The 144,179-nt window shown below is 40.1% G+C and overlaps 2 protein-coding genes across 4 annotated transcripts; one reads left to right on the top strand and one right to left on the bottom strand.

The window, feature by feature from the left end:
* Window positions 1-17,277: 17,277 nt before the first annotated feature.
* On the top strand, window positions 17,278-19,593 carry LOC127662202 (neuroglobin). The gene is made up of 4 exons (XM_052153298.1): window positions 17,278-17,401; window positions 18,137-18,245; window positions 18,997-19,116; window positions 19,439-19,593. The coding sequence occupies exons 1-4, from the start codon at window positions 17,301-17,303 to the stop codon at window positions 19,589-19,591; spliced, it is 483 nt and encodes a 160-aa protein (XP_052009258.1). The 5' UTR covers window positions 17,278-17,300; the 3' UTR covers window positions 19,592-19,593.
* Window positions 19,594-47,282: 27,689 nt separating this feature from the next.
* On the bottom strand, window positions 47,283-135,709 carry LOC127662184 (calcium permeable stress-gated cation channel 1-like). Of its 3 annotated transcripts, none has more exons than XM_052153270.1 (23): window positions 135,639-135,709; window positions 100,609-100,871; window positions 96,280-96,359; window positions 88,384-88,471; window positions 87,315-87,352; window positions 72,883-73,025; window positions 70,139-70,190; window positions 69,927-70,035; window positions 67,830-67,903; window positions 67,289-67,369; window positions 67,019-67,139; window positions 66,654-66,787; window positions 65,453-65,575; window positions 63,954-64,107; window positions 63,702-63,808; window positions 57,219-57,305; window positions 56,874-56,939; window positions 56,606-56,768; window positions 55,423-55,528; window positions 53,958-54,125; window positions 53,506-53,621; window positions 49,738-49,812; window positions 47,283-49,505 (listed from the first exon to the last, which is right to left on the bottom strand). In XM_052153270.1, exons 2-23 carry the CDS (start codon window positions 100,822-100,824, stop codon window positions 49,245-49,247), a joined length of 2,562 nt encoding a protein of 853 aa, XP_052009230.1. In that variant the 5' UTR covers window positions 100,825-100,871; window positions 135,639-135,709; the 3' UTR covers window positions 47,283-49,244. The 3 variants fall into 3 exon arrangements, with proteins under 3 accessions (XP_052009230.1, XP_052009231.1, XP_052009232.1); XM_052153271.1 differs by having other exon boundaries at window positions 49,744-49,812; XM_052153272.1 differs by lacking the exons at window positions 88,384-88,471; window positions 96,280-96,359; window positions 100,609-100,871; window positions 135,639-135,709 and adding an exon at window positions 88,251-88,361.
* Between the last annotated feature and the right edge of the window lie 8,470 nt (window positions 135,710-144,179).

The following is a 144,179-nucleotide window of genomic DNA, read 5'->3' as shown; positions in this document are numbered from 1 at the left end:
CCGAGGTAGTGGAACAAATCTGGTTGAGATTTTACAAGAGCAGAAGTGGACCTGTTCACCTCCCAACAGACAGGGCAATGTCCCCTCTACTTCTCTGAGTCACCCAGCCCCCCTGGGTCTGGACGCGATGGCACATACATGGCCCAGAATGCGCCTGTATGCTTTTCCCCGGTTTCTCTGCTCCTGGGAGTCTTGGCTAGAGTTCGCCAGCAAGGGACCTGCCTCTTACTGATAGCGCCGCGCTGGCCGAACATGGTATGGTTATCGGAGATAATGTCTCTCCTCGACGGCTCGCCTTGGCCGATTCCGGACAGGAGGGACCTTCTGTCTCAAGCGCAGGGGACAATATTTCATCCCCAGCCCGAGCTGTGGATCCTTCATGTTTGACCCCTGAAGGGTACCAACTGAGGGACACTGGGCTTTCACCTGAAGTTATCAAGACCATTCTAAGTGCTAGGGCTCCCTCTACTAGAAGTTACACCAATAAATGGGGTGTCTTTGAAAGATGGTGCATTGCACATAATGCAGATCCAGTTAACTGCCAGATTGCTTCAGTTCTCGACTTTTTGCAGGAAATAATATCAGCAGGCACATGCCCCGCCACTCTCAGGGTTTACTTGATTGACGGGGTGCCGTTGGGGAGACATCCTCTGCTCGCTCGCTTCGTTCGTGGAGCCATGTGACTGAGACCTCTTGCTAGGACCAGGATCCCTTCATGGGACTTAGCCATAGTCCTTGAGGGTCTGGTTGAGACTCCCTTCGAACCTCTAGAGTCAGCGTCTGATAAACTTCTGACTCTCAAGATGTTTTTTTCTTATGGCAATTACTTCTCTAAAAATAAATGGGGATCTACAGGCTCTGTCCGTCTTGCCAGCCTGTGTAGATTTTGGCCCAGGAATGGCTAAAGCAATTTTGCACCCTCATCCTGACTACCTGCCTAAGGTTCCTTTCTCGAATGTACATCCGGTCACTCTCAAATCGTTCTGCTCCCTGCCGTTTACAACACCAGAGCAGGAAAGTCTTCACAGACTTTGTCCAGTCCGTGCCCTTCAGACTTATGTCCACCGCACTAGCCAGTGGCTTAAGTCAGGGCAACTATTCATTTGCCATGGGGGCCGCAACAGGGGGGCGGCTGCCACCAAGCAAACTATGTCGCATTGGGTGAGGGACGCTATTGCCCTGGCCTACGAGGCATGCAGTAAAGCTTCGCCAGTAGGTATCAGGGCTCACTCTACCAGAGGGGTCGCCTCCTCTAAAGCCATGGCTAGTGGTGTCACTCTGCAGCATGTTTGTGATGGTCCTCTTCACACACATTCATAAGATTTTATAGTTTGGATGTTCATGCCACTCCGGGCTCTTATGTCCTTGAGTCAACATCACAAGCTCATGTTGGAGACCTCTCGTGCTCTTGTGAGCACACTACACAACCGTAAGTGGTCCGGACATCCACAGTGCGGCGGCGTGGCTATTCTCTTTCCCAAAGCGCTAAGTCAGCGCAGCATCAAAGTGTAGCTTTTTGACAGGGAATGTCTCGGGTTACTTAACTGTAACTCCTGTTCCCTGATAAAAGCGGAAGGAGATGCTGCGCTTCATTGCTGCACTGGGATGCCCCAGGACTGCTCTTCAGAGAAAATACCAGACGATGCACCTGTGACGCATCTATTTATAGCCCTGATACGGGTGCATCCAATGATGTCACCAGCAGAGGCTATAAATTGTGGTCAATTTCATTGACGTGTTGCACACATATTCACAGCTGGTCACACCTAAAGTTGTTCCCAAAGCGCTAAGTCAGTGCAGCATCTCGTTCCGCTTTTATCAGGGAACAGGGGTTACAGTTAAGTAACCCGAGACATTTTGGTGCACAAGCCTAACACCTCATTAACCAGCTAAATGAGTCTTATTTTCTGGTAAGCTTTATTTTTCATCTATGGTACAAAAATGCATGCAATCTAATCTGTACAGTAAAAATCCACAAATAAAACAGAATTATGTTTAAAAAAATTATTATATTTGCATGATTCTTGCCATGATTCTTTCATTGACACGCCCTCAACATGGCTTTATGGTGGTGTTTCTTTGTGCTCATCTTATTGTAGGGTATTACATATATAATTTAGAGATGTGGATGGGGTCAGTTCAAATGGGTGTAGCGGCCCTTTGGTATCGAAAGAAGGAGGCAGAGAGTTTCCTACGGGTGCCTTTGTTTATTTAGCTTCAGGTGCAATAAACTTTAATGTTCAGCGCCTTTGTTTGATTTCAATCACCTTTATGCATCACATTCTTCTGCAGCACTGTATTGAACATTGTATTTCGTCATATATCATATCATATCACTTCAAATCTCCTCATGATACATCGTAAGCACTTCAAACACCGTAAAGCACCGTAAAACTACAAAGAAAGACAAATAAAGAATACACAAATGTAAATACATATTCACAATATGAAATTAAGCGTTCACAGCATAAGAAACATATATTATTAGCCAAAGTTTAATTACAAATATTATGCTCGAAATAAGAAATCAAAAGGCACTATGAAATTATCATGAAATGAACACGAAACATAACATACCTCGCTCCGCTTTCCAAAGGGTTACTGTAGTGACTTTCTCAAGGAGGACAGGAACACAGGGGGTCTGGCACAAGGTAAGTCTTTTTAATTGTTTTTTTATAACGTGCACACACACACACACGTAAGCACAGAAACGCTGAGTGGCTGTACGTCCGTCTCCCTCTGCTCTGTGGCTGCTGGCTCTTTATCCGCTCTCCTCGCTCTACTGAAATTAGAGACAGGTGTAGCTCAGGTGTGAGCGCCCTTACCGCTTTTCTCTCCCGGACGGGCGCTTGACCACGCCCCCGCTGCCACATACCCCCACCGCCCGACTCAGGCCGGGGCGTCATCCGGCCTGCCTACCACTCCCCCCCCATTTCTGGAGAGGAAGTCAGCGGCAGCCATCTGCACCCCCGGTCTGTGGACCACCTTGAACTTAAAAGGCTGGAGGGCCAGATACCAACGGGTGATCCGGGCGTTAGTATCTTTCATGCGGTGGAGCCACTGCAGTGGGGCATGATCCGAGCAGAGGGTGAAGGCCCGCTCCAGCAGGTAGTATCGGAGGGTGAGGACCGCCCACTTGATGGCCAGACACTCCTTCTCTATGGTGCTGTACTTAGTCTCCCTTAAGGAGAGCTTCCGGCTAATGTACAGCACCGGGCGTCCTCTCCCTCCACCACCTGCGAGAGTACGGCCCCCAGCCCTCTGTCTGAAGCGTCCGTCTGCAATACAAAGGGGAGAGAGAAGTCAGGTGCATGCAAAAGCGGCCCCCACAAAGTGCAGCTTTAACCTGCGTAAACGCCTGTTGGCACTGCTCTGACCATTGGACCGGATCTGGAGCCCCTTTTTAGTGAGGTCAGTCAGCGGGCTGGTGACGTCCGAATAATTGGGTACAAATCTTCTGTAATAGCCAGCCAGCCCCAGGAACTGCCTCACCCCCTTTTTGGTCTTAGGTCTAGGGCAAGTCGCAATCGCCGCGGTCTTATCAATTTGGGGACGCACCTGGCCATGACCCAAGTGGAACCCCAGATACCGTACCTCCACACGCCCAACCGCGCACTTCTTGGGGTTTGCGGTGAGCCCCGCCCGCCGCAGCGATCTCAGGACGGCCCTCAGATGTTGCATGTGCCGCTGCCAATCATTGCTGTAAATGATAATATCATCTAAATAGGCAGCGGCGTACGCGGTGTGCGGTCTGAGGATCCGATCCATGAGTCGCTGAAACGTGGCTGGTGCCCCAAACAAACCGAAAGGAAGCGTCACAAATTGGTGTAATCCAAACGGCGTAGTGAAGGCTGTTTTCTCACGGGACATTGGTGTCAAGGGGATCTGCCAATAACCCTTCGTTAAATCCAAGGTCGAATAAAATCGAGCAGTACCTAACCGATCGAGCAGTTCATCAACACGGGGCATTGGGTACGCGTCAAATTTAGACACCGCGTTGACTTTTCTGTAATCCACACAGAATCGAACAGACCCATCACTCTTGGGAACAAGAACAACCGGGCTGGACCAATCACTGTGGGATTCCTCTATTACGCCCATATCAAGCATCGCATCTAATTCTTCCCGTACTATTTTCTTTTTATGTTCGGGTAAGCGATAGAGGCGGCAACGCACCACCGCGCCCGGCTCGGTCTCGATGTGGTGCTGTATGATGTTTGTGCGGCCCGGTAGAGGGAAAACACGTCCGCAAATTCTTTTTGTAATTCAGAAACCTCTGTGAGCTGCCGCGGTGAGAGTTGGTCTCCACAAGGAACCGGAGTGTTGAGATTGTAGTTTTTGTTTATCTCCGGTCCGAGCTCCGCCCTCTCCGGAACTACCGTGGCCAGCGTCACAGAGGCTGCCTCCTCCCTCCATAATTTCAGGAGGTTGAGGTGATAAATTTGGCGCGCGCCCCCTCTATCGGTACATCTAACCTCATAATCGAGATCCCCCACTCGTCGTGTGACCTCGAAGGGTCCTTGCCACTTGGCGAGTAATTTAGAGCTCGATGTTGGGAGTAATACGAGTACCTTATCTCCCGGTGCAAATTCCCGTAGCCGAGCACCCCTGTCATACAGCCGGCGTTGGCGTTCTTGAGCTTGGAGCAAATTCTCCTGTGTTAGTTGCCCCAGTGTGTGGAGTTTTGCTCTAAGATCGAGAACGAACTGAATTTCATTTTTACTGTTAGAAGGTCCCTCCTCCCACGCTTCGCGGATGACGTCAAGGACACCGCGGGGGCGTCGCCCGTACAGCAGCTCAAACGGGGAGAACCCGGTGGAGGCTTGCGGGACCTCTCGTACTGCAAACAACAGGGGGTCTAGCCACTTATCCCAATTCCTAGCGTCATCGTGTACGAATTTACGAATCATGTTCTTGAGCGTTTTATTAAATCGTTCCACTAGGCCATCTGTCTGAGGATGGTAAACGCTAGTGCGAATCGATTTGACGCCCAAGAGCTCGTAAAGTTCGCGAAGTGTTCGTGACATAAAAGTCGTGCCTTGATCGGTGAGGATTGCTTTCGGAATCCCCACCCGGGAGATTATCTTGAAGAGTGCCCCTGCAACACTACGTGCGGAGATGTTGCTCAGAGGCACTGCTTCCGGATATCGCGTCGCGTAATCCACTAGGACTAACACGAAGCGATGTCCGCGTGCTGACCGTTCTAATGGCCCGACGAGGTCCATCCCAATTCTTTCGAAGGGGACCTCGATTAACGGTAGAGGGCGCAATGGCGCTTTTGGGGTGGCCGGTGGGTTTACCAGCTGACATTCACGGCACGCCGCACACCACCTGCGGACGTCACCGCCAATGCCCGGCCAATAGAAACGGGCTATTAGACGGAGAAGTGTTTTCCGTTCCCCTAGGTGACCGGCCATGGGATTATAGTGAGCCGCCTGGAAAACCATTTCCCGGCGGCTCCGTGGAATCAATAATTGCGTTACTTCCTCCTTTGTTTGGGCGTCCTGCGTCACCCTGTATAAGCGATCTTTAATAAGCGAAAAATACGGATATGAAACGGCGACACCCGGCCGGAGTTGTTGACCATCGATTACTCTCACTTGGTCAAAAGCGTGCTTAAGGGTTTCATCTCGCGACTGCTCCAAGGGAAGTCCCCTCCGGGAATTCCCGGAGAGGAGGAGCGACAACCTCGCCCCTTCCCACGTCATTCGGAGCAGCCGAGGACGGCCCCGGCTCCGCCTCCCCCGCCAAAGCATCGCACATCACACATCCCTTTACTTCCATGCAGGACCCATCCGCACAAACCCCCTCCAATAATTTTCTAAAATTCGGCCAATCAGTACCCAAGATTAGCGGATGGGTGAGGCGGGAACTAACCGCTGCCTCCACACTATGTCTTTCTCCCCGGAATTTGATCGCCAGAGTCACCACGGGATACTTGTGAATATCCCCATGTACACACCTCACCCTCACCAGTTTAGCTGAGCCCAGAGCCCCGGGTTGAACCAAGCGTTGGTGGATGGTGGTCTGGTTACAGCCGGTATCCAACAAAGCTTGGTATGTACCCCCCTGGATTCTTACCGGAATCCGGTACGCTCCAGCCCGATCGGGGGCAGCCTGCTGAACATCGGAGACCCGCACCACTGCCCCTATTTCCATCAGCGGACACTGATCCCGGAAGTGGTCCGGGTCTCCGCACCTCCAGCAGACCGGCCCAGGCGCCGCGGCCGCACCCGTGCTGGCGGGTGCCCCCACCTGAGGAGGAGAGCGGCTGAAGGACGGGGAAGGGCTAGGCGGGTGTTCCCAAGGCCGGGAAGCTGGTCTCACAAACGCTCCTCGCCTGCGGGGGGCAGGAACGGACCCTGGGGAGAGAGCAGAGCGAGAGGGAAGAGGGGAGGGAAAAAAAACAGGGGAAGACACAGGGGAAGGGGAGACAGAGAGAGAGGGCTCATCCGCCCTGGGAATCGCCGCCATGTGGTCCTCCGCGAGTCGGACGGCTTCCTCCAGCGACGCCGGGCGGTGGCACTGGACCCACTCCGCCGTCTTCCGGGGCAAACGCTGGACAAACTGCTCCAGTACCACCTGATCGACTAGCTCCTCGACGTCGCGGTCCCGCGCGAGCAGCCACCTCCGACAGGCATCACGGAGCCGCTGGGCGAACGCAAACGGGCGGTCGGATTTATCGAGCTTCAAGGCCCGGAAGAGCTGGCGACTTTCTTCGGGACTCCGACCAACCCGTTGCAAGATGGCTCTCCTCAGATCAGGATAAGCCAGGAGGCTTGTTGCCGGCAGCTGTTGCGCCGCGAGCTGTGCTTCCCCGGACAACAGAGGGACTAGACGGGCTGCCCATTGGTCTTGGGGCCACCCCCAAATTTCCGCCGATCATTCGAACAGATCGATGAATGCCTCTGGATCATCTGCCGGCCCCATCTTCTGTAACGCGGGTGGGGGAAATGTGGCGCGGGTGTCCGGGGTCGCGGCTGCGGCTGGAGCGGCCTCCTGGCTGAGGAGGCTCCGGATGGCGTGCCGGTCCTCTGCTTGAGCCCGCATGATCTCGAAGAACCGACGATCCTGGTCTTGCCGGAGCTCAAGCAGGGATTGTTGGTGGCTCTGATGGAGTGTAGCGAGGGACTGGAGGACTTCCGTCAGCTGGGAGGACTCTATGGGGCGACTCTGTTCCATCATCAATTTGTCCCGGGTTTCGGCACCAGTGTAGTGACTTTCTCAAGGAGGACAGGAACACAGGGGGTCTGGCACAAGGTAAGTCTTTTTAATTGTTTTTTTATAACGTGCACACACACACACACGTAAGCACAGAAACGCTGAGTGGCTGTACGTCCGTCTCCCTCTGCTCTGTGGCTGCTGGCTCTTTATCCGCTCTCCTCGCTCTACTGAAATTAGAGACAGGTGTTAGACATAATTTAGCTCAGGTGTGAGCGCCCTTACCGCTTTTCTCTCCCGGACGGGCGCTTGACCACGCCCCCGCTGCCACAGTTACTAAAACAAAAAATATTTACATTTTTAATGATAATTAGAGCTTATTTGTTTGAGCTTGTGTAACACACGTGAACTCTCTTTTGTGTTGCAAATAAATTCCCTTGCGTACCTTACGCCCTCTAGTAGAGATGTAAAGCAAAACAAATTAAAGGGGCCGGTCATTACAATGGGTATTTTGCATGCATTTTACCACCATTATATGTAGGGTAATTTGCACGCATGCTAAATTTAGGAGGGATTTTAGGGTCTTGAAATATGTGAGCTATGAACTAAATTAAACTGTCCTTATTAGGTAATGAAATGTGAATTCATCATAAATTAGATAAATAATAAATAACTAGATTATTTGTCTTAATAGATTCTCCACCATTAAAATTGTAATACATGTCTAGTTGTATCAGCTCACAATTTCTACTGTAAGGAATTATGATTAATTCACTTATTAAGTGATATTATTCTCATGGCTTATTGAAAATAATATCACATGTATTTAGATACAGGTTTGAAGTGAAATCTTGTAGAAACAGGGATGGGATTTGTACTGGTCTTATTAGAATTATCTGGCATCTAACTACCAGTAAGTTAAACAGTGACTCAAAAAACCTCACTGGAGACATCAAGTAGTTTCTGAAGTTTATGATTCAACTGTGAAACTGTAAAAATATATAAAAGACACAATCACTAAATATGAAATTAGAAAATTATTGATTGACAATTAAATAAGGACAACCAAACTAAGAAAATATACATCATAAGATTCTCACATGTATCACACAATAAATTTAATATTGTATACTCACAAACATTGTGTCTAACACTGGGGTTCTCAACCTTTTGCAAGCTGGGCCCCCCCAAAGCTGGTTCATTGCAGTTGGGGCCCCAGTGCCCCCCGCCCCGCCCCATGCTTTATTGTTGTTGTTATTATTATTATTATTATTATTATTATTGTTGGCAGTAGCACCAGACTTCTAATGTGAGCTTGCAGGCATTATTATTATTATTATTATTATGAGTAGTAGTAGGCCTATCATCATTACTAGGCTATTGCTATATAATTATATGAGGTTACATGCTTTATTGTTGTTATTATTATTATTATTATTATTATTATTATTATTATCATCATCAGTAGGCCTATTATCATTACTAGGCTATTGCTATAATTGGGAATTGGCACCAGACCTCTGATATTAATTTATGCTTTATTATTGTTATTATTACTAGGCCTAATAGTAGGCATCATCTGCATTTTTTACAGAAGCTTGCTGGTAGGTGATGTTAATGTGAGACCTGAGCCTGCTTTGCCTTGCAAAGATCCTCAATTCTTGGCTCAATGTTTGATAAACATAGCCTCAAATCATCCTCGATTTGTACACGATTGCGGTATTTCGTTTTGAGTGCAGTCATTTTTGAGAATCCTGCCTCACACAAATATGTCAATGCGAAAGGAAGGAGAATCTTCAAGGTGACGTCACAGAGTTCAGGGTATTCCTGCATCAATGCTGCCCAGAATGACGAAAGAGGGCAGGAGCTAAAGAGTTCCTTCAGTCTACTGTCACTCTTCAGCTCAATAAGCTGTTCCTGCATATCAATTGATAGCTCGTTTGCGAACACAAACGGATCTCGAACCCACGCAAAAGAGCGATAATCCTCTTTAAAGTACGTCGCAAATTGTTTTCTCATTGCTGACAGGTGCTCAGACGCTGATTGAAGTAGGGAGGAGAAATCGTGTGACGTGCCTGCATCAGTGATAAAGTCTGCAAGGCTGGGGAACATGTCGCAGTTCCCTCGACTGATGCGGCCATGCCAGAGGTCTAGTTTTTGTGTGAAGGCGTGCACTTTGTCTGCAAGGAGCAAAATATGAGTTTCGCGGCCTTGCAAAGACAGGTTGAGGCCATTCAAGCGGTCAAATATATCCACCAAATAGGACAGAGACGCAAGCTACATAGTGTCATCCAGATGCTTCGCCAGATCTGATTTGATTTCTGTCAAAAACCACTTCACCTCCTCTCGCAGCTCATACAACCGCTGTAACACCCGCCCCCTGGAGAGCCAGCGAACTTCAGTGTGCAGAAGCAGCTGTTCGTGCCCTGACCCCATCTCCTGGCAGAGGACCCCAAACAAGCGAGAGTTTAGCGGCCGTGATTTGATGAGATTTATTATTTTCACGGATTGGTTCAGCATGGAGTCAAAGAGAACCGGCATTTTTTTAGCAGCTAGTGCTTCGCGATGGACCATGCAATGTGTCCATTTCACAAGTGGAGCTACTTGCTGAACGTGAGCAGCTAGGCCACGCTCACGCCCCGTCATTGCCTGCGCACCATCCGTGCATAGGCCAACGCATCGGTCCCAAGCCAAACCATTTTCACGGATAAAAATATCAAGGACATTGAAAATGGCTTCTCCTGTAGTGTGCGACTGCACCGAGTTTGGCTGCTGCACTATCATTATTCTGCACATGTCTTGCGCTGCCGGCAAAATGAGAGTCTCGGCAATTGTATGCGGTTTACCCAGTTTACCGATCCTTTTGGCCACTACATACGATGCCTCCAAACACTGTTTAGACACAGTGCTGTGCACTGAAATGGTTGCCTGTTGCTGATGGAGGCCATCAAGCTTTCTTATAAAATATTCAGCTGGTTTATTTTTAATGCCAGCATGCTTTGTTTCGAGGTGCCTTTTTAATTTGCAGGGCTTCATACTGTCGTTTGCCAGCACCTCGGCACACACGACACACTGAGGTCTCAGATCAGCCGTGACTGTAAACCCAAATTGCAGGTATGCTTCATCATACCTTCGAAGCTTTTTTGCAGCTGGTGGTGCGTCGGTTGGCTTGTTGGTCCTCACAAGAAATTTCTCCATTTTGATGTGTTTTCAATAAAGTTTAGGCAATATGTAACTGTGTGTGGTGTATGTTGAGAGACGTATCAGGGGCTAATCAGTCGGGACTTAGGCACAATCTTTAATTAAACTAACAAAATAATTATTTTGCAGACAATTCAGATTTTATTTTAATACTTAATGATTGTAGTCCACGTCAGTGTGTGTGTGTGTGTGTGTGTGTGTGTCTTAGTCGTGTGGGTAATTTTAGCTAATTGTAGCTACTTCCTAGCAGTTAAAAAAAATACTGGCTAGGGCTGGTGTAGTGAAGGCCTATGTAAATCGAGATTGATAAGACTAGCGAGAGCTGGCACAAGCGAACTTGGCAAGAGACTAGACTAGAGTGAATGGAAAGCTATGTCGTGAGTCAATTTAAATGCAGTGATTTATTTTTGTGTGAGAGTGAGTGAACATTTACATTTATACCCCGCTCTGTAAGCCAGGGCGGAACGGCGGCGGGCCATGCGCGATTAATTTGCAGCCTGGACGCGGAGGGGGTGTGTGTCTCCTCTCTGCTCTGACTGCTGCGCGAGGCTACTGAGAGACTGACCGCCTGTGAGTGCTTTTGGACGGGAGAGGGGCTCGCGGCAGCACCCGCTGTTCGTTGAGCACAGTAGGCCTAACTGCAAAAGTGATTCGTGCTTTCGAGTCTCCAAACACCACAAAAGTCTCCAAAAACACCAGTAAAAGACGCTGGATTTGTCGCTTTTGACAAAAAAAAAAGCCGCCAGGAGGATGATTTGTTTGTGTTATAATCAGTGCTTGAAGTGGGGAGAAAAGGTGGTGGCACTCTCTTTGCATTGGCAAATCATGACATTTTTACAGTGAAAAACAAAACTTGGAGATATTGCTGTTACAACAGTGTATAGTTATTTATTTAGCATAGCGCATCTAACAGCAATACTCAATCGTGTTTTCAAAACTTTTTTTTTTTAATCAGTCCAAACACATTTTAATTTTTATTCAGGAGTTATGTATATACAAAACTATAACTTTTTATGACAGTAGTTTAGTGATAAAAAGAGAGCTGGTAGAGAGCTACCACATTTTGCTGACTCACTGCAGTACTACTGAAACTTCCTGTTTCCTGAACAGGTTGTCTGCGACTACTTTTCAAAATTAACGTCCTCAATAGTTGGCATATACAAAAATTATAAATCCTATGAAATCAAAATAAATTCAGTCCTGCACAGGATTATTTATCAAAATATACCACAGCCAAGTTGTCTTTGAACACAGACAAACATTTTACTATTCTAAACATAAATCTGATCTAACACATATATACATGAGACAGGTTGGTGAAAAGTGACAGAAAGTGAAATAACTGATCAGTACAGTGAAAATGAACTTAACGGAGTCTGTTGACAATACCTTAAGAACCATTTCATCCTTCTTTGAGTTGACATCGATTTGCTATCGGATTACCCAAATTATTTGATTAATACACCAGCACTTTGAGCACAATATTGGAGATGTACTTGCTTACCTTTGTGGTGTTACTTTGTGTGGCTTGGTTCTTGGTTGAAAGTTCAGACTCTTAAAAATGTCCCGCTCAAAAAAAGTATCTTGAGAATGGTACAAGAGACATGATATTTGTGTTCATTAGCTTTCTCTTCATACACTAGCAAACGCTTACATACTAAATATGAAATTTTTTCATGGATGTTATACATGTAGGTAACAAAACAGGAAAATCTCTGGTTACAAAATCATGTTGGTTTTACACATCATTGCATTTTATGAAGTTAAGCCTTATAGTTACCATTCTTAGTAATTAAAAATTAAAGATTATATTTATCAATTATAGGTGATTGCACATCACTACACACATTTTAAAGAGTTCCATCAGTCTATAATCATTAATTTGTCAGGTACAAACGTTACCACAGTTCAAAGTGATTTTCAGCATTATTTAGCAAGGCTAGATTAAGATGAAATGTGATAGATTTGTGCAAATTTGATGGTCCTTGTTACCTTAGACAGAACAGCCTGTTGTAACTGTGTGGGGGTTCTTGTGAAGTCCTGTGATTTATGACATGGAAACATTCCAAACTGAAAGGCTGGGTTTTTCCCAGATCCAGATATATGTTGTTTCAATTCTTCTGCATATATAATCTGACATTATAAATACAATCATTCATGGCATGAACGCACCATTAATTCATATTGTTTACTTTGCTATTTTTGACCGGATGTGTAGTACATTTACTCGCTAACATAATTGGTCAGGGCAGTTCTTGAGTCTATATTCTGTAGCAAGAGCAATAGACGACAGAGATTTTGTATTTATATCTGACAATGTCACATTAAAGTAACGCCAAAAACATCACTGTAAATTATAGCAAAATCTTCTCCTTGACCCTTAAGGCGAGGTTCGTGTTTATAATAATAATCTGGGGAGTAGACTCATTTAAACTTATATATTCATCTGGTTTAAGACAGGTCAAACAGAGCGAATCCTAACTATATCTGCAATAATTTAATTTACAATTAGTGCTTTGGATGAAAGCGATCTAATGTTATGTAGCCCTACATTTATGTGATATTATCTTAAATTGTTTTGTTACTTTCAAGCTTTATATCAGTCATTTTTTTTCTAAATGACTTAATGAGGGTTTTGTGTTTGGCAGTTTAGGGGAACAGTCACAGTCTCTATGTGATATCTAGGTGATACTGTCTCTATGTATTGTAGTTTAAGTGAACTGTGTGACATCTCAAGGCAACTAGGTTCACCTGGGCTACCCTAAATTCCTCTCATATCATCTAAACTCTTTGAGGGTGGACACAAGTGTAGATATGCTCCCCTGTTCAAGTGGTTGGGAACATGCAAGGTATTCATGGATAGGAGACATAACTCACTCCAGAGGAGACTTGAGGAGGGTTTGAGGCTTTCCACCAACGAGGAACTGTTGAAGTGAAGGTGCGGGAAAGTTATTTTTTGCCTCTGTGAGATGGCAACAACAAGGCACCGCTGACCCGATGATTTTAGGATTATGAAAGGCACATAGACATGAAGTAATAAGTGTAGATAGGGGCAAGACAGTGGTTGTTCTGTAAGCAAGCATCAATGCCTTGAAATTGATGCGGGCAACCAGTGCAGTTTGATAAAGAGAGGCGTGACATGTTGTCTCTTGAAAGACCAATCGTGCTGGCCTATTCTGGATCAATTGCAGAGGTTTGACTGTACAAGCAGGAAGTCCTGCCAGAAGAGAATTGCAGTAGTCCAGTCTATTAGATATAACAATATCCTGGGTAATGAGTTGTGGAGCATGCTCAGATAGGAAAGATCTTATCGTCCCTAATGTACATCTGAATGATTGAAGTGTTCTTGCATTGTTGTCTGTGAAATTCAACTGATCTTTAAACACAACTCCAACTTTTTTGGCTGTCAATTGTGTCATTTTAATTGTTAACAAGTCTAGTTGGATGGTAAATTTATGATGAACTGCTGGGCTTGCTGGAAACATTTGTAGCTCCATGTTTTCTGGGTTTAGTTGGAGGTGGTGTTCTTTCAGCCAACACAACATATCTGCCAGGCAGGCTGAGATCCGTGCAGCTACTGTAGGATCATCAGGCAGCAATGAGAGGTAGAGTTGTGTGTCATCAGCTTAACAATGACAGATCCCAGTGATGTCACTAAATACTGAGATACTCTGGTAGCTAGTTGGTCCCAACTGCTCCAGATGCATAAGCAACTGATCTCTGCTTGCAGTCCTCTCGAAGGAAAATCTCAAGAATGGCCCTTGATGAGGGGCAATGTGCACATGAAAATATGCATCATTCAGGTCGGTGGATACAAACCAGTCCAGAGGGCAGACATGAGATGAGATCTCTCTCTCTCTCTCTGAGTCACCATCTTGAATGGAGACTTCCTGATTGTCCAATTCAAGGGTCTCAAGTTCAGTATGGGCAGTAAGCCACCACTCTTTTTGGCTATAGAAGCTATTCACCTGAATAGTGGAAAGGAGGAGAATCTGTACCTCTGTATGAAGCACTGGCACATAACACACCAGTACGGTGGAGGAGTGAATGCGTTGAAATGTGGCTCATTGAGGTTCAGAATAACAAGGTGGTCAGAACTGGAAATATGCCCTTTTTTGTGAAGTTTTTTTTGTAGCTTGAACATCTGTGGTGAGTTTTGCAAACTTTATTTGGTTGTGACACACTTTGAGCAAAGTGTCAACAAAAAAAACACGTGATCTAGATCCCGGCATGGAACCACTGCTGGGACACAGCTAAGTAGTCTAGGCATTCTTCAGAGCAGGAACAGACTGTTCCATGGAAGAACGACCCGGCGTAGTTGGTGTCAAACATCAGGAATACTTGGGCTACCCAGAAGGAACTTCACAGCTGGGATGAAGTCCAGAAAGCCCAACCTTCCTTTTAGGTGCAGGACACTGGGCTTGTTTAATTGTTTACTCCATTCTATGGTAAGAAACGGGGTAGGCGATGGTAACGCTCTGTTTGGCTGGACGCTGCCCAGAAGTAGAGCACAAGCTAACATTCTGGGTTTCAGAAATACAACCTTTTGGCAGAAGGTGTCTTTAAGTCAGTAATTGCTTTGGAAGAGGAGGGCGCTCCTCTACTGCCTCTTCTACTGGAGGAAGATGTGAATATCCTCTAAGCTTGCCACGGTCCTAAGATGTGACGTGTGACGTAAATTTTTGCAGCGTATAGCGATTTACACATCTTGACCAGCTTTACATGCAGCTTGGGAAAGAATGGCACCAAGCAGCATAATACTTGATTACTCCAGCTCGGTTAAAACTATTCGTCCAGTCAAGAGTGCTCTGGTTGAACAGGGATGGGCCATTCAAGCTGTAACCTCTTGACTCCCTGGCCGAAAAGCTCATTTAACTCAGATTCAGATGCAGACATCTGCCTGTTTTCCACGCTCAAGTGGAAATATAGGCAACCTGCTCAGTGCAAACATGTCTCAATATTCGAGACCTCCAGTGAAATAGCATCACCCACTTCTTCCATGCCACCAAACATGATTGAACCATGCTCATCTTATCTCAGGGTGCAGGTCATCACGGACAAACTATATGGAAGAAGATGGCATATATGGAGCATTGGAGGTGTACAAAGTTTGAGCCGGCAACAAATCCTCATCAAATTCTCCATACTATGTAACCCTATCTTGCAGCCCGCCTTCATGTGGTTCCTCGGGAGCAAAGTGGGAGGGAGAGGGATAGGCTTCCACTATCTCAGTGAAAACAATCCACGAGCTCAGCACCCTCAACTTCTTGCATGCAAAATCAACACAATCAAACCCCACGAGCTCTGCTTCAGCGGCCTGATGAAGCAGACTGCAGTCATGCCCGTTGGACAAAGGGATGTATCGCCCACATGGTGGAAAACATATGCAATCTTTATATGTCTGTAATTGGCCATCTTTAAAAAGATGTGTTTCAGCAAGCATAATCTTTATAATGTGGTACATGGTACACGCAATGAGAAGAGTAGAACTTCTTCCCACTGACCAGGTTGCAGGTTTATCATACTGTAAAAAAAAGAGAAGAGTGGGAAAGGGTAAAAAGGTCAAATAGCTATCCCATAATATATATATATATATATATATATATATATATATATATATATATATATATATATGACATAAAAATATATATTAGAAAAAGGACAGAGTAAGAAAGTGTATAATGTGTAAAAGGTAATTGTAAAATGTGTAAAAAGCATTTCAGAGATTTTGAGGGAGTGAGTTCCAGAGCTTTGGAGACATAACAGACACATGACCTACAGAACCTACCACCCATAGAAAGGAGATTGATGACATTTTTGCTTTGTGCATTAGCATGTATACCAACCTTCTACATAACTTGTTTGTTTGAACACAATTATATAGATATTTTTGTTATTTTACATATATCACATTTTTGTACTGTTTTTATGTTTATTATTTTTTGTTCTTTAATTTGTAATGCACACCCAGCGCCTAGAGGTGTTTTATTGTCTTAAAGGCCGAACTCTCACCTGTAGGAGGAGCTATGGCTCATGACATGATATGGTATTGATAGCAGCAGTGGAGATCTTTACATTCAGTCCTTGTGTACTGTTCAGATAGGCACAGTATCACAATGATGTGACAGCATTTAGAAATATTAGAATGTGATTGAAATAGTCAATACTGTAAAATAATGTGGTCCTGGTTTTACTATTGCAGAAAACAGCAAAAAAGGTGTCTTCATCCCCTTCATCTCAGTTTGAATGCACATCAAGCTGCGTGTATGAGGTTACATGCAACAGAGAGGGGAGAGGAAACAGAGAGAGGGAGAGATAGAGAGAGAGATAAAAGAGAAAGTGAGTGACTGAGTGAATGTATGTGTGTGAGAGAGAGGAGGGGGCAGAGAGAGAGAGGGAGCAAACACAAGGATAGCAGACTTGACATATACATATTCGCACTGAACAAACAGAAATCCTAATGTCAGAGAGACACACAGTCGAAGCCACTAAGAGAAGAAGAAGGTCACCTCTCGAACAGTGAAGGTGTGGTGCATGAGTTTATTGTGACCATAAAGTCAGAGCTAAGTTAGGTTTCTTTCTCATCTAGATGTTGATAAGATGAATCATCAGTTGGAAAACCTTTGCGATTAAAAATTTATGTCAGTGCAATGCAAATTGATGGTTGAGCTGAGAGTTTTGTAGTTGTGTGCTGATTCAAATGAATTTGGTAGGATTCTCTTTTAACCCATAGGTCCTCATGCACACTCCTCTGATATTATCTTCTGGTGGATGATGTTTGCATATACTGTCTTTTCAAAGGTGGGTTAAACGTGAAGACCAAAACTCAGTGGAACTCTGGACATGGGAATTCAGGAGGTCCTACCTTAAACAGAAGGACACACATTTTGATGCCACACTTTTGAGTCAATAAGAGATTTCAGCATTGACTGAGGGTCATGATGGAGAAAATCTCTGAAAAAGATACAGGTCTGATCCGGGACAGCTGGGAGAGCCTGGGGAAGAACAAGGTGCCACATGGAATTGTTATGTTTACGAGGTAATGTGACTATCATTCTGCATGCTGGCATTGAATTAGTGTGTCATATTATGCAAACTAAATGTGTCTAAATGCTTATTTAGAAAGTTGACAGGATGGTGTGATGTATTGTATTTACAAACACATAGTATTTTAGTGTGAAAAATGCATTTTGTGAATTATAATTAATTCAAATTATTTAAATAATAATTAAAAAAGTTGAATTTTATGTTATGTAAATAATGCACTTTTACATAATTGGCATTCATAATAGCCAAAAATTGCCATAACCAAAGGTATGCCAGATAATATTCAGAATGGAAAATGATAAGGTATAGCAAATTTACAAGCAAACTAAATTATTTAAAAAAATCTCTTTAAATCCATCTAAAAATTCATATCAGTTTCCCGCTGTCTGATTCTCTAACTGCAGCTTGGTAAGAGGCTTGACTTGTTGCTTGGCGACAGGGAGTAGCAAGATAATTTTCATCAAAATCACCTTCTTTGAGAAAAATTCTACTAAGCATCACTTTCTTGAGTGTTCCTCTTTGAACTCCCCATAGAGGAAAAAAATATCTCTGACTTTCTTCGAAAAGAGTCAAGGTGATTTATAGCTGGATGCATTTTGTTCTGTAATCAATTTTCAAGGTTAAGTAGCTTGTATTACGTAATCTTATGCTCTCCTTCATTGTTAAAGATCCATCTTGATAAAATTATCTGTAGTGTTAACTGATGTGTAAAATGTGTCTTTGGTAGGTTATTTGAGCTGGACCCAACACTGCTTACCCTCTTCAGCTACAGCACAAACTGTGGGGATGCACCTGAATGCCTATCCAGTCCTGAGTTTCTTGAGCATGTCACAAAGGTATGGTTAAAAGCAAAAAAAAAAAAAAAAAGAACACAATTATGATCAGTGAAGTAATTTGGCCATTAACTAGAGGGTTGCTGGTTCAATCCTCACAGGGAGCAAGTGTTGTGTTTGGATGGTTACCCTCATTCTGCGAAACTCACATGTGTCACGCTAAGCTTTTGCGAGAGTTGCCACTGAACAAGGTTTACTGTTTAGATATGACCATGAGTAACCCACCACCATTATGCCATTGAAAAAGGCATGTAACCACAGGGAGAACATCCCTATAATAAGTTCATCCCTACTCAAAAGACCAGCTAAAACCAGTATTAATTTGCATGCTGGTCAAGGTTGGTTAATGCTGGTTAGTGCTTGTTTGGTGCTGGTCTAGCTGGTGGACCAACATAGCCATGCTGTTCACCCCCCAAAACTAAGCTGCTGAAGCTGGTCAAATGTGATCTTTCTGGTAAAGAAATTCTTGCCAGTTTAGCTCCTTTAAAAATGTTGTGGGGGAAAAAGAACACAAGCATCCCATGTTGAGGCCCAGCATCTAAAAACATCATATGCTGGTGACCAGCAATGTTGGTCATTTCAGAGACAGCACCATTGTGTGAAAGTTGTGGTAATAGAGTTCACCAGTCTATATTCAAGAAGAATGAGGATGAACACTCATAGTGCTTTGTTTCATTGACTAGCTTTGGTCTAAACTTCTAATTGTACAGAAATAAGTAAAACCATGGTTAAGGGTGGTTATATGTCTGTCCAGGTGATGTTGGTGATTGATGCAGCTGTGAGCCATCTTGATGACCTAAACACATTGGAGGACTTCTTGTTGAACCTAGGCCGAAAGCACCAGGCAGTTGGGGTCAACACCCAGTCCTTTGCTGTGAGTACACCTTGTTACAACCCATAAAGTCATCTAGTCATCAGTTAATTAGCAATATTTGATGTTCTTGTAGCTCAACTGGTAGAGCATGTAACATTAGTTAAACGTATTAGTTAATGTATCAGTTAAATGCACTGTTGGATAAAAGCAACTGTTGAGTCATAAATAAAAATATTATTCTTTGAGTGACAGATTATATAAATAAAAAATGACAGCCGTAACGCTCAAATGACAAAAAGACAATGAGATTGACAATAGGTTCAAGAGAGTTGAGTTGTCAAACCATTGGTTGATTGACTGCATTGTTTCATTTCTTTATTAGTTGGTTGGAGAGTCTCTACTTTATATGCTTCAGTGCAGCTTGGGTCCAGCATACACGGCACCACTGCGTCAGGCCTGGCTCAATATGTACAGCATCGTGGTATCAGCCATGACCAGAGGCTGGGCCAAGAATGGAGAACATAAGTCCAACTGAGAAGGAGGTAGAAGATTCACACTGAAATACACCATACTGTAATTAACATTATTGCTATGGAGGTCCACCAGATGTAACTTCACAAAAGATTCTTAGAAAGAGTGAGGGGCTTGATCATAGGATCACCAAAGTCAATATATGTTCAGCTGAGTTGAATGTGTTGGCTGCCAGAGCAGTCCAAACTTTGTTAGCTTGGTATAATTGTAGTCTGAGATTGTAGTTATCGATATCAAAGCGGTAATTAAGTTGATGAGCTGTGTGATTTTTAAGATGGGAAAGGACACAGATAGTTTATGGTGGAAACTATAATAATGTAATGTAATATACATATAATAATGACTTAATTTATTTCCTCAAACTATCTTAAATGACTGTTTAGATGTATTGATATTTAATGTGAGTGTGCTAAAACAGAGTTTTGACTATGCACCTGTGAACTTGGTCAGCTTGAAAAATAAGACCTTTTAGAATCAATCTATCGGAAGATAAAGCATTTAAAACCAACCCAATTTTCCTTAAATCCTATATTACACAGCATTTGTATTAATTATTCTATAAACTTGCTATAACTTCTATATATTCTTATATAAATTAATTATTCTATTATCTACTGGTAGTTTAAGTTTATTGTAAGTTTGAGATGCTCCATAAAGTACTTGAACATAACCATAGTAATATTTAATTACATGGCCCAAATGTTAGTATCAAAGGCTGGTAATTTTTTTTGTAAGACAAATTAACAATCAGTAGGCATGTAATAAATTTTGTTAGCATACATTTTTAATGCCATTAATGCCACTTTTTTGACACCATTAATGAACCATTAATGGAGTTTGTAACAGGTTCAGGATCGGCAAGGAGGAGGTGGGAACCAGCAGATCAGTCAACATAACTTTAATGACATAAATAACTGAAACATAACATAAAACACATAGACGCACACACACAGCTGCCACGTGTGTGTCTCTCTCTCTCGAACTAGCATCTTTATTCCCCTTCCAGCTGATTAGGCGACCTCCACGCCCTCCTCCTTGCCACACTCCTCCACCGCCCTATTCAGGCCGGGGAAACCTCCCTTCCTGGAGGGGAGGTGTTGCCATTCCGGCCGTCCTTCTACCGGCAGGTCTTCCTTGCCTCTCTGGAGCCCTGGGAGAGATGAGGGGAGGGACAGGGGAGAGAGTGAGGGGGGGGGAGAGAGAGAGAGAGTGAGGGGGGGAGAGAGTGAGGGAGAGAGAGAGCGTGAGAGAGAGAGAGAGAGAGAGAGAGAGAGAGAGAGAGAAACTTGCTCGCCGGTCCCCAGACACGCTGTCGCCTGGTCCTCGGCCACTCCTCCGCCCTCTGGCGGACTACAGCCACTGCTCCCCTGGCGGATGGCAGCGAGTCCTCCGACCCCTGGTGGACAGAACGGCTCCTCCCTTTCCTGGCAGATGGCAGTAGTTCTTCCGACTTCCGGTGGCGGGCAGCGACTCCTCCGTCCCCTGGCGAATGGCTGCGGCTCCTCCCATGGTGGACAGCAGTGGCGAGGACTCCACGACAGCGCATCCCTCCTCCTTCCCGGGTTTCGGAACCAGTTTAATGGGTTCAGGATGGGCAAGGAGGAGGCGGGAACCGGCAGGACAGTCTCAAACTGGCACTCGCGACTCATCTTTATCCCCCTTCCGGCTGATTAGCTGACTGTGATGTCTCATGGCCCAGCCACGCACTCCTCCTCGTCACAGATTTAATAAATGTAGGTTCGGAAGGATCCCTCCACCTCCACCTCCCATCTCCACCCTCTTTTCTTAGTCGGGGGGTGTAAATTAGAGCTTGAGTCGAGCCTCATCAATGAGCCCCTTCCTTGCGGAAAGCAAGCCACATAAGTTTACCTTTACTATTCAAAGATTATATGGGTAGGCGAACTTGTGAATCAGTATTTCTGCCGATGAAAGTAAATGACGAGAACTGTTACATCCGAAATTGCTTTTGGAATTTTTAGACTGTTAATTTATAAACCTGTGCCATGTCATAAGTTTACATTTCTATTGTATGGGATTACATGTTTAGCACTCTGCTCAAAGGCTTACTTACAAAATACTTGTGTAGACTGTTACTTAACATAAAGTGACTGTTATATCATATTAACTAGATTATCTATTCACTTATTTAGAATTGTCAATAGAAAGTTTTCATATCAAATGATCTGCTTCAGTGGGCATAAGATAAGCTTTGTTCAAATTTGACTAATCGTCTTTTTTGCAATTTTGGTTAGCAGTTATTCTGATTAATAATTAAAAAGGAGTAAATTATATTAGTTGGCTTGTTATTATTACAACCTTAGAACATACTGTAAAATAAGAACATACAGACTCTTATCTCGAGATAAGAACATATGTTGTCATAATTATGAGATACTGTTTAGAATTTGTTTTAAAAGCGATGATAACCATTTTGCTGCTATCGTCAAAAAAATGAATAGGTTTGTAGAAATGTGGTTCTCTTTGTATGAGAGATTTCTCCATTTGAATGGTCCTGGCCAAGTATCTCAAAATGTGTAGAGGTAACTGAGTGTGAAGTCATCAAAAACCTATATCTAAACTGCTAATATGTCAATTTGATGTGTTTACAGTGTATGAGAATACCTACTTTAGGTATATAGTCTACTGTGTATATTTAGGTGTATGTGGATTTACATTTTATGTGTTACTTAATGGCGCACTATGCAGGGTTGTGTGCCACTCAGAATTGAATTTTGAATGCCTTTAAAATTCCAATTCAATTTTTGAATTTGAACTGTGGTAAAAATTATGATGCAGAACTGTAATTTGTATTTGGAGAAATAGAATTAAAATGGAGTGAAATTCAAAGAAATTCATAAGCTTCTGTAAGTGCAGTTTTCACTTATACATTTTGTTTGTCAGTTTGAATTACCCATAAACATGGTGATGTTAATAACAAATACTTGAAATGCCACAAGTAGAAACAGTATTTAAATTAGATCAATTTCATTATATTTTATAAATTAACTTTCAGTAACTGCCATGGGCCATAGTGGACGAAAACTTTTATTTTCCAGAATGGTCTAATTTACCCCAAATGTTGATGTCAATATTTATTTTATTAACAGTGTGGTAGACATTTTTTATGCTGTATGGCAAAAATTGGAGTAAAAATGTAATGTTAGTGGGAAAAAATGCAACTTCTGAATCACACTCTTCACTGATTATGCCAGGGGTGTCTAAACGTTTTTCAATTGGGGTCCAGATCCAAAAAATTTAAGTGTTGCAGGCCGCATCGTTGAAATAATAAAAAAGGGCTAGATGCTTCTAGATTGCAACCATCGCATCATCTTTATACTGTATGCTGAACATTATGTGATTTTTAATCACACTTTGTATTAATAAAGGATATTTCTCTTACCAAGAACATTTTTAATGGAAAAGATGTATTTGTAAATTTTTATATGAAATATTATAATGGGTAAGAATTTCTGTTACCTTCACTGCCCTTGGATTTTGGGTGTTTATTTTTTTCACTGCAAAGCACAGTGGCTTTCGTTATGAAAGCCGAAGGCACTCCTCTCTCCTTTGAGATTCTAAGAGTAAGTCACGAGAGGAGAGGATATAGAAAGCTGAGATTTTTGGAGGGTTTGTCACAGGCTAAAGCCTCTTCTCAGTTGCCATGTCAGCACACATGACCTACTAACAGGTTTAGTCCATTCTCCTAAGCTAAGCTGGAAAGAACCCAGTCATTGAAAAAAGGGGAAAGGTGCATCTGAGCTTTGCCGCTTGTGCTGCCCTTTCCAGAGGTGCACTTTTTGACTTGACGTTTTCTCTATTCAGTGAGACCAAATGTCTTTGCGGTGCTTGTTAAAAGCACCATGCCACGAATTGGAAAGTTTATGGGTTGCCTGGTGTCAGTGGAATGATATCCCTCGCTAAATTTGTTAGGAGTTAACTTGCTTTTCCCATGTTTTACGGCAGGAACTAGAGTGTGAGATCTCCACAGTAACACAGGATGGTTTTACTGTGTTGACGCCATGCCAGAAGGGTGCCACGCCACAACACAAACTTAGACCCCGTTGCGAGGTCTGCATGGTGGATAGACCGAGAGGTGTCCCCGTTACCTCAACGTTTGGTTGTTGATAGCTCAATCGAAGGTACATGCATCCGAGCACAGAGACCTTTTGCTAGTGCGTTGGGGCCTCGTGGACAACAAGATAAAGATTTTGTGAGTGCCCAGTCAGCAAGTTTACTTCCTAGGAATTAAACTTGACACAATATCTGTGTTAGAAGCTCAGAGGGCAACACCGTAAACACCTTTCCCCTTTTTCCAATGACTGGGTTCTTTCCAGCTTAGCTTAGGAGAACGGACTGAATGTGTTAGTAAGTCATGTGTGCTGACATGGAAACCTGACCTGTCTATTCTCCTACGCTTGACAAGGTTCAAGCCTAAGAAAACCCTTCCATTGCATCAGTACCAGCGAGCGCTGTGCTTGAGTGCAGCCGCAGTCACCCTGCTAGTCTTGCTACGGATGAAACTTCTCTAGTTCTGGCTCAGCCCGAGGGTCCCTCATCACACTTGATGACACAATCACCTTTACCTCCGTGATATGTCGCTGTTTAAGCCAAGCTAGCTATTGGAGTTTTATCGGAAAGGTGCGACACTCGCAAAGATGGTCAGACGCCAAAGTTGTCACCACAAACACGTCCAACACAGGCTGTGAAACTAGTGCCAAAAATGGCCCAACAGTCACTGGGTGGTAGAGCTGTGGATGTTCCCGTCGAGAAATTCCTTTGAGGAAGGAGGGATCTGCTCTCACAAGCTCAAGGCACAATCTGACATCCTCAGCCAGAGCTGAGCTGCTTGTCTGGCCTGTAAATAGGGCTTGTCTGACACAAAGTGGTTGTTGCATCTGGTGCTAAGCGCCATACTACAGGCCAACCCCCCCTGTATATACATTTCCCTGTGCAGACGGTACTCTCCTTCCTGCAAGAGTGTTTGGATACATGACTCACTCCATCCATGCTTAAGGTTTACTTCACTACCTTAGCAACCACTCATGACCTCTGAGGGCTTGTCTATAGGCAAACACCCTCTTGTTAGCAGATTTCTGTGTGGTGCGAGACAACCACTATCCCTTTTTCGCACTGCTACCATCCCCGTCGGGGACTTAGCACTGTTCTTACACAAGCTTATGGGTTCCCCGTTTGAGCCACTAGAAGTGGTAAGCATACACATACTCTCTTTGGAGACTGTGCTGCTTATCACTTTGGCATCAGTCAAATGCGATCGGGACCTTCCAGCCCTCTTGTTAAGCAACTCTTGTTAGAATTTGGACCGAGCCTGTCAAAGGCCATTCTTTTAGTATCTCGTTTACCCCTTTCATGGAACCAAGGTTACATAGGTAACAGAGACGTTATTATATGAGAAACAAATTTCATATGATTTCATATCACAAATTTGAAATAATTACTCAATAGTGGGCCAAATTCCATTCTATTTAACAAGTCTTTTGCGGTCCGCAGTTTGGACACCCCTGGATTATGCAAACACGATTTCTTCCTTGTTTCAATGTGGGTTGGAAACCCAGTTCTCCCACACAGCTCACACTACACAATTCCGTTCGCACCACAAGGAAAGGTAAACACACTTAAGCTAATGCAAAAATGTCTGGTGGGAGTTGTTGCGTGTCAGTGAGTCGTCATAATGTGGCCAATCCTGGATTACTGAAACTCTCAGAAACAACATGCTGACTTTCTGTGTGATCATGTTGCAGAATTTGTGCTTTGCCACAAAACAGTCTTGAATCCCTTTGAATTGCATTTTAGTAAATTCCTCTTCTTGCCATTTCAATTCAAATTTTAACTCAACATTTGGTGGAGCATGGCCAAATCAATTTAAATTCCAACTCATGAATTTAAAAGGAACTTTTAGAATTCAGAATTTTGCCCAACCCTGGCCTATGAGACTTTTTGTGGGGGGGTTTCTCACTCTTAAAGGCTGTTTTCTTTTTTGCTGAAAATATAACACTGAATGGCTTTCCAATAACCTCTTTATGGAATAAGCTTATTAGTATTGGACATTTTTACAAAGATGCAATGATTACAAACATTTTATTTGTGATAATCTCTGTGTAGTTACCATTGAAGTATTGTGTGTGTGCAGTGTTTGCCTCTCTGATTTTCTTTTGATATTCTGTAACTTAAGTGTCTCAATGTCTACCTCACTGAAGCAGCTGCTACTACAGTAAACAGCGATGTTATGACCTGACTCCTCATTAACCAAAAAATAAAGATACACTGTCAATTACACTGTACATTCTCTTTCCTCAGCCAGTCTCCAATCCAACAAGTGTCGGGTTCAGTCAAAGCTCTATGTGTTTAAAGCTTATTTGTAAAAAAAATAAAAAATGACAAATAAAGAATATCTTACACATGTGACTCTGACAGAAATCAATTAACTGATTTTAAATATAAAATGAGGTTTCCATCTCAACATGTTTGACATTTTTAAATCTAATTTCCCTCCCCTCTGAACAAACAGATGGCAGATTTTGTTTGATGTTGTTAACTGCTGAACTTTTAAAGAAATCACCTTTTCATACCTCAGACTCAAAGTACCAGATCCATAACCACTGTAGACACACCATCAATATTACAGTAACATTAGTTGTTAATATAGATTTTTTTTTTCTAGATTAATTTAAACTGGTCACCCTAAGTTTTGACTTAATATAAGCTACTTATATTCTGACTAGATAACTGGTTAAATTCTGGTAGTAACAATCAGTTTTGTCATGCCTTGTAAAAAACACACATTTTTATTGAATATATATATATATATATATATATATATATATATATATATATATATATATATATATGGAGGTCAAGGGCAAAATAGGTATAAATAACTTAAGTTAGCCAATATGACTGCAGAACACCAACATTATTTATAGCCAGTGTTCTTGTGCTTTGTGCACAATATTTTGTCTGTAATAATGCATTTAGCATATTTTAATTTCAATGAAGTCAACATTTAGGTACAATTTCTGGAATTTTAAAATGTCTTGTCATTTATGCACTAAACAGTGTTAAATCTATCAAATAAAAGAGTTTAGTATTCTTTTAATTATATCAGTAGTAAGTCTTAGCACACAAATGACACCATTTCCAAAGAACGATCCTTATATAACACTGGCACACTAACTTGAAAAATAAGGAAATAGCTTTTGTCCTATATTCTTCATATGTCACAATTCCAACAGTCAGAAGGTTGTAAAAGAAATACTATTCAAGGCCTTGCTCTCTCTCTTTCTCTGATGTGAGACTGTCAGAATGGATGAGATATTGAGACCACACGAAACTGCAGAAGCGAGAGCTGCTTGCTGAATCTCTGATTTAAATGAGACATTGCTAGATTCAATTATATTGCATTATTGTAAATGTCCTGAAGGCTGACTGTCAAGTCTAGAGACAATCTGCCTTGCTTATGAGGGGCAAATATCTGCCTCCCACATAGCCTATACTCTATATCAGTGTCTGTCAACTACCGCCCTTTAACTGGATTGATACAAACACATAACTTTCTGTCTTCCATGGAACACAAATGATGACAGCAGAATGACTGCCTCAGTCACCATTCACTTTCATTGTGTGAAAAAAACTGCAATGAAAGTGAATGTGACTGAGGCCAGTGATTAGAATCAAATAGTGATTAGAACACAACAGAGAGACGTGAGAGAGTGAGGATATGAGGACAGAGACCAGATATTGAATGTGTATTCCAAAGGAATAATTCATCGAATATTGTTATTAATCTATTCGGGTCACAAGATTGCAAGACAGCAGTGTTATAGTAATGAAAGGTGTTACTTGGGCCAAAGTCATATGGGATTGGAACAGCATGATGGTGAGTAAATGATGACAACATTTTCATTTTCTGGTAGAACTATCCATTTAATTGCATTTTAGTGGGTTTTCTTTATTTATGAGATTGCTATTGTGAATTTATATGATACCAAATTTATAACAATACTGTATATCTAAGAATAGCAAAGAATAGAAGCCACAAACATTTGTGCTATTTCTTTCCTAAAAGCTAAAAAAAAGAAGTTTAAAATGGAGATATGGTCAGGGAGGAGGTGAGAGAATGTTAGGGAGAGACAGATAAATAAAATAAATATAATATTCTAAAAAAATCAAAAACAATACAGACTAGAGATAATTATTTTTAGAAAGTCTGCAATGTGTTTTGGAAGCAGGGCATTGGAAATTACCATGACAACCATGACAAGCACAGTGAAAGAGTGTGTGTGGAGTGTTTGTATTTTGAGACTGTACAGAAGAGGATTTGAGGACAGAGTATTGAAGTGTGACTTTGGGATTTTTTGAAAGGGTTCACTGCGTTCACTTCAGATTTAATTGTCACAGTGGTCTGTCAGTTCAGATATAGTTGTCTAGTTTTACTCATCCTATCCTATCGTTTCCAGTTTACCAGATGTAAAGCTTTCTTTGTTTGATCATTTGTTTATGAATTTTTCCCAAACCTGACCTATAATACTTTTTGTAACCTACATGATACTTCATGATACTTTGTTTCATCAAAAGTCTTTATTCTTTACAATTTCTGTCTTAATTAAAAGTATTTCATCTTAAATTAGCAGATCTTAAAGGGATAGTTCACTCAGTAATGAAAATTCTGTCACTAGTTACTTATCCTTCCAAGCCTACATGACCTTCATCCTTCTGCGGAACACAAAAAGAGATGTTAGCCAGTATGTTTAAGCTGCTCAAGTGAATGTAGATGGGTGCTGTCGTCGGTCGAGCTCCAAAAATAACAAAAGAGCATCACGAAAGTCTGCTATAAAATAGTCCATATGACAAATTTAATATATTCCAAGCCTTCTGGGGCTTTTTGAGGTGCAATAATCTCTTAAAATGTAAAAAAATCTAATTTACATATATTCAAATATGCCAACAGTTTTGGGTGTAATCTGGTTACTTTCAATTTAAAATGATTTTAATACAGACTGTACATTTTTATGGTCATATCTGTTTGCAATTGCGTGACAGCTAAGTAGTCTCTAACAAGTCATTGTAAGGCAGAAAGGTGTGGTGCTGAGCAGGGTTTGAGATTAACTCCTGCCAACTCGCTGATATTGCACGCGCAGTGGCGGGTAATTTTGCTCATCCACCCGCCACTGTGGTGGACGACCTGTAAGATGTCTCGGAGTGACTTATGACAAGAAATGCCATTAGACTCAAAAACGCACTTTTGAAGAAACACACTTGCTTGTACAGTATTTTGAAGAACAGATGGAAGAAAAGCCCTTAATGCACATGTGTGATTTGTTGTATGTTCAGAGGTTCAGTGGCGTTCTGCCGTTCATGAGCGCTACACGAACACTTGTCATGGGAACACACGCATGCATAAAGTTCTCACTCTTTCTTCTCTGTTTCAGTCATCTGAAAACTGCAAGAATAGTGATGTCTATATGAGAACACTGCAAATTATCTCAGACCATCTCATGAAGTGCTCTTAGTTTAGTATGCTTTATTTCCACAGAGCAGTCTACATTTTATATAGATTGTGAATGCAACTCTGCAGGTTCACTTTATTTTGACATTGCTTAATTCCAAATATTTGTGGATGAATATGTTACATACATTTTATACATAATGATTCAGTACAGCTTCAGTAATGGTGCTTGAACAAGAACTTTGTCATATACACAAACACACACACACACACACACACACACACACACACACACACACACGCACACACACAAACACACGCACACACGCACGCACACACACACACACACACACACACACACACACACACACACACGTAGTGTTTCCATGTTTTATGGGGACTTTCCTTAGACATAATGGTTTTTATACTGTACAAACTTTATTTCCCCTTCTGTCGCTCTCTTCACGTTGTGTCAGAGAAGCGACACTAGGGGTCTCTCTCTTGAGCGCCGATATTCACCTCTGAACTATGAAAAAAGGCCAATGAGTGTTGGCAACCAGTATTTGCATGTCCGCTCCGGACATACGGGTATTTAAGCGGCGCAAATACGGAGTTCATTCAGAAAATTTCTTCGGAGCCGATGGTCGTGTTTGCAGACTGCTGCGTTTTACACACCGAGTTCCTGCTATCCTCTGTTGCATGCTGTTGGATTCTACGGCGCACAACAGCGGCTTTCTCCTGTTTGCACGGCTGTGCACTTCCTGCCCCTGAGCACATCGACAGTTGCAGATAAGAAAGATCTCTCACGAGTTCTTTCATTCATAAAAGAGTGATTTTATTTAAAAGCGTAATTTCCTCTAAAAGAGCAAAAACACAACGGCGTTGAACGTCCTTTTAAGGACGTGTCTTTATAAAGATGACTTTCCGCCCCTGTGTTGTTCCTGGATGCGGTAGATTACTCTCCGCTTCCGACGGCCACAGGCGTTGTCTCGTGTGTCTGGGCAGCGATCACACTTAGGCTGCGTTTGTGGATGGTTCATGTTCTCATTGCGAGAACATGACCATGACAACGTTGCGGTCGCGGCTTGCTTACAACCGTAAGCAGGCCACTCCAGCCGCCCCCCGCGTCGCTCCTTCTTCCCATGGGATTGAGGACAATGCTGCTGGCGATGGAGGTGATTCGGGGATGGCAGCGGGTGCAGCTCCGCCGGGTACGCCCCCTCGGACCACCCGCGCCCCGGCACGATCGTTGACTCCCGTCCCCGCTCGAGGTGGCGGCGACTCGCCTCACAGCCAGTCTGCCTACCCTCTTGCGACGGAAGCAGATGAGTTTGCCGCGACATCGGAGGGCGTGGGCTCTGATGCTGAGGGCTCCTCTGGGCTGCCGCCTTCGGGCTTGCACGCCCAGGAGGAGGCCGACGCACAGATGTCCGATATGCTTTCCCGGGCAGCCAACAGCGTGGGTCTGGATTGGAACCCTCCATCCTCCCCACAGCCATCACGGCTGGACGATTGATTCTTGGGCGTTGGGCGCCGCTCACAGCCTCGCCCCCCCCCGGTTCCTTTCTTCCCGGATGTGCATGATGTGCTGACGTCTTTGTGGAGAGCACCCCTCTCCACTCGTCGCACCGCCACCTGCTCATCCGCCCTCGCCACCCTCGACGGCGGATCGCGCCACGGGTACACGGAGATCCCCCAGGTGGATAGAGCTGTTGCGCTCCACTTATGTCCCGGAAGCACTACCACCTGGTGGGGCCGCCCTGTACTCCCTTCCCGGTCCTGTAGAGCAACATCCTCGCTCGCCGCGAAGGCCTACAGCGCTACCGGACGCGCCGCTTCCGCCCTGCATGCCATGGCTCTCCTGCAGGTCCACCAAGCCAAGGCACTTCGCAACATGCACGGGGGTGGCCCTGATCCCGACATGCTGCAGGAACTGCGCTCAGTGACCGACCTTGCCCTGAGAGTGACGAAGGTCACAGCGCAGGCACTCGGGCAGGCGATGGCCACTCTGGTGGTCCAGGAACGTCAGCAATGGCTGGACTTGGTTGAGATGCGTGAAGCTGACAAGACTCGCTTCCTCAACGCCCCTGTCTCCCAGTTCGGCCTCTTCGGCGACACTGTTGAGGACTTAGCCCAGCAGTTCTCCCTGGTGAAGAAGCAGACGGAGGCCATTTCGCACATCATGCCGCGCCGCAAGCTTGCCGCCACGGCCCAGGCCCCACCTGCTCGCCGAGGGCATCCTCCCGCGGCCAGAAGACCTTCTGCTCTGCCCCAACCTGGGCCCAGCTCTCAGCCCCGGCGTCGAGCAAACCGCAGGAAGCGTACGCCCCCTGCCTCACGGACCCCTTCGAGGACCCGGAAGGCTCCCAAGCATCCCTGAGACAGCGGACCCAGAGGACAAGAAGTTAGCTCCGGAGGTGGTAAGACCACTCCGTCCCCCGGTGGAGGGCCGGGAGGAGAATCTTTTGTTTTTTCATTTGCCGCACCCCCTGACGGGGGCTGCGGTACCCAAATTCTCAATAAAAGAGCTATTTCCTTTACCTCTGGGTCACATGGCCCGCAAATGCCTTTCTCACGGCACTGTGCTTTCAGGCCTCAACAGTCTCGGCGCCCAGGATGCGGTGCTCCCACCCTCAGCCCCACGACTGTTCCCCGGCCGGCCGGTTCAGATTAGTCCAGAGGACGCCAGCATCAGACCTCCTCCTCAGTCACGAACCCGCCCCCTGCCGAGTGCGCGGAACAAGGTAAGTGCTTTGAGTTTATTCTCAGCACCAGAGCCTCGGGACGCCACAGCGCCTCCGACGCCGCTACCTGTTCCAGCACCACTGTGAAGCCCCGCCGGGTACGTCCAAAATACTCGTCCCCTTGGTGCCCCTAGCACGGAGCTTAGAGGCATGGCTTTCACTGCCCAGCTCGTCACGGTGGCTGCACCGGACCATCCGACTCGGTTACGCAATTCAGTTTGCAAGGTCTCCGCCCCCCTTCGTGGGTGTTCCTTCCTCCGCAGTGCACGGCCCACTCCCTGCGCGAGGAAATCGCCTCCCTTCTAATCAAGGACGCGATAGAGCCTGTCCCTCCGACCGAATCGAAGAAGGGTTTCCACAGCCCTTACTTCGTTGTACCCAAGAAAGGCGGCGGCATACGACCGATCTTGGACTTGCGAGTTTTCAATCGGACCTTGTCCAAACTCCCGTTCAAAATGCTTACCCAGAAACAAATTTAATCTGGCGTCCGGCATCTAGATTGGTTCGCAGCAGTAGACCTGAAGGACGCGTACTTCCATGTCTCAATTCGCCCTCGACATCGACCCTTTCTACGGTCTGCGTTCGACGGCCAGGCGTATCAGTACAAGGTCCTCCCCTTTGGCCTGTCTCTGTCCCCTCACGTCTTCACGAAGGTCGCAGAGGCGGCTCTTGCCCCGCTACGAGGAGCTGGCATACGCATACTCAATTATCAAATTGTCTCTCCAACGAGCGTGCTCAGTCAGTGCTGGAATGCCTCGCTTCTTTCGAACCAGGCACCGTGGTCCCTTTGAAATGTTTCCAACGGCTCCTGGGGCATATGGCATCCTCCGCGGCGGCCGCGCCACTGGGGTTGATGCATATGAGACCACTTCAGCATTGGCTCCAGACTCGAGTCCCGAGACGAGCATGGCGCCATGGCACGCACGGCGTGGAAGTTACCCCTGCCTGCCGCCAAACCTTCAAACCCTGGACAGACCTCTGCTTTCTACGGGCAGGAGTACCCTTGTAGCAGGTGTCCCGTCGCGTTCTGGTTACAACCGACGCCTCCAAATTGGGTTGGGGCGCCGTGTGCAACGGGCGCACAGCCGCAGGCCGGTGGAACCGAGGCCCGCTGCGCTGGCACATCAACTGCCTAGAGCTGCTGGCCGTTTTTCTTGCCCTGAAGAAATTTCTTCCATTGATTCGTGGCAAGCACGTCCTAGTCAGGACAGACAGCACCATGGTGGTGGCCTACATAAACCGCCAAGGCGGAGTACGCTCCCTCCACATGTCACAGCTCGCCCGTCATCTCCTCCTTTGGAGTCAGCAGCGACTGGAGTCACTGCGCGCCACTCACATCCCCGGCAACCTCAATGTGATAGCGGACGCGCTGTCAAGACAAAACTTGCCCGGCGGAGAGTGGAGGCTCCACCCCCAATCGGTCCAGCTGATTTGGGACAGGTTCGGCAAGGCCCAGGTAGACCTGTTTGCCTCCCAGGAAACCTCCCACTGTCCGCTCTGGTATGCCCTCACAGAGGCTGCCCTTGGGACAGATGCTCTGGCGCACAGCTGGCCCGCGGGGCTGCGAAAGTACGCTTTTCCCCCAGTGAGCCTTCTTGTACAGGTGCTATGCAAGGTCAGGGAGGACAAGGAGCAAGTCACTCTGGTGGCCCCCTACTGGCCCAACCGGACGTGGTTTTCGGATCTCACGCTCCTCATGACAGCCCCTCCCTGGCGAATTCCCCTGAGGAAGGACCTTCTTTCTCAGGGACGGGGCACGCTCTGGCATCTGCATCCAGACCTCTGGAATCTCCACGTCTGGTCCCTGGACGGGACGTGGAGGATCTAGCCAGCCTACCTTCGGCCGTCATAGACACTATTAACCAAGCCAGAGCCCCTTCGACCAGGCATCTTTACGCCCTGAAGTGGCGTCTGTTCACGGACTGGTGTTCTTCCCGAGCCGAAGACCCGCAGAAGTGCGCAGTTAGGTCAGTGCTCGTGTTTCTTCAGGAGAGGCTGGAGAGGAGGCTGTCCCCCTCCACCCTCAAGGTGTATGTTGCCGCTATCGCGGCCCACCATGACACGGTAGACGGCAAGTCTCTTGGTAAGCACGACTTAATCGTCAGGTCCCTAAAAGGTGCCCGGAGGATGACTCCCTCCCGGCCTAACCTGTTTCCCTCCTGGGATCTCTCGGTCGTCCTTATGGGACTCCGGAGACCCCCCTTCGAGCCGCTTAACTCAGTTGGACTCAGGGCCCTCTCTCTCAAGACCGCCCTGCTGATCGCGCTCGCTTCCATCAAGATGGTCGGGGACCTGCATGCGTTCTCTGTTAGCGACGCTTGCCTGGAGTTCGGTCCGGCGGACACTTTCGTGATCCTAAGACCGCGACCGGGCTATGTGCCCAAGGTTCCTACCACACCCTTCAGGGATCAGGTGGTGAACCTGCAAGCGCTGCCCCGGGAGGAGGCAGACCCAGCCCTTTCACTGCTGTGTCCAGTACGTGACTTACGTATTTACCTGGACCGCACACAGAGCACCAGACGCTCTGAGCAGCTCTTCGTCTGCTTTGGGGGACAGCAGAAAGGGAATGCTGTCTCCAAGCAGAGACTCGCCCACTGGGTTGTCGACGCCATTTCCCTGGCTTATCACACCCAGGCCGTGCCCCCCCCCCTTTGCGGGTCCGAGCCCACTCCACCAGGAGTGTTGCGTCCTCGTGGGCACTGGCTAGGGGCACTGCCCTAGCAGACATTTTTAGAGCAGCGGGCTGGGCAACACCTAACACTTTTGCGAGATTCTACAATCTCCGAGTTGAGTCAGTATCGTCCTGTGTTCTCTCAGGTACCGAGCCCATAGAACTCGGTGGCACGTCCACGATCTGACCGGGTGAATCGCTTGCACCCAGCGCCCTTCCCCCTAACCAGGGGAAACAGTGCGCCTTCATTCCCAGGAGATCCCAGGTTTGGGACACTGGTTGACTCCTCCCTAGCCCTCGTGGGTCACAGTTCTGCGGAGGAACTCGCCGACCCAAACCACTGCGGGTACCGCAAGCTACCCTATACTGGTATAGGTGCCCCACAGGTAAGACCTCCTGTTCGGACTCCCCCTGTGTGTAAAACCACGGTTCTGTCCCCTCACGAGTTGACTCCGTGTTTCCCTTAGGCAGTTACAGCTGCCTCGGTTGCCGTGCTGTATGCTTCCCCCCTCTGCGAGGCTGGATCTACCACCGCACTACTTTTCCACATAAGACCTAAGTATAGGCCATGCAATGTATTTGCCACTCAAAATTTGCCTCCCCTCCCGGGTAGGTGTGGCCTCCGCAGGGTCTTCTCTGCCCTAATAAGGGCTAAGACCCCCTTCCCTCAATGCGTGTAAGGGCCCCGGCCGTAGTTGCTCTATGCGAGAAACATAGAGAGAAAAGAGGCCCAGCCAGGCTGGCCCGTTCCCATGTTGGCGGCCATCACCTTGTTCTCCCCTCCAGGGTAACGATAAGGAATCCTGATGGCTTAAATGGGGCATTGGGGAAGGGTACGTGCAGCCTGATACAGTTGGTCGTTCTGCACGTAGGAATACCTGCTCGCTCCTGTATCAGCAGATCACATACACGGCTCAGCGCATGGCTCTTTTTAAGTGGACCCCTAGTGTCGCTTCTCTGACACAACGTGGAGAGAGCGACAGAAGGGGAACGTCTAGGTTACGTATGTAACCTCCGTTCCCCGATGGAGGGAACGAGACGTTGTGTCAGAGAAGGTATTTAAGCGGCGCAAAAAACTCCCGTATTTGCACCGCTTAAATACCCGTATGTCCGGGGGCGGGATATGCAAATACTGGTTGCCAACTCTCATTGGCCTTTTTTCATAGTTCAGAGGTGAATATCGGCGCTCAAGAGAGACCCCTAGTGTCGCTTCTCTGACACAACGTCTCGTTCCCTCCATCGGGGAACGGAGGTTACATACGTAACCTAGACGATTCTATCCCCTAAACCTAAACCTAACCCTCACAGAAAACTTTCAGCATTTTTACATTTTCAAAAAACATAATTTAGTATGATTTATAAGCTGTTTTCCTCATGGGGACCGACAAAATGGACCCACAAGGTCAAACATTTCGGGTTTTACTATCCTTATGGGGACATTTGGTCCCCACAAAGTGATAAATACACGCTCACACGTACACACACACACACACACACACACACACACACACACACACACACACACACATATATGTACTGCATATACATGTAGGAAAAACTGGGCATTCACCAGCCATTGCGAAAAAGTTAATTTCATACTCTGGTGCAGTGTTTTACTTGAGTGAAATAATGAAAAATGAGGAAATATTTACATTGTTTTGAATTTGTAGAGCTGAAATCTAAAACCTTTACTTAAAGTAATTAATAATGTGATTACTTTTTAAAGTAATCAACAAAAAGTAATCTGATTAAAATTTCAGAGAAGTAATTAGTCATTTTTAATGGATTACTTTCTGAGTAACTTACACAAAAGTGGGCATCAATGACACTAAACTAAACACCATTTTTTCTCATTTGTCTTGTAGCCACATTTGACATATGCTGAGTTACGGTGGAGGGCAAGATATTCAGTGAATAATGATACATTTAGCTCTGTTCCTCACAGAATCCTATAACATGGCTTCAGAAGACTTGGAATATTGAGCACATTTTGGGGTAAAATTTATTTGCATTTTAGTCTTTTTTTTAATTTATGAGATTTCTTTAAAAAGTTTATGATACCAAATTAAAAGAATATAAGAATTGCAAAGAATACAAGTCATAAACACTATATTTTGTGCTATGGCTATCCTATAAGCTTTTGAAAGTGTAGAATAGAGAGATTGTATCAAAAGACTTGAAATGAGAAGTCATGTATTACTGTAGGATCAGTAGCCGTATCGTTCTTTCAGCACCTTCTGCAAGGAACCAGAGTTTGTGGCACCGTACTGTACATGTCAGTCTCTGGTGTCGATGTTCCTTTTTCTAATGAGAGTCCTTCTGTGTCTCAGCCAAAGTCTTCACACCTCTACTCGACATCTCCACTAGTTTCCCCAAGATCCCACTAATGACAGGAAATACACGACTGCACACAGTGAGTGGTCACATGGTTATCAGATATTCACATTTAAAGTTGTCAAAGGTTGTTCGCCAAGAAATTTGCGGCAGACTGCAGTAGCAATTCCCAGGAAGAGTTCACACAGTAGACATTTATGGCAGAATTCAACAAGCGGTGTGCCTCCACATACCCTGGATGAGATAAAAATTAAATTGTCTATACATTTATTAAAGGGGGCATATCATGGAAACCATATTTTCCTAAACTTCTAAAGTTTAAGAGTTCATTATACTATGTAGACATACTCTAACATTCATTTCTCAAAGTTTTCTCCCCAGTCCAATTCTTTTATGCCAGGATTAATAAATGGTGTAAAAGTAGTGATCAGTGTTAGTTCATGTTAACTACATTTACATTTATGCATTTGGCAGACGCTTTTATCCAAAGTGACTTACAGTGCAGTTATTACAGGGACAATCCCCCCAGAGCAACCTGGAGTTGCCTTGGTGCCTTGCTCAAGGACACAATGATGGTGGCTGTGGGAATCGAACCAGCAACCTTCTGATAACAGTTTAGTGCTTTAGCCCACTACGCCACCAACAGTAGTTACTGCTAAACCATGAACTTTGCAATCATCGAAAGTACATCTTGCCGTCTGTCTCTCATACACACTCACACACACTTGAATAATAAGACCGCAGGGCCAGTCCAAACTGTGGTGATTATCATGCAGAGTCACTGCTCTTCACAGCCTGTCATTAGAGAGGTGATCTCCAGCATATACTCAGACACATTTGAGTCCACCAACATATTACTCACTGCAACCGTCAGGGAATTCTCACCAAGCTAAAAAATAAACATCAATGTAATTGAGCAAAAAGAAATGTAATAAATTATAATCTTGGCAAAGGCCATTTATAACTTTATGTCCACAGATAATCATCTGCCTATCTGTACCATGGTTTAGTGATGCTATAACACACACACACACACACACACACACACACACACACACACACACACACACACACACACACACACACACACACACACACACACACACACATGTTGTGTTTCCATGTTTTATGGGGACTTTCCATAGACATAATGGTTTTTATACTGTACAAACTTTATATTCTATCCCCTAAACCTAACCCTACCCCTAAACCTAAACCTCACAGAAAACTTTCTGCATTTTTACATTTTCAAAAAACATAATTTAGTATGATTTATAAGCTGTTTTCCTCATGGGGACCGACAAAATGTCCCCACAAGGTCAAAAATTTCGGGTTTTACTATCCTTATGGGGACATTTGGTCCCCACAAAGTGATAAATACACGCTCACACACACACACACACACACACACACACACATACACACACACCATGGCACTATATAATTACAATTAAGGCTGTCAAGCAATTAAAAAATGTTATCGAATAAATGCCAATACTTGTTATTAATAAATAACTGAATTAGTTGAAAATAAACTGTAAATATGTGTTGAGAAAGGCCCCTAAAAAAGAATATTTAATAAAAATAATACACAATCATTTAGATAATTATTAATATAATATAGTAAAAATAATAATTCAGGTGAAGACATATTGCATTATTGTGGCAGAAATATAAAGCATTGAAGAGATATGTATACATGTCAGTCAATATATTGTTTGTTTTATTCCCATCATTGAACATACAGTCGACAGCAATCAAATGATGGATTCTTGTTTTCCATCTGTGCTATTTTCAATTGTTGATCTATGTACAAATTCATCAGATAGACACTTTTGGAGCATCTTACAGGTTTCCAGCATCATAAATGCTGCATTTTTAGGACACTCTTTCAAGCTAAAATACCATATTGACATTTTTATAATCCACACAGAACCAAACCATCGCTCTTCAGAACCAGCACCACCGGGCTGGCCCAGTCAATGTGGGATTCTTCTATTTCCCCAATTTCGAGTATGGCCTTTAATTCTCCCTGAACCACTTTTTTGTGCTCTGGAAATCGGTAGGGACGACTGCATACCACTATCCATGAGGTTGTTTCAATAAGGGGTTTTATGAAGTTCGTATGACCGGGAAGGGGCGAGAACACATCAGAGAATTGTCTTTGCAACTGGGCCACGTCTGTGATTTGTGATGGTAAGAGGTAGTCTCCGCAAGTGACCAAGGAGCCTCGGTTGGCTATTAAGTTCACTTCTGGCCCACGCTCCTCCCTCTCTGGTACCACCATCGCCAAAGCCACGAGGACCACCTCTCCACAGTTTTAGGAGGTTGAGGTGGTAAATTTGCAGCGCTCTGCCCCATCCACTCGTTTAACCTCATAATCAACTTTTCCGACTCACTGTGTGACCTCAAAGGGCCCTTGCCACTTTGTGAGTAATATAGAGCTTGATGTGGGTAGTAATACAAGTACTTTGTCTCCCAGTGTAAATTCCTGTAGCCAAGCTCCCCTGTTATACAGCTGGGACTGACGTTCTTGAGCCTGTAGATAATTCTCCTGTGATAGTTGCCCCAATGTGTGGAGTTTTGCTCTCTGCAAATAAAAGGGGTTCAAGCCACTTGTTCCAATTCCGAGCATCTTCGTGCACGAGGGTGCACGGCCTGCGCTGATTCAACAAATAAGCGGGAGAGTGAGATAAAGGGGAGTAGGAGATGCGAGTTCGAGTTCGAGAGACACATGCAGTGCTGTGTGTGTGTGTTTATGTTTTAGTTAATTTATGTAATCAAATTTATGTTGACTGTTCTGACGGTTCCAGCCTCCTCCTTGCCCATCCTTTGCCCTTTACAAATGTTTTTCCGTTTGACCAAGCCGTCCGTTTGCAGGTGGTACATGCTAGTCCAACTCGATTTAATACCCAGTAATTTGTACAGCTCATGTAGTGTATGTGACATGAAAGTAGTGCCTTGATTAGTGAGGATTGCTTTCGGAATCCCCACTCAGGAGATAATAAATAAAGAGTGTCTCCACAACACTACATACTACTCCACAACACTACATACAATCTTGTGTAGAGGCACTACTCCTGGATATCACGTTGCGTAGTCCACCAGAACCAACACAAAGAAATGACTGAGTGCTGTCTGCTCTTATGGCCTGATGAGGTCTATACCAATTCTTTCGAAGGGGACCTCTGTCAAAGGAAGCGGGCGCAAAGGTGCTCTTGGGACATTCATGGCATGCCGTACAACATCTGTGATCATCCCCACGAATGCCTGGCCTATAAAAATGGGCCATTAGGTGGTTCAGTTCTTTTCCTGCCCTAAGTGACACGCCACTGGATCATAATGGGGCTTCTGGAATATTCAGGAACATTTCCCGATGACTCTTAATCAATAACTAGGTTGTATCTTTTTTGTCTGAGCATCCTGCATCACTTGATACACCTGGTCATTAAAAATATAAAAGTACAGATATGAGAGTGCGATATCTGGCTGAAGGTGTTGCACATCAATCACTCTCACTTGTTTCTCATTGAGAGTCTCATTTCGCATCTGCTCTTGAGAGAAATCCCTGGCGGGGAATCCTCTAAGGGCTGGGGAACCCAAGACTTCCCCCTCCCTTATGTCATCCTGACACGGAGCTGATGTAGATGGCCCATCCGCACAAATTTTACTTAATAATGTAAAAAACACTGGCCAAATCATGCACAGAATTAGCGGATGGCTGAGGCGGGAACTAACCAGAGCCTCGGCACTATGCTTTTGTCCCCGAAATTGAATCGTCATAGTCACTACAGGATTATCATGGATATCTCTATGCACACACCTTACCTTCACCTTGTGACAAGCACCCAAAGCCTTGTCTTGAACCAGGCATTGATGGATGGAGGTTTGGCTGCAACCCAATTCACCAAGGCCTGGTTTGCAACCCCCCTTAATACTAATATGTGGTACATCCCAGCTCGGCCTGTGGTGTGTCAGACCCCGAACCGATGATCCCACCTCCATTACCGACATTGGTCCCGGAAATGCCTGGGCTCCCCGCAGCTCCAACAGACTGGCCCAGTCTCCATGCCCGCACCCCTGGCAGCGGGTCCACCAACCTGGGAGTGAGAGTGGAGAGGGGCTGGGGAAACCGGCGTGTAGTGCATCCCCGGAGCCGAGGAGCCGTTTCTGGGGAGGAACAGGATGGAAAGAAGAAGAAGGAGGGGAGACAATAGAGAGAGAGAGAAGGATCTCTGGGCTCTCCGGCTCCCAAATACACCGCTTTGTGGTCCTCTGCCAGCTATATGGCCATTTGGAGTGATGCCGGGTGGTGGCACTGGACACACTCTGCTGCCCCTCTCGGAAGTCGAGCGATAAACTGCTCCAGTACCACCAGGTCGATCACAGCTCCGATGGCATGTTGCTCAGCCAGCAACAATCTCCAGCAGGCGTCCCGAAGCAGCTGGGCGAAGGCAAAAGGGCGGCAGTGCTCGCCAATGGTCAGTAAACAGTTGCATTGGCATTGCTGCATGGGTGTCCAGCCCACCCATTGCAGAATGGCTTTCCTCAAGTCAGTGCACTGCAAGTTGGGCTTTCCCTGACAACAGTTGTATTAACCGGACCGCCCACTGGGTGCTTGGCCATCTGCAGGCCCCCACCGTCCATTCAAATTGATCCAGGAAGGCCTCCGTATCGTCTTAGGGGCCATCTTGACTAGCGGAACATGGGGCGGGGCTTTCATGGGATCCGCTTGGGTCTGGAGGAGCACAATAAACTGATGCTCCTGTTCTGTGTGCAGCTTTTGGAAGATCTGATGTAGTATCTTTTGGATTCTGGCTAGGGTCTGGAACACATTCTCCAGAGGAGAGGCATCCATGTTGGCATTCTTCCTACCTTAATTCCTGGGTTTCGGCACAAGTGTAACAAAGTCTCTTCTTAATGAAAAGGAGGAAGCGGGAGTCTGCAAATTCAACACAAATGGTATTTATATTTATAAACATCACAAACTTGCTTTTCAGAGCAATCTTAAATGGGCTCATAGGCACAGCACTGTCTCCGGATGTGTACGTAGCTCTCTTTCTTCACTGGTGTCCGAATCGCTCTTAAAACTCATCTAACAAACAGCTGTTAGAGACAATCATTGCCAGGTGATGATCCTTACCGTTCTAATCTCCTGTTCTCACTCTCCATTTACAAGCCGCCGCTCAACCATGCCCACACAACCACAGTAGGAAAATATGTATGATTGAAATTATGTATGGATCAGGAGGCATGATTAATTGTGTAAAGTTTTAGAGCGTTATTTTTTATATAATTAATTGCACTAAAATTTAAGAGGCTGGTGATTGGAGCAATGAGGCAGTCAGCCAAAATGTTTTTATAAATATTGAAAAGGGGGCCCCTGCAAATACTGAGAGCATGTGAATTTGTCTAATTAATCAACTCACAATCTTTATCTAAAAGTAATATGGCACTATTTTTTTGAGAAGGCAACTGACAGAAAGCAAAAGTTTTACCACAGTAGCCTGCTTGTCCAAAAAACAATGGTATTACCATGGTACTTATTAGTGACACTACAACACCACTACTTATACATTACACCATGCCCATATATGTTATAACTTTTAATTTCAAAACCATAGGCATTAAAAGGATGTTGGTAATTCCAAACAGCTTTCAATCTTCTGGGAAGGCTTTCCTCTAGATTGCTAGATGTTGGTACATGACTGCAGTGATTTGCTCCCATACAGACGTAAGGGAATCAGTGAAATCAGGATTTGATGTTGGGCAATGGGGCCTGGCATGCAGTCAGAATTCAAATTCATTCCAAAGGTGTTCAATGGGGTTCAAGTCTTGGCTTTGTGCAGGCCAATCCAGTTCTTCCACACTCAGTACAGCATTTCTTAATGGACTTCGTTTTGGGCACATGGGCTTTGACATTTTGGAACAGAAAAGGTTTGCATCATTCTACTCAATATGTTTGCCTATGTAGATTGTTTGGCTGTACACAAGATTTTATGCACCTGCTAGTAATGGTAATAGTTGAAATAGCCAAACCTGGCCATGTAATGCAAATTTACATAGCTATTAATAAGCATTTTGAAACATAGATGTGTTTACAGCATGTAATCCTTGTTCAGTGTCCTTAAATGAGCATGTTCCATGCGTGAAGACCAACATTTGTACAAACAAATAGCCCAGTTTAGAATTGCAGAATGTTTCTGTCTCCTGATTGTGTCTTCTGGAAAAATGTTTAGAGATTTGGATATATCTGCATCTTGGCTTTAATGTCAGAGTCTCCTGCCAGTTCTGCAAAAGAAAGGAAAATAATAGCAGAGGCAAAAGCCACCATATGCGCAAAATAAACCAAAAGCTGGACATTCAATGGACATTCAAATCAATGAAATATCACATCTGCTTTCCTTTTTACTGTTTATATATTTAAACATATATAAATGGAAAACCATTTCTCTTCTTCACTCAATCTATTGAACTTTACATATAAAAATTCCATAACAGGGAACCTGGAATATCACTTGATTCCTTTCTTTGGATCAAATACTGTTGTGGTCTTTATACTGGATATAGAGATAGAGTTAGAAATCATGAATTTAATAGGCCGTGTATGAGCTCAGTGAAGCAGAACTTCAGAGTGCAAATATTGCACGGCACCATTATGATTGTGAGTGTGCTTGTTCTGTGCTTTGGGAAGCTTTCTCATGTGCTGCTTCAGTTGTTGTGCTGCTGTCGTGTCTCGTAACACTAGCACTCAGATGGTAATAACATGTAGTGTGCAGGAAAAAACATAATTGGCAGTTTTCAAGCATTGAGCACTTTTCAAGTGACCACTGGCCTGTCTTCAGGCACTGCAGGAGATTTAATTAAGGGGCGATGCTTCATTTTCTAAGACTGCCGCTGAAAACACTTTAAAAGGAGAATGTTTTGGAGTCTGTAGTATAAAGCAAGATTTTTTACATTTTCTGAAGAAAATATCAGAGGTGCTTGTAATAGGAAAATCACTGCTGTGTACTACAGAAGAGAAACATTAAGGTTTTGAACTAGTGTTCTTTTGAAGTTTAACCCTAAACCACCCCCTTACAGTCAAGTCGTATATACAGTATATTTTACATATATATCTTTCAATGTATTGACTTAAGATGTCACTATCTCAAACTAATTATTACAAGCTGTCATGAGACTCTGTTGGTCATTGTTGGTGGTTGCCATGTTAAAGGTGCATTGCTTTTTGGTTGCTTGGTGTTCTGATGGGTACTATATAGGGCATTCGAGAGCGGTTGCTTACTGGCCAAAAAGACCACCCCCTGGTCTATATGATGTCTCTCAACCCAAGTTATGGTACTACTCTCAGTGTAGCTTTATGGGATTTTTTAAATCTGCCACGCAAAAATCATAAGCCTAATTAACAAGCACCAGTAAAAATGACCATACAGTGATTCATTGATATTCTTGAAGACCTATTCAAATTAACACAATAAAACAAATAGATACCACATAGTGTTTTTGTTTATTTTATTTAGTTGTATACCCTTTACAAAGATGCTGCAGTTTAAAGAGGTACATCAGTAGGCCGTGTCATAAACGGCCAGTCACATGACATGGCACCTCAAGCCACATTCTGGAACAATTGTACACATCAACGGCTTGCAAATACAAACAGAAGAAACCGAATCAAATAATTATCAAATGGCATTTTGCAAAAGCACTGTTTGTCTGGTAAGACTGATTGTTTAAATATGTTTGTATGTTTTCACATGTGTGTGCATATAGATAACAGTATTGATGTTAAATTAGTGGAATAGTATTGGATGTGTGATAAATGCAATTGTTTCTGTGTCTGTTGAGAGTTTCTGTTAAAACATTCATAATGCTTGGCCAACGCATTGCAAGTGTGCCACCTTAGCTAGCTATAAAGATTTAACTTTGACTAACTTGCTCAGCAAGATTCTCTTCAAACTTTTGCTCTGGCATGACAGCTTGAAAAAGAAAACAGATCGTAGTAGAAGAGAGTTTACGCTAATGTCCCCTATAGTTCCCCTAGTGGCAATGCTGAGAATGCAACACGTATGCTTTATGAATTGCAGTCTGACACATTTCGGTACATGTGAAATTGAGCTTGCATAGCTACAAGCGTTGGCGTTCACATACTAGTGCAGAGTGTGTTTCGAGACTAACTCTGGTTGAAAGAATGGACACCTACAATGTATACTTTATTTAAGGGATCTATCACCTCATTTGTTTATTGTTGGAATGTGTATTTGAATTTAGTTCCTTGTCGTGCCTTCCTCTTAAAGTCCATGCAGCATATTGCAGGTCATGCTGGATTGTCAGACATTTCTATTTCTGTTTTCTTCTTTTCTTTTCTTAAGATCTGTTTCTTCTAGGCACAGAAAGAGAGCACGAAACATATCACAACTCATTTACATTCAGTTTGGCAAGAAAACCCTCCACCCACCCCTTCGCTTCCAGTCCTAAAACCACTATCAGCAAAGACCAAGAGTACAAAATTTACTAAGAAAATTAAGAGTGTTACAGAAGCCAGGGCAACACTTAACAAATCTAAAGAGAGCTGCAGGCTCATGAGCATGTGATATTGGTGGTCTTGTAAACAACACACATTTGGAAAGTTTGGGATTTAATCTAATGTAGCAGGATAAACCAATGTGCCACTTTCAGTTTGGGTCTCAACACATGCTGTAAATTATTTTACCCAGAACACAGTTGAATGATTATTCTTAAAAGGATATTTCGGGTTCAATACAAGTTAACCTCAATCAACAGCATTTGTGGCTTACTGTTGATTACCACACAAATATATTTGGCTTGCCCCTTTTCTTTAAAAAAAGCTCAATTCTGGGTTCCTGTGAGGCACTTACAATGGATGTAAAAAAAAAATTGGCCCCCATTTACATTAAAATACTCACTGTTTCAAATATGTGTGCAAACATGATTACAGTGTGATAAAATCACCTACTAAACTTTTCTGTGAAAGATTTGCCACTATTACTACTTTGTTACCATGACATGTCATGTCAACAACTGCAAAAATGACAATATAAACAACTTTAAAGTTCAAATAATACATGAGCTTTAACAGAAGAAATAAGGTAAGTGTTTTTATAAAATTATAAGCTTCAAATTTCTGCCTTTAAACCCTCCAACAATTGGCCACATTCACTTCCATTGTAATTGCCTCACTATCATCTTAATATTTGCCTTCTTAAAGAAAAGGAGGGACGAGCCGAAATACATTTTTGTGGATATCAACATTATGCCACAAATGCTGTTGATTGAGCTTAACTTGTATTCAACCAGGCATATTCATACATTATGCCAAACATCTCTTTTTGCTTCCACAGAAGAAAGTCATATGGGTTTGGAATAACACAAAGATGAGTAAATGATGACATAATTTTTATTTTTGGGTGAACTACCCATTTTTTCTCACATTGTAAAAACAAGCAAATTTGTGCTTGTCTCATCTTTTACTCACTATTATGCTATCTTAAACTTGTCTGACTTTCTACTGCAAAACACAAATGAAAATATTTATATACGGGTCCGGTTGTTAGTGACCGCCATGTACGAATTACTGCAGTGCGCTCTCCGGTGATGTCACGGTCCTTTCACCTTCATGTTGTGTTTTTGTTTGATGAGGACCGTGGCAACATTGTTCCCTGTTTGTTATGTTTCAAGTGTGTTTTTGCCCTCATCTGTTTCAGGTGCTGCTGGCATGCAGAATAAGCATTTCCATGGGAACCCTGATGGTTTCCTTGGGAACGCTGATCATGCCAACTTTCAGCTGTGAGCGGCACCTGCCCTTGTTTGTCCATGCCTATATTAATCCCCTCATGTGTCATGTCCTGGGCTGGATTGCTAAATGTAGTTAGATGTTGAATGTTTAATGTTGCTCGGTGTTGACTGAGTTTTTGAGCATTGTTGTCTGATGTTGAGTACTAACCTCACACTCTCTGCCTAGTTGGTCCTGTCTCATGTAACTGTTGTTTGCCCACGTGTTGGGTATGTGGTTGCCTTCCAGTATTGCTGTGTGTCAGCTGGTTTTCCGCAGAGGATACCTTGTTTCTACCCATGTGTCGGGAGTTAAGTTCGCTCATCTCTGCTGGGCGTTGTTCTGCACCTCACTAAGCTTTAACAGAAGATTCTATGAATCTGTTCATGACTTCCACAACACACACACTCTTCACAAATTGCCCTTTGCACGACTATGGAGGTCGCTTCCCACTGCTGCAGCCGGTGTCGTGATTTTCTACATTCCTCCACACAGTGACTGCTTATTATTAGTTAATAAATCCTTTGAACTGTTCCTCTGCTCTTGGGTCTGTTTGTCTCACTATCGTTCGTTATGCAGTGTAGGAGGAGTTACATTTTGGTCTGAGTAAATTATGATAAAATTATTATTTTTGGGTAAACTATTCCTTTTACTATAGGGCAAGGGTCTATGGGGCAAGGAATTGCACCGTGATAAAATTTTAAGATACACGCCCAAAGTATACTTCGATTTTAATGTGAATGCTCAGCGTCTGCATACATTCGAACGTGAGTGTATCAAAGGGCGAATTCCAATTGAAAGTGATCATCCCTATACCCTACTCACTATGAAAGACTGAGCTCTTGATGTGGCACTTTGAAGGGAACATGTCATTACAGTTTAAATGTAGCCTTCACTAAAAGTCTTCTGAAAGGGCCCTTTATGAAAGAAATTACTTTCCTTCTTTTGTTTGGAACAGCCTTTCAAGTGGCGTCCCCTTTGCGAAGTGCCCTTCAAGGGTCCAAAACTATGGTTGACGCATACTCAGGCGGTTGGCGCATATGCGCTATGACTGTACAAGACAATGGACTATTTCTCTTTAGGAATTTAGTCTTTATAGTCCTTTAGACTTGAGTAATACAATTACAGGTATCTCCAGACCTAAATCACACACGTGCCCTTGACGTTCACATCCACTATTGTTGTTTTCACCTTTGTCTCCTGTTGTTTACAGGTGATTACATCTTCTATCTTCGTGACAACAACTGCTCAAATGTGAGTATTGCCACCTTTTGGACCCACAAATTAGTGCAAATTCCAGGCACATGAGCATTCTGCTCATTCACAGACACATGGTTAGAAAAATCGGGCTGCATGCATTGCAATGCTTGACCAATCTGATGATGACGAGACTTGCATCACACGTCCTATATGCGTTTAAACGAATACTTTGGGCTACACACTGTTTCAAAAGTATAGTCACCACACTTAAACATTATATGCACTAACTTGAGACTAGTGTGCTAAAATCATTTATTAACCTTGTCTGTGCAAAGATATATCCAGTTTTTAAACCCCTGTCATAACCATGTAAAGCCAGAAAGCCTTGCCCCACAGACTTCCAATGCACATTAAAACTGATGGACGAGTCAAAATAATTTCCTGTGGTTATCGACAGCATGTCACATATGCTGTTGATAGAGCTTAACTTTTGAACCCGGAACATTCTTTAATACATTGGATATCAAAATAAGATTTGTTTTTTCCCTTACAAACTGACACCTGCCCTTTTCTTTTTCAATTCATTTAGCAGGTTTAAGAGTTCTTAAAATTTAGACTTTATAAAAAGCTTATTTAGTAAAAAGCTTCACTTTGAAATGTCTTTTTACATCTCCATAGACTGACTGACTATACTTCACTTGAAAAAAAAAAATTATGTAATCAGTGCCTCATTGTCTTGAATTCTACTGTAGTGCCAATTGACAGTAGCCAAAGCACAAATGCTATTTTCACTGAAAAAATAAATAAAATAGAAACTGGGGGGTGACTCCGGCAAACATTGCAAAAGTGGCAAGAAAGGATGAGAGTGTTAATAGCCACAAGACTAATCTAATAATAGTAAACACATGAAAACAATGCCCTCTTGGCATAATGATGCTAAATTACATACCATGGTTGAAATACCAGTTTTTCTTAAAATAGACAATAATAAGCACAAACTGTAATAACAGCAAAAGGAGTAATAAACCAATTAGGTTTGCATGTCTTGAGCACTGCCTCTCTATGGAGCTATGTGATGACAATGCATAAAAAATACACTGAAACATCTTTCAAAATACAATGTTCCAAGCTTCAATCAACCATAATGCCAGACACCCATTAATTTAATAACGCAGGAAAGGAAAATACAAGAGAAAATTGAGAAAGTTGAAAGCGTAGTTCGAGCAAGAGAAATTAACTGGTCTTTTTCTTTGCTTTTATCCACTTCAGATGGAGGCTGTGGTACATCTTTGAAAGCTCATCAAGTCTTCAGAACTAAAACCACCCATTTCAGCAAATTCCCCATCAACAAGCTTTTAAAGCAGTTTGAAGCTTGGATGACCCTAATTAGTCTTTTACTCATAAATGGAGGATGTCCAGGACAGACATTGCAGCACAGTGCGTCTGTATCAGCCATTAGCTTAGATGAGGCATGGGACTTGAGCTTTGGGCTGGGAACAGGGAGAGGGGGCTGTCCATGAGAGGGCTGGGGCAAATGGGATCTGGGTCATCCTTGAGTTCAGTCTCCAAAGTTTCCTCCAGGTCTTTCTCCTCACCCCCTTCAGCATCACACACCGAACTCTGTCGGTTCCCCATGGTGCCGTAACTCTGGTGGGCTGGAGAGGGCATGGGAGTCAGACCCAGCTCGGGCTCCAGCAGGACAGATGCTATAAAAAGCTATAAAAAGGAGGAAAAGAATGAGAGATGAGTAGGTGGAGAGCAAGAGTGTCATTAACCAAGAGCTTTTTTTTTTGTTTATGCAACATGCTGGAGGTGAAGTGCCTTTGACACGATGAGTGGAAGCCTTAGAGGCGATGAGTGGAGAGAGATTAATTAATTTCATAAGGGGGGCTTGAAATGAGAGGGTGATGAATGAAATTAGCTGTGATGAGGAAACATGAGCAGGTACATTAACTGTGGTTGTGCTGGAAACAGTGCTTCTCTCCGCATCACTGAAAATATCTTCTGTTGACTGATCAGACATCTGAAACAAAGCAAGATAGCAATCAGTTTTTATTGCCTGGAGATATAATTCTCCCCAAAACATTCATCCTTGACAGATTATTCTTCAAGCCAATTTCAAGATAATTGAATTACAGTGCTTGCAAGGCAGCACTGTGTTGATGTTCATCAAACATTCTGGTTTGAGGTTTGTTCTAAACGCATAACTGTAGTTCCTAAACTTTTCTTTGAACTGCTCAACATTCAGTCTACATTCAAACTTTGTTTTGTAGGGGATTTCTGTCTCAGCTGTGCTATCTACTTTTGGTGTGATTATTTATATATATATATATATATATATATATATATATATATATATATATATATATACAGTTGAAGTCAGACGTTTTGCCAAAATACATTCAAACTCAGTTTTTCATAATTCCTGACATTTAATCATAGAAAACATTCCCTGTCTTAGGACACTTAGGATCACTACTTTATTTTAGAACTGGTGTTACTGAGTCAGGTTTGTAGGCCTCCTTGCTCGCACATGCTTTTTCAGTTCTGCCCACAAACCACAATCAGACTGAGGTCAGGGCTTTGTTATGGCCACTCCAATACCTTGACTTTGTTGTCCTTAACCTATTTTGCCACAACTTTGAAGGTATGCTTGGGGTAATTGTCCATTTGGAAGACCCATTAGTGACCAAGCTTTAACTTCCTGGCTGATGTCTTGAGATGTTGCTTCAATATATCCACATAATTTTCCTTCCTCATGATGTCATCTATTTTGTGAAGTGCACCAGTCCCTCCTGCAGCAAAGCAACCCCACAACATGATGCTGCCACCCCCATGCTTCAAGGTTGGGATGGTGTTCTTCGGCTTGCAAGCCTCACCCTTTTTCCTCCAAACATAACGATGGTCAGTCAAATTTGGGTCACCAAACAGTTCAAGTTTTGTTTCATCATACCAGAGGATATTTCTCCCAAAAAGTAAGATCTTTGTCCCCATGTGCACTTACAAATTGTAGTCTGGATTTTTTAATGGCAGTTTTGGAGCAGTGGTTTCTTCCTTGCTGAGCAGCCTTTCAGATTATTTCGATATATAACTTTAACGTTTTACTGTGGATATAGATACTTTTCTACCTGTTTCCTCCAGCATCTTCACAAGGTTCTTTGCTGTTGTTCTGGGATTGATTTGCACTTTTCTCACCAAACTACATTCATCTCTAGGAGACAGAATGAGTCACATGGTGTTCCCGTGGTGTTTATACTTGTGTACTATTGTATGTACAGATGAATGTGGTACCTTCAGGCATTTAGAAATTGCTCCCAAGGATTAACAAGACTTGTGGAGGTCCACAATTTGTTTTCTGAGGTCTTGGCTGATTTCTTTTGATTTTCCCATGATGTTAAGCAAAGAGGCACTGAGTTTGAAGGTAGGTCTTAAAATACATCCACAGGCACACCTCCAATTGACTTGAAATTAGCCTATCAGAAGCTAACTGGCTAATTGCCTAAAGGCTTGACATCATTTTCTGGAAGTTTCCAAGCTGCTTAAAGGCACAGTTACTTTTGTGTATGTAAACTTCTGACCCACTGGAATTGTGATCTAGTCAATTAAAAGTAAAAGTCTGTACAACAATTGTTGGAAAAATTACTCGTGTCATGTACAAAGTAGATGTCCTAAAGGACTTGCCAAAATTATAGTGTGCTAATATGAAATCTGTGGAGTTTTAATGACTTCATCCTAAGTGTATGTAAACTTCTGACTTCAAATGTATATATGAAATAAAAATATATATATTTTTAAATAAAATTATAAAATCTCCAATTGAATTACATTGATAGAATGTTCAGCATTAACTGACAGCGATGATGTCAACATAATATTTGCATTTCTTATATGTATATACATACTAAATGTAATAAGTCTTGTCTTCCTTACATATACACTCACCTAAAGGATTATTAGGAACACCTGTTCAATTTCTCATAATGCAATTATCTAATCAACCAATCACATGGCAGATGCTTCAATGCATTTAGGGGTGTGGTCCTGGTCAAGACAATCTCCTGAACTCCAAACTGAATGTCAGAATGAGAAAGAAAGGTGATTTAAGCAATTTTGAGCATGGCATGGTTGTTGGTGCCAGATGGGCCGGTCTGAGTATTTCACAATCTGCTCAGTTACTGGGATTTTCACGCACAACCATTTCTAAGGTTTACAAAGAATGGTGTGAAAAGGGAAAAACATCCAGTATGCGGCAGTCCTGTGGGCGAAAATGCCTTGTTGATGCCAGAGGTCAGAGGAGAAAGGGCCGACTGATTCAAGCTGATAGAAGAGCAACTTTGCCTGAAATAACCACTCGTTACAACCGAGGTATGCAGCAAAGCATTTGTGAAGCCACAACACGCACAACCTTGAGGCGGACGGGCTACAACAGCAGAAGACCCCACCGGGTCCACTCATCTCCACTACACATAGGAAAAAGAGGCTACAATTTACAAGAGCTCACCAAAATTGGACAGTTGAAGACTGGAAAAATGTTGCCTGGTCTGATGAGTCTCGATTTCTGTTGAGACATTCAGATGGTAGAGTCCGAATTTGGCGTAAACAGAATGAGAACATGGATCCATCATGCCTTGTTACCACTGTGCAGACTGGTGGTGGTGGTGTAATGGTGTGGGGGATGTTTTCTTGGCACACTTTAGGCCCCTTAGTGCCAATTGGGCATCGTTTAAATGCCACGGACTACCTGAGCATTGTTTCTGACCATGTCCATCCCTTTATGGCCACCATGTACCCATCCTCTGATGGCTACTTCCAGCAGGATAATGCACCATGTCACAAAGCTCGAATCATTTCAAATTGGTTTCTTGAACATGACAATGAGTTCACTGTACTAAAATGGCCCCCACAGTCGCCAGATCTCAACCCAATAGAGCATCTTTGGGATGTGGTGAAACGGGAGCTTCGTGCCCTGGATGTGCATCCCACAAATCTCCATCAACTGCAAGATGCTATCCTATCAATATGGGCCAACATTTCTAAAGAATGCTTTCAACACCTTGTTGAATCATTGCCACGTAGAATTAAGGCAGTTCTGAAGGTGAAAGGGGGTCAAACACAGTATTAGTATGGTGTTCCTAATAATCCTTTAGGTGAGTGTACTTAACCATTTATCACTGGAACACAGTGATTATGTGCTGATTCTTGTGTGCAACAGACATAAAACAAGACTTGTTCTTTAGAGACACACGTTTCATTTATACAAATTCAAAAAATAGGTATTAGGAAGCCTAAATTGAGAAAGCAATCTCATGAAATATTTACTCCACTCATACTTCACTCCAGATTCAAAGAATTAAATAATAAATTATATTAGTTCTAAAGAAAATTAAGCCTATTTTTAGTCTCATTATATATATATATATATATATATATATATATATATATATTTTTTTTTACATTTTTTTTTTGCATAATTACTTCATTTTCATAGCAATTAAATGGATAGTTCACCAAAAAAGAAAATTCTGTCATATTTTGCTCACCCTCATGTCATTCCAATCGCATATGACTCCTTTAAGCATATTTTCCATCTCATTAGTGTAATGTGGTAAAAAATACCCCAAAACTGAGAATTACAATTTCACCAACAAAAGAACCATTTGCAAATTAAACATTGTTTTTTACAAGATATCAAAACATCAAGATTTCCATGGCTGACCTGATAGCTTGTTGATCTGTCAGGGTTTAGTTTTTTGAGACATACGCCAAAGCAGGAGAAGGCAATACAGGACAGTAGAGTTACAAAGGTAAACAGAGTGATGGGCTGCATTAGACCTGCACAAGAGATACACCATGGAGTTATGCAGAATAAATCGAAAAAGACATTTAGTGTATGTTCTGAAAAACGTGGATGGAAACTTTGCTACTGAGGCTGTACGGAATCCACCCAAAAGAGAAAATATATTTTCTTGCATGGGAAAATTGCTAGAATGTTGTTTCACTGTGAGTCTGGCCTGCAGTATGAGCAACAGTACATAGAAACATTAAAAAGCAAAATCCACATGATCAAACTTAAAATGCTAATTCTGATTTATTTGCAAATTAAACCAGTCCCAAATGCATAAAGACATTAGATCATGTCATTAAATCATAGAATGTGTGTGAACCTACCCAGTCTGAGCACAGAGAAGAACATCAACCAGAACATGCACAGAATGGGCGCCACTACCACTTGGCTGATGGCGGCCGAGTGGATCCGCTGGCTGAGCTTTGTGGGTATATAGGCATAGTAGATATTATAGCGATCTACCATATGCTTCAGAACAAGGTAGAGCAATCCTGCAAAAGAAAGCTCTTAGTTCACAGTTATGAAATACTTTGTTGACACACAGTCATTTTTTCAAGTGTTCTTCAGATGGTTTAGAACAGCGGTTCTCAACTGGTGGGTCGTGACCCAGAAATAGGTCATAGAGAATTCTAAAAGGGTTACGGACAGCACTGAAAAAAAAAAAAACGATAAATGCAAATAATAAAATGCAACTATCCCCTAAATCATATGTTGTTAGGACTAGGAGAGTAAAACACATAGTACAACAAAGACAGATTGACATTCCCTCATCCTCGAAACCATGAACAAATGTACACAATACAAATCACAAGACGAATATGAATCAGAATACATTTAATATGGCTTCACTTGCAATTAAAGTAGATAAATGTTGGTTGTGCTGTGAATTATTGGCTGGCAGGAGACAGACACCATCGAAATTCAAGAAACATTTAGAAACCAAACACTGAAACTATTAAGACCAGCCTTTTGAGCTTTTCAAAAGAAAGCAACATTATCTGAACACATCATCACAAAAAATTAATTGATACTAATACATTTAAATTATTTATTTTTATTTACTTTTTTACAATAACCAATTCCTTTAATGTGTTCCATCGGTATTGTGTAGGTCGCCACTTGATGTCCAGTGTAAAATCTAGGTTGTGAAGCAAAACCAGTTGAGAACTACTTGTTTATACTGTAAGTATTGCTTTGAGGGTTGTCATTTTGCATAAAGTTTTCCTCTCCATGCACACTTTTGATCTGGGATAATATATTTATATATATATATATATATATATATGAATAAGAGTGCTCATAACCCACATGCGAGATAAAGTTGCCAAATGAATTCAGAACTAAGTGAAACATCATGATGATGGATGTCAGCATATAGTAAATAAACAGTAATGGTTTGTATTGGTGACAGAACAGGCGTGGAGTGGGCGTCTGGATCTCGGCTAGACGGGTCGGAGCGTCTGGAAGACTACAGCAGATTCGCACCTAGCGGTCAAGTCACACCGTGATACTGAGATGTGGCTCAGACGCCCCCACACACTGACTGAGCATGGGAACGAGGTATGTGAACATGCACAGAGGTAGAAATGAAGGCTGGTGGAAAGAAAAAGAAAGCTGTGGGGAAAATTAACAGAGGAAATAAGGGGAAACAATCAAAAAAGTTAACAAATGGTACAGTGGAGACGATAACAAAATGGATTTGAGTGCAAATTGGGAAGAAAAGCAGCAATTAGAGAGTGCACAAGAGGAAAAGTCAGCTGTAAAGAAACCTTAATATTATGGACTCACCAAAAGGTACAATGATGGGGCAGGTGATGCTGTAGGTCATGCTGACTGCGAATATGCACATGGTCCACGCATATTCAAGACCAAATTGAAACTCATAGGCCTGACTCTGTGGGTGAAGTGAAATAGGTTTTAGTTCACCAAAAATGAAATTTCACTTACTCACCCTCATGCCATCCCAGATGTGTATGACAGAACACAAATGAAGAAATTTAGAAAAATATCTCAGCTCTTTAGGTCATTTCAATGCAAGAGAATGGTGACCAGAACTTTGAAGCTCCAAAAAGCACATATACGCAGCATAAAAGTAATCCATATGACTCAAGTGGTTCAATCCATGTCTTCAGAAGCAATATGATAGATGAGGGTGAGAAACAGATCAAAGTCCTTTTTTAATATCAATCTCCACCTTTGAGCAGCCCCAACCAGTAGGTGGCTGAATGTGAAAGTCACTTCCACATCAGATGTAGAAGTAAAAGTGAAAGTGTAGATTTACAGTAAAAAAAGGACTTTACTATTGATCTGTTTCACACCGACACCTATACTATTACTTCTGAAGATATGGATTTAACCACTGGAGTCTTATGGATTAATATTTACTGCCTTTATGTCCCTTTTGGCAAAGCTCTGGTCACCATTTACTTGCACTGAAATGACCTAAAGAGCTGAAATATTCTTTTAAAAATCTTTGTTTGTGTTTTTCATAAAAAGAAAGTCATACACATCTGGGATGGCATGAAGGTGGGTAAATGATGAGAGAATTTAAATTTGTGTGTGAACTATCCCTTTAATGCCTATATTGATTATGGGCTTCTAAGACAATTACTATCAGTATAATTTTACATTTATTAAACAAGGTTATACGTCATAGGTGAAATAGGAAAAAGTTTACACTAGAAATACAGATACAGTAAATAAGGAGTGAAATTAATGTCCATAAATAAAATAAGAAATTACAGTATGTGCATAACGGTACTTTTTTTACGTCCAAAAAAAAAACGATGACATTTTCTATTAATATCTACGTATATATGACATGTAATTGAAAATATCCAAGAAATTAAACTTTTGTAATAAATTTTTTTTTTTTATTTTTATTATAAACATTATGTCTACAATAAAAAAAAATTATGGCGGGTGTTTGATTTAACTAATCAAACATAACTTACTATACAGATTCACTCACCCTTTTCACGTGAATGCGCTCAGCTTTAGATTTGGCAAAACAGAGGCGAAGAGAATACACCAGCAGTGCAGGAATACGCAAGAGCTCCAAAGCCGTTCCTATCAAACTAGACGTGATCACATAATTCACAAAGAACGCCCCATTATCAGGCAAAAACACACACCTGGGGGAATGAAACAAAGTGAATGACATAAATTGGTAAATGGTTTTAGATGTAAGACAATTATGCAATAAACAGGTGAAGATTTAGGGAGCAGAAAGAACTTACTGAAACTTCACATCCGTTTCATCCAGGAAGTGAATGTCAAAAAGCCACCTGAAGAACAAATCCAAGCTGCAGAGCCGACAAGGGGAAATACACATAGAAATATGAGTAAATATACACATGTCTATATATTTATATGAATGTAATAACAATATATATATATATATATATATAAAAATGATGCTAGAGCTTTTCTCAGAACTAACATCTAACATCAAGAAAACAATACTATTCTGTGAAAAAATATTACAAGATGTTTTACAAAACTATCAGAAACCACCAAAATGTTTGATTTCATTGGCATTTTTATAGCTGATAAATTCTGAATTCAGATTATAGGATATTTACCTGGACAGACCCAGTGATGGTAGAATAATAACCATGAAGACGAGCAGTACAAAACATTTGTGCATGGTGACCTGATTCTCATTGGACCTGAGAGAGACACACAGAAGATCCAAGTGAGTAACTGAACTAACTGCTCTGACCTCAACAAGTCTTCAATTTAAATAACATTTCCTTTTTTACAGTTCTTCAACTAGAAAGAACATTTTGAATGGTTTAATTCAACATAAAGCTGCATTTGCTACCCATATTACCTCCGGGGCTCTATTTTCTATTTTAAGACCGTTAGCAACTTCTCCAATTTTCACGAGAGCGCTAATTTTAATGGCAATTTTTGTTTCAACGCCAATGGGCATGGGTGGGACTGTTTATGCTATTGTGGCTGTAGGCGTGCAAACTGTGGGTGTATTGTATGGTAATGAATTGACACAAAGCACAGTTTGTTTTTTTCCTGAGAAATAGGTTGTTGCGCTAAGACGTTTGAAAACCACGTCTTAACTCAGCGCAATGATAAAACTCAGTTCCTGTATTTGCAGTTTCCACCAGCAGGTGGTAATAATAAATCTCATTTCCAAACTATAAAAATATAGTGGAACATGAAATTATGTTCCTGATGATCAGAGCTGTAGCTGTCTTATATGAAACCAAAATTGTCTGTGTCAAACTATCTATAGGTCATGGTTTATTTTTTCAATTATTATTATTATTATGTTTAAATTTACAGTTGTATTTATGATCTAATTTGCAATAGTATTTTTCCACCTGTTACTATAGAGTGATTTTTAAATCACTGCAAAACGGCCAGTGGAAGAAGTTGGAGAGAGTAAAATGTTTTTGAATTGGCATGATTTTTTGACTACATTATCTTGATTATATTTTTGTTTCATTTAAAGTATAATTTCAATTTAGAAATATTTTGTTTCATTTTCTGGTGTTTCAATAAATCAACAAAGAGCATGTCTGTGTCATAGAAATATTCCCGACAATCATCAAGAATGCAATTAATGCTCAAAAGTTGCATACAGTCTATTTACAGTCCACTTTCAACTTTTTATGAATGTTCTGTCTTTGTTCATATCGCTGGTGATTGAGGGAATTAACTATATATAGGACGCATTTATATTAGAATCTAAATGGCACTTTATTCACCCCATTTGCAAATTGCGCAGACATTTTTGCCAAACCCACTTGCGCCTAGAGTTAGCAAATGACTGCACAAAAATGTCACAGCCATGTCCACTGACTTTGCACTTATGACTTATGGCATAGCGCTGTACTTAACGCTAGCGCTCTTAAAATAGGGCCTCCATAATGAGAATTTCCAAGTGAAACAGGATATTTAACAAAAAATAAAATGTAGGGCTTGACTTGATTTTATCTAAGAGAATTGTGAAATGTGGTCTGTATATGACAAGCAGTTGGAGGGAAGGGGTTAAAACACACGAGGGCAAAAAAGAAAAGTTGTTTCAGAGGTGAAGCAAGATATCAGGCATACATTTTGATGAAGGACTGCAAAGAATAACAATAATGAAAATGACCACATTGTTTACTCACCCACATGATATATGAGGTCTGTATGATTTCCTTTCTTCACCAGAACACATTTTAAGAAAAATAGAAAACTATCTCAGCCCAGTAGGTCCTTAAAATGCAAGTGAATGGAGATTTCTCTCCAGGGGACATATTCAGTTACCATGATACGATGTAATCTCATGTTCTCCACTCAGTTGTGACATCCAGGTTAAGCACACACATGCACCATTGTGATTAAAAAAAACAGATTAATACAGATCTAAGCCAAAACCAGCCAAGCTACTGTAAAGCATCCCTCCGTCTCACTTGTAAACAGCACTCTTCTTCTGGCTGTGACACACTTGCGTCAGTTCTTGCGTGTTTCAAATACCAATGCCATTAAGTTATGCGCACTTACTGCTTCAGAGCGAAAGCATGATTTAGAGTTTAAAAAGTACATAAATATTTATATTTTTCGCACCTAAAGTGATCGTGTCAATTTATAAGGCATTGATTTTAATCGCTGGAGTCATATGGATGCCGTTTATGATAACTGCCTGTGATTTTTGGAGCTTCAAAAGAGAAATCTCCATTCACTTAGGACCTACTAAATTAAGATATTGTTCTCTTTTTCTTCAAATATGTTCTGGTAAAGAAAGAAAGTCATACACACCTGGGATATCATGAAGATGTGTAAATAATTAGAGGATTTTTAGCAGTAGCAGAGTACATAGTGTTTGATCCACATGAACTAGAATGTGACTCTGTGAAAGATGCCGCCAGAGTGCATATGATTATTCCCTTGTTGTGATTACTATGACAACAAGACTGGAGAGGCAAGCAGAGAGTGTAGAGAGAGGGACAGCGTGTAAGCGTGTTGTGCATTGGTGGGTGGGAGACTGGGTTGGGGGCTGTTATGCTGTTATGCAATATGTTTTTGCTCTGATATGGACATGTTTATTGAATAGATTTAAGCTGAATTACATATACGAACTTTCTTTTCCTGGTCATTAGGAAAGTGCAATATCTTTGCTAAAAGCTATCAAATTAAAATCAAATTCTAAGAATTAATATTAGCCTAAGAACCCAAAGGAAACACAATAAGTGCACACTTGCATGCACCTGCATGTTTTTGAGACATCTGTTAAAGAGTGTATCATCTAAAAAAACATTGTGTTCTATTTTAACCCTCAATCATTGTTCGGGTAATTTTTTACCAAATCATTTATCGATTGATTATAAAAATGGTTTAGTTAATCTGAATGAATTTTCCTAAACTTAGTGAATGTTCCTACATTTGCCACCTAAACACTGAACACACAGTCTAGATGATTTATCAAACAGTGCATGTTCATACTTTTCCGGTCAAATTTGACACACTATAGGAACTTAATGGTTGAGACTATAAAACAATGCAAAACACACAAATTCATACACACAAATGTACATACACACACACACGCACACAGAAACACGCACTCACACACAAAGAAATGAATGGGTGGGACTACAAAAGAGTAATTATTTAGAATTTTGTCAACCACACACACACACACACTGTTGTCTACCTATCATTATGAGGACTTTCCATAGACATAATGTTTTTTATACTGTACGAACTATAGAGTCTATCCCCTAACCCTACCCCTAAACCTCACAAAAAACGTTTTGCATTTTTACATCTTCCTCAACATCGTTTAGCATGTTGTTTTAAGCAATCTGAATTATGGGAACACTACAAATGTCCTCATAAACCACATTAATAGCATAATAATCTTGTAATTACCAGTTTGTAACCTAAAAAATGTTTACTTGTAAACCACCTAAACCTGTCCACACATGTTGTGTTTCCATGTTTTATGGGGACTTTCCATAGACATAATGGTTTTTATACTGTACAAACTTTATATTCTATCCCCTAAACCTAACCCTACCCCTAAACCTAAACCTCACAGAAAACCTTCTGCATTTTTACATTTTCAAAAAACACAATTTAGTATGATTTATAAGCTGTTTTCCTCATGGGGACCGACAAAATGTCCCCACAAGGTAAAAAATTTCGGGTTTTACTATCCTTATGGGGACATTTGGTCCCCACAACGTGATAAACACACACACACACACACACACACACACACACACACACACACACACACACACACACACACACACACACACACACACACACACACACACACACACACACACTTCAAGGTCAGATCAAAGTCTTAGTCTGACCCCACTGTGAGAAAATGTACGATTAGGTGTGGGACCTGCACACCATGGTCAGGTCTGACTGTAAGCATATTATGGCATCACTGCAAAAACACACTTAAATACAAGTGGTTTCAAAAAATAAATTTAGTGTTTTATTTGAGTGAAGATGGTGTTATTCAGTTTCTTTAAAAAAAGAAATAATAATAATAATAATAATAATAATAATAATAATAATAATAATAGGGGGTTCCACATTTGATGTTTTGGGTCAAATGTGACCTGAACAGATGGAATAGTGTTCTCTACTGAAAAGTGTACAAGGGTTACCCATCAAATGTGGGTACAAATATCAGAAAACATTTGTACTAAAGCAGATTTGCATAGGCTATGCTTACATAGCAGCAAAATACAGTTGTCAGTCCTGTTTGAAGTGCTAAATATGGTTCTGTTAATTCATAGTTTGGTTTTGAAAGAGAGTTACTGTATTCTGTATTCTTTAAAAGTGCAGTATGTAAGATTCAGAAACCCTTCTTATTAATGACACCTGTGGCCATTAAGTGAACTGCTGTCAGCTACCTGTTGCTCATGCTCGTGCTCATACACACACTCCATGGGGACGTGAGCATCGACCAAAACAATGACGTAACGTACAAAGAGACTGAACGTGATTCACCGGCAACATGCTGACAGATGAGGTAGCATAATTAAAATTACACAGTTATGATTGTTTAACTACAAACTTTGAGAATGCATGTTATATTTGACTCTCCAGTGCTGGAACAGGGCTTAAACAAAGTGTGGATATAGGTCTGACTATGCGAGACTGTAGTTTGAAGTAATCACTTTTCTTTGCATGATACATAGGCTATCGTATAAATGCAGTCAATGTCGGTGTTAGCTAGCTGTTTAGCTTTATCAATAGCTGATGCTAAATTTGGTGGATGATGATAGTAGCTGTTTATAAATAGACTGTACATTATAAATATGTTGACACAATTCAGTATTGATGTGATTCCATCACAACTATCATTTTGATATATCGATGCGCTATTGTTATATAATAATAGGGCGTATATATTTTCTGTATTACCAAGTTACGTTACGCTAATGAATGGAGCTTTTTGCATTATCTTGAACATTGTGTTACTGTGGTTTACATTGCTGAATAATAACAGATTAACATTGACATTAACCTGAATTTTTGCATAAAGAGAAGATTGTTTAAATTATTTGAAAGTTGAAGTAAGGTAGCTTGCAATTCGTCAGCGTTAGCAGGCAAGATCAAGTTAGCTAAAATGATACAGATCAATCCTTATGGTACTATATTTCACATGATTTGCAGTTATACAAGCTTACCTGTCCAATAAGAACATCACCAATTCAGGGTCAGTTTTGAGCCCCAAAACCGAACGAAGGTCCCTCCAGGAATCAAATGCCCTGCCGATGTTTACTCTAGTTTTGGCTCGACCACGATCAAGTTCCCGCTTAGCCAGATGGGATTCAGTAGATAATTTTTTATTTGACTGTGAGTTTGTGTAGGATTCTGTGTTGTGCTGGGAGCTGGATGTTTGCTGGATTCCATCTCTTAGATAAAGTTACCTAGTGTTGCAATTTGTTGTCGCTGTTGAATAGCGGAAGAGATTTTTCCAGCAAAATCGACCCGCTCCCTTCGAATGAATATCAGTCTACAGGCTTTAATCGTCAACCTAGGAAGTCCGGGAAGGGCTATTTTTTTTAAGTTGTGAATATTACATGAAAACTTTACATATTGCACCTTAAACCAAAGTGGTTCTCCTAAATTTCTCCTAAAAGAGTCATCGAATCGAATTTCGGTTGGTGTCCTATACAAACGGGACCAAAATCAACAACCAGCTGTCTGAAATGTTACTAGCATATGTGTTACTTATTATTTTTTGTAATAAATAATTATATTGTGTGCTGTTTACATGAGAAATCAATGGTTTGATTTTATTTGAGAGTGAATAACAACTTAAATTGCCATCTGTTTATCATGTAAAGTAATTGTATTCTTTCGGTAGACTTGGAATATAACATGGACTAACAAATCACATGGACTACTTTTATGACACATTTGGGAGCTTTTTGAAGCTTTAAAGTGAGTCGCTATCAATTGTTATTGGAAATCAGCTAATGCAACATTCTTTCTATATTCTTTTGTGTTCTGCAAAAGACATATGGGTTTGGAATAACATGAGGGTGAGTAAATAATGACAGATTTTTGGGGTAAACTATTCTTTTAAGTGTTTGGATGAAGTTGTGAAGTAGATGAAAAAAAGGAGAGTTCTTGCCCACATATCTGACACGATGAAAGCAGCAGGATTGTCCCGAAATGCAGAAGAGTTTAGACTAAAAATGAGTTCCTTGATTATGCTGAATGTTGTTATAACATTCAACAGAGTATTAGAGATGACACTGTAAATATCACATTGTCTAGATGAAAATGCACACATAGAGGTCTCAATGGCATACATTATGGCAAGAGCCTTATGAAACAGGAGCAGAACAAATTTCTGTGTAAATTCATAAAAAACAGATTTGACCTAAACGTTTAACTTATAAGAATGGTTTCACGAACAATTTAAACAAATATTTGTTCTTCTTGTTTTTCATGTGTGACGTCCATTGATTATTAATGCATACTGGAGTAAATGGACCTTCTTTAATAACTATTTGCTCTTCTCACATTATGCTACGTGCAGCAGTGTTTAAAGTCAGATGGTGGAAACAGTATCATACCTAGTCCAGTGGTACTCAAAGAATGATGAATAGTACACTATGAAGGGCAGGAGGATGGAAAAGGCCCACAGGAGTAGCGTGGGGAAGAACTGGGTAATTACTGGGTTCTAGACAGTAGAAGACAGTAAAAGATCAAATTCAAAACATTCAACCTCCGAAAACAACAGAAAAACGCACTTTAAGCTTTATTTTATGTTCTAATGTGGTAGAATACAGCTGTACGGTTATAAAAGCACTTTGATGGTCACTGACCCTTAGGCTCTCAACTGGCCGAGTGATGTTGAACTTGTCCATAGTGTTTACGATGATAGCAGGGGTTGTGAGAAAGAAGAGCAGGAGGAAGAGCGTAATGTTGAGCAGGACGCAGCGGAGCCACCAGCGAGAACCGCACACTGACAGATTTTCCCTAGATAAACACAGGCAACAATCAACACAAGGGTTTAACTACAGTTACAGGACATGCTGTGTGTTCTCTCCAAGAATACAGTAAGTTAGATTCCAAGCTACTATTACACAAACACGAAGGTTTGTGCTGGAAACAGGGCTTGGAATGACGGCATTAGTCATTCCATTAGTTAAGTTTATGCTTTCTACACTTAAAGGTGTGCCATTTTTTAGATGCTAAAATACCTTCTACTATGCCAGATTAAAGTGATAGATAACCCCTTAATTAAAATGTAAAGTTCCATTTATTCACCCATATGTCTCAAGGCATGGAGCAACATGAGGATGAGTAAATAATGATAGAATCTTCATTTTTGGGTGAATTATCCCTTTAATACGCAGACACATTTATAAGAAAGTGATCCGTAGGTTCATTTCCCCGCTATGTAAACACTGTGGCTCTATCAAAACATTGCTCTGTTTGTTTAAGCACTCCAGTCTGGCAATTCAGTATTGGTTAAACAATGACATGACCTGTTTGCCCAACCTATGGAAGGTCAGAGGACATTCATTTTTGCAATTCCGTTTAGTGACACTAGTGGCGTAGACATTTCACACATTACCTTTAAGTAAAAGCAATGCACAATAAAGGCGTACACATAAGATTTAGGTTTCCATAAAATGCAAGCAAATTCCTTTGTGACAAAAGTAATTATTTCCACTGTATAACTAGCAGCTAGCAAAACCAGAGTGCTACAAAACATCGGCCTCATAGGCTACGCTGAACTGGAAAAAATTTACACATCAATACATTTTTTTAATAAGAAGAAAACAAGCTACAACATTAGAGCTTATACCCATAAAAAGTAAGTTCTTGAATTCAGACAAACATACAGAAACACACACGCACACACAGGCACAGACATGCTCCAGTCAAGCGGAAAGACTGGCTGACACTAGCCCACCCCCACACACACCCACACACGCTAACACTCACTCACATATATGATTCTCAACACATATTATGTAAGAGATATAATGGCTTTCACTGTGGCTGTCTAGGCAAACACTCAGATTGAGACTTAATTAATCCAATTTCATCTCTCAAATCTAAGTGTAATGGACTGGGAAAGAAGCATGTCATGAATATGCATATGACTCTAGCTTGCAGATCACAAGTAGCACAACTCTATACTTAAAAACAGCAAATAAAACATCTTATAAAACAACAAATCACTATATTTTTGGATTATTTATTATAGAGCTTGTACTTTCCCCAATCATTTCACTCTGCAGTTCTTTCTACTTTATAAATAAATAATTACAATAATGTACGGCTATTGTTTTGAAATGTTATTTTGCCTTACCATATGATGTCACTGGGAGCAGGGGCATAAGAAACCCCCCACTGATGCGAGCGCACTACTGTTGTTATGCTGGACTGCTGGGATCTGTTGCGGCAGAGTGCTCGGCTGTAGTCTTTTACAATACTACAGAAACATAAACAGACTTTAAAAGAGGCTAAAAAGTGCATCAACTTCATACAGAGACTTCCATGAATAAAAGTGGTTATAAGTTCTACTAACTTGACAAGAGAGGAATTTAATGCAAATATCAGTTTTCACTCCATATAAGTCTTTGAGAAAAATTGTGGAATTACAGATATCTCAATTGTGATTATTCTTTCCATATGGGGTGAGAGCTATAACTGCATTTTGAACCTCTATCTAGTCTTTCTACTGTTAGAAGGCTTGCTTCATGTTGAGTGGTTCAAATACATTTATTTTGCGGTCTTCTAGAATAATCAATTCTGATATTACAATGGCACCATCTAGTGGTCGGATATATCCGAGTAACAACCGCACATCCACATATCAGTCCGCTCACCTGGGTATTTTGAACCATTTTTACTACTTGGATCACTGTGCTATCTCAAAAAGTAATCTAATAAAATAATTTCAACTCAGATCAATGTTTTATGTGCGTTTATTCATATATTTGGTAAGTAGTCTTGTAATAAGCTGGAGAATGGGCAGTCAGACAGTCTTTATTTACAAAATAAGAACTCTGACGCAAACCGGAGGTAGAATTGTGTACAACAATTTCTTTCTTCTCACATAATTAAATTATTTCAGTACAAATCAATGTTTTATGTCCCTTTCTTTATTTATTTGGCAAGTAGTCTTGTAACAGGTTGAATATTGAGAAATCAGATGGTCATTTGCACAGATAAAAAATGAAAAGAACTCTGATGCAAACCGGAGGTGGATTTTCAGCTGTTCAGAGGTTTATTTCATCTTAAATGATTACATAATTTCAACACAAATCAATATTTAATTTCCTATATTTATTAATTTGGTTAGTAGCTGTGTAATAAGCAGGGTTCTGGTAGGGATCCTGATCACGCTGGTTTATTTTACGATAACAACTGGCTGAATGTACATTATCCCTTACTTAAACTCTTGAACTATGGTATTCTTTACAGTGTTTAAAAGATGTATGCAGTACAAATATAATGATCACCTCCATTTTCAGCCTTAAAAGTGACCATTTACACCCAACACTTACACTGCAGTCATTCTTTCATCTCTGAAGGTGACAAAGGCTATGCCCAGCCTCTTCATAGAGATGCGGTTTTTCTCTGCATTAAACTCATCTGTCAGTTTCTCCTCCAGCTCGCTGTAGTACTGCTCTGCATCCACCTGAGTAAAGGAGACATCACATTACACAAGAGAAGAGGAAGCTCAGATCTCCTTGCAGTGAAATTCTGCACCATGACTGACAGTAGGAGTCTGGTGGTCTCCAGTGGCCAACATGAGAAGGTGCAGATTGTACAGTCCACATGGTCTTTCTATATAAACACAAACCAGGTATTCTTATACAAATCCAGTCATCCATTCTGTATTTATAACAAGTGTGTGAGAGTTATTCACCTGTTCAAAGCCACATATATCACAGCAGAAGATCTGAGCACAGGGGTGCGTCTTTATCATGATCCTCCCTTCCTTCTGAGCTTTGGTTGTGAAATACAGCCTTCCTTTCATGGCTTTCCGTCTGTAAAGGACATGAAACTGGTGAAATTATACTTTATCTCCGGAGGAATCACTCAAGACAAAAGAGAAATCCTTGTTTAACAGTTTTATATGAAATGTCAGAGTGACTCAGCTAAACAACATTTAAAGATATTTAAATGTGTGAATTACCTTTCTGAGTCCAGGTTCATCAGTTTTTGTATGTCAAAGCAGAACCGGATGTCTGTGACGGTACAGCTGGGGTACGCCTCACTGTTTGGAGAATGGGGAAACACAATGGGATGTAACGTTTTCACACACACACACACACACACACACACACACACACACACACACACACACACACACACACACAGTAGTGTTTCCATGTTTTATGGGGACTTTCCATAGACATAATGGTTTTTATACTGTACAAACTTTATATTCTATCCCCTAAACCTAACAATACCCCTAAACCTAAACCTCACAGAAAACTTTCTGCATTTTTACATTTTCAAAAAACATAAATTAGTATGATTTATAAGCTGTTTTCCTCATGGGGACCGACAAAATGTCCCCACAAGGTCAAAAATTTTGGGTTTTACTATCCTTATGGGGACATTTGGTCCCAACAAAAAGATAAATACAGGCTCACACACACACACACACACACACACACACACACACACACACACACACACCAAGCAGTGTTTTATTGCTGGGCTTCACTTACTGAAAATGTTTGGTGATCAGGCCGGGATCAGAGATTTCTCTGGGAATAGAAGTGATCATTAGTGTTCTGGCCACCTGCAATAATAACAAATAAAGATAAGAACTAGATTTATATTTCTTGAAGTAAAATACCAGTGTTTGCAAGGCAGCAAAAAAAAATATTTTGGTAAAATTATAAATACATGCACAGTTCTCCTCAATAAGCCACATGATTTGAGGTATCAGTCATGTGTGTCCCAAAAGTAGGGTACAAGGGGGCTAAAAACTTTTTTTCTGGTCACAAAGTGTATCAAGATTGATAAATATTTTTCATTTTATTGAACATTGATGGACAACACTAATTGTGTGAAAAGAAATAATAACAAAAGGTTGTTATTCTTTTTTTTAAAAGTGTCAAAAGAGAATTTTACCCCAAAAACTATCCTTTCACTTATTGGATAGGTATTGAAAAACCTTTGATTTAATCACCTTGAATAAAACTGAAAATGACAAATAAGTATTTTGTTTCAAAATAAATGTGAAAGTTCCAGGGATTTTCAGTGTCTACATAACTTTCAGCATTGGAAAAATTATTAAATATTAGATCAAACAAAAATCTAAGTGCTGTGGTAGGTTTTTTATATTTAGTGCTTTGGGATAAAATAAAATAAAATGTGCCTTTTACCCTGAGGAAGCATTTAGCCCTGTGATGAGTTACACTCCGAAGTTTAATAATTATTGGTCTTAATTAAAATCTCTAACTCTACATATAAGCAAGGTCCCTTTAAAAGGATATTTCACGCGTGAAAATTCTCTCATCAATTACTCAGCCCATGACATCACAGATGCATATGACTTTCATTCTTCTGCAGAACACAAATTGTTATTATTTTTTAAGAATATTTCAGCTCCATACAATGCATTTTGATGCTCCAAAAAGTACATGAAGGCATCATAAAGGTAATATACAACTCCAGTGTCTTAATCCATATCTTCAGAAGTGATATGAAACGGTTCAATATTTTAGTCTTTTTTTTTGCTAGAAATTCTATTCCCTGCCCAATAGGTGGGGAATGTGAAGAATGTAAATCACCAAAAACACAATAAGAAGAATTTGAGTTTGACAGAGCAGGGAAGAGAATTTGTAGTAAAAAAAAAAAAAAACTTAAATATTGATATTGTTTCTCACCCACCATATCACTTCAGAAGAAATTGATGTAACCACTGGAGTCAAATGGATTACTTTTATGCTGCCTTTATTCTGGTCACCATTCACTTTAATTGCATGGACCAAAAGAACTGAAAAATAATTCAAAAATCTTAATTTGTGTTCAGCAGATGCAAGGAAGTCATACACATCTGGGTGAGTAAATGATGAAAGAATTTTCATTTTTGGGTGAACTATTCATTTAAGGCACGTCAGGTCACTTGGTGGCCTTATTCGTAACGCTTTCGGGCAGCTATTTTGTAGGCATGATTTAAGTACATCTCCTATATACTTGAATGTGAAGACCGAAATCTCCAAAATAACAATACAGTCTGACAACAATGGAATGTTGTACTTAAAAATGTTTTATAAATCAACACTATTTTCAGGTTGGCCCATGCACATTTTTGAGTAAACTGACAAGCAATCAGTGTTGTATACTCACTTCAGAAAAGTAATTTGTTACTGATTACATATTACAAATGAACATTGTTATCAGTAACATCAACTTTTAGATTATTTTAGATGTGATTACTTTTGGAATACTTATTTAATATTATTATTATTATTTTTTGTTTGTATTTGCTTTTTGTCAGTCTATGGCCAAGCCTTAAAATACTCAAAATAATAAAGGCAAACATATATTGTAAATCTACAGAAAAAACATATATATATATATATAATAATAATATTTTTATCAAACAAAAATTAACATCCCTATTGCTGAAATTGTCTACAAAACAAAATGTGAGACAGTCTGTTAAGCTGTTTCAATACAGAGTTTGCTTTGCAAGCACTGTAAAAATCAGTAGTACTTCTGGAAAAGAAATGAGACATATCAATCATATAGCCTAGAATTTGACTTTCTAATAATACGCACGTGCACATCAACAGCTGTGTGTGTTCACCAACCTTTTCATCCTCCCTGTATTCCAGTCGTGAGGCGTGGTGGGCCATGCACAGCACAGTGATCACAAAATACAACAGAGCAAAGATACTGTGCAACCACAGAAATGTGTTGCTAATGTGAGAAGGGGAACAAGAAATCAAGATCATGCAGACAACTTCATAAATATTCATAAATAAACAAGATTATGCTCATTCATCATAAATAATTAACCTACTGTGCTGGGACGTTCACCACTGTTGTTCGGCCAAAATTCTGAGGGCTATCTTCTGGAAAGTAGGGAAATAAAAAACTGTTTTAACATTTAATGTTCTTCTCACATGCCATTGTCAAAATTACAGTAAAGCTCTGAAAGAAATTTGAGGCCTTTGTTGCAAAGTGCAAACTGAAAAAGTAGAACCTTTCCTTTCAAAAAAACATCTCTACACTTCAATCATCATGTCCTGGGTTTGGTTGCTATGATAGATTTTATTTAACAAATACAGTGTCAAATGGTTGCATGGACATAACAGTCAGCATCAAAACCCCCACCCTATTCTAACCATCTGGCCCCTAAACTATACCACAGTTGGGTTTACGCAGGTCCACATGTAACTGTAAGTCACCACACTTTTAGAGGATCCCAGTAAAAACTCAGCCACCAAGGTCTCCTAAGTCATATGAAAAGTTTGCAGGTCTGAGATCAACAAGAGGTAAAGCCGGTGGCTTTTCACAATGCTCTTTTTGTGGTGTGGACAGTCAGGGCCTGTCCCATATTTAACTTGGCCCTTCAAACCCTCTATCGTGCCACCCAACCATCTACAAACTCTGTAGGGTGGTCTGAATGAGGCTTTTACATACATCCACTAATGGACGGTTGAGAATGAGAACTTCAGCAGGCCCACACGGGACCTGCGCACACAAAATTCTAAAAAGAATTCTTTCATTCAGCACAAAAAATATGAAGAAAATTCTTCAAATGCTTGCTGTACTTATCGGTCATATAATGATTCTGGGTTAAAGGGATAGTTCACACAAAAATTATAATTCTCTCATCATTTGCTCACCCTCATGCCATCTCAAACTTGTATGACTTTCTTCTGAGGAACACAAATTAAGATATTTTGAAGGATGTATAGTGATGTGTTTTCATCTAAACAATGTAAGTCAATGGAGTCCAAAAAGGATATAAAGGTAGCATAGCAGCAATTCATAAAACACGAGTGGTTTAATCCATGTCATTTAAAAGTGTACGATCGCTTTGGGTGAGAAACAAAATCGAAGTCCTTATTCACCAGCCTGATTGGAACACAGTGCATGCTATTGATTCTTTGACTCTGCACGCGGTTGCCAGGTACTCAATTCTATTCTTATTATACATCAATAAGGCATTGCATCATTTTCTAGTGCTTACCATCAACCTTTTGGCAACCACGCTACATTTTAATTTTAACCCCCAAATAATCTCAACCTGTGACTATCATTTAAAATGACTCAAGCTAAGCCATGTGGCGCAAGCTAATAGGTTCTTTGGACTTGAGGGTGTATGCTGTTTGGTCCTTTTACAAGTAATTGGGTAGCCAATAAATTTGAGTCTCTGTCTTTGTCTGACATTTAAATTGACAGTTTTGCTGTTAAGCTGGTTCTCTACAACGTGCTGCTAGTTTTTCTCTGAAAATGCTATTTGCTCAGGTGGTTTGCTGGGGATTTTCTTCTAACAGCTTGCACGGTAAGGCCTGCTTTTGGCTATTACACATAGAATCATGTCTTTAACAAGGTAAGCCTTAGCCAGATCTGCTAGGCACACATTGCTATCTTAGGTCATTAGATTAAATAAATTCACACATAGCTAGTCTAAGTCACTAGTTATATAAGCTATTGGCTCTCCTGGTTCAGGTACACATTATGAGTTAGGTCACTAGCCTTTTAAGCCGTTTGGTCAACAGGTCAATGCACACGTAGACATTTAGTTCATTAGCATTATGCTATTTGGCCAGTAGCCACTGAGACACTAGTGTCATATGGATTACTTTCATGTCCTTTTTGGAGCTTTAAAGCTTTGGACGCCATTGACTGCCACTGTCTGGATAACAACATCGTACATCACACATCCTTCAAAAATATCTTAATTTGTGTTCCGCAGAGGAATTAAAGTCATACGAGTTTTAACAGCATGATGGTGAATAAATGATGAGAGGATGATCATTTTGGTGTAAACTACTTTTGGGCTCTCGCAACATGACATCTCACACAAAAACTATTTGGGGAAAAAATACTTTAAAGATGAGGTGTACATGCCACTAGCGGCACCAAGTGGAATTGTAAAAATAATTATTTATTCCAGACAGGTTTCCCAGCCTCACCCTGATCAGCCATGGTTTAAAAAAGCCCCATAACATGCCATTGGTTAAGCCAGAGGATGACATGTTGGACCACTCAAAACAAAGAGAGAACTTGAGTTGAGCCTAATCCTCGAGCCTCTCCTTTGCGGACAACAAGCCAAATATTTTTACCCTTTAACACTCAAAGATTATATGGGCAGGCGAATTCGTGAAAGTCAATGTATTTATAGCAACTTGCCTGAATCAACACATCCAGTTTAATGGCACAAACTTTTAAACTCTATTGTCCCCATGAGTACTGAGGTTTATTACCACTACAGTAATGCAAGAACACAAGTGGGGAATTTAAGAACCCAGTCTAAATTCTAACTGAGCAAGAAACACTGCACTAAGTGGCCTAACTCTCTGTTATTCTAACAAATGAAAAAAAGATCTGTCAAAATAAATCCATGAGCTCATTTGAAAAGTGTCCATCTTTTTTTTTAGGTGCAAGCACACTGATGAATTAACTAACATTGTTTAAAAAAAGTATACTGTCTTTTCCTGGATACCAAACATGTTTTGTCTGTTGTCATGAATTCTTTATGGCCGAGCACTAGCGCAAAGAGTAACCAAACAGCTGAGAGTCTAGTGGAGTTACCGAGGAGGTTCCCAGAGAGGTTGACAGGCAGGATGATGGTGAGAGATAGCAGACACACCACCGTCATGAGCAGAATTATGTGACGTTGGAATGACAGGTACGTGACCGCATCAATACCACATTTACTGCGGATCTCTTCATTCCTTGGGGAAATAAAATAAAGACAAAAACAGCCCCTGTAAAACATTCTCAGTGGCCTCCAAACCTATTTGGACACTTTTGGACACCTAAGTCACACTTCAACCTTCAAACTTAACACCTAAGCTCAAACCAAGTTGCATCCTTTAACAAATGATACAAGCTAGACCTTTTATCAGAACTACACTTTTCTTAGCATTCCTTTTTTGTTTTTTTACTTTTCTTTTCACACCCAAAGTGATTTTTACTGGATATATGAAGTCAGTTTCAATCAAGTTTAGACTGGTGTCCTAGCAGATTATCCAAGATGGCGTACTTCATCAAATGAACTATGAACATGTTCCACTAAGTTTGACAACCGCAACATGTCAAAATAATTTTTGTCTTCATATTGAATAAAATGTGTACTGCTTTATTATTTAACACCTTTAAAAAGTTAATATAACTTATTTTCAGAAATGCTTTGCTTAAAATTGTGTTTGTGCCATCTTTCTTGATAATATGCCAATTGGTTTGATTTTGTTACCTAAAAATATACATTAATTGAAACTGTAAAATAAATTCAGTTAGTTGACACTTTTATCAAATTTGATTTACAGTACATTCAAAGTATTATTTTCAAAAATATGTGTTTACTGGGAATGGAACACATGACCATGACATTCCTAGAGCAACACTACCAGTTTAGCTACAAGTACTAAAAAGGTAAAATCGTTTATGCAAGTATTCAGTGCGTTTGAAGTAAAATATTGATTTTGGTTAACAATATATGTTTGGCGGCCTTTTTAAACAGACCTCACAGTGAAATCGGAAACAGAAGTTTGACTTTTCTTGGCTAAAATCGGTCTTTGCTTCCTAAAATTAAAAACACTGCCCCCAGTGGCCAAAGTGGTAAGTGTTGTTAGGTGTATGGGCACGTGTAAGCTCCATTTTCAGGAAATCAAGCAAATTGTGAAGCAAGTTGTTTTCAGCTGTATAGATAGTAATAAAGTGAAGAGGAATGCTTATTTTATAAACTGTACCCCTCAGTTTAAAACTAACCATCAACGGAAACAACATGTAAAGTTAGAGGGAAAAATACAACCTCTGAATCACGCTTGACACTGATTATGCAAATGCGATTACTTCCTGGTTGACGCAACATGCTTTCGGTCATGCAAAAGGAGCTGATGCAAAAATGTCTGATAGGAGATGGCACTTGTCAGTGAGACGGCATAATGGGGCCAATCCTAGGGTATTGTAACTCTTGGACACAACATGCCGATCTCCAGTGTGATCATGCTGTTTTAAAAGACCACACACATTCATGAGGGCTTTGAGTGCTATTATGATTGCAAAGAGCACTCGTACATATCAAAACACATAATCAAAAACATAAACACACACACCCCTTTGGCCTCGCCTCACATAGATGGAGGAAGCTCTCAGCATAGCCTCCTGGTTACCAGCTACATGTGACACCAACATGCAATCCCAGTCTTCCAAATAACATCTCAGAAACCGTGGAAACAGACAAGTGACTGGTTTACAGTACTGAAAGGCTTTTGAGCATGTACAGACATTAAACATGCTGGTAAAGTGCCTAGTAAAACCTTCCCCCTGTGTTTTCCATTCTTAAAAGAATACTCCACCCAAATATGAAAAATGATGTCATCATTTACAGACCCTCATGTCGTTCCAAACCTGTATGACTTCCTATCTAATGAGAACACAAAAGCATATACACTCAGCTAAAGGATTATTAGGAATACCATACTAATACTGTATTTGACCCACTTTCGCCTTCAGAACTGCCTTAATTCTACGTGGAATTGATTCAACAATTGATTCAACAAGGCTGAAAGCATTCTTTAGAAATGTTGGCCCATATTGATAGGATACCATCTTGCAGTTGATGGAGATTTGTGGGATGCACATCCAGGGCACGAAGCTCCCGTTCCACCACATCCCAAAGATGCTCTATTGGGTTGAGATCTGGTGACTGTGGGGGCCATTTTAGTACAGTGAACTCATTGTCATGTTCTTTTTTTTTTTTTTTTTTTTGACATGTTTATTCAGTGTTAGCATGTACAATATACAATGTGACTTCCTGAGGAAAATAGAAATACCTTAACAGAAAATCTTCAACGTATTATGACACAGGTTTGGTTTCAAATTAAATACACAAACACCTCCAAAGCAAAATAAAAATAGAGCATAAATTATAAGATACATGTATAAACATTCAAAATAATAAATAAATAGATAAAGGGACTACAGTAGCAATAATAGAAATAAAAATAATACCAATTCTAAATAATAATGTTGGTGACTAGGTTAGTCACAAAATTTTACAATCAAAACCTACAGAAAGACACATTAAAATATTTCCCATACAAATCTATGATCAAAAGATTCCAGCCTAAAGAGGAAACTGATACATGTCAATTGGAACCAAAAAGAACATTAGAACACAAAAGAACCCAGACCATTCTTTGTAAGTTGCAAAGTTGCAATGCCCACCTCCAGAAGGAGGGACGACACACCCCAGAGAGCCCTAGTTGGCACACATGACTATTTTTCTCACATCCAAAGGCAGGTGATCTATAAACGGAGACCATAGGTTATGAAAGTTCTGTGCATTACCCCTAAGCATCGCAGTCAGTCTCTCATGGGGCAAAACTGCAAAGATCTCTCTATACCACTGAGTCACAGAGGGGGGAGTATCATTGATCCATCTAATAAGGATGCATTTCCTTGCCACATGTAGTAGTTTATCTAACAGTTTGTATCCTGTTGCATCCAGTGTGAGTGTCATTGCCTGCCTCTTGGATGGAAGCCCCAGGAGAAAATTTTTCAATTTTATCTGAAGAATGGTGTTAATTTCGCAAGCAATGAAGCTCCAAAATCTAGAGATATACTTGCAACTCCAAAAACAGTGAAAGTATGTCCCCAACTCTGTGTGGCACTTAACACACAGGGCAGATATAGTATGATCAATTTTATTCATTATAACTGGCGTTACATGTAATCTATGCAATATCTTATATTGAGTTTCTCTGAGCCGGTTACAAGTAAAAGTGGACCTTACACATTTAATGGCCTCCTGCCAGTCATCATCTATATATTCATTGCATAGGTCTTTCTCCCATTTGTGAGCAATTGTATTCAAGAGTCCAGAGGCATGAGAGTATATAAAAGAAAAAAACCTAGACAAAAAGTGAGCGGCATTAGTTGTGTTGAAGAGGAAACCCTCCAAATTGCTAAGAGCTGGCGAATCCAGCGCATATCCTTGCTTGGCAAAGACATAATGCCGAATTTGTAAATAACCAATGTGGTGTTGATTTGGGAGATCAAACTTCTGTCGCAATTGTTGGAAGGACATTAGGGAGCCATCCTGGAACAAGTCTCCTATTACACGGATTCCCTTTATGTGCCATGATTTAAAGATAGACAAGCCTAAGCCTGGGACAAAGTCCTGATTCAAATAAATTGGACTCAACATAAACAAAATTTCACCTTTCCCAAAGAACCTTGAGATCTGACACCAAACTTTAACCGAATTGTAAAGTATCGGATTTTTCCTCACTATATCCACATGCTAATAAGGGCAAGCAAACAGGCTCCAAACAGAGAATGGGGAACAAGCCCAGGAATCCACACTAGGACACAGATCACAGTAGGACCTATACCACTCCCAAATGAGTCTGGCATGGCAAGCCCAATTATAATATAGAATATTAGGCATAGCTAAACCACCCATTTCTACTGGCAGCTGTAAAGATTTAATCTTTTGTCTAGGCTTCCTGCCATTCCATGCAAATCTAGAAAATGCACTTTCCAGCTCTGCAGAGACTTTCCTGCTTAACCATAGAGGCAACATCTGAAGAGGGTACAATAATCGAGGAAGAATATTCATTTTGATTAAACTTATCCTACCGAGCAACGAAAGAGGAAGAGCTTGCCAGCGGTTTAAATCTTTTTTTACAGTATGAATAATCGGGGCACAGTTAAGTTTCCATAATTTATTCAGGTCAGTTGACACATTGATCCCAAGGTAAACAAATCCCGATTTGGACCATTTAAAGGGGAAGTCAATCAGAGATTCTGTATTAAAATTGCCTAATGGTAAGGCTTCCGATTTACTCAAATTAATTTTGTACCCTGAGATAAAACCAAACTCGTCAAATAAAGATAGCATTGTTGGTATAGATAATTCGGGTGATGATAAAAACAACAGAATATCATCTGCATACAGTGCTATTTTGTGCTCTACACCCATCATTGAAATACCCGTTATACCTCTATGCTGTCTGATAGCCTCCGCTAGAGGTTCCAGAGCCAGCGCGAACAAGAGCGGACTCAGCGGGCAACCCTGTCTGGTGCCCCTAGCAAGTGGGAAGGGATCTGACCGTAAACCATTAGTAAGGACACAGGACGTAGGGGAATGGTAGATAGTTTGAATCCACTTCAGAAAGTCACCATCTATACCAAATCTCCGTAAAGCCTCAAACAGATACCCCCACTCCACCCTGTCAAAAGCCTTCTCTGCATCCAGAGATACAGAGATAGCCTCACAATTCTGTTGGTTTGTATATTGTATTACATTCAGGAACCTTCTTATATTTGTAATAGAAAAACGCTTCTGAATAAAGCCAGTCTGATCAGGGTTTATAAGGTTGGAGAGAACCGTCTCGAGTCTTCTGGCCAGCAATTTAGAGAGTATCTTAGCATCAACACCAGTTAAACTAATAGGTCTATAAGAGCTACATACATCGGGTGGTTTATCCTTTTTAAGAATAAGTGAGATATTTGCTAAATTTCAAGTGGGTGGAAGCTGACCATTTTTCAACGAATCTGTAAACATTTCAGTAAGTGATCCTACTATTTCTTTTCCCATTTTTTTATAGAATTCTGGGCGAAAGCCATCTGGTCCAGGGGCCTTCCCTCCCCTCAGAGAGTTTATAGTGTTAAGAACTTCCTCTTCTGTAATTGGCCTACATAGGTCCACTTGCTCCTCCAGTGTGAGAGAGGGGAGCTTAATGTTATTAAGAAAATGGCTCATCCTTTGCTCTACGGAATGGCATTCTGATGAATAAAGATTTTGATAAAATTCTTTCATAATTTTATTAATGTATCTGTTTTCAAATCTATTAGCCCCAGAATTATCCTTTAAAGATGAAATTAGATTGGTCTCTGCCCTCCCCCTTGCCAACCGTGCAAGGAGACGGCCTGGTTTATTCCCTGATTCATAAAGTCTTTGTTTGGCAAAACAAATTGATGATTCTGCCTTCTTAGTTAATAACAAATCTAAAGCAGAACGGGCTGCATTAAGCTGCTGGGATATGCCTCTGGAGGATGACCCTTTGAAATCTCTCTCCAAAATCTGAATTTTCTTCTCAAGTTCTATTATATTTTTCATAGCCTCTTTCTTTTTAGCTGAGGTATAAGATATAATTGCACCTCTCAGTTAGGCTTTTGCTGACTCCCATAAGATGGATGGACTAATTTCAGGAGATTTATTGATGTCAATAAAGTATTCCCACTGCTGTTTAAGATATTGCATAAATTTAGAGCAGCTCAGCAATGAAGGATTCAGTCGCCACTGTCTACTGTACGGATCTTTATACGGGGGATGAACTATTATTGTAACGGGAGAGTGGTCAGATAAAGTCCTAATTCCAATGGTGCAATCCATCGTTCTGTCTAATATCCCTTGTGATGACAAGAATAGATCTATACGTGAAAACGTTTGGTGAGGTTGGGAGAAAAAAGTATAATCTTTCCCCCTCGTATGAACAGACCTCCAAACATCAAACAATTCCAGATCCTTGCAAAATTCCAAAAGTCTAAGACTTTTCCTTGGTTTGGTACCTTTTGGAGGAGACTGGTCTAAGGATGGGTCTAGTACGCAGTTAAAATCCCCTCCCAAGAGTATGAAAGCGCATGAGAATGAAGATATGTCAGCAAGTAATTTTGGAAAAAACGTAGGCTCATATGTCGTGGGGGCGTAAATGCAGCCAATCAGCACATGTTCCCCATATAAAAAACCAGAGAGAAGTACGTAGCAACCTTCATTATCTGTAATCGATTTTTCTAATTTAAAGGAAAGATTTTTATGAAGAAGAATTGCAACTCCCCTGCTATTGGACTTATAAGAGGAGAAAAAAACCTGGCCAACCCAGTTTCTACGCAGCTTCATGTGCTCTATGTGAGAGAGATGGGTTTCTTGAAGCAACGCAATCTGACATTTCTCCTTCTGAAAAAAAGAGAGAATTTTTTGCCTTTTGACAACATGGTTAATGTCTTTCACATTGAGGCTAATTAATTTAAGATCACTCATAGACAAATTTTACCATAAGATATAAATAATCTTAAAACCAAAAAACGGGTATAAAAGAGCTCTGAGGAGTTAAAACAGCACAAAGAATGGTCATAATAATGAACAAAACAACCCACCAAACTAAACCAGAACATCCCTGCCCCATTATCAGAAACGATTACAAACCTTGCATAGTAAGCCCACCACTCCCCCCAAGCCAAGCTTGAAAACAAAAATGTGGAGGACGTGAAAAAAAGCAGCCACATTACACTGAAAGACGGAGTTTAACTCTATCTAGCCCCCCCCCACTCCCATCACACGTAATATTACGTAACAGCAACCTAGTGGCTATAATTACTGTATGTGCCCTAAACAGAACACCTTTTTAAAATATATATATACATATATATACACACATACACACATATATATATATACACACATACACACATACATATATACATACATATATACACACATACACAGAAGAAAAGGATGATAAAAATAATTAAATGATAAAAACAATATATATTTTTAGGTAAATAAACAATTTGCTGGAATAGGAATAAACAGCTGGGTAACAACATCACTCAACACCACACTGCTGCTGAGCAGTAAATGAAAAAGAAGTATTTAAATGCACCGTGAACCTAAACTGGTGCTGAACAGTAGAGTAAAAAAAGAAAAGAAAAAAAAAATGTACCGTGAAAACTGTCTGTGGTAATGTGACGCAACGCTAATCCCGACCAAGCATGCCAACATAATATTTTAGTCCAATCCGTTCAGGTACGCCTGTTCGTCTTGTGCAGAATGGAAGGAGTGGTCAGACCGATTGTGGTTGAAACAGAGGTTAGCAGGGTAGCTGTTGTGTATTGAGTTACGGTTGTAACCTGTAGAGGGCGACGTAGCTCTCTGGGACTGTATGATATGCAAAAAAGAGAAGAGAGGAGGAATAAAAAAAGACTTAAGTGAAGTTGATTCTAGTGTGTGGCTCTCGTCTGTTCTGCTGTGACTATTACAAGATAAAATATAACAAATTGGTGACGAGGATGGCGACTACCGGTGTGCCTCTTCCTGCGTTGTTCCTGCCATGCAGTGGACAACCCATTATCCCGTTCGATATGTGGATGAAAATGTTCGGGAATTACCTGCTCGCGATTCACGCGGAGGGGGATGACTGGCCCGATACGAGGAAGCGTGCAATTCTCCTACACTGCTTGGGCACCGAAGGCCAACGTGTATTTTATACACTCACGAACGTAGGTACAACCTATGATTCAGCAGTGGCTGCACTGCGTGCACACTTCAGTCCAGCAATAAATGTCGTGGTGGAACGACACAAGTTCAGGCAAAGAGTACAGAGACCACATGAGACTGTAGCTGAGTATGTGGGCGCGCTACGTGAGTTAGCTACTACGTGCGGGTTTGCTGGTAATACAGATGAGATGATACGGGACCAACTTATTGAGCACGCTAGCTGTGTAAAAATACGTGAGAGACTGTTAGTACAAACTGAGGCAGATCTCACTCTGGATACAGCAGTAAAGTTGGCGTGTCAAGTGGAAGCAGCTATTGGACATGCTCAAACTCTAGCTTCGGAGCCGCATGCTCCAGTGCACGTGGTGAAGGCAAGACCGAAACGTCCATTCAGAACCAGAGCAAAGAGCAGTTACTCCGCAGAGCCTGCAGCAGCACTGAGACAGGATCAAAGCTGTTTTAGATGTGGATCAGCTGCTCACATGGCAAATGCTCAGGACTGCCCTGCAAGGAAAGTGACATGCCGAAATTGCAATAAGGTTGGACATTTTGCCCGTGTATGTAAGTCCAAACAAAACACAGCCAAAGTAGGAGAAGTGGTTATTCTGGAAATGAATACGGTGCTGAATGATAGAGAATGGACAACGAGATGACAAAATTACATGCACATTAGCCATAAAAGCAAAAGCAACTTCCCGTACTGTGGAGTTAGTGGTGGATACTGGATCGGCGGTGTCAATCATTCCTGAGCACCTCTACAGAACGCACTTCAGTGGTGTTCCGCTTTCTGAGCCAGAAAAAGGTTAGTGACTTACACCAAAGCTGACGTTCCAGTGCTAGGTTGCATGTTAACTACAGTGCAGTATGCGACCATTACAGTACCAGCTACACTGTACATCGTAAAGACAGGCACGGCTTTGCTGGGAATGGACTTATTCAGAGCACTGAGACTTTCTATTGACAACAACAGCGTGCTCTCACCTCGCGGGTCCAGTAACAGAAATCAGAGAGATCAAAGCCGAATCTGTGACTGGGGAGAAGCTAGGACTTGCTAAAGGTTTCATTCACCGTGTAAAAGTCAGGGAAGACGTCCAACCTGTTCAACAAAAGCTGCGGAGACTTCCACTTTCTGTTAAACAAGCTGTTTCTGCTGAATTGGAGAGATTGTTAGAAATGGATGTAATAGAGAGGATTGACGCATCTCCATGGGTATCACCCATCGTTGTCACATGAAGAAAGAATGGTGCAGTGAGAATGTGCGTGGACTTACGTGAACCAAACAAGGCGGTAGTGATGGACAGTTACCCACTTCCACATATGGATGATCTCTTCTCTGAAATGTGTGGAGCGACTGTGTTCTCCACCATTGATTTAGCAAATGCTTATCATCAGGTGTTACTGGCAGAGGAAAGCAGAGATATGACTGCATTTATAACGCACGAAGGGCTGTTCAGGTTTCGTCGGGTTCCATATGGACTGTGTTCAGCTCCAAGTGCGTTCTCTAAAATGATGTCTCTGGTCCTGAAAGACCTCAAGGGGGTCCAGAATTATTTGGATGATGTAATAGTCTATGGCACAGGAAAGGAGGAGCATGATCGTAACCTGCAGATGGTGCTTGCTGCGCTAAAGGAAGCTGGTCTCCAGCTCAACAATGAAAAATGTCACTTCAACCAGACAAGCTTACGGTTCCTTGGACACACCATCTCAGCTCAGGGTTTGCTGCCAGACAAAGATCACCTCAAGGCTATTACAGCGGCTCCAGCGCCTAGCGACGCCACCACACTGCGCTCATTCCTGGGGCTCACAGCCTGGTACGCAAAATTTGTGCAAAACTATGCATCTCTGGTGGAGCCCATGCGAGACTGCCTGCGTGGATCGACATATTTCAGTGGACGGCAGCAGCACAGTCAAGCTTTGACACGGTCAAGACTCGCATTGTAACCAGTTCAGCGCTATCCGTCTTTGACCCCAGCCTTACTACGATCGTGTCTACAGATGCCTCGGATTATGGGTTGGGGGCCATACTGACACAAATGCATGCTGATAACACGGAGCGCACAGTTGCTTTTGCCTCACGTTCACTTACCCCTGCCGAACGAAAATACTCCATTGTGGAAAAGGAGGCGTTAGCCTGTGTGTGGGCTGTGGAAAAGTGGAGGACGTTTTTATGGGGGACAAGATTCACACTGCGTACAGACCACCAGGCTCTGACTACACTGCTACACACAAAAGGACTTGGGCGCGCAGGAATGCGTATTGCCCGGTGGTCAGCCAGACTCCTTTGCTTCACGTACGACGTGGTGTATCGTGCAGGAGCACAAAACTATGCTGCTGACTGTCTCTCCCGTCTGCCTCTACCATCAGAAGAGAATGCGGAGGCAGTGACTGAACCCGAACTTGTAGCTCTGCTGGATACAGAACTGAAAGCTCTCTCAGGGAAGGACTTCGCTGTGGCATGTGAAGCATGCCCAGAGCTTACTGCCATCAGGGCACAGATGAAAAGGGGTGGCCTAAAACAGCAAAGTCTCTACCTGCAGTGCTCAAACCCTACTTTGCTACTAGAGATGAACTCTCAGTTCAAGATGTGACAATATACAGGGGCCCTCACCGACGGCTAGTGCCTGTGGCCCTGAGAAAACAGCTGGTGGACCTGGCACATGAAACTCACCAGGGTGTTGTGCGCACCAAGCAGAGGCTGCGTGACTTATACTGGTGGCCCGGCATGGACATGTTGGTGCAGGACAGCATTAGTGCATGTGTGACCTGCCAGATGAATGATAAGAGCGCTAAGACGCATGATGCTCCACTTCAGCCAGTTTCACTGCCAGACGGTCCATGGCAGAAAGTAGGAATTGACATAGTCGGGCCGTTTGAGTCAGCGAACTGGGACTGCCGCTATGCAGTGACTCTGATTGATTATTATACAAAGTGGCCGGAGGTGGCTTTTACCCATTCAATCACAACAATGGCGGTCACTACCTTCCTGTCTGCTGTGTTTGCCCGCTTCGGCAACCCCACAGAACTCATTAGTGACAATGGGACGCAGTTTACCTCCAGCGAGTTCACAGAATTTCTGGCAGTGAGAGATATTATACACAGGAAAGTGTCTTTGTATTACCCACAAGCAAACGGAGCTATTGAACGCTGGAACCGTGTTCTCAAAGAAACTCTTCTTACTGCTGAGCAGGAGAGGAAACCGTGGAAATCATTCATACAGGACTTCTTGCTTACATACCGTGCAACCCCACACAGTACAACAGGAGTGTCACCATATGAACTCATGTTCAATAGGAAAATGCGCACAAAGGTGAACATCGGTCCAGCAAGCAAAGCTACTCTGCTGACAGAAAAACAACTGCGCAACCGTGTCATCTCTAAACAAAATGCATCAAAAGTTTACACAGATGCGAGGAGAGGTGCACAAGTACCAAAGATCAAAGAGGGAAGCCTAGTAAGAGTACGGAAACCCTTCCATGTCAAGAAAGGACTGTCAAAGTTCCATAGACCTGCCAGGGTGGTACGGAGAGCTGGTGCAAATGCGTATGTGCTGGAAGATGGACGCACTTGGAACGCTACTCATCTTTCACTGGTTCCTGACAGGGTAAAAGATACCATTGACAGTTCTGTTCCGGTACCTGAATCGGCACCTGTACAATCCTCCGGTGATGTGCGGATGTCTGCCAGGGTCAGGAAAAAGCCTGCATGGCTTAATGATTACGTACAGTAATCTTTCTCATGGTCTTCGGGGGGGGGAATCTAAAAAAAAAAGGACATTGAAATGTCACTGAAAAAATAACAATAATCTGAATGTTGTTTTGCTTGTGAATTTGTTTGTTTTAAATTCACTTAAGTTTAACGCTTCTGTTAGAAGTGTGATCATCATAAGGTTGCATGTTATAGCCTACTGTTAAATGGTTACAACTACCGGGAAAAAAAAAAACTAATGTTAAAAAAAAATATAAACATTTAAGTTTGTATTATATTACAACCGAGGTCTAAGTGATTTAAGAGACGACGTAGTCATTTTGATTTTACCTGGTAAGCTCCTAAACAAGAGGGGAAATATGTTGTGTATTGAGTTACGATTGTAACCTGTAGAGGGCGACGTAGCTCTCTGGGACTGTATGATACGCAAAAAAGAGAAGAGAGGAGGAATAAAAAAAGACTTAAGTGAAGTTGATTCTAGTGTGTGGCTCTCGTCTGTTCTGCTGTGACTATTACAAGATAAAATATAACAGTAGCGCATCACAAAACGGACACCTTTCTGAATAAGCTGACCTCAGACGTCATTGTATGCCCGTCTAGCCTCTCTGACTCTAACTGACAGGTCCTGCATGATAAGAATGTCACTTCCCTCAAATGCGAGACGCTCCGTCTTCCTTGCAGCAGCCAGGATTTTACTCTTGTCCGAGTAGTTGTGAAGCTTAATCAGCACAGGGCGTGCGCGGTTGGGTTTGAGCGGGCCCAGTGTTCTATGCGCCCGGTCGATTTTAATAGCGCCATGTTTTGTTTCAATCTCCAGCAGCTTGGGCAGCCAGGTTTGAAAGAACTTAACAGGTTGGCGACCCTCCACACCCTCTTTCAGACCAATGATACGAATATTGTCCCGCCGGCTGCGATTTTCGGCGTCTTCTGCTCTCTCCGAAAGGGACTGTACAGTTTTTTCCAACGCCGATATCTTGTTATGAAGTTCCGCCACTTCATCCTCGGTCTGGGAAACACGGCTCTCCGCCTCTGTGATACGCTTCGTGTTATCCTCTAATCGGGTTGCAATTGTGTCCAACGTCGATTCAAAACGAGCGAATTTCTCGTCCAGGAAAGCGCTTAAATTATCAGTTACAGCCTGTACCAGACTGGACTGTTCAGCTGAAGAACCACCATCTTTGTTACCTTGATTAGTAGTAGGCTGGCCTTTTGCTGTCGTGCGGCCCCTTCTAGTTTCTTGTTACGAAGCTGCGGGACCTGATCCTGACATGTTTGGTGGCCATAAAGGGATGGACATGGTCAGAAACAATGCTCAGGTAGGCCGTGGCATTTAAACAATGCCCAATTGGCACTAAGGGGCCTAAAGTGTGCCAAGAAAACATCCCCCACACCATTACACCACCACCACCAGCCTGCACAGTGGTAACAAGGCATGATGGATCCATGTTCTCATTCTGTTTACGCCAAATTCTGACTCTACCATCTGAATGTCTCAACAGAAATCGAGACTCATCAGACCAGGCAACATTTTTCCAGTCTTCAACTGTCCAATTTTGGTGAGCTCTTGCAAATTGTAGCCTCTTTTTCCTATTTGTAGTGGAGATGAGTGGTACCGGTGGGGTCTTCTGCTGTTGTAGCCCATCCGCCTCAAGGTTGTGCGTGTTGTGGCTTCACAAATGCTTTGCTGCATACCTCGGTTGTCACGAGTGGTTATTTCAGGCAAAGTTGCTCTTCTATCAGCTTGAATCAGTCGGCCCATTCTCCTCTGACCTCTAGCATCAACAAGGCATTTTCAGCCCACAGGACTGCCGCATACTGGATGTTTTTCCCTTGTCACACCATTCTTTGTAAACCCTAGAAATGGTTGTGCGTGAAAATCCCAGTAACTGAGCAGATTGTGAAATACTCAGACCGGCCCGTCTGGCACCAACAACCATGCCACGCTCAAAATTGCTTAAATCACCTTTCTTTCCCATTCTGACATTCAGTTTGGAGTTCAGGAGATTGTCTTGACCAGGACCACACCCCTAAATGCATTGAAGCAACTGCCATGTGATTGGTTGATTAGATAATTGCATTAATGAGAAATTTAATAGGTGTTCCTAATAATCCTTTAAGTGAGTGTATTTTAAAGAATATTTTTATTATTAATAATATCATTTTTAAACAAAAATTTGTGACTATATTGCATATTGTAACATATTTTAATGTTTAGTTTATTACCTTAAAATTGCAAATGTGTATCTTTAAATACAAGTTGTTATTTGAACAAGCGTAGTGACTAATTTACATTTCACAAATCTTTAAATATGCAAAACGGTTCTTGCTGCATTTCGAAATAGATATGACTGAAAGTAAAGGCCAGCAAGAATTCATTCAGTGAAGGATTCTTCAGACTGATTCAAGTCGATAACTAGTGAGTTAGTGAGTCGTTTTGAGCAATTCATTAAAAGAACCGGCTCATAAGAGTTATTTGTTTGTGAATTGGACTAAACTACTTTTTGCTGTACTCGCTTAATGCTTGTTTTGCAGTGGAGGCAGAGACGAAAATGCAATGAAAGACTATTGTTTGGTGTTATTTTTTTGTGCACACTCTTTTTATTTCATCACATTCAATTCAGACCGCAAGCTCACAACTCACTTCTGGGTAAAATATCATCTTGTTTGCCGTGAGGCTGGAGATTCTGTTAATGCGGAACCACTTTTTCCATATGATTGTTGTCAAGCTCCATAAATGACACACAAAAAAGCACCATTATACTGTAGTATCATAAAAGTGGTCTATTTGACTCATGCACTATATTCCAAGTCTTCTGAAGTCATACGGTAGCTTTATTTTAGATCAGACTGAAAAGAACAGACAGGATAATCTTTACCTTTTGTGCTCCACAGAAGAAAGTAGGTTTAGAACAACATGAGGGTGAATATATAATGACATCATTTAGATTTTTGGGTGAACTATTGCATTAATGAGATATAATGTGAGCAAACAAGACACTTGTTGATGACATCACCACTTCTACAAACTTACTTCATGTGGTACAGAGATGTAAGCCAGGAACAGAAGCTCTATAAAGAGAAGGAGGGAGGGGAGACAACGGTGTCATTAAAAAGTCTGGCGCATATAAAAAAGTACTGTATAGAGCATGTCTGGCAAGCTTAGTGTCTGTCTGGGTCGTTTGTTCTTTAAGTGAACATGGGTAGCCTTAATAGTGGGAAAAGCTATGTAAAACTTATACAATTGACAGATAGTGAGCATAAAAGAAAATAGACATTTAAAATGCATGGACTATTTGTTATGACTTCAGTCCTTGGGCAACACTCGGGTGCTGGGTGATTAATTCACATAGACAGAATGAACTTGTCTACTTTATTTATGCCTCTCTATGTCTTTACTTTGCGGTAGCAGCAACTTCACATAACCACGAAGACAAGAACAACATTACATGAAATATTTGTATGCTTTCATAATAATAGCTGCCATAAAGCTTTTCATAAATGATTTGATTTGTTTCTGCACTAACATATTCTTAACCCCTAAAACTCTGCATATTTTGGCTGCCACCTGCAATTTTCCACGCTCAAATCTAAAAGCTCGCCTTACACATACAGTGGACTAATTGCAAATTACAGGTCACATTTGACATAAAGATCCATCATGTCATATATAACAATGTATAGACGTTGTGATCACATGACTTCACTTATTGTCCTAATGCATCAGTAACTGAGACATTTTTCATTTACATGATACTGAATCTATACCGTTAGGTGTCAGCACAACATATAAAACATACAAATTACTGACACCCCCTATAAATACCCCATGAAAAGCAAAATGGAGACTTGGGGCTTTTTGTCCACGTCTGTTAGCATTGAGGCCATCTATGTATATGCTAGTGTACTCCTAAAAATTGACACAAACTTTAGCACATTTAACATTGGATCAAACATATTGACGACTCACCATGCACCCCCTAATTTTGTCCAATAAAATGCTCTGTGGAATCCAAATGTTCCGCCCCTAATACCACCTACTTCTGAAAAGCAATAGCAATGACACATTATCTCTTTAATTTCTTTTTTGTAAAAGTTCTCACCATGTCCTTGGTCTCTGAATCAGATGGACTGGATTCTGAAGGGGTTTTCTCTTTCTCGCTTTGTTCTCCATAGAATAGTGATGTCAAGCTACAAAACAAAGACAATAATGGAGTGCACACATAACACTTCACAAAATAGGCCATATTAAAAGAAGACACACACACACACATGTTGGTGCAGCTATTATGAGGACTCTCCACAGACAAAGATTTTATACTGTATGAACTATAGATTCTATCCCCTAACCCTAACTGTACCCCTAAACCTAACACTCACAAAAACATTTACATTTAAAAAAAAAAAAAAAAACATTGTTTAGTATGTTTTTTTTTTTAAGCAGTTTGAATTATGGGGACATTAGAAATGTCCTTATATACCACATTTATTTAATAATAACCTTGTTATTACATGTTTGTAACCTAAAAAATGTCCTCATAAACCGCCCAATCTTTTGATCTGAAGGCGTATGCTTAAATGTTTAAAATTAGTTTTTTGGAAAAAAATATAATTGTGCCACCATATTAATTTATTTCAAAATAAAACATTTTTTTTTAAATTGATGACTTGGACCAAATAATAAAGAAAAACAGCCAATAAAGCATCCCAGGGTGAAACCTCGAGAAGTTGTTTGAGAAAATGTCAAAGAGTTCATGTCTGCAAATTCTAGACAAAGGGTAACTACTTTGAAGATGCTAAAATAAAACACAGTTTTGATTTATTTTGGAATTTGTTTAGTCACAACATAATTCCCATAGTTCCATTTATGTTATTCCATAGTTTTGATGACTTTACTATTATTCTAAAATGAAAAAAAAAAGAAAAAAATTATAATAAAGAATGAGTAAGTGTTTCAAAACTTTTGCCCATATATATATATATATATATATATATATATATATATATATATATATATATATATATATATATATATATATGTGTGTGTGTCACTATTATATCACATGTCCACTGTTATTTCGATTAATCCATTTAACACATGTTAAAGGGAAAATACAAATTATCTAATTATTCACTCACCCTCATGATATTCCAGGTGTGTATGACTTTCTTTCTTCACAAGAACACATTTTTAAAAAATTGGAAAAATATCTCAGCTCAGTAGGTTCTTAAAATGCAAGTGGACGGTGATAACATTTTTGAAGCTCTAAAAATCACAGACAGTCAGCATAAACATCATCCGTATGCATCCAGCTGTTAAATTAATGTCTTCTAAAGTGACAAAATTGCTTTTGGTCCTAAAAAGATAAATATCTAAGTACATTTTTAAACTCTAACTCATGTTTCCGGTCAGCGGCGTCATGCGTGTGTGACGTATTCATGTTGGCATGCAGAGGTGGGTAGAGTAGCCAAAAACTGTACTCAAGTAAAATTATTACTCATGTAGAAGTAAAAGTGCTAACCTAAATAATTACTTGAGTAAGAGTAAGAAAATATCCAATTAAAAGAGTACTCAAGAAGTGAGTAACTCGTTACTTTCACAAATGAAATAATGGACATTAATATATTCCACTACATAATACACATTTAACATGCATTACAGAATTATTATTATTATTATTATTAATGTAAATTCTGACTTTCTTCCATACAACACAACAGGGAGATTTTAGGCAGAATGTTAGCCTTGGTCACCATTTACTTTCAGTTAATGTGTGGAATATTAAATTATGGCTGAGCTATTACTTTAAAGTGGTAGTTCACCCAAAAATGAAAATTCTCTCATTATTGTCTCACCTTCATGCCATCCCAGATGTGTATGACTTCCTTTCTTCTGCAGAATACAAATTAAAGCATATTTCAGTTCTGTAAGTTAGTACAATGCAGGTGAATGGGTGCCCAAATTTTTATGTTCCAAAAAGTAAATGCAGGCACCATAAAAGTAATCCATATGACCCCAGTGGTTAAATCCATATCTTCAGAAGTGATATAATAGGTGTGGGTGAGAAACAGATCAATATTTATGTAAATAGTTTTTTCTAGAAGTTCTTCTCCCAGCCCAGCAGGGGACAATATACAGGGAATAATGTGAATCACCAAAAACACAAGAAGAAGACTATGAAAGTGATCAGTTTCTCATCCACACCAATCACATCACTTCTGAAGATATAACCACTGGAGTATTATGGATTATTTTATATTGAAAATCTTGGCACCCATTCACTTGCATTGTATGGAATAATAAGATTTCAGAAATGTTTTATTCTTAATTTGTGTTCTGCAGAAGAAAGGAAGTCATACACATCTGGGATGGCATAAGGGTGAGTAAATGATGAAATAATTTTCATTTATGGGAGAACTATCACTTTAAGGGCTCTTGTCAGATCTGGATAAATATGTCAATAAGAAGAGAGTTTTGGAAATATTTTTAGTAATTATTATGGTGAAAACGTGAACAATGTTGCACATAGGGAATGCCGAAATATAAACCAAAGCAAGATCATACTTTATTAATACCTACTTTCAATCTTTCATAGCTTTTATTTCTTAGTTAAGTGTAGTTAGTTTTCAGTGCTGAAATAATTTAGATGATAAGTTCTGTACAGCAGTACCGCCTCTCCCTAAACGTAGAGTACGCAGTCTGTTCTTGCCCCAGTTGTCAATAACGTGATCGGCAGAGCAAAAGGCATTAACACTTAATGTGGATGTTTACATGGATTTATACAGTTAATAAGCCCAAAGTAGCTACAATAGTTTCCAGTACACCTGTGAGGGTGCGGGTTAAATGTGTAAATAAAGCTTATGACATGCAGGATGTGGGACAAAGTGCACTGATATATTGCTGCAGATTTAAAAATGTACACTTCGAAACTGATGTCACAAGAGCCCATATTTACAGAATCACCTTGAAAATCACTATGTCACAGAAAAGCCCACGTTATAATTAGACTCAAAGCTTACCTCGGTGTGCTGCTTTAAGTTCGAGCTGCGATTCTAATCTTGAAATATCCGCTTGTCTTAGTGTTAAATGAAGGCATTTCATGACGAAACTATTCTTTTTTTTCCAGTGTTTTATTACAAATAACTTTAAAAAAATTAACGCAATTAATCGCACTGACCCCGGATTGTAATGAGGAAGATTCCTGAGAAATGCAAGCTTGTAGTACCATCTGTTTACTCCAGAGGGCAATAATTGAAACTTCAGCTGTGTGGCAATGCACAGTTTATACAGTGAAGAAAACAACCATACAGCAGATACACAACACAAACATGCATTACGTTGTTGCGTTCAAAACATTTGATGGAGCGCTAATTAGAACTAAGGGATCTTAAGATGTCTTCTAAGTATTAAACTATATTTAACTTGACACGGTGACCTAAAAAATTTATGTTTATGATGCAACGCACTCGAGACGCTATACAAGCATGTCTGACGCTTGTTGAAATTGACGGATCCTTAAACAAGCCCTCATAATGAATCTCAAACTGATTGACAAATTCACTTGTGAAATGAATTGATGTGAACTGTATGTCAATGATTGTCTTATGATCAATAATATGGAAGTAAACAATACATTGTATTCTAAAGCCGTTTTTTTGTATTGTCTTATCAATGATTAACCCTTCTGCCACAAGAATGTAATGCATTTTAATTATCTGAATATATATATATATATATATATATATATATATATATATATATATATATACACTCACCTAAAGGATTATTAGGAACACCATACTAATACTGTGTTTGACCCCTTTCACCTTCAGAACTGCCTTAATTCTACGTGGCATTGATTCAACAAGGTGCTGAAAGCATTCTTTAGAAATGTTGGCCCATATTGATAGGATAGCATCTTGCAGTTGATGGAGATTTGTGGGATGCACATCCAGGGCACGAAGCTCCCGTTTCACCACATCCCAAAGATGCTCTATTGGGTTGAGATCTGGTGACTGTGGGGGCCATTTTAGTACAGTGAACTCATTGTCATGTTCAAGAAACCAATTTGAAATGATTCGAGCTTTGTGACATGGTGCATTATCCTGCTGGAAGTAGCCATCAGAGGATGGGTACATGGTGGCCATAAAGGGATGGACATGGTCAGAAACAATGCTCAGGTAGGCCGTGGCATTTAAACGATGCCCAATTGGCACTAAGGGGCCTAAAGTGTGCCAAGAAAACATCCCCCACACCATTACACCACCACCACCAGCCTGCACAGTGGTAACAAGGCATGATGGATCCATGTTCTCATTCTGTTTACGCCAGATTCTGACTCTACCATCTGAATGTCTCAACAGAAATCGAGACTCATCAGACCAGGCAACATTTTTCCAGTCTTCAACTGTCCAATTTTGGTGAGCTCTTGCAAATTATAGCCTCTTTTTCCTATTTGTTGTGGAGATGAGTGGTACCCGGTGGGGTCTTCTGCTGTTGGAGCCCATCCGCCTCAAGGTTGTGCGTGTTGTGGCTTCACAAATGCTTTGCTGCATACCTCGGTTGTAACGAGTGGTTATTTCAGGCAAAGTTGCTCTTCTATCAGCTTGAATCAGTCGGCCCATTCTCCTCTGACCTCTGGCATCAACAAGGCATTTTCGCCCACAGGACTGCCGCATACTGGATGTTTTTCACTTTTCACACCATTCTTTGTAAACCCTAGAAATGGTTGTGCATGAAAATCCCAGTAACTGAGCAGATTGTGAAATACTCAGACCGGCCCGTCTGGCACCAACATCCATGCCACGCTCAAAATTGCTTAAATCACCTTTCTTTCCCATTCTGACATTCAGTTTGGAGTTCAGGAGATTGTCTTGACCAGGACCACACCCCTAAATGCATTGAAGCAACTGCCATGTGATTGGTTGTTTAGATAATTGCATTAATGAGAAATTGAACAGGTGTTCCTAATAATCCTTTAGGTGAGTGTATATTAGGGCTGTCGATTTTACACGTTAATTCAGAGCGATTCATTTGACTAAAAATAACACGTTAAAACAATTAATGCAATTAATCGCAATGCCCGCAATGATATGGAAGATTCCTGAGAAATGCAAGCTTGTAGTACCACCTGTTTACTCCAGAGGGCAGTAAGAGAAACTTCAGCTGTGTGGCAATGCGCAGTTTATACAGTGAACAAAACAACCCTTGAGCAGCAGAACAACACAAACTTGTGTTACGTTCTTGCATTCAAAACACTCAATGGAGCGCAAATCTGAACTAAGAGATTTCGATATGTGTTCTAAGTATTAAATTATAATTAACTTAACACAGTGACCTAAACAGTTTATGTTTATGACGCAACGCACCCGAGAAGCGACACAAGCATGTCTGTACATTGACGGGTCCTTAAACAAGCCCTCATAATAAATCTCCAACTGATTGACAAATTCACTTGTGAAATGGATTGCTGTGAACTGTATGCCAATAATTGACTTATGATCAATTATATGATAGTAAACAATACATTGTATTCTAAAGCAGCTTTTTGTATTGTCTTATCAATGATGAACTCTTCTGCCACAAGAATGTAATGCATTTTAATTTGTAATGTAATGCATCTGAATATTTTTTATTTTTATTTTATATATATATATTTAAATATAACTATGTATAATTGATTCATCATTATTGAATTATATTTATATGGGGCTTTCTCAGCAAATATTTGTATATGCGATTAAATGCGATTAGTCACGATTAATTAATTGGGACACCATATAATTAATTCGATTAAGAATTATAATCGATTGACAGCCCTAATCTATACTAATTTAAAGGTGCATTCAGTCATTTTTTCCCATTACAAAAAGCTTTATTCCTTAAGAAATGAATAGTAAACCGCTCACATGAGATGAGGACTCAAGACATATCGATAACCTTACAAAAGCTTTTTTATTGTACATGGGGGAGGGGCGCCCTCATGGGAGCTGCCATTTCACTTGACCAGCTGAATACTACGCTTTTAATCTCAGTAACCTTGTTATTGGACACTTTCACTCGTGAATTAAATTATCAGGGTTGATTGTGAATAGTGAATTTCTACAATGGCATCTGTAACTGAAAACTGCTGATTTTGAATGATGCTGCATCCACACCACTAGGTGTCACTGTCCAAGATGACACAAGCAAAAATTTACGGAGTGCACCTTTAAACAATAAAGTGTTTGAAACTAACATGTACAACCACTGCTAGAGTAAATAAGGATTCATATATGTACTTTTGACTTAAAACATTATAGCTACTGTGAAATGGTCCTTGTGACAACTTTCCAAAATCAGCCCCAGTCTCCTCCATTAATAAGTCCCGTCACTAGATGATACTCTTACCACAGATGTGTCATGCCTCTAAAGCTTCCATCTGTGATAAGTCCACAGACAGCTTATTAAAACCAGATCCAAAATAAGTCAAACAAAATTAGTCTAAGGATCAAAAAGAAAAAAAGATTTCTTCCCAAAGGTCTATTCTTCATACAAGAAATTAAAAGAATCAAGTTAAATTCTAGAGTCCATTAATATCTCATTATTATTATAACTGTGAAGGCGCTCTTTCTGCCCATGTGGATGATGTAATACTGTGTAAATAAACACAGAAGGTGAATAACCTGCATATTCACATAAGCACAGAGTTTAACGCCTCTTGCTGATACAGAATAAAGCAAGACTGCCGCAGTGGAACTAAATAAGCATTCAAATTTATGATCCAATTCCACCCACGACTCGGGACATCGTGTGTGTGTGTTTGTGTGTGTGTGAGAGAGAGAGAGAGAGGATATCAGGTTTCAAAAAATATGAGCAAAATACAAATAAAACAGCAAGCAATATATAACAATAATTACTTAGTGCAAATATTTTATGGCAAGAAAAGGGTGAATGGTATAGACTTTAACAAATAACCTGTAACAAACTGGATTCTTAAGGTAAACAAGTTACTTTAAACATGAATATCACTCATACGGAGGAGTTCCACTCATGAAAATGCTTCTATTTTAAGAGAAAAACGATTTCTATATATTTAGTATTTGCTACTTCCCACTTTGGCTTTATTGACAGCATGCATTCAAGCTGGCAGGAACGCTGATGATCCATGTTATGCCACATGCTTACCATGCTTTTATACAAAGAAGTTAACATGACCAGTTTTACAAATTTGATTAGTGACCCAGAAACAATAATTTTCTGTCCTTACTTTTCTTATTTCTAAATTGTTCAAAATGCAAAACTTTGTTTAAATTAGATTTTAATTCTCAAAATTTCAATGTCGTATCAGACATTGGGTTTTCCAAATTTTTTCTGCCAAGCACTGCCAAACTGTCTTTGTGAGGGACCTTTTCCTAATGTATAAATCCAGATAAATATTGTCATGTATAAAGACCCTGTATAAAGATTTATTCTGTGCGAGGAGCAATCATAACAATATGAAGATAAGATGCTATTTGTTAAATTAAATTGCTGGCTTTCATTGTGTCAATGTACAAATGTGCAAAAGAAATTATTTAAATATTATCTGAAAAATATTTACTTTGCATTAAGTTGACAGCGTATGCTATATTTCAATACACTATAAGATGAATGTTAGATGCATAAATCTAAAATGAATCATTTTCAACTAAATTTAAGTTTACTTTTCAGAATACATTTCCACAGACCCTCCCAGCACCCCCCTTGCGTATGCTGGGGGTCCCTGGACCCCAGTTTAAAAAAGAAAAAAACCACACAAAAAACATAGTAGACTACAATAATTTGATATCATAATAAAGTAGCAATGAAATAAAAAAAATCTTGATCAAACTATGCCCTGTTAAACCAGAAGGTGGCGATATCATCTCACACTGACTGCTAAGAATTCAGTTCACTTAAACGGCACACACATTTGCTCAATTATTTACCTTGCAGTATTAATGTGTTCTCCACACAGTCAAAGGTTATGAGATGTTACCTGTCATTCTCCACCAGCAGAGCCAAGCGGCCGTAGTCCCACGCTGCCTTCCTCAAACAGGAGAAGATGAGTAGCAGGAACTAAAACACAAATGCACCAAACACAGGCCCTAATCAGGATACATAATGAATTCAAAACAGAATTGACCATAATTACTTTATAAATACACATTCCTGGTCTTATTTTGAATAATTTTTTGGCAGATGTCACCAAGCCTCCTATTTTTCAGTATATACGTAGATCACTTTTTCACAATCCAGTCAATTTGCAATGCGTAAAATCAAGTCCTGATTGTTTTGCTCATTTAACATTCAGTTTAACCCATTGAATTAAAGCTTTAAGAACCCCCATTTCATGTTTTAGACTGTAGACTTAATATAAAAGGAAAACTGTTAGGAAAACATTAGCCCTGTCTGTGATAGATTGATTTGATACTAATCTAGAAAAATTGCTCATAGCGTTTTCAAATATGTGATGGAAATATGCCTAAATACACCTAGAATTGCACCACCCATCGTGTCACAGTTATTGATATGAAGCAAACACACTCAATATTTGAGGAGTGGGAACTATTTCTGTAAGCAAACCCTGCCACTCTCTAGACCCCCGGCAGCAGTAATAATTAGCCATTTCTTTGGCTGGGGAGAGACAAGGTGAGTGGTTGTCTTGGAAACTAACAGAAAGGGAGGTCAGCATGCACACACTGTGCTCATAATGACTCCGGTAGGAACGGTCAATGACAAGACAACTGAGAACACTCACTGCTGGGAAGCTACATGACTTTATTTGGCTTCCCTGCTTGCTGGTTAACAACTTCAACCAAAACATTACATGCAAGATCTCAAACTAATAATAGAATTGGATTCAGAATTTGCACTCAGTTTAATCTCCAAATGATGGTACATTTTGGGGTTAGAATTAACATACAACACACATATAAAATAACACTTGGGTGTTGTGGGTGGTTGGCAAGGTATTGCTATGCTGTTGCTAAGGGGTTCTGTGTGTTTTAGCATGTTGCAATACAGTTTGTAGTTGTGGGGGTCCTTTCAAAAAAATCTACAGTTCTGGCAAACTTGCCACTAACTTGCCCCAGATTTGCCACTAATTATTTTCACATGCAAATGAGCAGTGCAGCAAATGTTTGGCAGAGGTTTGCAGCTCTTCACTGCCAGTGGTGAACCTTCAGCAAACCTGTGGAAACAATGGACATTTTGCTGCTACTGGCAAACACTCCCCTGGCAAACCTGTGGCAACAATGAAGAGTTTGCTGCAAAGCTCAATTCCATGTGAATAATCAGTGGCGAGTTTGCGGCAATTTTGCCAGAACTTTTGTATGGGTAATGTTGCTATAGCATTGTTTGGTGGTTGCTTGGGTGTTCTGGGTTGTTGCCTATATATATATATATAGCCTAGAGAGAGAGAGAGAGAGAGAGAGAGAGAATAAACAGAACATGAATTCTATTTCAACAGGTAACTAATGCTATCACTAACAGGCCCTAAAAAAAGGCATCTACTATGCACATTGCAAATAGAGGTAGAGTGAATGTCCAAAGTGAAATTGTGAGCATTTTAGTGTGTTGGTCTGTTTTTAAAGGAATATTGTGGGTTATTTGGCATGCTGCTGCTTATTATCACAGACAATAATTTAGTCTAGTCCATCTGTGTATATAAACGAAAAGGAAAAGCACTTATTGCAATAAACTTACGTTACAAGCTCACAGGCCAGTAGGCTATGGGTTTTAAAAGCAGAAATGTGTAGCTTGTATCATTGGGATTACTTTTCTAGGCGGAGTAACCCATAGTTATTCGACGTAACTCCTGAGGGTGGCTTTTGATGAAATCAGCTCGTAAATATTTTTTTATGGATAGCTTATGGATGATGTCTCTTCCATGTCCTTTCCTGCTATCCTTGCATGGATACCAAGCAAAAGTAACCAGGGTGGCTTTTTTTACATAGTCATGACAAAATCTTACTTTTACACCAATCAATCACATACGCTTCCCTTGTCTCCTTATAAACCCTGATATTAATTTTTCCATGGCACACAAAACAAATATTCAAATTAAAAACATGGTAGGGGTTCCACTTTATGGTTAAGTCTAGGTATGGGGTTTGGGTTAGGGGTTAAAATAAGTACAAAGCTCACGGCCATTGGTTGGTCTGAACGTCATACGTTTTTGTACGACCAAAGTCATACTCATATGTACGATTTTGCCAAATACGACTTGTAATGGCCACCTAATGTTAAGTACTGTTATGACATGAATGTTGATGTGCCTTTAAGATGACGTCTTCAATGGTGTATGCTGTTCTTATGAGAGCGTGCACGCACGGAGAGGAGAGTAGTACTGCTTGTGTGTAGAGAGAGATGGCCGCCCTACCGCTGAGTACTGTTACTTAATGCTAATGCGCTCACCTCTACTTTTATTTGTAGCGTTTAACAGAGTATTACTTTTCCCTGTTTAAACTCGCTCTTTGACATGTATGAGAAGTGTGTGTTTGTGTCAACCATCTATAAAGTCTTGTGGGACTACCCGATCATTTGCCTCTGAGTTTTCCTTATTGCATTTACTATTTTTCCTGATTCATCTGGGCTTGCTCCAAATCCTCAGGCGGACGTTACAGACTTTTAAGACATCTTTTCCAGTGCACACCACCTTGATGCTTATTTTCAACATCTTGCAAACAAGTGTCAAGGTGCCTCCATTCTGTTTTATTTGATTTAGTTTCTTGTAACAAAAAAACTTGTTCGCTCTGAACAGCCCTTAATAGTGGCATATTTTAAATATATATTTGCTGTGCTGCCCACTTGGCTGTTAGGCTTCCAATTAAAGTACATTTACTGTAAATGCATCCATTTGTAAACACTGAAATAAATTATCGTCTGTGGTAGTGGTCACTCTGTCATAGATATGGAGCATAGACAATATTTTCCAGCCAATATATGCAGCCACAAAAAAAGAAAATTAAGGGGGGTGTCATATGACCTGGACATATTCATGACTGGCTTTATTATACAAACATATTTCTTGAAATAATTTGAACTTCCCTTAATTATACCATCATAAGAAAGTACATCAAATACAATAAAAAATTTAAGGAATAAATCACCCAAAAACTATAACTTAACTCTGATTTTTTTTAGGATTTGATGTTCACTGATTTCAATACAATAGCTGTTAATAATGATACCTTTAAGGCTTCAACAAGGGACCCAAAAGTGTCAAAAAACTAGTCCATGCGACTCTAGTACATCATATTCCAAGTCTTCTAAAGTCATATGACAAGTTTTGGTGAGAAGAAAAGCTGAAATGTAATTATTTAACAGTGAAAATCTTGGCATCTGTTGCATGTTAATGAGTGCATGAGTGAAACATTTTCTCAGTGGTGATTTAAACAAAACAATTTAATATAGTGAAAGCAAAAACAGCTTATTAAGGGATATTTCACCCAAAAATTTAAATTATCTCGTTTACACACACACACATGCCATCCCAGATGTGTCTGACTGTCTTTGTTTTGCAGAAGACAAATAAAGAATTTTAGAATAATATCTCAGCTCTGTTAGTCCATACAAAGTGAATGGTGACCAAAATTTTAATCTTCAAAAATCACATAAAGGCAGTATAAAAGTAATCAATAATACTCCAGTAGTTAAATCAATTTGTTCTGAAGAAACAGATTCATATTTAAGTCCTTTTTTTACTATAAATTTCCACTTTCACATTCTTCTTTTGTTTTTTGGCCATTCTTTGTGCATATCGCCACCTACTGGTTAGGGCTGGTCAAAGGTGGATATTTATAATAAAGAACGACTTAAATTTTGATCTGTTTCTCACCCACAACTATCATTTCGCATTGTATGGACCTACAGAGCTGAGATACTGTTGTAAAATCGTAATTTTATGTTTTGCAGAAGAAAGAAAGTCTTATACATCTGAATGAGAATTTTTATTTTTAGTGAACAATCCCTTTACTAAGCTTCTCTCATGCACTCACTAACATGTAAAGTTGAGCCATGGCAGAAGTCAATATTTTCATTGTAAAATAATTTACATTTCAGATTTTTTTCTTACCAAAACTTATTGTATGCCTTCAGAAGATTTGGATAATGTTGCACAAGTGACATTTTTCAAGGGCTTTTGTCAAAGTTAAGGACTTTTGGGTCCTTTATTAAGCACAAGAATGACATTTATACTTCTTTAGAACAACATGAAGCTGAGTAAATGATGACAGATAAGTAATTTTTGAGTGAACTATTCCTTTAAGTGCCTATCCTGCAGTTGCAGCATGATTTTGTAATCATGTTAACAGGAATCGTTTACCAGCCACACAACGACATTAATGGCGAGGACAGTGGGGACTCCTCCAAAGGGTAGACCTTGCAGTACACTGCTGTGGGAATGAGAGCGGTAGCATCTCTCCTCTGTGCTGTTCTGCTCCATCAGGGAACCCAGGAAACTTCTTACATCCAGCTCTTCCACAGGGCCACTGCCGCCTGCAGGCCAGGATTCAAACACCGGCTCAGAGCGCACCGCCATAGCAGTGGCGCAGGTCTCTGGAAGCCCTTCAATCTGTCAAAGCATTACTGAGGAAAGAAAACACGTATACAGTATGAATGCAATCAAGAGGATGTGGAGAAGATAATAACAGTGGATGGGAGCTGTTACACTCAATGATGTCAACTGCAGATTGAAAGTACATTATGTGGTCTGTTGCATTTTTAGTAACTTTGACCCAGAAACACATTTTGAGTTTTATGCTCTTAATTCACTTCCAGCATTTAAAGGGGTTGTGATATGAGGAATCATATTTCCCTTGATGTTTTAACATATAAGAGGTCATTGTACTATAAAAACATACTGTAAGTTTCAAAACTCAAATCTTCAAAACTTCATCCTCACTGCAAAAAGAGGATTGTTGAAACCAAGCTGCCAAAACGACTCGTTCTCTACTTCATCACATTGTGATGTCACACTGTAGTAGACATTTGCATCTGACTGCCTCCACAACAACACATCAAAGCCTATTTTATCTTATCACTTCTGTAGCCCCTTTCAATAGTGGTGAGCAGTGAGATGGCAAGCAGAGAGCAGGCCAGTCAAGAACAGAGAGCCAATCAGAACAGTGGACTTGTACTGTCAAGTGTTAAAGGAGAAGCAGCACCAAAACAAAGCGTTTCTGACAGTGGAAAAATGAGGGTGGAAAAAGGAAACGTTTTACAAATATATGACTGTTTGTGTGTGTGTGTGTGTGTGTGTGTGTGTGTGTGTGTGTGTGTGAGCGTGTATTTATAACTTTGTAGGGACCAAATGTCCCCATAAGGATAGTAAAACCCGAAATTTTTGACCTTGTGGGGACATTTTGTCGGTCCCCATTAGGAAAACAGCTTATAAATCATACTAAATTATGTTTTTTGAAAATGTAAAAATGCAGAAAGTTTTCTGTGAGGGTTAGGTTTAGGGGTAGGGTTAGGTTTAGGGGATAGAATATAAAGTTTGTACAGTATAAAAACCATTATGTCTATGGAAAGTCCCCATAAAACATGGAAACACAACATGTGTGTGTGTGTGTGTGTGTGTGTGTGTGTGTGTGCAAAAATCTTTACTAATATTAGAAGTGAGCCTCAAGGAACATATTAATAATAATATAATAATAATTCAAAAAAACTTATGTCATGGCCCCTTTAAATGATTATATCTCTGCAATGTTTATATAAAGTTTAAATATACTGTATATAATACTGATATCATGCAATTATAAATAAACTAAATAAATCATAAGTAATTATATAACTAAACGATAATCATATTATTAGAAAGAGACTGAAAAGGTTGAGAATTATCATTTTACATTAGTTCATAAATCTCGAAATGTGTTTCTGTTAAAAGTGACAAAAAAATAAGGAGAAGGTCATATATTAATCAATCAGAAACCAAGAGGAACATTATATTGCTCAGAAGTTGCTCTTTTATAGCTCAGGAAACTATTCAAGAGTTCTCAGTTGTTTTTCAGTATTAACTGTGTCTTATATATTTCTCTTAAAAAAACCCTAATGAGAAGTTGTAACAACAAATGAAAATTATTCTCAACATATATTAAAAGTATAGAGCATAGCTCATATTATATGATCTTGGGAGAAATTAAATGAGAAATATTTGAGTTTGTATTGAAATCTCTGACTTGATTGCAGGCTTTGGTATCTTGGCAAGTCTGAGCAAAGTTTGTTTCATGTGAGATCCTTTCAGAAACTCTAAAGAGGAAACATGTAATATTACAGAAGTAAAAAGCAGGAGAGTTAAGCAAAAGTCTTCATTTGATCTCCTTTTAAACTCATTCCTGTCTAGGAGAAACAACTGAGATATTAAAGAGAACTCATTTGTGATATTTGTTTATATTATTTTTCATCTTCTAGGTGAACACAAAAGTGTTCAATAAATGTAAAGAGCAATGAATATTAAAGCTGTTCATCTGATACTAGTGTGTGCATTCAGTTCAGAAAAACATTGAATAAGTTCCTAAATATGAGCAAATACTAAGGAGGCTCAAAAGAGTGTTCAGTTGAACATACTTTTTGAATATTGCCCTCAAGCTCTTTCACATTAAAATGTACTCACGCAGAACAGTGCAAACAAAGCAGGGTGAACGTTTATTGGTTTGTTTGTTGATATTCCAGATAATCATGTGCCTTAAACTACTGGTTGCCATAGTAGTAAAAAACCATTACCCAACTCAAACATCTAGACAAAGCCTTATCACATCAGTCAGTTAATCCACCCTGAAATCAATTTAAGTAGCTACACTGCCCTCAAGTTACTCACAACTGTTAGGCAGCCAAACATTGACAAAAACAACCTATTATTGAAAAATTAAATCACCATATATGTGGGGCCTGGGAAGCTCAGTGAGTATTGACGCTGACTACCACCCCTGGAGTTGTGAGTTTGAATCTAGGGTGTGCTGAGTGACTCCAGCCAGGTCTCCTAGGCAACCAAATTGGCCTGGTTGCTAAGAAGGTTAGAGTAGCATGAGGTAACCTCCTCACGGTCGCGATTAGTGGTTATTGCTGTCAATGGGGCATGTGTTAAGTTGTACGTGGATCGTAGATAACAGCATGAGCCTCGGATTTATTATCTCAGAAACGGAGGCAACTGAGACTTGTCCTCCACCACCCGGATTGAGGTGAGTAACTGCACCACCACGAGAACCTAGTAAGCAGTGGGAATTGGGCATGCAAAATTGTGGAGAAAAAGGGGATAAAATTAAAAAATAAAAATAAAATAAAAAACTCAATATATGGGAATTGAATCAACGTTAAAAGCATTTAAACAATCTGCTCGTAACATTACATAGGTTTTTATTACATCTATGAATAAACGCTCAGATGTGCAGTGTATGAAGCATTATAAATTCCAGTGAAGTAAATCTATAGAGAAGTGACATGCCAAAAGACATGCATTACAGTGACTATATCTTTTAGGGTATATGGCCAATTTCTGAATGTCATTTCATGAAATAGGGTCCAAGATTGAGGGATAAATTGTTTTGGAGGCTTATGTGAAATGAATGGCAAGCAACCAATGTCAGTTAAAACACACTTGTGGTCTTGATAATAGAAAGGAATGGAACATCTCCTGTTACTCACTACTTTTATACAGTTAGCACAGAAAAAAATGCAAATAGTAATCAAGGTCATTGCGCTGCTGACAGAAATGAGCATCTCCATGGGCCAGATGGTGCTTAAACGGTTCTTTATGTTTACAACATGACTCTCCCCCACTGGGTTAGAAATAAACTAAACAGCCAATACACATTTGTCACAGGCTAAGAAATTATGACCATGAGTCAGCAGTTCCCTCCTCTAAACGCGCAGACATGCGCGCATGCACACACACAGATAAAAAGATCCCCCATTTAGCCTTAACAGACTGTAGAGGCAAGTGCTGTTAGCAAGCACCTATGAAGGCCGGAACGGTACACAAGGGGGTGGGTGGCCTGCACCATGCCCAACCACCTTTGTCTCCCCAGTGGCAATGTTTTACACACCACACCAGGTACTCATTTTAGGCTGAGTCAACCTAGGGAAGGACCAGGACCGGTTCAGATAATCGTCACTGGTGTTGGCCATGAGCAGGAATCAAACTCTGGTCACCAGGTTCGTAGCGCAGCGCGCTAACCGCTACACTACCACTCCCACACTGTGTGTGTGTGTGTGTGTGTGTGTGTGTGTGTGTGTGTGTGTGTGTGTGTGTGTGTGTGTGTGTGTGTGTGTGTGTGTGTGTGTGTGTGTGTGTGTGTGTGTGTGTGTGTGTGTGTGTGTGTGTGTGTGTGTGTGTGTGTGTGTGTGTGTGTGTGTGTGTGTGTGTGTGTGAGCATGTATTTATCACTTTGTGGGGACCAAATGTCCCCATAAGGATAGTAAAACCCGAAATTTTTGACCTTGTGGGGACATTTTGTCGGTCCCCATGAGGAAAACAGCTTATAAATCATACTAAATTATGTTTTTGAAAATGTAAAAATGCAGAATGTTTTCTGTGAGGGTTAGGTTTAGGGGTAGGGTTAGGTTTAGGGGATAGAATATAAAGTTTGTACAGTATAAAAACCATTATGTCTATGGAAAGTCCCCATAAAACATGGAAACACAACATGTGTGTGTGTGTGTGTGTGTGTGTGTGTGTGTGTGTGTGTGTGTGTGTGTGTGTGTGTGTGTGTGTGTGTATTTATCACTTTGTGGGGACCAAATGTCCCCATAAGGATAGTAAAACCCGAAATTTTTGACCTTGTGGGGACGTTTTGTCGGTCCCCATGAGGAAAACAGCTTATAAATCGTACTAAATTATGTTTTTTGAAAATGTAAAAATGCAGAAAGTTTTCTGTGAGGGTTAGGTTTAGGGGTAGGGTTAGGTTTAGGGGATAGAATATAAAGTTTGTACAGTATAAAAACCATTATGTCTATGGAAAGTCCCCATAAAACATGGAAACACAACGTGTGTGTGTGTGTGTGTGTGTGTGTGTGTGTGTATGTGTCAAACACACACAGAAACACACACACGCAGACACACACAGCTTTCCGCTTACAGATATGCCAGCTATACTATACTTGACTCTTCTATACTCAGTGTTGGGAAGGTTTCTTTGAAAATTAAATATTTTACAGATTACAAGTTACCCTATTTAAAAAGTAATAAGTAGTGTAACTATTTCAATTACTTTATTAAGGTAATGTAACTGATTACATTTGATTACTTTTGATTACTTTTCTAAATTTGTAACGAATGTTTTCAACTGTTAATCATTTTCAATCATTCAAACCAGGCAGGGTTAACCTTACAGTAGTACTCAACACTGATTACTGTCAGACTTTCAAAATCCTTCATCACTTGAATTAAGATTATAATAATCACACTCAATCACAGCCACCACAAAATCAGACTTTAGCACCTCTTTTTACTTTGAGATCATTCTGAGGTTAAATACAGATTTAATAACATTGGTGCCCTGAATTTCACAACTCAATGACCTTGTGAGTCATTAATGTAGGTTATGCCACAATGCTGGAATAACTGTAATGTTAGATCTGACATGGTTACCAACCTTATTCAAGGAGAAAAAACGTTAGCTATATATTTTCTGTCAAACGGTTCATAAATAGAAGTGTGGCTGGTAAAGACATATTTAGCTAACTAGCAGACTAGCTCATTTGTTATGAATGGAGTTTAACATCGATAAATAAACTACTGGATATGCACCAAGCAATACAGAGCTAAAATACGTCTTAAATACACATTAGTAGCATTGTGTGGCAGGCGGGAGTAGGCAATGCCTTTCCTACTTTATTTAATGACTGTTTAGTTAACTGTTGGCTATGTTACATACCTGCAGATGCTTCCTCAGGTTCAACATTGAAACCTTCGATGTCAATAGCATTTAAATAGTTGGCAAACATATTTTGCACTGAACTGTTTTATTTGCACCCTTTTCTGATTTCTGGATGAAATTATTTTTAAATTTCCAGCACAAGAGTCGACATGGTGGCAACGCTCAGACAGGTTGTAGCCTAAAGTTTTCAAAGCATCGCTTTACTCAATGGCATTTAAATGGTAGGAGGCATCGTGCATATCAAAAACAGGCAAAGCAACAAATTAATATTATTCAACATATACTAGCTTTTTACAGAAAATAATCAGATGTAACCCACTTTGTAATCGTTAACATTTTCATAAGTAACTAATTTAATTACAAATGTTTTCCTCAGTAACTGTAACAGATTACAGTTACGTAACGTGTTACATAAAACTAGTTACTCCCCAACACTGACTATACTGTACAATATCGTACAGATCTGTACCCCACCCCACCACACCATACTATACTATAAAATATTAAACAATGATTTACCACACTGTACCACACTGACTATACTATTCCATGCTGTGCTGTACCGAACCTCACCATAATATACTAAACGATACCATACATGATTTACCAGTTCTTTACAGTCTATTCCCCACCAAACCATACTAGACTATTAAATACTATACTGTGATATACTATACAACACAAAACTCACTATACTTTACAACACAATACTATACAAACAGTACAGTAATATACCACACTACACTAACTATACTATACTATGCTGAACATAACAGACTACACTAACTATACTATACTATAAAATACTATACAACAATATACTATACCACAACACACCGTATGGTACCATACTACACTTCACTAACTAGACAATACTAAACTATAATATACCACACCACACAATTCTGTACCTCACGAAACCATACAATACCACACCATATCACACTAAATGATACCATACATCATATAACAAACTGTAGCACACAACACTTAACTATACAATACTATACAACACAACACTACACAACACTACACTATGCTATACTATAATATACCACAACGTACAGTTCATACCAAACCGTACCAGACTTACTATACCATGCTATACTATATTTCACTATACTAAACATTAAATGACTATAATATACTAATAATGAAGAACATTGAAGAATATATATATTTTATAGTTAATAATACATATTTAATTAAATATTAGGGGCTTTGGTACTGGTTGACAGTCTGGAATGCTAACTCAAGAATGATCCATGAACTATCACTAATGTGCCCTTAAGAAAGACACTTAAACCTAGGTTGCTCCATACAGTAAGTCCACTACTGCTGCTTTAGATAAAACATACTACTGCTTTGCATACTTTTAATACAAAAATTAAACGATTATCTTTATGAAACCTTCGCTTGTATGTGAAAACCCATTGGTTTGCATGTTAAATGCACTGGAAAAACATACAATTTGCACATGATTGCACACAATGTTTTTCGAATGCTTTAAAGCAACTGTATTTATTCTAAGAATCTTTCCTAATGAGCTAGAAAATTATAAGTTAATACACTATAAACAGTGAAACCTAATATGAGAGACATAAAGTGTGCTTCTGGTAAAAGTGTTCATAAAATTTAATATAGGTTTGGGTGTTTTGTTGTTCTTTAAGAAGGTCAAAGAAGAAAGACACTGGCGTTTAAAGTGCCGTGGCTGTGGTGGTGAGCAGCTGCAGAGCCAAAGAGCTAAATCCACCTGAGATGAAACGCTGAAAAAAACAATATAAAGAACATCACAGCACCTCTCATGTGGCAGACAAACATTGGCTGTAATCCCAATGTTAGTTTTCAGTTAAGTGTACAATCCAGACAGAACCTTAATTGCATCCTCACAAGCGCAATACCATAGAGGAAATTCATAATGTTCAATAATTCATAATGTTATACCCACTATGACTAAATTCTGTTGGACAAACCTTGTTGACTAAAATTCACATTTACCTAAGCAGTAATCTGAAGTAGGTATGGAGGTTCAAAAACAATGAAATATATCCTATTTCACGCTCTTCATAGCAGCATTAACCTATGGACGACAGGGCCCTGACTACTAGGGAGCCCCAGTAACAAGAGTTCAAAAGGTTAAGTGTGTAATTTCTGGGCCACCAGCAGCACCCAAAGGAATTTAAAAAAAAATATGATTTCCACACAGGTTTCCCAAAGACTGCTGCTGTCCCCCATTTATTATAAGATCTGACAAACAGTCCTGCACCAGACTGATCTCAATGTAAAATTCAGTGACAGTACGTTTGAACATTTCTCAACTGAAATCTGTCTGTGCGTACCGAATTTCGAATCACTGCCCCCAGTGGCCAAGCTAGAAATTGTTGCTGAGTACATGTGAGGTCCAAAAGTGAGTTGTAAAACAAGTTGTTTTTAGTTGTAAATGATGTGATACAAACAACAGAATTGCACATTTAATTAACCATATGCCCTAAACATAACCCTCTCTCCAAACCTAACCATCAGTTGAGTAAAAATGTAATGTTAGAAGGAAAATGCAACCTTCAAATCATGCTCGTCATTGATTTATGTGAATGTGAATACTTCCTGGTTTCCATGGGACCAGAATCCATGTCTCCGAGGCTACTTGTGCTACTAGTATACATAGGGAACATGAAAAGGTGAACACATTTGAATTGTTGAAAATACATCTAATAAGGTAAATAATTTGGTAGTTACATGGCCAGTTCCCGTGTGATCATGTTGACCAAACTCACACCATTAGCTGAGCCAGAAATGGGAGTCAGGAAATACAGCCTACAAAAATGTCTTTCTTGCAGTTTAGTTGTCTCAACACATTAAACTGGGATATGTGAAAACATTTTAACAGTACACACATCACCTTTAACACAGGGATGTTTACTTTTCAAAAATATCTATTACAGTCTTGTTGCATTTTCAATCTATAATGGCAACATACTCACAGAAATCAATTCACCCTCAATGTCTCATACACCACTGTAGAGAGAATGTGATTGTAAAGTTTGAACAAATTAGAACTGGCTGAGGACTTCAGTAAATGAAAACAGATTGAACTGTTTGAAGGACATATTAAGCGAGGACGACCTCATGATTCAGTATGGTAGCAACCATTATCTGAGGCCTTTCAAGAAGAGCAGTATCTTGTGGTAAGTGTTTCAGTAGTTGTAATGTTATTACACTTTAAATGTAGCCTAACTGATGTGGAATATTTTTGTCTTTGTCCTTGCCTATTCCTGCCTATATGGCATGATTTCGAAGGGTTAAAGCTGTATTAAGTTTTTAGAAATAGATTGAAAATGATGTACACTCACAACAGATAAAGACTCCAGTCAAATCTGAAACCTAATAAAAGCTATTTAATTGTAAATTATTTTTCACTTATGTGAAATAAAAAGCAAGCAACCAATGTCAGTTAAAGTACACATGTGATCTTGATGATTGAACGGAATGGAACATCTCTATTTCTCTATTATATCATTTATTTGTTTGGAAACAAGAATGTCCATTATAGGGATGTGTGTATTATGACATGAATAAAAATACACTAAAAGTAGAAGATAAACAAACATATTCGGTGTAAAGTAGCAGCATTTGACAAACCAAATCCCAGTATCCAGGACAATGGGTGTCAGTATAGAGTCCAAAACCACAAGTTCTCCTGGGACGAGTAAGAGGTAGCTAAAATCTTACTTAGTGCAGCTTTAACGTATTAACTATTGTTGGGTTCGAGTCCGCCTTAGTCGAGTCAGAGTCAAGTCCACATCTTTAAACAATCGAGTCCGAGTCAAGTCCGAGTCCAAAAGGGGCCGAGTCAGACTCAAGACCAAGTCCATGACGGGCCGAGTCCAAATTAATCTGTTTATGAATCTGATTTCAAATTGTAACCGTTGTAACGTTAGGCAGGCAATGACACAGGAGCAGATGATAATGATGATGATGATGATGATGATACAATGATACGATGATGAACCCAAGTGCAGTTTATTTACATAAATGATATATCCAAAACATAACAACATAAACGACTTGACATAGACTTAGCATGAATCATGAAACAACATTAAATCTACAATACCTGACAAAGACAAAGGCAAACATGAGGGCTATAAATACTCTGACATGGGGGAACATAAACCAATGAACAAACAGAACTCTAAACTAGATAATTAAACAATAAACCAATGAAAATAAGACACATGAATATGGAGGGAAAACAGGACATCACATGACTAGACAAGGAAGTGAAGAAATTCCAAACTAAAATACACAAAAAACAGGAACCAACAGAAGAAACATGACATATCCCCCCCCCCCCAAGGGGCGGCTCCCGACGCCCCAACGCATGAACAAAAACACATAGAAAATTATATAAGTCCAGAGTTCTGTACAGAGCTGTGGGGGAGTTGGGTGTCTTGAGGCATTGCGAGATTGGGCGTGGGGCAAGGGACCAGGGAGGAGCCCATGAGGGGTGGAGCCATGAGAGTCTCGATTAGCGGAGCCGTGGAGAACTGGAAACCTGTAGAGTAGACAATGACATGAAGGGCCAGGCTGGAGGTTATGGCAGGGAGGACCAAGGCAGAGCTGGAGGCTCGGAAGAGCAAGGCGGAGCTGGAGGAACAGAAGACCGAGGCACAGCCGGTGGGACCAAGTACCAAGGTAAAGCCGTAGGGAAAGAGGTCCCCAGTAGAGGCGACAGATCAGAGGGACGAGGCGCAGCCAGAGGATTGGAGAGCCAAGGTGGAGCCAGGTGACTGACAGACCAAGGAGGTTCCGGAGGGACCTCGGCAAAGCCGACAGGCTGAAGGACCACAGTGGAGCCGAGGGAACGTAGAGCTGAGGCGATGTCAAGGGACCGACAGGCCAAGGCAGAGTCCAGGGCTCGTAGGGTCCAGGCTGGGTCAGATGGTTGAAATTTCTCCTTGCCTGCTCAGGAGAACTAAGGGTGGTGCAAGGGTGGGAAGCATCTCAAGGTCCAACCACTCAGATGTGGTTGTGACATGACATGGAACAGACTGAGGCGCAGGTAGCAAGCTGAGGAGTTGCTGTGACATGTCATAGAGCAGGCTGAGGCACTGCTGTGGCATGGCATGGAGCAGGCTGGGCCCTTGCTGTGACATGGCATGGAGCAGGCTGAGGCATTGCTATGACATGGCATGGAGCAGGCTGAGGGTCCAGAGTGAAAGATGGTGCTAGCTTGGTAGCCATGTCGTGGAACCCTGGCTCGGTGGCGGCCATGTCGTGGAACTCTGGCTTGGCATCCGCCTCCCCCACAGTGAACGTGGAACCAATGATCTGTAGGATGAGGTTGATATATTGAACCAATATATCTGTGGGTACTCTGACCGCCTGGCATCAACAAAGAGATAGACTCAATTAGTCCAAAACAAAAAATGTCATTCAGGGCAACCTCATTAAAGTCCACTTGGTATGCCAGAGCACAAAATTCCTCCACATAATTCTCCAGGGGTTGATTCCCCTGACGAAGATGCAGGAGCCGAACTGCAGGGTTCATGGTTAGGTTGAGTATTCTGTAACGTTAGGCAGGCAATGACACAGGAGCAGGCGATGATGCGATGACGAACCCAAGTGCAGTTTATTTACATAAGTGATATATCCAAAACGTGAATCCAAAACATAACAACATAAACAACTTGACTTAGACTTAGCATGAATCAATATTACATCAACAATACTCAACAAAGACAAAGGCAAACATGAGGGCTATAAATACTTTGACATGGGGGAACATAAACCAATGAACAAACAGAACTCTAAACAAGATAATTAAACAATAAACCAATGAAAACACCTTTATATGTTATTAGTTTCCAGCTGAACAAACTTCAAAGTTGTTTCAGAATGAAAGCTTGTGCTTTAGCTGTTTGAAGACAAAACTGTCCTTTAACACACTACTTATTGAGTTCTGTTGACATTTCAGTTATTTGTTGCTTTTCCCTCCACTCAAACATGGAATAAAGAAAGTAATTAAAACAAGTTGTTATTGTTTCGAATTTTTATTTTGTATTTTATTTCTACTTCATTTTCAATTTGTCCTTTCAATTTAGTTTGAAAAAAAGAAATAAATATATTATTCTTATATAAATATAAGAAATAATATATACTGAGATTTATTTTTTGTCTCTATCTGCCGATATTTCGGAAAATAATGAGTCAGCACAGTAGTAATTAGCACTCGCTGAGAAGTTACATGACTGACGGGACGACATAGAGCTTGAGCACTAAGCACATGACGTCATTGCTATGGTAACCAGATACATTTCAGCTGATTGCTGAAGACTAGAATATATGTATCATCAAATCAACGTGCGACGCAACAAAATTGCTTCTCCGCAAACGATACCAGAGACAACAGCGAAAAGGACAATAAGGAGATTTAATTTAAGAACAAAAAAATCGAGCAGGGGGTATTCTTCTTCAATGACCACGGTGTCCTCTAAGTCATCTACTTTGAGTTAATCATGTGTATTCTCATCCGAGTTTTTGTTTGAACATTGCTGTATCACCGAGCTAGCTGTATTAGCAGAATTGGCCCTAACTTGCTGCATGCTCTTGTTCTTCCTTTTCTTAGATATTCTCATTACTATTCATCTTAATCTATGTACCAAATGTAGCAATTATTAGATATTATCGAGGTAGACCTTCAAATCGCAATACAAATCAAGTTATTAATTTGAATTTGCAGAGCTCCTAAAAGCACAACTAGTAAGGGCGCCATCTTGGTCCTTACCCAGATGACTTGAGAGGTAATTTCTATTTCTTGTGTGAGCAATGCATAGCATATACGGCTGTCACGTTACAAAAGAACCAACGACTCGGACTAAAAGAGTTGAAAGGTGAACTAGTCATTTCTAGGTTGCGCAATACATATGCGCGGCCAACACAAAATGAAAAAATCACTCTCTGAAACTATTTGTTCTTCTGAGTCACATAAAAGATTTGTTCAAAATGAATGAATTGTTCATGAACGACCCATCAATACAACACGCAGCTGTACAGAGAACAAACTACACTCAGGCTTGCTTGACACCAGGGACAGCACAAGATGAGGATGCCTTCTTGCACTCAAATAACTGGATGGAGTCCAATTTTGAATGCAAAAACCCAGTGTTTACTCAACCAAAGTAAGACCAACCAAAAGAATCCGTCTGATCCCTGTGTACATAATGTGTCCTTTTCAAATGCAAAATGGATTTCTGCAGACTGTAGGCCAATGAGAGGCCTAGACATCCAAGTCTAGGTAAACATTTTAAGGCAAAGAGGAACTTGACGATAGATTTTATTATTATGAAAGATAAATACCCCCAATTTGTAACCTAACACCCCCCTCTCTACTAATTTGCTCTCAGCACCCCTGGCATCCTTTGAATGCCCCCTGGGGGGCGGTACCACCCCCGTTGAGAACCCTGGTGCTAGGGCAAGCAGATGATCTTGAAGTATGTATGACAAAGACAGCAAAAAAGCCAGACATAAATAACATTCTGAACTCCCAGATGAACCTTAAGAAGACTAAAGACAAAAGACTGCTGAGGCCCCATGCAAACAATTGCAATGAATAAACCTATAATATAAGGTTTGGATTTCTCTGTCTGACTGTCTGATTGCTCTACCAGGGAGATGAGTGTCGTTTCCAAATGCTTTTATCCTCTCAGTAGGACTACTTGTTGTTTGTGTTCTTTTGTGTTGTGAACTTGCATGTTTTTGACTGCGAAAAGTCACAAAAATCTAGGTTACGTTTATATTCTTTGCAAATCAGCCCTCAAATCCTCAAAGCTCCTGAATACGAATGAGCTTTCCCAGTGTTGGATTCCTATTGCATTTATTTGATGCATTCTGAGAGTAATCGAGCTTCCAAAATGAGGAGGTGCAGGCTCCTGCTGTGTTTTTGAATTGATAGAAATGTTGTTTTAAAGGCAATTTGTAAGACGCAGTAAAACGCCTAAAATATTAAAAACCCCATGATATCACCCCATGAGTTTTGTGGCTTTTAATCCATGTCTATAAGCTTTGACACCATTTATAAGCTAGTGTACTTCTAAAAGATGATTAAATCAACCTTGAATTTAAAATGTACACTTTTTTTCTTCCAGTAAAATGGACCAAAAGTGTAAATGGCTTATCTAAAAATACAAAAATGTTTGTGCAATCAAAAGCTCTCTAGAATGAGATTATCCATCTCCATAAAACCACCTGCAACTGACTAACAAGTATCAAATCCTAGTTCATGACTGTGATGGCCTTTCTAAATGTCCTGCAATAACATCCTGTTTTAATAGACGATTCAGTAAGGGTTCAGAGACAAATTGGCAGTTGGCAGCCAGAAGTACCTGCTAAAATAGCAGGAAGTGGGAGGGGCTCATCAATGGCAGTCACCAATCACTATTATGCTTGAGTAGGAGTCATTTCTTCCTCCTTCCTAATAAAATGCTAACGTTACAAGTCGCTGAAAGTGCTAGCACAAAGTTAAAACTGAACATGTTTTAAAATAAACCAATGCTTCTGTGTTGCCTAAGGGCTTGTTTAATGCTAGCAGTTCAAAATGCAACTTACAGAAAGTGTTGGCAACATTTCTAAATGTCTTTTGTATAAATGGTTAATTTGGTGTCCATCATTTTGTTCACAGTTCTGAGCGTCTCGCTATTAAACATTTACATTTATTTATGTGTTATTTAATTAAGCAGATCTTGGTTCATTATATATCATGCATGACAATAACGACCCATGTTTTGTGAAAAATGTGATTACCCAATTTCAGGGGTTCATTAAGGTACCTCGGGGCACATGTGCAACATGGACGGCTTATACAGTTGCGCACCGCCTCAGTGTTTACAACAGAATCTCCAGTTGAAAGCTTTTACAAACGCTCATCCCTAGAGCATCAACAGGGGATTTGAGGCACAGGTAGAGCCCCAGGAGGGTAACAGGTTTGGCCGGGGAGGGTTCAACCTCCGGGCACCTCTAAGGAACCTGAAAACATTTTGTTGACATTTGCCTTACATCACTCAGTAATACTGAGCAGAAACCCCTGTGAGTTATATATGTAGTTTATGTCATATATCAATAGGAATACTGTAAATGTTGTGTGAATGACTGATGACAATATTTTGTTGTCTATTGACATTTATTTAAACATGATATTTTACTGCGGCATTCGAAAATATTATATTCAGTTTTACATTTTGTAGTGCAGTTGTAATTTCAAATAATTTAATTCAGGATAGAAGACAAGTAATAATAGCAACAATGCTACCAATATTACGTTGAATCTTCTTTATACATACAACTAAAGAATTTGTTATCATTATTTCAACTGCTAACAATGAGAAATGGTCAGTTTGCTGTTGTCATTCAATTGGCTGCTATCTCTGTTTGGACGCTAATAGCTGGCGGCTGCCAGCAGCAGGTAATTCCTGCAGCCAGATGTCGTTCTTTTGCTAAAACCACTCTCAGACCATTTCAAGGACTGTTCGTCGTTTTAAGGAAGTGAAGTCTTTGCACTTTGAAAATTTTCTGATAGTTGTCAAACTCATTCAAATCAACAGCAGGAGCCGCTTCATTCATAGTGACTTTAACACGATTATCTTTATTAATGTTAATATGATAGTAAAGAATGACATTATTACAATTTGGACCATATTGTTTGATGGCAGGATGATCTCTGGATGCCTGGAACTAATGGAAATTAAAGTGTTTAGGTTACAAAAAAGCAACCACAAATGGATACATGAACCGAATATTGCAGTTAGTACTAACACTTGTAGCACACATCTTATCTCTGGTAGTTGAACAAAATGTATGCCAACTAATTATAGGTTTTATAGGTAGAGCTCTAAAAGTGACTATAGATCGCTTCCATGATGATTTATGAAGCTGCTCAAGTCATTTATAATGAAATTTAGGTGAGTGTACAAAATGCAGCGATATGCGCAATGACCATGGGCTATGTCTTCTCAAATTTTCATAAGAGATCTAATTCTAAGTACAAGTTTCGTGCCAGCGCAAAGTTTAACTGGGCATGGCTGTGAGTGCTTGCGCTATCCATTGGTGTATGCACGCAAACTGTGGGTGTATTGTTTGTTAATGAAATGTGTAGCCGTCTTATTTGAGTTATTATTTTGTTTATATTTATTGTATTTATGATCTAATCTGTATTGGTATTTTTCCATCTTTTGTTCACAGAGATTATTTTTAAGACACTGCAAAAGGTGCAAAAAAAGTTTGTGAGGATAACATTTTTTGATTTGGTATGTTTTGTTTTACCATTTCATTATTTTGATTATATTTTCATTTAGTTTGACATGTCATTTGAATTTATAAATATTTTGGTTTCAGTTTAAATAAATACATTTAATTGATCAAAATCTAAATCGGCCTGTAGAATTGAAGTACGTGCTGATACAAACACTATTAATACTAGCCATGATTTGTGTGTCAGTACATGACAATTAATAATAATACTCGTATTCTCTATAATTTAATGGAGCGTACATTCAAATCCTGTCAAGAAGAACATTTTCTAAGCATATAAAAGGAACATGTCCATGTTTCTATTATTCTAATTAATTACATAATTGCATCTATATTTCTAATAAATTTCAAAGTCCATTTACACTACCAACTACTTATGAATGTGGTGTCTTTGTTTATATTGCTGGTGCTTAGGGAATGGACTATATAAAAGGACGCAGACACTGCAATAACCGGAGAAGATCCTTGCATTGACCCTGCCCATTAGTGCCTTGTGCACACGCAGACAGCCTTAATGAACGGCTTCATTGATTATAATAGGAGCGATCCAATAATACCATTTTTTCAGCTGAGCAAATAATTGTGAGCATCTAAACTATGATACAATTGAATTGCCACTCTTGCGTAGACACTCTGTATCAACAACAGGTCTGCATAAGTCGCTTCAGGTAAATGTTTGATGTTCTTTGAGAAAAAGTATTTTTTTTTTTTACTATTAACTCTTTCCCCGCCAGCGTTTTTAAAAAAAGTTGCCAGCCACCGCCAGGGTTTTTGACGATTTTCGCTAAACTTTAATGGCCCGCAGAATATTTTCTTCCATGAATATATGAAGATGCTATATATAAAAATAAAGATCTGAGCCTCTGCTTTTAGTAAAAAAAAAACGATTTTATTTTATCTTCATTTGTTCTTTTTTTATTGCCACTTGAACAGAGGTAGGTTTTGTCAAAAACAACATTTTTATCAAACAAGTGCTTTAGTATTAGTATGGTGTTCCACTTCACGTTTGAGACGATCACAGTCTGTTTCTTGGATCAAAGAGTTGCGTACTCTTTCAAAACATGCGCGCGGGTCTTCCTTACCGTATACCACCTAAAACACGGATACCCGGAAAATTCCGTGTTTGGCGGGGAAAGAGTTAATAGCCCCAACCAGTAGGTGGCTGAATGTGAAAGTGTAGATTTACAGTTAAAAAAGGACTTAAATATTAAATACTGTTATATTCACACCTATCATCCTGCTTCAGAATATATGGATTTAACCACTTGAGTCTTATGGATTACTTTTATTCTGCCTTTTGGGCCTTCAAAGTTCTGGCCACCATTCACTTGCATTGTAAAGACCAACAGAGCTGAAATATTCTTTTAAAATCTTTGTTTGTGTTTTGCTGAAGAGAGAAAGTCATACACATCTGGGATGGCATGAGGGTGAGTAAATTATGAGATCATTTTCATTTTTGGTGAACTATCAATTAAACATGTTTTCTCAAAGAACATCAAACATTTACCTGAAGTGACATATCCAGATGTGTTGTTGATACAGAGCATCTACTCAAGAGAGAAAAAAAAATTGTATTATAGTTTAGAAGCTCAAAAAAAAAAATCAGGAATATTGGGTGAAATATCCCTTTAACCCTTTAACTCAGAGCCTTTTTTAAAGGATCTGGTAATGATACCGGAAATGCTTCAGGGTCAGTAGCATTCTAATTCTTTTGTTATTGTTTACATCCTTGAAATGTTAAAATGGCAAATAGGATGTCAACACAGGAAACAAAACTTTATTCATCAAGCGATTCCATGGGGTCTTCACTGATGAGTTCATGTAAGGCTGCAATATTTAACATTAGAAAATGTATTTTTTGCTTCTCTCTAAAAATCCCCACTAGGCAGGAAATATTGCAATATCCATTTTCCCCTCCCATACATTAGATGGGAATCCCTGGGCTTGATTCGCTGTGACTGAATGGCTGGATTAGTCCGAGAATATCCAGGGAGCTTCCTGCCAAGATGAAAGAACTCTCCTCCAGAGATCCACCATCCACGTCTGATATACCGATCTTCGAGACTCTGATCCAGAGGTCTTAAGGAGCACATATTAATGAAAGATTTTTCTCAACGTTTACCAGAGGATTCTGAGGTAGACTTGGTGACATAATAAATCTGCAGAGGCAGATGACAAAGGTTTACTTAAATTAAATATGCTAATCAGCTGAAAACAACTTTATAAAAGCTTTTTTATGCACTGAAGACAAAGAATAGCAAATGCCTCATGAAATTATCCCATATTTACAATCGTTTGAGAAAAATGTGAGTGGTGCTTGCACATGCTAGCTACTGCCACAATGTGGTCGATGTTTGCAAGGCACAGTCAGCAGGGGGCAGTCAGCGCCACCACAGCTGCACAAGTAACGTGCCTCATAAACTTCACTTTAGGGTAGGCAGCACAGCCAGTCAGTAACAGAATGAGAGCCAGTCATGCAGGATGCTTTCATGACAGCTGGACAAAGCACAATGCAGGGGTCTCGAGATACGTTTCTCAAAGATTTAAACTACTTTGAAACAGCAACCTAAACTACTCTGTGAGACGTGACGCAACCAAACTGAGACTCCCCAAAAAGCGTCCATCTGATGCATAGCCTATGTAATAGGGACGTAAAAAGAAAATGTATTGTATCGTTCTATACGACACTCTTGATTTGATGCCTGTATGCATCGTTCGATACATAAGTACATAATTGGTAGTGCTACTGCACAAGAAGTGTTTCAAACCGACATGCAATGCAACATTGAAAGTGGCGAAATACAGTCTTCTCCCTGAAGCGGCATTGTTAAGTGCTCACAGGCGAACAGAGCAGCATTTTGCGGTGACATAAGAATTTGCTTGCTAGACAGCTAGTCAAGTCTACATAGCCAAGATTAGAGCTTACACATTGAAGGCAAATGCCAAGTAGACTGAAGAGTTACAGCTTGTTGAATGAGCCAAACATCAGTGTCATGTCCATGGCTGGACTGGTAATCTGGCATACCGGGCATTTTCCCGGTGGGCCGACGCTCTTTGGGGCTGATCAGGGTCGTACTGGCCATTGGAAGAACCGAGCGTGCCGGTGGGTCGGCCGCGAAACGGACCAAATATGCCGCGATAAGCTAAAATGATCCGCCGCGTTATGCAGAACGGACCACAAAACAGCGTTACGATATGCAGAAAAGGACACAAACCCCTAAATAATATTGGCATATGTACATTTATCGTATAGCCAGAGGAGGACGTGCTCCCCAAGCAGAATCTAGTTCCTTAATCTGGAAGTTTTTTTCTCTCCACTTTATTTAGTTTATTTAAGATTATCACTTCTTGTGAATTCCCATCATTTTTATTCATGATAATCTGTAGTGAAATGCAGTGCTGTTGTTACTTTATTATAGAGCTCTGCTTTTTGTTGCCAATGTCAGACAGATGTTGTGTCAATTAACTTGATTTAAAGGGATAGATAACCCAAAAAAGAACTTGAAAATAATAGGTGTGGTGAGAAACAGATCAAAGCGTTCATCCCTTTTTTACTCTATATCTAGGTTTTCACATTCACTTTTACATCTGAAAGTCACATTTGGTGCCTGTTTATTTTTACTTTCACATCTGAAAGTGAAAGTTAAAGTGGAGATTTAGAACCAAAAAGGATTGTTCTGTTTATCACCCACACCTATTATATTTTTGGTTTTGGGAAGGTCTGATCACCTTTCACTTGAACTGTATGGACATATGGAGCTGAGATATTTTTATAAAAATCTTTTTTTGTGTGTGTTCTGCTGAAGAAATAAAGTCATACACATCTGGGATGGCATAAGAATGAGTAAATTATGAGAGAATTCACATTTTTGGGTGAACTATTCTTTTATGAAATAAAAACATAAAACTATGTTGAATCCTTCAATAAGTTTAAGTGAAACATTTGTGCAATGGATAGCTAAATACCCAAACCCATTAATTAGATAAGGGGTGTCCATATACTTTTGACCATGTACGATATTCTAGGCCTTAGATATATATATGTCTTGTGTCCCTTCCTCAATATAAGTCCAGTACCGCCACCCACTATAAGCAGACTACGCAGTTTGCGTAGGGCACCATCTCCCTAGGGAGGGCACCATCTTACCCTAGGAGGGCATCAGAAAGCATGCCCTTATTCGTATGTTATATGTTATTCAATGACCCGAAAGCAGTTGCGGAACACAGATGATCGCTTTGCGCTCACATCACCCCACCCCCCAGCAGTGACCCTTTATAAGTCTATGTTTTTTTTTAGACCTGTTCAATCATCCTCCAAGTGAAAATCATAAGTCTAATCGCTTAAACGTAAAAGGAAACCGCTCCTCAACAAGCCAGAGGATTTGAAGTATCATTCATGTCTGTAGAACAAATTGTGCAGGGCGAATTGTGTGCCTGAGTTGAATCCGCCCTGAAAATAAGCTCTGTAGCAATCCTCCTCATTGCCATTGTTCAAAGAGATGCCATTGTCCTTTTGGCGAAGGTTTGAGCACCTATATATAAATATATAAATGCATTGTATTACATAAACAGTGCACTGGAGATTGTTTCTGTCTATGTGCATTATGTTCTGTTTAGATCTATTCTTGACAGAAAGGATGTGAGTCATAAATGCAGTAATGTGACATCTAAGCCGCAATCTGGCACATCACTCACTTTCTCTCTGTCACACATTCATGCACACAAGTAGCAGCAGCCAAGCCAGTATTATGAAAATTTATAACACAACTCTCTGGAATACTTGATTCTGATTGGTCAATCATAGCATTCTGAAGTCCAATATAATATAATATATATATATATATATATATATACAGTGGCATGCAAAAGTTTGGGCACCCAAGATTTCTGTTGCTGTGAGTAGCTAAGTGAGCAAAAGATGGCCTGATTTCCAAAAAGCATAAAGTTAAAGATGACACATTTCTTTAATATTTTAAGCAATTTTACTTTTTTATTTCCATCTTTTACAGTTTCAAAAAAACTAAAAAGGAAAAGGGCCCGAAGCAAAAGTTTGGGCACCCTGCATGGTTAGTATTTATTAACACTCCCTTTGGCAAGTATCACAGCTTGTAAAAGTTTTTCGTGGCCAGCTGAGACTTTCAGTTCTTGATTGGGGGATTTTTGCCCATTATTCCTTGCATAAGGCTTCTAGTTCTGTGATTCTTGGGCCATCTTGCATGAACTGCTCTTTTGAGGTCTATGCACAGATTTTCAATGATGTTTTGGTCGGAGGACTGTGAGGGCCATGGCAAAACCTTTTGCTTGCACCTCTTGAGGATTGTGGATTTTGAGGTGTGTTTAGGATTGTTATACTGTAGTAGAAGCAATCCTCTTTTCATCTTCAGATTGTTTACAGATGGTGAGATGTTTGCTTCCAGAATTTGCTGGCCATCCAATTAATCCATTCTTCCTTCAACCAATGAAATGTTCCCCATACCGCTAGCTGCAACACAAGCCCAAAGCATGATCGATCCACCCCTGTGCTTAACAGGAGAGGTGTTATTTTCATTAAATTCTTCACCCTTTTTTCTCCAAATATACCTCAAAAAGTTAGATTTTAACTTCATCAGTCCACAGGACATGTTTCCAAAATGCATCAGGCTTGTTTAGATGTTCATTTGCAAACTTTCGATGCTGAAATTTGTGGTGAGGATGCAGGAAAGGTTTTCTCCTCGCGACTCGTCCATGAAGTTCATATTTGTGCAGGTGTCACTGCACTGTAGAACAGTGAACCACTACTCCAGAATCTGCTAAATCTTCCTTAATGTCTTTTGCAATCAAACAGGGGTTTTGATTTGCCTTTCTTGCAATCCTACGAGCAGTTCTCTCTGAAAGTTTTCTTGGTCTTCCAGACCTCAACTTGACCTCCACCGTTCCTGTTAACTACCATTTCTTAATTACATTATGACCTGAGGAAACGGCTACCTGAAAACGCTTTGCTATCTTCTTATAGCCTTCTCCTGATTTGTGGGCATCAATTATTTACCTTTTTTAGAGTGCTAGGCAGCTGCTTAGAGGAGCCTATGGCTGCTGATTGTTGGGACAAGATTTGAGGAGTTAGAGTATTTGTAAAGCTTTGAAATTTGCATGACCTGGCCTTTACAAATGATGATTGTGAACAAGCCATAGCCCTAAAAAGCTAATTAAGGTCTGAGACCTTGGTAAAAGTTACTTGAGAGCTAAAATCTCTTGGGGAGCCCAAACTTTTTAATGGTGCTCCTTTCCTTTTTTTCACTCAAAAATTGTGGCAAAAAAAAAAAACAACAACACACTTATCTTGCAAATTTTTTTGAAAAGAACGTTTCATCTTTAACTTTATGCCTTATTGTACGGTGACCGGGAGGGGACATGTTCGGTTCACTTGGTTTTGTCGTGGCCACGAGATATTAATTTGTGGGAACGTCATATTAACTCATAGGATGTTGAATCAAGCATCACTGGTAGATGGGAGGAGAAGACTCAGCTAGTGCTCCGGTGAAAAAGAACTAAATATACTTGTAAATTTAACAACAGCTGGATGGAAGAATTTAATTTCATATCCAGAAGCCATATCGACAATGCCCACACCTTTTGCAATGAGTGTAGCACTGATTTTAATATCTGACACGGTGGGAAAAATTAAGTTACTCAGCACAATAAATCACAACGCCACAATTTGTATTGTATTTAGCCTGCCTCTGCCATCCAGCACCCCACTTCCCCTCTCCCGGATTTGTGTACCCAAATGTTGACAGGTAACAGGCTGCGTGTGTGACATGACACGAGATTAAACAACTCGTGTATCAAGGAAATGTATCAGATTTCTGAACCCTCTGTCCTCAACTATGGAGAACGGCTGGTCATCCAGGGCCATGAATTCCATAATTTTCCTCATAATTGCTTTGGTCTTTTTGCTGCTCATACCAAGGAAAGATAGGAGAGGCTGCTGACTTGTGGCTGGCTCTGAGCTCTTGCTAGCTTTAGCCGCTTTCCCTTTTTAGCTTTTTTTTTTTAAAATGGGCATTTTCAGCTGGGTGATGGTGTTTTAAATGTCTAATTAGGTTTGTTGTTCTGAATGTTATTGTGGTGGTTACCCCACGGTTTACTTTAGCCTTACAATTATTACACATTTCGAACTTTATGTATTCTTCACACACAGTGAAGATCTTCCACACCAATGACATGTTTACGTGCAGCTGTGACGTTATTGCCTGCGCCGCTGGCAACAAAACGGACTGGCTAGGAATCGGAAAGACGTGAGGCTGACCGGCCGGTCCCCGGTCTGGCCAAACTCCATCTGGCAGAGCCAGGAGACTGAATCCTTACCCTCGGGGCTCCTCCAGAAACAACAAAAAGCTGCTACGGATGGCCACGTGGAATGTTCGAACACTCACAGTGGAGGAGAGGCTGCCACTCCTCTGTTGGGAGCTGGACCGGTACCGCCTGGATCTCTGTGGTGTTCAGGAGTCTGTCTCTTGCCACAATGGGGGATGGACTGTCCTCTACTCAAACAACAGGGAGTGGCACTTCTTCTGAACAAAAGAATGAAGGGAGCATGGGAGCGTGGTGGTGAGGTGTGGGAAGCTGTGAGCTCCAGGTTATTTTGGGTTCGCCTTCCCATCAACCAGAGGCGAGGAGTGGTGGTCGTGGTTACTTATGCCCCCACCAAAGACAAACATCCGTGGAGGGATGCGGGAAAGGCTGATGAGTCAGATGCCTTCTGTGACCTCCTGTCACAGGTACTGGCTAAAGTGGCCCCTCGGGATAGAATCATCATGTTGGGTGGTTTCAATGTCCGAGTTGGACATGATGCTAGCACCTAGTCAGGAGTGATTGGAAGAGATGGGCCAGATCAGCTCAATAACAACGGTAGGATGCTGCTAGATTTTTGTGCATCCCATGGGCTTGTAATTACCAACACACTGTTCCAGCATCGGTGCATCCACACAACATCATGGATGCATGAAGGGTCCAAGCAAGAACATCTGCTGGACTACATAGTGACGGAACAGTGGATGTGGGCCCATGTCCTTGACACCAGGATCTACCGTGGAGCTGATCTGCCCACTGACCATCGACTTGTCATCTGTAAGATGCGCCTGCCATTCTTCCACATTCTTCTTGTGGGTGTAAACCCAGGACCCCATTCAAACCCATAATGGCCTGGTCTAGGCTAGCTGATGAAAGTTGCAGGTGAGAATTTCAGCATTGCTTGCAGCTCAGGTTGGCATCATCACCCACTCCTCCGGATGTCGAGGGGAAATAGGCGAGGTTTAGGACTGTGGCTCATGTAACTGCAATGGCAGTTTTGGGCACACGGTCCAGACCTCCTCAGAGACCCTGGCTGACGGAGGAGGTCTTCAGGCTGGCTGAGAAAAAGCGACAGGCCCACTCTCATCGTCTACAGCATCCCACGTCAGAGAATGAGGAGGCTTACCGCAGCCTTCGCTCGGAGGTTCGGAGAGCCGTGAGGTGCTGCAAAGATGGTTGGTGGTCGCGGGTTGTTGAGGAGATGGAGTCTGCCTCAATGGCCCATGATCAAAAATCGCTCTTTAATTCTATCAAAAAAGTTACTTGCTGTGCCACACCTGTTACCATCATTAGGGGAAAGAACGGTGATCCAATCTCCAACCCCCAGGAACAGGTTTGCAGATTTTCTGAGCATTTCTGTGAGGTCCTGGGGGAGAGGAAGTCCCTCAGCCTGGAAAACATTGTGGGATAAAGTGGGGATGACCCTGCTAGGGCTGTGGTGCCTCAAATATTGGAGGAAGAAGTCACTCCCTGTGGGTGGCTGGCTGAGGTGCCATCTTTGGAGGAAGTACTGAAGGTGATCCGGAGCCTGAGACCAGGAAAGGCACCGGGCAGAGATGATCTCCCAAGCAAAATGCTGAGGGAGGGTGGCGTTTGTGCACAGACTGCCCTACATGACATCATAACAACAGTCTGGACCACTGGGCGGGTTCCACAGGATTAGAAGGATGCCCTAGTGGTCCCTCTCTTTAAAAAGGGGGACCGCACGGATTATAACAACTATATGGGCATCTTGCTCCTCAGTGTGCTGGGAAATGTCCTGGCAAGGATTATTCAACATCGCCTTGCTAGGCACGCTGAGAAGAGGCTTGCAGAGCCCCAGTGTGGTTTCAGGAAAGGGCGGTCTTGCACAGATGCCATATTCTCTGTCCGTCTGCTACAGCAGAGGTGTAGGGAATTCCAGCAAGTCCTACATCTCTGCTTTATTGACCTGGTCAAGGCCTATGATACCATCAGTAGGCCTGGGCTCTGGCTTGTTCTTCGTGCTTTCGGAGTCCCAGACCCGCTACTCGTGATCATTAAGGACCTTCATGATGGTGAGTGGGCCCAGGTAAAACTACATGGTCGGGAGTCGGAGCCATTCCCTGTTCACCTTGGAGTGCGACAGGGATAGCCTCTGGCTCCCACATTATTTAATATCTATTTCGACCACGTGGTACGTGAAGCCTTCGATGGCTGTAACGGAGGAATTTCCATCTGGTACAGATATAATGGGAGGTTGATTGATGCCCGGGTGGGGTCAAGGGATGGCTCCCTATTGGTCAACCACATTATGTATGCTGATGATTTGGTGATTGCTGCTCACTCAGAGGAGGAGTTGGAGGTGCTGCTGATGAACCTGTAGCTTGCCACTAAGAGATGGGGCCTTACTCTCAGCCCAACCAAAACTAAGCGAGAATGGAGTGTTTTCCATACCTGGGCAGTGTGCTTATGACCAGCTCCGGTTTGACAGCAGAGGTCTCACTCCGAATCAGTTATCTCATTATCTTTTCATCGGTTGTGTAACGCTGTGTGGAAGCTACCCAGTTTGTCGCTCCGCACAAAGCTTCAGGTATTCTCGGCCACGGTCATTCCCTCCCTTCTCTATGCTTGCAAAACGTGGACCTCCCTAATGGAACATCTTCGCCGGTTAGAAACATTTAGGCTGACCTGCCTAAGATACATCCTGAGTTTAACCAGGCTGGATTGTGTGAGGAGCTCACAAATCTTTGAAAGATGTGGACAAAGTCCCATCGGTGAGCTCCTCCAGCAGGCAAGGTTGTGTTGGCTGGGTCATGTAGCCCGCATGCTCGGCCACCGCATGCCTAAACAGCTTTTGTTCGGCCGGATAGAGGGGGCTAAGCGGGCGCAGCACGGGCTGGAGAAGAGATGGAGTGATGTGGTACAGGAGGGAGTGGAGTTGAGTGGACTTGCCGATGACTGGTACCAGCGGTGTCAAGATCGGCCTCTTTGGAGGAGGCTTGTGAAGGACGCTACTGGCCAGTTAGAGGCAGTCGCCCTCCAACAACAAAAGAGGGCAGAAGAGCAATGCTCACAACAATGAGCAGAGCGCCGGGTGGCTAAAGCACAGCACTTTGGCACAGTAGGGGGCACAGGTGGTGCATCAGCCAGTCGTCTAAGTCAGTTGACCCATGTCACCTGTTGGATCTGTCCCGGGACCTCCTGCCAGCGGGCGTTTGACACTTCACGTGGCCTTAACGTGCACATAGCCTGGCACAAGCGCCGTGGTGATGTCACCGCCACTTAGAGGCGAATGCCGGTTGTTGTTGTTGTTGTGTGTGTGTGTGTGTGTGTGTGTGTGTGTATACGTATATATATTATGCTATTTTCACTGGCCTACAGGACATGGCTGCAGGGAGAGTGCTATAAACCAATTTTATTATAGTTACATTTGCCAAACTAGAGTGATTTCACTTCACATAGAAGCTTCATCAAAGCGGCAAATATACCATTTGTTTTATAATGATTTTCATTCTTAAGCTTTAAGATTGGCCATTCATCTGATAATTCAATCTCATATTTTTTACCTCTATCTAATAGCAAGGACACCACTTTTCCCTATTCATAAACAGTCAGTGTTATTATTTCTGAAAGGCCTCAGGTCAGGTGCCAGCCTCAATCTTTGTATGTGCATGTGGGTGGTTGTGTGTGAACAAGACAATATTGCACCAAAGATAATCTTAGAAACAACTATTTTAAGCTCCTTATACAACAAATCCTGCAAAGGATGTTGATAAACAAAATACAGAAAAACAGGTCCAGAAATGGTTTACATGCCAGATGTTGGATGTTTCCATGACAGTTGTGTTGTAAAGGGGAAGAGAAGTTGAGCATTCTAGCTGAATTATTCAGCACCATCTAACCAAATCTAGCCACTACCTGTGTGAAATTTCAAAAGCTCACTCTTCCAGCTTCTGTGGCTCTGGCTGAACTGCATCAACTGGATCAACTTTCAATCTCAGCCAAATGCCCCATCCAATATTCATGCCTCTGCTGCATGGAGATGCCAATTACACATTTTGCTGAGATTATTTGTTGTATGTTTTCAGAAATGTATTACAAGTTTTGATCACTGAACAACTGGAATGAAAAAAGAAACCTAGTAGAATGTGTTAGCAACATAACTACAAATTTTGTAAAACCAAATTATTATATGCAGTTAAAATTACAGTAGTCACACCTGCAAGCTAAATTAATTGCCTTGGCAGAATTCCAAGAAACTGTTCCCAACAACTGTTCTTAATTTTTAAAGAATTCATTTGTGAAAGTCTATGCACATCTGTTTCTTCCCTCACACTATATTAATTAGATAAATCTGCAATTTAATTAAGGACTTAATTAAGCCCATTTGTTGTACTGGTTATGTTAGAAAAGTGTTGTAGTGTTTCTAAAATGTTAGAAAGTGCCATTATAGTTTGCATACTTTGTGATTTTCTTTTTCTAAGGCCTAAAAACAAACTTTAACTAACATCAGAGACTGCAATCATTCTGTCTGCTCCAAACTACACAAATGCCTGTAGTAGTCTAACTCTTTTAACAGCCTTCCTTGTGACTTCGAAATGTATGGAAATGGATGCTTTTGCATGTGAAAGCCAACCTTTGTTTGCACACCATGATGCAACTGGCACAGTATAGATCAATGCAAGCAAGATGCCACTAAAATTTCTGCACTAATGAGAATAGTAAGGACTAGGAGACATTAGCCAAGAGCAGGTGTTCATTCTGATGATTTATTCATGATCCAATTATGAGCTTCAACCAACATTCTGTCACAAGTGCAGTGACATTTCGACTAGCATTAATTGCTTCATACATTCGGCTCGGTAATCGTGCATTGCTATGAACATCATTTCAAGATGCTCTATTTATATGTAAAGCAGATGGAAAATCTGACTGGTGACTAGAAAACTGGTGCCATAAATTTGTCTTGTCCTTGATAGTCAGACAGACACCGGACATTTATAAAGACTGCAAATGTCAGCCATTTATCTCTCTGCTGGAGAACCATCAATATACAGATTACTTCTTTTTAAAAAAGGCATGAGTCCTGCAAATGCCAAAGAGGTTTACAGACTTATTTCAGCTTTTCGGTGAGCACAAAATGTGTAACAGTGATGAGGCTGTTTGCCACAATTTCAATGCAAATTAAAGCTGAAGTCTGTAATTTTTTATGCCAGTGGTGTCACCAAATGGAATAGCAAAAGCGATTTTTACAGAGAATAAAGCTTGCAGGAACCTCAGTTTTTGTTAGATCATCTTCAAATTTGAAACGTAACTTCTTTAGACGTGTGGCTTTGAGAACATTGTATTTCTGGTTTGTCTTAGTACTTTTAATATTGTTTTTTTTATTATAAAACAGGTTCAGCACAAACTATTTCCACTACTATAAACTTCAGCTTCTCTAACTTTAAAAAATAACAACATATATTAATTCTGAAATAAAGCCCAAAGGGACTTCAAAAGATACTACAACTGTATCCATACTCCAAAGAGTCCAGTAAATACAACCATTTAAGTTCAGGTATGTCATTTTCATGGTTTGTGCTCAAAAACGGGGTGCGTATCAACAGGGTAATGTTGCTGTGTCGGGCTGGACGGGCCACTCAAACAAATGATTTGATTGTGTCACAGAGCCGCAGTGATACACTTTTAGGTGAAATCAACCAACAATTGGCTTAATTAAAGTTAATACAGCATATTAAGCTGGGATCCAAGAAATAATATTAACACTGAAAACAATGACACAGCTTTAACCCTTTACAATGACTAGCATAGCTGTTCACCATCATATGATGGATGATAGTCTGGTAAATTTGTCAGCCAGGCTGCTTAACAACAGCCAACTGCCTGCTCTGACTCCTAAACCAGGCAGACTACATTCATTGACCAGCTCAATCAATTAGAAGCTGCTGTTTCACTAGCATAAGGACTACCGTAAGCACCACCGCAGTGGTCATCTTCACTTTAATAACCATGTAAAACAACCAGCTTCACCAGCAAAAGTGTTGTTTTTGTCCAGCGTGGCTGTCAGTCCGCCAAATTAACCAGCACTATGTTGATTGATTCTCACGATGCCAAGTCACAATGAAATCAGAGACACAGTGAGACAGTAGGTTGACTTTTTTTCAGCTAAAATAGGTTTGTGCTTACAGATATTAAAAATACTGCCCCCAGTGGCCAAATTGATCATTGCTGTTGGAGATATGGGCAAGTGTGAGCTCCGTTTTCCTGGTGTACTGTCCACATATTTTATAAACTGTACTCCCAACCCAAACCTTAAACCTCAACCTAAAAATGTAAGTAAAAATAAAAATGTAATGGAGTAAATGTGGAGTAAAATACAACCTTTGAATCACGCTCGTCCCTGATTGTGCAAACACAATTACATCCTGATTTCAATGTGACTCCCACACTCTTGATGCATTGTGCTTCTAGTCACATCACAAAGGAAAGTAAACACACTGGAGTGATATAAAATTTTGCGAAAGGGTATTTGCTCTTGGTTACTTCATGTGTTTTTAGTGATCGATAGCTATCTGATGTGTGAATGCCCTCCAAGATGGATTCAAGATGGATATAAATATTCAGGAGGTGGTTTGAGATGCATTCCAAACAAAACTCAGTAAAGTGTAAATGCATCTGGCTGTTCAAGCCACATAAGTAAACTTTATAGGGAAAATGTGAAACATAACAGCTGTAACAAGAGTATTTGCATAGGATTGTCGTCGCACAATAAATAATAAATTGAGAAACGGATGCATGTTGTAGGAGAAACAGAACTTTTAGGAGAAACTGTAGGAGAAACTGAGACTAAACACTCAAAGGCAGAGGTGGGTAGTAACGCACTGCATTTATTCAGTTACATTTACTTGAGTAAATTTTTGGAGAAAATGTACTTTTAAGAGTAGGTTTAATATTTGGTACTTTTTACTCTTACTCATGTAAATTTCTTATGAAAAATGTTTCCTTTTACTTCAATACAAAGGGCGATGTTTCTTTTGTTACATTACTGGTTTTAATTAAATACGTTTTAATACATTTAAATGTAATCAATTTAATAAACAGCTAGCTCTGCCACTCAAGTCGATCTCTGCAGCAGCAAGAGCTCAAAACTAACACTTTCTTTCATCATGCAATGCATTCATTTTACACCAAGACAAATGAATAATTCAAGATTACAATTGCAGCTCCAACTTAAGAAAACATGTTGCAGTGAGTTTTGGTGATTGTGATGACATGAGCTTGTCTGTGTCGTGGTGATAGTCATTTTCAGGCTGACTATTTAATACTCTTTATGACCTCAGTTTCTAAGTATACATTTTTATATCATTGCGTATTAATCCATTTAAACATCCACGTAAAGTGTAAGTCTTTTGCTTTGCGGATCGCATGCTTGGTTGACTACTGGAGTGCATCTCTGCACAGCAAATTAGCATTTGACAGATGTGGCACGTTTTTCTCATGGGCAACAGAGAACAAGCTCTGAACTTAAATAAACCTAACACGTTTCCGAATACAGAGATAAGGTGCAGTTTATCCATACTGTACGTAACTACACTGAATTAGGAATTAATTAATATTCTGTCATAATTTCCCTGCACTCGTGTTGTTCTAAACCACCATGACTTTCTGAATTTTGTGGAACCCAAAAGATTTTAAAGTTTCAAGACAGACAGTCTTAGTCAAGAGTCCCTTTTAAAGTATGGAGTGAAGAAAGTCACACAGGTTTGGAACAACATGAGGGTGAATGATGAAAAAATTTACAAAAATAATAATAATTATTATTATTAAATTCTTCTTCTTATTATTATTATTATTATATAATACATATTATATGTGTATTATGTAATGTAATATTGGGAAGTAAACGTCTGTACAGTTACACATGAAAGTAACTAGTTACTCACTACTTGAGTATTCTTTTAATTTGATATTTTTTTACTCTTACTCAAGTAATTATTTATATCATTACTTTTACTTCTACTTGAGTATTTTTTTTTTATCAAGTAATTGTACTTTTACTTGAGTACAGTTTTTGGCTACTCTACCCCTCTGCTCAAATGAGCGCAGCTGAGGCGCATGGACATATCTTACCTATGACAAGCCCTAACGGCAAAAACACAGTGGGTGTCTGAGAGCACACACACAGATATGCGCACATGGAGCAAAGTTACTTGGAATCAAATAATAAATCACATCTTTTAAATTAGTTGCCCAGCATTAGCATAATCACGTAAATTAACCTTGTTTTTTTTTTCATATAGCGCGTGAATTGAAGATATATATCCACTTGGAGGAGACACATTGATGTGGCCAGTTGTATATGGAATGTGCTCGTTCAGTCGGATAGCAATCCGATCAGTAAAAACACATGAAGAGACCACTTGGTAAAAACCCCTGACAGGAGATGGCGCTAGTCCGTGAGTCTACATGCTGTGGCTGATCCTAGTGCACTGGAACTCTCGGGCTGCATTCCACTTCTCTTTTAACATCCACAAGCTAACTTCCTTAAGCACTTCCACTCGGGAGAATCCCCGGAGGTTTTTTGTAAGTCCATTCCACTTCGTTAAGTTAGCGAGGGAAGTTTCTGTTGATAGACTTTCAACCCCTCTATTTTGACAGAGGGAGCGAGTCTACTCCGATGTACGCTTCAGACAGCTCCATATCCCACAATGCAACTCGACTGTGACACGACAGCTGATTGGACTTCATAAACCCCACCCCCATACAACTCTAATGTATGATGGAAGTGAAGTTAGGTCAATTAAGCAGTTTAGAAAAGTTATATTGATATTTAACAGTAAAATACTTGTAGCTACCTTAAACTGTTTATCACACAGTTATAGCCTGTGTTCATTGTTATATTAACATTTTAGTTTGTGTAAATCTTGATGAATTATTTCTAACAAGTCATTCTAATAAAAAATATAAATATACAAGATTTATACATAAGCCTCTGAAATCAATCTCCAAAAACATTGTTTTCGCAGGTGCAAAAATCACTAAATAATTCCACAAATTGATATCAGCCTTCAACATGCTCCAAGTTAACAAGGGTTTAGGGTGTTCCAGTTAAACCCCTCGCACATCTTCAGCCAGTAGTGAACACTCGTGATATGTAAGCAGTGACGTACATTCGAGTCCATGAGACAGAAGTCTGCGAGGGAATATTTAACCCCAAAATAAAAATAAAAATAAAAAAATGAAGAAAATAAAGTGTTCATTTAGGACAATTAATACTTTTTGCATTGTGACATTATTGTCAGGACACTTAAGCACATTTTATCCTCCAATTCTCATTACTGTAACACGTCCAGACATCTTTCTTTTACTTCACAATTGTATTTCAATGTTTTTAATAACAAAAAGTGACTTTGAAAGTTAGTACCTATGGAATACTACTATGGTATATACTGCAATTCTTTACCATTTAATTATTTTATTTTTTTAAGTTCACATTGCGGTAATGAGAATATTATAATGACCATCTTTTTTTTCTTTTTGCATTGCTTTGCATTGCAATAATGAGATTTGAGGTGTAAATATCCATAACTGTCATGAAAATAATATCACAATATAAAAAATCTTAATTACTATAAAAATAGGCTTAATTTTCCATATGAAAAAAATATAAAATCTTTTATTAAATCAACATGTAAAACAGTCTCACAACTCATTATCCCATTCTCAACCTAAACACAAAATGTCCCCTATCAAAGCCCAACACAATCACTTACACATCTCTCTCCATACTCATCTCACTCAAAGACACATCAAATAACACTTAACTCTCTACATTAATTCTATCCCTCTAGTCCTACACAAAGCATGCTGGGAACTGAAAATGACCCTGATCAGTCTCCATAACAATATATTACAATATTAAAACATATGTTGACTTTCATCATCCATGAATTCTTTGTAGTTGTAAAACTGGAAAACTGAATAGTAGTGGGAGGAAAAAATATGTCTTATCCCCATAAAGAATTAAGATGGGGTTTGGGATTAACAAGATCATCAGCATCAAGATAAACAACATTGTGATAAATACACTATACTGGGTGAATCTCATGAAAACATGTACAGGACACATTTCTCTCCAAAATCAAAAGGAAAAAATGGTTAATTCACCCCAAAATTAAAAAATGTTCATCATTACTCAGTCACAATTCATATGGAAAAACAAATGCAATGAAAGTGAATGGTGACTGAGGCTGACACAGCAAAAAAAAAAAATAAAATAAAAAATTATATATATATATAATTTTATATATAATTTGTTTGTATTTTTGTTTTGCTGTGCAGTCACTAACATTCTACCTAGCATTTTTGTGTTTCCTAGAAGTTGTTTATACGGGTTTGGAAAACCATGAGGGTCTGTGACTAATCGCGATTAATAATAGTATATGATACATTACAAGAAACATAAAAAAATATAATTATAAATATATTTACTTTATACTTTGTCTCAAAGAATTTGCAAAAAAAATTATAAGTTATCATTTAATTTAATTATTTAAATATACACATGCTATAATGTTTAGTATTTTGCATATAGAGTTATATAGACACATTTTTCCATAAATAAATATTAAAAACAAGTAGGCTACATGTTTACATACCATAAAACCAGTGGACATGCTTCAATTAAAAGTTGGGTAAGTTGTCGTTTTCCAGTGGTCTCTTTAAATAACAGGATTAAATGGGCAGATTCAATTCATATCAAGCATTAGTGGCAAGATAAACTTAGGTGTACATTGCATTAATTGTGTTATTTTTTTAATGCATTACACAGTCAAGTATTAGTCATAGAAATGAACGTGTTCAATTCCCCAGACCTACTTCTGAGCTGATGTTTTTTTGTAATTCCTATTATTCGTAATGATGATTCTCATGAGATTCCCATTACTGTACAGAATGTTTTTCTGCACTATAGAAACGAAATGATGGTTATACAATGATTTTTATTTAATTTAAATGAATATAAATGATCAACAGTACACTAAATACTACCATATAAATATTTTACCATTTAGAATAATGTCTCATTATTTTTTAGCATTACCGTACTGAATGAGATTTTGTTTGTATTACAGTAACGTGAATAATGATTATTTTATTTTGGGGTGGAAATATGTTCTTGAGATGCCTTTTTAAAGTTTTACAAATCTGTACATGTAAATATTATCTGATTCTTAAAGGGAAGATGAGAGCCAACATTTCTGAATGTGAAAGTTATGAATATGTGCTTGAGCATCATCAAAGCTTCTTGGCAACAGCGTGGAGAAATCTATCCGCCCCCGTCCTCTGATCTGAAATACATCTGACTTGTTCCCGCGGTTCAATATATCATCCAGGCATTAAACTATCTGCTGTCAGTATGAGATGACTGGGAAATACTGTTATTATTAGTAGTGTGTTTTATCAGTAATATGATTATATCAGAAGATCACAATACATCCACAGCGTGCACACTCCTGTGGTACAATAAAACAGCGGGGCTCTAGGTGATGTTGAACCTGCGACGAAAAACAAACAAGAAAACAAACCGATCTGATGCGATCAATACACCCGTAGTATTTCAGACACTGGCCGTTGGATTTCTGTATTACAAATCTTTCCTTCTCTGTTTAGTAACCAAGCGCAGATCTGCAATAGGATGTTTTTTACATTCATTGTCCACAACTGTTAAATCAATACGCCCACTTTTAAACCATGTTAAGTTCAGACAAATTCAGTTAAATTTTCTCGCGGTCGATTGAGCTGTAGTTTTCTTCTAGATTCCTTATAATTTAGTATAGCTCAATGTAACCGATGTGAATAGAACAATAGTGCGGCTTACCTTTACAACACCTCCTGTGGTTTATGTCCGGTTGATGCTTGTGTCTGCCTGCATCAGCACCAGCACGCACGGGGAGCGCCCATCTGTTTAGGGACCGTGTATAAAGTGACACCGCATCAACAGACAATAAGATTAAGGGGTTAAAATAAAAAATAAAAAGAGAGAGAGAGAGAATTTTCTTTTATATATATATATATATATATATATATATATTATTTTATTTATATATTATTATTAGCTACTTTATTAGGCACACCTGTACCTATGCTTATTCATGCGATTATCTAGTAATATCGAATAATGTTTACATCAACCATAAGAATGGGGAATATATATATATATATATATATATATATATATATATATATATATATATATATATATATATATATATATATATATATATATCCTTTCTTTCTCTCTCTCTCTCTCTCTTTTATCTTAATGTCTGTTGATGGAGTGTCACTTTATACATGGTCCCTAAATATATATATATATAGACATTGCCAGCCAAAAGTTTGGAAAAATGAACAGATTTTTATGTTTCGGAACGAAACTGGTACTTTATTTCACCACAGTGGCATTCAACTGATCACAAAGTATAGTCAGGACATTACTAATGTAAAAAACAGCACCATCACTATTTGAAAAAGTCCTTTTAGATCAAATCTAGACAGGCCCCATTTCCAGCAGCCATCACTCCAAAATCTTATCCTTGAGTGTTCATGATAAAATTATAATTTGGTACTAGAAAATCACTTACCATTTTTCATTTTTCAACACAGTTTAAAGCTTAAATTTGGTTCGTTAAATGAAGCTTAACATTGTCTTTGTGTTTGTTTTTGAGTTGCCACAGTATGCAATAGACTGGCATATCTTAAGGTTAATATTAGGTCAAAAACTCGTCAGTCAATCATTGTTCTGAGGAATGAAGGCTATACAATGCTTGAAATTGCCAAAAAAAACTGAAGATTTCATAGAAAGGTGTACACTACAGTCTTCAAAGACAAAGAACAACTGCCTCTAACAAGGACAGAAAGAGATGTGGAAGGCCAGATGTACAACTAAACAAGAGGATAAGTACATCAGAATCTCTAGTTTGAGAAATAGATGCCTCACATGTCCTCAGCTGACAGCTTCATTGAATTCTACCTGCTCAACACCAGTTTCATGTACAACAGTAAAGAGAAGACTCAGGGGTGCAGGCCTTATGGGAAGAATTGCAAAGAAAAAGCCACTTTTAAAACAGAAAAACAAAAAGAAAATGTTAGAGTGGACAGAGAAACACAGACATTGGAAAACAGATAGTTGGAAAAGAGTGTTGTGGATCTTGAGCTTTTGTGGGATTAGCTAGTTTGTAAAGTGTGTGAGAAGTGCCTGACAAGACAGTCACATCTATGGCAAGTGCTACAGGAAGTGTGGGGTGAAATGTCACCTGAGTATCTGGACAAACTGACAGATAGAATGTCAAGGATCTGCAAAGCTGTCACTTTTTTCAAATTGTTATAGTAATCCGTCACGTTATTAATGTCCTGACTATACACTGTGATGGCAACCAATGTGTGTGTGAGTGTTTATATATATATATATTCACATTCTTTGTGGGCAGGTTTAAGTTGTTTACGAGGACTTTTTTTTAGGTTACAAACTGGTAATTATAAGGGTATTATGCTATAAATGTGGTTTATGAGGACATTTCTTGTGAAAAAAAAAAACCATACTAAACGATGTGTTATAGAAAATGTAAAAATGCAGAAAGTTTTTTTGTGAGGGTTAGTGTTAGGGTATAGAATCTATAGTTTGTACAGCATAAAAATCATTATGTCTATGGAGAGTCCTCATAAATAGGTACGCGCACACATAGACATCAAAGGGGGCTTGAGCACCTGCCCTTTTTCTTCCTTGAGGGAAAATACACTTTTTTTTCTGTCATGCTTTTTTTATTGGTAAATGAATATATATATATATATATATATATATATTCCTGTTTGCTTACAGCTTCCCTGTCAAAAAAATATTTTTATTGAATAAAAAATCTAAATATCAGGTCGGGAGATGAGACTTTTTCACGTTCTGATGCCTTCCCTCTCTCTCTCCCTCCGCGTCTCTGCACAGCAGTGCAGTACATATCTGCACATCAGACACACAGACAGGCAGGCAGCAGCCCCTCCCAGCTCTAATCCCAGTTGTGTTTTTCTTGGCTTGTGTGGAGGTGAGTGGTGATGAACAAAAGACTAAGCTACCAGTGCCTCGACTTTACAGCTAATTAGCCAAAAGACAAAAGTCAAATATAGTTAACTTGTGTCTTGCTAAAATGCATGACTCATGAGCTAGTACTAGCTAATATAATAAGTTAGCTAAAGTTTAGCTAAGGCAATATATCATGGCCATACAGGCTAACGTACTGTACTTAATGGAGACACTACAGGTGAATACAGTAAAATTTGTGACTAATAACTTAATCACAATTGCCACATTGATATGCAAATTAGGCATTGACTAATTAAAATGTGCTAATGTGCAAACATTTGACAAGGCACTGCAGGTGATTAGAATAAACAAAATAACTAAAGCATATCACCACAGAAGTTCCCCATTTAATGACTTACATCAAGAATCTTTTCCCCTGAAATGTTATGTTTAAATATGCAGATTAGCTTGTTTTGGTTATTTTAGAAGAAATCTATAGATGCAATCATACAGAGGGTAGTAGGCTTAAAACAAACACCATCTAAATGTGTATTTTGGAAGTTTTCTTTCCGTTAGAGTAAAAGAAGACATGGAAGCTAAATAGACCAAAATCTCTACCCTCTCCTTGGTGCAGTCATTTATTCTAAATATATACTTAAAACTAGTAGCATAGAAAACATGCACATTGTAGCATAGTTTCCTTTGCTGTTGCCTGCTCTTGTGATAAACCTAGTGAATACTAAAGAAGACCATGAACTCTCTGTGAACTGATTATTTTGTAGAAATCTGTTGAGTATGAAACAATTGCATGAGTGTGAGGGAATTAAAATAAATTGGTAAGGAGGTCAGAGATTTGTTAATATATTGAATGTTTTATTAAAAGAATTTATATATTATTATGAGAAGTAAACTTTATTTTTTTTTTTACTTGAGCCCTTGCCCCCCAAAATGTCCCTGCTAATAATGTGTGTGTGTGTGTGTGTGTGTGTGTGTGTGTGTGTGTGTGTGTGTGTGTGTGTGTGTGTGTGTGTGTGTGTGTGTGAGCGTGTATTTATCACTTTGTGGGGACCAAATGTCCCCATAAGGATAGTAAAACCCGAAATGTTTGACCTTGTGGGGACATTTTGTCGGTCCCCATGAGGAAAACAGCTTATAAATCATACTAAATTATGTTTTTTGAAAATGTAAAAATGCAGAAAGTTTTCTGTGAGGGTTAGGTTTAGGGGTAGGGTTAGGTTTAGGGGATAGAATATAAAGTTTGTACAGTATAAAAACCATTATGTCTATGGAAAGTCCCCATAAAACATGGAAACACTACATGAGTGTGTGTGTGTGTGTGTGTGTGTGTGTGTGTGTGTGTGTGTGTGTGTGTGTGTGTGTGTGTGTATGCAGAAGAAAGAAAGTCCTACACATCTGGGATGACATGAGGGTGAATAAATGATGAGAGAATTTTCTTAACTATCCCTTTAAGGCGTGATTTATATATGTGAGACCTGCAGCTTTAACGTAATCGATTCATCTTAAACAAGTGTTAATTTACACTGCCATCTGCTGGTGAAAAGTGTAAGTGCACGGAGTCCGTTCATACCAATCAGTCAACGTTCACATCGTCTTTAAATAATATAATTCAATTTTATATATATATATATATATATATATATATATATATATATATATATATATATATATATATATATATATATATATACAGATATACATATAAAATATACACAAAAACCATCTCAAATAACAGTATAGAATAAAAAAACTTTTTTGATAAGTTTGGGCTAAACATATAACCAATGTAGATTTGTAAAACCAGTGTAGTATTTTTCTTTCTTGTAAAGGAGGCTGTATCCACACCAATAGGCGGTGCTAAACCATTTAGAGACATTGTAAATAGATAAATACTATCACGGCGATAAATTTAAATAACAGACTTTTACTCTATGCACTTTATACACGCTATGTTTATCCTCAAGCTGGAAGGGATGCGCTAAAACAACTGCTCCGTTGATTTGGCCGGCGTCAGGTAGGCTGATAAACGAACAACATCCTCATTCTGTTCAACAGTAAGCTTCTGTTTTAAACACATGATGTTATTGGTTTTATATTTATTCAATATGTTAATCACAAACATAACCATGTACACAAACTGTCAAATTAAAACCCTCTGTGACATGTCTTAGACCTTTTAAATTGTGGTAATACAGCAGACTATAGGCATAAAATGCATGTGGGGGGTCATCAAAGCGTTCCACATGTTTCTATTACTGAGTGAAATTGTGTTTTATCTGACAACGAAATGCATATTTGCTTCATGGTACAATGTAGCACATCTATCATGGGTTCCAAATTGTATTAACTGGAATGTTAAAGCTATCAATGTAAAATATACTACAGGGCGACAAAGAATATTTTATCGAATAGGCCCTATGTCTGAGCAAACTGGTTTTTTTACGGTTATTGTTTTTAAATGCCCTTATTATGTGTTTTATAAAATTTAAAGATGCATTCCCAGATATCAATAAGTCGGCGGTCCGCTGGCGGTGCACCGGCGGCAGTAGAAGCGGCAGAATGGCGATATCGCAAACACGTTTGACGGCGGTCCGCCGGCGGCAGCCGCTTTTTAAAAGCGGCAGCCGCCTTCCTACCGCCTTCGATACGCGGACGGCCCGCTGGCCAGCCGCCGCTCCGCCGCCGTTATATCGAAGGCGGACCGTCGGAGGCAAACGCTTTTTTCGAGCGATCTGCCGCCGCTTATTGTGTGTATATATATATATATATATATATATATATATATATATATATATATATATATATATATATATTTATAGCATGCAGTTTATCAAGAATAATGATTGATCAAACCAGACAAATTTCCATTTGGCGTTTTAATTCCACATTTCAAAGTACAGTAACTGTCATTGAAACAAGATGTCAGATCACTGAAATATAAATAACAGAAAAATACAAACATTATATATACACACACACACAAAAAGAACATGCAGGTTTTCAATTTCTTTTTTTTTTAAAAAACACTATTGTAACACTTACAATAATTGTTAATAATATAAAGAGGTCAGCTCTGGGATGAAAAGAATTACCAGTAAACACAAGCAATGAGGATATTTGGTACCAAAGAAAGTGCAGGATACCAAATAAATTGAGGTATAACATCATATTTACAAGTCATTTCTAACAATAGGTTAAGTGGTAATAATTTAGAGTAAAGCTCTGGAGTAGAATATACCATTATAACTGCAATGCTGACCTGTGGCACAAGGATTTACAAGCTATATTTAACAATAGAATAACAGTTAAGCACTGTGATGGAATGAAAGTAGAATTTTTGGTACTAGTTAATGTGCAATATCAAGTATCAGAGGTATGAAATAGGATTTACAAACTATAATAGAATCGTTAAGCACTGACGGAATGAAATAAGCCAATACTAAAGTCACGGTAAGTAGAATATTTGATACCAGATAATGTGCAAATATCAAGTATTAGATGTATAATCTAGGATTTACAAGCTATATTTAAAAATAGAATAGTTAAGCACTGTAACAATGAAATAAGCAGCAAATTGTATATGAAATAATTGAGATCTTTGGTATCAAGGAATGTGCAGGATAACAGGTATAATATACATTTTGACATTCAACTTACACATGACAACAAGTGGGAATAAATATAATTAACAGCAGAAAATCTGGCTGTAGAGAACACAGCCAATCAGAATGTCTGGAGAGGTTGGGGACTGTGTGGCGTAGTGGGCTAAGAATCACCGGTTTTCCCGACCTCCAGAATGAGGCAGTGCAAATTAGCATATCTTCAGTGATTCCTCGTGCGCCTGTATAAAAGGACAAACCATCCCATATTCATCCAAGGAGCTGCCCTCAAAGCAGGGTCACAGAGAAAAAAAAAAAAAAAAAAAAAAGAGCAATTTCCACAGTGAACAGTGTGGATTGGGTGAGTGTAGTCTGACACTTTTAGCAGGCTTTTTAGAGGTCTTGATGTTACTGACTGCAGGATAAAGAAAGGGTTCCAGTTGTCAGTGATGCTGGGGTGTCAGTAGTCAGCCTAGGTTTAAGGGGTCGGCTGTGGGTCCCTCTCAGCTGTGCGGCGCCTTTTTCCACCTTCATGTTCAGATGCTCCTTTCAGGTAAGCGTAGCTAACCTGGATCGCCTCATCAGTGGCATCCTGTGTTGCCGGGTTCTTCCAGATGGCTCCTGTAGAAAATAAAGATCTGTCATTCCATTTGAATGGCATAAGGTCATACACATCTACTTAAATATAAAAAAATATCCAACTTACTTTGAACAATGGTCTTCAGGAACATGTCTCTAAAACATGCTTTATCCCCTACACCAGTCCAGGTTGTATTGATGGAAAGGTGATTAGAGAAGATACTCTGACGCATTCAGCCACACGGTTGTCTTTAGGTCCCTCCCACATTTGATTGCCAAAAACCGAAGCTGAAAATACAAAAAAAACATGTTACAAATTACATTTCTCTGAAGCTTCTCATAAATTTAAAATGTGACAGGCTGTGGATTCAGACTGTAGAATATGCAGTGTACGATCTTAATTGTACTTTTTAGATTACCCTATACCGTTATAAACGAAATCGGCACACTTACAAATCGTTGCTGGAGCTCTTTATCCTGCCTCAAACTGTTGTCAAGCAACGCCAAATCTTCCTGGGTGTCTAGGGGAGTAACAGATCCCCTGGCAGGGATAACTCTCCAACAGACACATTGGCACTGAAACGTTGCAGCATAGCATTTTGTCGTCCATGCTACGCACAACATCGCCAAATTCCAAGACGTCGCAGCATTAGGGTTTGATCTGCACCTACAGGGGTTCCCAGAATAAAAGAATAAAGTAGTCAGTCCTGGTCCTTCAACTACTAAACTATGACATTTATATCTAGGTCTACTACATGTACAGGTGGCCCCAGTGGGAATTAAACCAACAACCACAGGTGTTGTTTGCAAGTTGTACCTGATTGCCCAGTGCTGAGCAAATGTCTTCAACATTGTCCCAACTTGCTTCACCTGCTCTTGAAGCGAGCAGCTGTCATCTGGGAAGTAACAATATATTGATTAGCAATACACTAAATATAATAGTAATATAATATAACCACAATTATCATACCAGTAACTTTCCCTGTAATTTCTATCCACAGTATGTTATGCATGGCATACAAGTTCATAATGAAGAACCCTTATGATAACATCAATTTCATTTTTTTTCTTTGAAGCAGAATATTTGTTTGTAAAAGGGAGGAAAAAGAAAATGAAATATTGGTATACAGATTTTGGTTGATATATCATACTGTACAGTGAAATGTGCTATTGTTATATCCCTACTCACCTGAAGGACGGATAGATCAGGCAAATCTCCAGTCAGGCCTTTGTAGAGTGTGTGCTCCTTTTGAATAAAACTTTCATTAGTGGGAAGTTGCATATCCACAGGTATTTTAATTCAAACATGCAACATATTGTAATAAATCTACAATATTCAGCCTTTACCTTACACCCTCGGTTGTTGCTCTACACTTTTATTATATTAAATACTTATTTATATAGCTTGCTCACTGTATAATCATGATAGCCTAATACTTATAACACAAGATTGCATCTTAAACGAATGACTGAGTTGAAAACTTGAATAAGAACGCATTTTACACAGAGGGGACCAGCTAGGGAAACTTACCTGCCTACAATAACTGTTTTCATTTGATTTGAGTTACATTAAACATGAATAACCTTAGCTGAATCCCCAGGAACATCGGGCTATTAAAGTAACAAGCCTATAACTGCGGTCTTATCAATTCTAGCTTCACCATACACTCAAACTGTGAGGTTTATCTGCTTTTACTTACATTGCTCTGTACATAATATACTGTTTTTTGTTCTTTATATACAGATTGTATTAGATTTGCACTACGTGTGTGTATGTGGGTATGTATGAAGGTGAGTGTATGTACGTATATGTATAATTATTTATTTTGTGTTCTTTTTTGTTTTTAATTACCTATGTCTTGCTGCTGTTTTTTGGTATTGTTTGTATTGTTGTTGACTGGTAGCTCCTGTCACCTAGACAAATTCCTTGTATGTGTAAGCATACTTGGCAATAAAGCTGATTCTGATTTTCTCATGGACCTGTAACACAATGCCCTGACAGTGACTTCACCGGTGTCCTGATCTTTATTAGAAACTGAGAGGAGACCAAGTTAATATAATTGATATCACAATTATCACAAAAATTAACAAACAGTCTGCTTTAAAACTAAGAAAAACAAGCTTCTATACTAACGTTACATTAAAAATGAACACG

This window comes from Xyrauchen texanus, chromosome 22 (genome assembly GCF_025860055.1).
Source record: "Xyrauchen texanus isolate HMW12.3.18 chromosome 22, RBS_HiC_50CHRs, whole genome shotgun sequence".
Classification (NCBI taxonomy): domain Eukaryota; kingdom Metazoa; phylum Chordata; class Actinopteri; order Cypriniformes; family Catostomidae; genus Xyrauchen; species Xyrauchen texanus.
The sequence above is the reverse complement of the archived record's forward strand: the minus strand, read 5'-3'. Positions and strand labels throughout refer to the sequence as shown.

Bases quoted from the DNA above. Each gene is read 5' to 3' on its own strand.
- LOC127662202 (XM_052153298.1), top strand. From the start codon at position 17,301: ATGATGGAGAAAATCTCTGAAAAAGATACAGGTCTGATCCGGGACAGC. The intron at 17,402-18,136 runs GTAATGTGACTA...TGTCTTTGGTAG, and splicing joins GGAATTGTTATGTTTACGAG to GTTATTTGAGCTGGACCCAA. The intron at 18,246-18,996 runs GTATGGTTAAAA...ATGTCTGTCCAG, and splicing joins TTCTTGAGCATGTCACAAAG to GTGATGTTGGTGATTGATGC.
- LOC127662184 (XM_052153270.1), bottom strand. From the start codon at position 100,824: ATGGCGGTGCGCTCTGAGCCGGTGTTTGAATCCTGGCCTGCAGGCGGC. The intron at 70,191-72,882 runs GTAACTCCACTA...CCTACTTTCCAG, and splicing joins CCTCTCTGGGAACCTCCTCG to AAGATAGCCCTCAGAATTTT. The intron at 54,126-55,422 runs GTGAGTCCATAA...TTTCTTTTGCAG, and splicing joins CCCCATCATTGTACCTTTTG to GATTGCTCTACCTTGTTCTG.